The following is a 109,706-nucleotide window of genomic DNA, read 5'->3' as shown; positions in this document are numbered from 1 at the left end:
GTGCCCAGAGCTCATTCCTGATGTAATCGCACCCCCACCTTCAACTCATCCGTCACATCTACTGCACACCTCACCACTGTCTCGCTATTCACACGTTCTGCACCAGTTTCATATACTTTCTCTGCCACTCTTGACTTCCTCCTTCAATAACACAGTTGCTTTTTCTACGACAGTGCAGCGCCTTCACATTACCTCTCTTTTTGTCTTTTCAGAATCACCGGCAAACAGCTCAGACAAAACATGACCCCTTATTTCTATTCCTCACGATTAATTAACTGCCAGTTCTTGCCGGTTAAAAACAATCAATGCAAGACAAATAAATGAATGATCACATGCAGCAAAAATTAATTAATTAATTTAAAAAAAATTAAAAGAACACAGGCTAACAAGATCTTCTTTGCTGGCTTAGTTCCCTAATATCAGTATATTTTTCCACCAACAGACCTATTGTCTGTCAAATGGTCAGTGTGATTTCTATTCTCCACAATAAAACACTGAGTCCTGACAAAGAAGGCTTTTACCTGTAAAGGAATACTAATATTCTAATAATGAATTACCATTTCAAAGTTAATTCTTTAGACATGCAACGTGGGTTAGTGTTACATTGTATTACAGACCTGTTTCTTCTTAAGGTCCCAGATAAATTCTGCTTACAGCTAATTTGGGATCCCAGCAGTAAGAAGCACCCATGTAAGAAGACATTTCTCCTTACAGTAAATGGCAGCGACGTCCACCCACCCACAACTTCTCATCAGAGACCAAATCTTTTCCCCTTAAAAGATGACTTCAGCTCACTGACTGTGAAAACCACTGTAAATCCTATGGTATGATTCACTACTCCACGATACTAAAGAAGAACTTTGACTGCTGGCTCTGCTGCTGCAATGCTGAGTTCACTGCTGCTTGGAAAATGTTGATTCAGCAAGGACCAGAGAGGAAGCTGATGAAGCTATGGCCTGGGGTGCCGACAGTGGATATGTGGCACAGTGGCTCCGTTAGCATTTTTATTGTTTTATAGTACAATCTTTACCTGTAACACTGGTTTAGATCCACCTGGTTATTAGGGGTGGAAAAAAAAAGAAGTTTGAAAGCATAATTTGCTAAATTGCAATACATGTTATCACAATACTCAGCATATTGCAAAATATTAAAAACTGCAACAATATCATATTGTCAGTGAAGTGTCGTGATAACATCATATTATGGTGCGTCTAGTGATTCCCACTTGTTTTCTCCCATCTATGAACAAAAGCATCTCTTCTCTCTCAGTAAGCCGTCACCACCGGCCGCTAACTTGAGTTTCGAGCAGTAAAAGTCTAAAAGTGGAAACTTAATGAAAATGGTGTTCTTGAAATATGGCCTGTCCCATGGCCTTGACACAGCAAACTCACTGTTAGGATCAATCGCAGCTGGGCACTGATTCAAGCCCTTTAATGATTTCCATTCACTCACAATATTTCATAGCTGTCATGAGAAATATTATCCTCAACAAATCCTTTCTAATCACCCCTTTCGTAGAAAGATTTCCATTTCACATGGATCACGGGCGAGCAGGCATGCTCAGTAAATCCACTGCGGACAGAGGTGTGTGCATGTGGGAGAGCGATGAGGAGACAAAGACTGAACGTGTGTGTGTGAGTGTGACTGAGACTAAGAGACAGATAGACCTCCAAGCTTTATAATCCTCAGCTCTCATGTTGTCTTTCTGGGAAGTGTTAAAGGGGCACACGAGTGCGCGTGGTGTTTGCTTTCCACTGTCCCATCAGCCCAAACAGCTGGGATTTAAGAGGGTCATTTAAAACGTGCAGAACAACACTGAAGGCCAGATAAACCATGTGCATCCTGTTCTCTACTTCATGCATACTTCTGACCAGGCATACACACATGTTTAGAGTAACTCAAGCTGATAAGGATGCTAGGTTAGGACGATAAATAAGTTGTGATAGAATTTAACATGAAGCAAATACATATTGCTTTCACAGAGCCTCCAATTCTTTTGAAAAAACAAAGATAATTTTTACTCCCACAAACACACATGTTATATTTTGCCTTGTGAACATTTGACATGGTACTGAAACTCATAACTTTAACCTCCTTCAATAGTTTTTCCCCTTCCTCTTTTCCCCCCAATTCCATGTCGCATGTCTTAGTTTCACATTGGGTAAATCTGAGCTTCCTCTTCCTCTTCACTGCTGTTTTTCAAAAGTAATGTTACTACCAATATTACAATCAGCATTTTTAATCAAATAAAAACGCTGCTGCAAATAATCATTTAAGGAAACGTCTATAACATATTCACAACTTAAGATCAGAATTCAGGTTTGTGAATGTAAGTAAAAATTCATGATGACTGAGATTTAGCTGTAAATCTTCATGGGTGTGACTGGGACACACAAAAATAAAAAGGAAATAAAAAGGAGGACAGGATCAGAGGGAGCAGAGAATGGGTCGAGGTTCTCGGGTCTCACTTAATCTGCATGTGCGCATTTGTGCCAAGGTCATAGGTGAGGAAGTATGCATAGCACCAGAGGCTAAAGCGCTCAGTGCCATCTGGATGCCTGGCCATACATCATGCCAGGGGCTTTGACTGTGTGTGTGTGTGTGTGTGTGTGTGTGTGTGTGTGTGTGTGTGTGTGTGTGTGTGTGTGTGTGTGTGTGTCATTGAAATGACACCAAACATACCAGCTCATTCACAGCCTCAGCTCACATGCCAGACAAGGCGTTCACAGAATGCAGATCCTAAGTTTTAGTTTAAGCTGAGCTGTAACGTTAGACAACATGGAAGATGATTAAATCGATCTTTCTGTTACGGAAACTACAGTACAAAGTACAGAGTTTCAAAATTTACTGCTTCATTGAATGCACTTGACACACTGTAACAATTATCCTTGGCTAATAATTAAGTGACAATTTATTATTACTTAATCCATTTGTTTTTGTTTTCATGAAAATGTTATCGTTTCCAATAAACAAAGGTTTTAAATGTATTTAAAATATGCATTTTATGGTCAGCAGTTCAGAAGAATTAATAAATTCTCACTTAATGAGAGCCTGAAGTCAACAAATGTCATCTTAAAAGAAAAACATTTAATTAGCTGCATATCCACTGACTATTCATCTATCAATTCTTTAATAAATGTCCTACAACATTTAAAAATGCATTAATCCAAACTAAATGTCCTCTTTTTAAGCACGACATGCTGGCGCTGACGTCACTTTTCTACTTCTAACGTGTAACAAAGTGCTTGGATGAAGCCATTCGGTTAACTGAAACCATACGGTCTGCTTATCATTTCTTCCTCAGGCCACAGGGGGGCAGTGTGAGACAGTGACGGAAGTCACTCTCAAAGCATTTTTGTTTGTTTTGTTTTTGAGTTGTTGTACCTGAAAGTTCTTCTTTTAAAGACAGTGTGAGGAAGAAAAACAATACTGACATGACTTAATTCATATTTAGCCATCCATATATTTCAAATGCTGCTTAAGTACAGACAAAACTCACTAACATTAACACAGTGTGTTCACGTGTGCGTGTCAGAAACACATACAATAAAAATTACATATACAGTTTTCATCGAGATGATGATTTTCGGGATATTTCTGACGACAGCACAGATAATAACTAAACTACAGCAGTAGAAACAACAATAGATGACAGATTATTGCTCAAACTCAGATGTTAATCATTCTTAGCAATGTCTGTCTGCAGCTGTGAAGGATGCAATGTCTTCTATTTTTAGAAAAACAAAACCACCCAGCCTAGAACGGATGTCATGCTTATCCTTTAAGTTGGTAAAGATCACAGGTAAAATACCAGCTTAATGATTTCAACTGATACACTCACCAAGGCCTCACAAACAAGCTCACACTAAGGACTGCAACATTACCACAACATTACACCTCTAACATTAAAATAAATATATAAAGATTTTTTACAAAATATCAAAAGTTTCAAACTGTCATCTCTGTAAAAATACTTAACAAGACATATTTAAGCAGTGTGAGATGTAGGCTTTGTCAAGGACCTGTCAGAAGAATTGCATTATCATGTGCAATGAGTGTGGGTGTGTGTGGTCAATATGTAAGCTACTCTTCCAGTCCCTCTGATCAGGAGAGTGAAAGATAAGGAACACAACACACTCTATACACTGCAGCCATGTGTGCGTTTCTGTGTGTGACGACAATGTGAATTCTTCAGTTCGTATTATCACATGCAGACTAAACTATGTATGCCTCAGTTGAAACTAATACAAACCCAGTAACAGAAAAGTTTGGATCCTGTGTAAAATGTAAATAAAACCTAAATAAAAACTTGCAAATCTCATAAACTCATATTTTATTCCACGCAGAACAAGTCAAATGTTTAAGCTTAAAAAATTTACTATCACTTTGAATTTGATGGCAGCATCACATTCCAACTTTTTTGAGACAGGGCCATGTTTACCCCTGTGTAGCATCCTGTCTTCTTTTACCAGGAGTCTGTAAACCGAGGAGACCATCTGCTGGACTTTTGGGAGACGAATGTTTCCCATTCTTGTCTGCTCAACAGTCCTGTGTCTTCTTTGTCATATTTTAGATGATAATACTTTTTTTGATTTTCTTTTAAATGTTTCCATTTTGTGAAAGCTCTTGGCTGCACTTCGGCACCCAGACTCTTCTACCAGCTGCAGTATATGAGGGTCGGGATTGTCTTGCTGAAACATGCGAGACCTTCCTCGCAAAATACATTGATTGGATGGGAGCTTTGTTGTTTTAAAACCTGTATATAGCTTTCAATACTGATGGTGTCTTCCCAGATTTTCAAGCTGCCAGTTCAATGGGCACTGATTCACCTCCAAACCATCATATCCATGTTCCACAGACGGTGATTCCTGGAAGTCATCCTGAGTCCCTGCGCTGATTTCCACAACTAAATCGTGCCCGTTTTTAATGCAGTGTTTTATAAAAAATCTCCAGATTCTCTGAATTTCTTTGTGACATCATATACTGTAGATGATGAGATATTCAAAGTCTTCATAATTTTTTGTTGAGGAACTTTATTGTGAAAATGTTCTACAATTTCACGTTTTGGAGGGTTTTTTCAGATTTTCCTTTGCTCATATTTACATAAGAGAAACTCCAAACATGCTATTTATACCCAATTATGTTACTGCTTTGTTCACAAATAAACTAATTAGTTCTAAAATGTTCTTTTGTTTCTTTTTAGTACCAATTCCTTTTCCAGCTTTTTGGAGACCTGTTGCTGCCATCAAATGAAAAACACTCAAAATCTTCTTAAAAAGGTACATTTTTTGTTTTTTATGTTCTATTGTGAAATTTGGACTTCAGATTTACAAATGATTGCAATTTGCTTTTATTTACATTTTACACATCATCCAAATATTTTCGGAATTGGGGTTGTAGGTTTTTCCACAGTCGTGCATACACTGTTAAAATGCTAAAATACACATGACCACAGATTCAAATAAACATATGTGAAAGCCCACAGTTCCTGCTGTGAGCATAGCATCCCCCAACCACTAACTGAGGACAACCAATCAGCAGAAAGATGGCTTCAAGGGAGCAGAAACGGCTTGTCTCAGACGGTGGATGAACAGAGGGGCTGGTGGATAGCGTGGCAACCCTTGCACTGATGCTAGTGCATAAACTCCTGATCAATGGACCAAACAAAAGAAACTGGCAATGCTAAAACTTTCCTTCCTTGTTACTTTCCATTGGCAGGATGTGAAAGGTTATATGATATGCAACAAGCCACCAGTTAGTCACTCCATAAACATTTCTAAGCTATTATCCTATCCGGTTGTTCAGTGATGACGCGACGAATCCTACTTCCGGGTCTAAAGTAGTCTGCGTTTAATATGGCTTTTGTGTTGTTAACATGTTTAATGTTATGTATTTTCTTCTATTTGATCTCAAAAAGCTCCTAAAACAGTCAGTGATCACTGTTGACCTCCCTCGGCTTTTATTACCGCTAATCATTTATTTAAGCTCAGTTTTTAAAACCTTAGGATGTAACTACAGCCCAGCCCATGCAGCAGTATATGAATGACTAACCTCGTATTGTGGATGGATTATCTCAGTTGTTCTCCTGGCTGAAGTTTGGTCCTTTTACAGCATCCTGCCATGCGATTACATTTGTTCCTGACCACCGAGAACACTCACGGTAACTTTTATCGAGTGGAAAAAAAAGTTAGCTTGTTTATATTATGCTAACGTAGCTGTGTTGCTAGCGGTCACGCAGCACATCATTATATACCAGCTAGCCCAACTTCAGTAACCCTACAAACGTTACTGCTGTTTAGTTTTCTGTCTTCATTTATGCTGGAAGTGATAGCAGAGCTGTACGTTTTAATTTGTTTCCAAAACCCCGCAGTCAGGACATGCTATATTGTATTTAGATAGAAGCTAGCGAGCTAACTCCCTGCTAACTTCTAACTCCGTTAAATGTCATAAATTCCGTTTTCATGGATGCCTGGATGTTAAACTCAATTGTTAAACCTGGTAGAGCAGAACGCTGATCATTTTATTAAAGATGAAAGACTTTAGACAGTTTTTCAACTCTCAGTAATGCCACAGTGATCGTTTGATATATGGACCTGCAGCGGAGTTTAGACCCAGACACGGCTAGTGACGTCAGACTGAACAACCGGATAGAAGTCGACTTCTTGGTTCCTGGATGCCCTGAAACTTCAGTGATTAATCCTGTCACAGGTATGAAGAAGACGAATCAAATGAAGATGAAGGTCAGCACCCTGACGTTTATCTTTTAGAGACTGATTTCAGATTATAAGAGGCTCAAGTCTTCTACCCCAGAGCTGTGCGACTGTGTTACCAGTGTCACAAGGTGATCTATTACAGGGACACTTAGTCAGGAAACCCGACGCACTGACAACAGGCCGGACATACAATACACCAGGAAGTCACAGACAGCACGCCAGTCCTCAGGGGGTCTGGTAATGTAATACTTGTAGATCAGGAGAAGAGAAGGGATTATTAAAAGAGCGAATGGTGAAAGGAAAAGGAAAAGCCAGAGGAGGAATGAAACCAACAGCGGGTCATGTGACAACTCGCCTGCAGGTAGTTGGACTGAGAAGTGGAGCGGGGGTGGGAGTGTATGGAGTGCCAGCCGGATGTAAGTTCATGGTTAGAATAACACTGTCTCACACCCACAGGCGCACACACTTTGACTCCCAGAGGCTCCCTTTCCTCCAAGTTCTTCTCTGTCAGTCTGGGCCCCAAAAGCCCCTTCAAGCATTCAGAGACACTCCACAAAAAGCACACTCACTGATCACTGCTACTATTCTGGGAGCTTCCGCTTTACCTCTCTGCTCCAGAATAGAGTAGAATATCCATTTCTAGACGTCCACATGCTTACTCCATCTCTGTCCACGTCTCCTCTGTCCTTCTGTTGAGTTTGTTAATCAAATCAGGGCCACAGAATCACTTTTTTGTCAGGAACTATAGGATACTTTCTTAAGAGCATCACAAGCTATCTCTCCTCCACCTCTCATTCTCTTTAAACAGATATGGGATCAAAAACCTCATTAACTTCAGGCCTCTTTGTTGTTCCATTAGACATTTTACTATGTAAAGGAAACCTAAGGCAGGTGATGGTTTGTTACACAGAAACATCTGGAACACGACAAAAAGATCCGTTGTGGAATCTTTTTTTCCTTGTAGGTGATGGTATCTATTTACTGTCACACTAAAACGCATCCTAAGCTGCCACCGGCTGGTCCAAACTGACCAGTAGGCCTGGCCAGACGGATTCTTTCATGACATGAACTCGCGAATCTCAGCAGAACCCAAGTGACTCGCAAAATAAGGCACCAAGTGGAGTTTCAGACAAGGAAATGTGATGTTTTCAATCAGTTTTACAATCAGAATTCATCTTCTCTCCTTATCCATGAACAGGACTCAAAACAGTGCAGTGCTGTTCTACACGCACGAGCCAAGAACACTCCAGTCCCGAATCAAGAGAGTGTGAATGCACACGTGTCATCTTAATTGTGCGTACAGTCTGCATTGCTTATAGTCTGCCTCTGATAAAGAAACACCAAACCTGACAGCAACATCCAGTTGTTTGGCTTGTTTTCATTAAAGCAAAGAACAACTCAACCATAAGAAGTATTATTATTTCTCTTTTTGCTGAGTTCTGCAGACACCTGCTTGGGAGTGTCTGGCAGGCATCCTGTGCGTGGGTCTGTGTTTGTGGCAGTGGAATACAAGGGTTTCTATTAAAGCCACCAGTGTGACTCTCACTTCCTCCTAACTCTACCTCATCAGCTAAGAATTCTTATTCAGTGGCTGCGACCAGAAAAACAAACTAAGCTGGGACGTGACCGATCCCTTTTGGTTACACAAACAAAAGCATTATGAAACAGGAAATGGTCAGCCACATCTATCTTCAACTAAAACACACACGCACACTTAAAATCAACATTATGACCACTGATGACATTATCTGAGGAATTTGATCCTTTTCAAAAGGTGAATAGGTGAATAGACCTCCATGAGTTGGTGACCAAAGCAGAGTCAATGTTTGACATGACCTCATGTTTGCATAGTGAGCACATACACACAGACACAGTGTGTCAAAAAGACACAAACATGTGAAGTCCTGAAGCAATGTACACTATGATGAAAACTAGGCATAAAAACAGTCACACCCAAATGCAATGGGCACTGCAATAGTGCTATAGTCTAAGATACTGGAGGTACGAGCAAATACGTGCACTGAAGTTTCTTACCTGCACTATTTGACCCACAGAAACACGGTTTTCTTTCCAGTGTTGGCTCTGTCGTTGTAGATCCTTCTCTCAAGTTGACGAAAGAAGGTCAAACGCATACAGACGAGGGCCCCAATCCATTGAGGTGAGATTATGCTGAGCTACAACTCTGTGGCACTGCAGGGTTAGTGCGTCCCTACATGATTTCATCTCCATCCATTGACGAAACCAGACCTTGGAGTTTTTTCCTTGCTGAAGTAGCCTAAAAAAATATATAAACAAACAAAAAAAGGGATATGCTTCAACAAGTTTTGACTTCATTAAGCATTACAAAGAGTCTGAATGTTGCTTAAATGCAGATGTGCTGTATTTGCATGAAATGTTACTAGCACTAGCACCGCGGATGTTTGTGTACCCTCAGAGCTCCCTAATGTAGCGATGCCAGAAAGAGTTGTTAGCCGAGTTGTGAAAACTCAGGAAATTACTTAATTACTTACTTAAAAATTTCTAGGTATACGGCATGAAACAAAGGTTCTTTCATAACTAACAAATAATTTATTTCAGGACGAGTTCGTTTTTGCATCATTACGCTGCCCTGTGTCCACTCTAGAGCTGGTTCCACAGTTCTTCTTTTGGCTGCTCCCTTTAGTGGTCGTCACAGCGGATCATTTGGCTCCATCTCACCCTACTCCTAGTACTCTCCAGGCAGCTTCATATTTAACATCCTTTGGCCAATATCCCCTGTCCCTCCTCTGCACATGTCCAGACCATCTCAGCCTTAACTGTTTAACTTTGTCTCCAACCTAAGCCGTCCCTTTGACGTGGTCACTTCTGATCTTTCCACACATTTCTACCTTCCAAGGATCCAAACCTTGACACCAGCATCAACCTAGCTCTCTCTCTAGCTCACTCTCTCTCTCTCTCTCTCCACAGTAATTCATCACTATAGCTATGACGAGGAATTATATGTGGGCCAAGACTTTACATTTGTGGGTAATAATAAACCTTTACATTAGGAATTTTCCTTCCCAGGAGCATTATGTTTTAATTTTGAAAACATAATACTTAATGACAACTTTGTGGTTGACTTGATTTATGTAATGGCAAATTTAAAACACATTTATTACCACTCAGCACAAACTTTAAGAAAATGAAAGCCTATTTCACTGAAAATGAAACATCTTCTAAGGTGAAGCTGAAGTCAAACTCTTTCCAACAAATCCACCCACACACATACATGACCAAACAGAGTGCTGGCACCAACCTGAACTGAGTTAACATTCCCTGATTGCAAAACACCGCACGCGGTCAGACGAATTAGATCTTTTTTTAATGACTCTGCAAAAATACTAATGAGCACAATTCTGGATCTATCAGAAATGATTTAATGGAACTCCAAAACAGAAGCATGAGCTTCTTCCCCGCTGAATCAATACCTAGAGCAGTCTACTACCGGAAGCAACTTCCAATGTTGGACATGACTTGGCATTTTTCCAGACCAGGTCTGGGGGCTGGGGTAGGAATGCCAGAGGGGCCCTCTGCAGGAGAAGGCAGTATGAATGAATAAAATGCGATTCACACAGACACATGAGGACACAGTCCACCCACCACCTAGTAAAGTAGCTGACTGGAGCCTACAGTGTCAGAGGAGGAACACCAGGCTATTCTTTTTGCCTGCATGCGCCCGACAAGCAACTCCTTTGTCTCTGAGAAAACAGACCCCGTATGTAACTGTGGACACTGCAACAGAAAAGTAACACACACTAACCACATACAAGCTCATAGGCGTGAATTGTAAACAAATACGCACACTCAACAGTCTGGCAGCTTTTAAGCGATAAATAGCCACGGGAAGGTCAATTATTTATCTTTGGTGTCAGGGGCTTGAAACAGTTAGCCACTCATTTTTCTATTGACAAAAAAAAATTGTAAAGTGCCAGAGGGCAACATCGCACCACCCCAGGGGACTTTACATTTTTGTTACGCAACAGGGAGAAGCTAGTTTATGGCTGTGGCCCTCACCCTGGCATATAAAGTCACACAACCACCACCTAGTCTCTAGAGGGTGCGGGAACGGCCAGAAATAAACTGCGCACACACAGCCGAGCACAGAGGCCACTTATAACATCACAAATGCACAAGAGCAGCAGTTCTTGTGCCTAACTGAGGTGAGAGGACCAACTACGGAAGCTTCTAGTATAAACAAAAGAGGTTTTCTGTTCACTACTTAATGACAGTCAATTTAAGTTGATTTGAAGGTACAGTTAGAATTTTTTGAGATTATTCGAAAGAAAAACTGGATATTGTACCTATAAATATACTTTGTTTAGTGTGTAATTACATCTTTCAACAAATTGATGCATTGTTATGAACTTGGAATTAATCCATTAAAAATGCATAGGAGCGGCCGCTGGTTTGTGGAAGCTGCCATGTTGCACCACCATCTTGAATACACTGGTCCCTGCTGTACCAATAGCGTTTTATTTATGTATCTAGAGACTGGGTACATACGTAGTACGCCGTATAAAGAGCTAACAACAAGCCAGTTAAAAACAGCAGCAACTGGTTATAAGCTAACATTATACCAGCTAAGCTAATATAAGGCTTAAGTATCCTAAAAATCACATTTCTATTTTTTTGTCCTACAGCGGCCACCGTAACTAGGACAACACACTCTAATTAGGAGCAGTAAGAAAACAGAACTGAAGCTGAACTGTGATTTTTTTACACACTGTACCTTCAAGTTACCAAATTAATGACTGCCTGAAACAGAAACCCTTGTAACTTTTACAGCTGACAGAAATTTGTCTTTTTAAAATCACTAGGTCAGATATTTTAACTTACATTGTAACCAAATACATGAAAAAGTAACACACTCAAATTAGCTGTTAGCAAATGTTAGCATGTCAACACAAAACTAGGACGTTACACAACAAAATCATTCCTGCTAGCCTGGACATTTTCCACAGTGATTTATTAGCACAGTGATGACAGCGTCTGGTTCAAAGTAGCTCTACTGCTAACCCTATTAAAATCTTCTTAGAAATGCTAGAATGGCTAAATACTCTTAATCATTTATAAAAATTTGACTTATGACCCGAGAACGATCACTCAAACATTCTGAGATAGTGACTAACTGGTGAGTTGAACATGTGATTGACCACAAGTTAAGGCAGCTATCATTTTTGGGTAGTGTTTTGAAAAAGGTTTATTTTTTATTTTATGTAATGGAAGTTAGCATTGTGGATGAAATTGTATATCAAGTTAATACTTCTGACTCCATTGAAACAAATCTTTTGATCCATTTAGGCAAAAACAATTGTTCTACGAGCTTAGTTATAGTTAAGCACTAAATAGCAGAATGTAAAAGTAAGCAGAAAAAATGAGCTAAAATGTTGTCGTAGCACTTAACTTTAGTACATAAATCTTCCCATTTAATAACTCTGTGTTTTTACATAAGCTCATAATTAACTGGGATTCGACAGGCTGAATAGAAACGCTGCTTCTCCTGTCCTTTTAAAGCAGAGTCAGTGCTGATTCATGCTTTATACTGTCAACAGTAAAGCCTTTCTTTCATGCAGACTCCCCCGACTGATGAAGTCAAAATGTCACCACTCACCAAACAAGTGTTTTGAGCTGCATCATTTATACAGACTCTGACACACTGACAATAGAAGCCTTTAGTTTTTATATACACACAACCTAAAAATGTAATTATACTCCTGATACAAGCTTCATGTAAACTACATTAAAATTTAATTTAATTTAAATGAAATTAAGCTATTCATTTCATTAAGCTTCAGGAAAGCTCACACACTTGGACATATATACTCCCCTCTGGACAGAGCTAAGCTGCAGTTGGGGGTCATGTGATACAACACGGGAGGGCAACACTTTCTCTGGCAGACAGTGAGGAAGAGGAAACACTATGAGGGGTTTGGAGTATTGAAACCATTCTATCTTTGCTATAGGAGACACTACAGGAAACCCAATACTCTCTATTGCTGTCACACGCACATACATATCTTTAGTGGGTTTTGGAACATATGCTATAGTAAATCAGTCTCCTCCCTATGAATAGAACTGATTAAAGCATGTTCATGTTTAATATTTCTGTTATTTATGGGCTGAATTAATAGTCAGTCATTTGGATTTGGATTTTCTTTTAGATTATAAAGACTTTTAAAATTTTTAAATAAATGGAATTTTTCCAAAGAGTCAGTGTTTACAGTGTTGACCCTTCTTCATAACCTGTGCAACTCTGGCATGCTGAATATCAGCTTCTGGGCCAAACCCTGATTGATAGCAATCATTTCCCTACAGCGCTCCAAGTTGATCACAAATTGTGGGCTTCTGGTTCTCCATCGACTTTTCAAGGACTGACCACAGATTCTCAATCAGATTAACATCTGAGGACTTTCCTGGCTATGAACCTAAAAATGTCAATTAACATTAATTAGATTCCGGGTCTTTTGACATAGCCCTCCACCATGTTGGAAAATGTGCAGATTGTCACCATACTGGTCCTGGATCGTCAAAGGTGTTTTCTGCATGGTCAGTCCTTAAAAAGTGGACAAGGAAAAGCTGATGTACTTCAAGTGCTAAAGCAGCAAAGTGTAGTGAAAGTGAAACACAATTTGTGCTACTGTCCAAACTTTTGCAGGACACTTACCAACTTAGACAACCACAGTGACTGCTACCTTTGCTGACTAACATCTTGTACATTGGCATTAGTACTTTGTTACTAACAAGCATAATAAAGAGCCCAAATTCAACTCACTTTCAACATCCCTCACACCTACCCCTGTCTAATGCTAACATTAATCTAGTAACAGTGGAGTACGTTACAGCACCAGGACAGTATATGAGAACCAGACTAACAACAAACTGCATACCCCATGATTACTGAAGAAAAAAAAAAAAAAACGCATTTCAGTTTTCATGTGTTCCTCATTTCTGGCATATTAGACTAAGATGTGACGCACTTTTGCTACTAAATACTTTCACACCAATTCTGCTTTTTCTGTTTGCGATGACAGTGTTACCCTTTAGCAGCAGTCACTATAAAAGTCATATGATTGAAAAAAGAAATGGAACAATTCAAATTCAACAAGCTTTGTTGTCTGTGAGCTGAGAAACTGCTGAACAATCAAGCTGACTTGAAACACCTCCCTGCAGAAAACTTCTGGCTCACTGCCTTCAGTATCTTATCCCCATCTGCCATTCTTAATTACCGACTCGGACATGCAGTCTAAACTACACCTTGCGCTACTCTGAGTCATCAAGTATTTACTGAGATTTTTTATTCCTCATGCAGGAAGGTGGCACAACACCCATGTAGACTCCAACATCCTGTTAGGGAGCTGGCACTGAACACATTTGGCACCGTTCCTGCACTAACTGCTCGCTCGGCATCGAGCCAGTACTGACAACAGCTTCCTCTTAATCTGTTTTACCCATCCAGTCCTCCATAGCCATGCCGTCTCTGAGCAGCGATGACCGATTCAATGCAAACATCATTAGTTTAAACACGTCGACAAGACCCCGTGTAGAGATTTCAGTCCAAGCAGTGAATTTGTTACGTCATTAAGCAGGCGTTTCTTTGACACATACACACAGATGTTCAGTGACAAAGCGTGGGACTGGATGCTGCCGAGATCAGTTACAGCTTAATTACGTCTACAATCGTTGCATAATTAAATATTAAACTAAATTTATTATTTTTTTATACTTGAATGTCATCCTGGAACTAGCAATTAAGATAAACACTTACTTCTGACCTGGCAAATTAAAAGTTAAACAGGACCCATTATGCTTATTTTTAATCACATAATTCTAGTCTTGAGGTCTATTACAGTACCTTTGCATGATTCATAGGGGTTGGAAAAAAACATACATATATCCATACAGCATAGTGTTTTGTGTGGCGATATTGTATCATTACAGAGACACCAAATGTTGATATCAATTTTTTTTTTTATAAATTATTCTGTGCATACTATGAACGCAAAGGCTCACCACATGCTCAGATCCTTAAACAACATTAGCCAAACAACACTGGCCATACTTAGCGTGACAAAATGATCTCCTTATTCAGAGCAAGGTAATGACTCAGTCACACAAGTGAAAATAGGACAGCAACCCTTGGACTCTCAGAGAGATTATCAAAGGTTTGCAAATAATTGCCATCTAATTTATAAATACAGACTAATGCCAACATCAACATGTTGGCATTAGTCTGAATGAGTCTTAAAGCACAACTTTAGGGGACTCGGATCAACTGGTTGCCATCTGGTTGTATTCCAGTTATACTCCTATAGAACAGGAAGGTTGCTAAGTGTAATTGTAACTGTGAAATGTGAATTTCTGTCTATGTAGACACCAGCAAACGTGATTGTCGGCCAATTATCAAACTTAATTGCTTTATTATCAGAAACAGATTGCATGTAATTGCCAACTTGACTTAGTTCAATCAAAGACTGATCGCAGACCTATAGCAGACTTTGTCTTATGGCAACATTTATGGCAGGTTTCAGCGACAGTGTCGGTAGGTTTCACGATCTCATTTTGCAACAAAGCATTATTTTATTAGATAAAATCGATATTGACAAAGTTCAACTTTGAGGACATAATTTGCAGTTGATAAGAGGCGATAAATTGCAATATATGTTATACTTAGCATATCATAAAATATCACAAATTGCAATAATATCGTATTGTGACAATATTGAACAATGAGGTGTGTAGTGTTTCCCACCACAATACATTTTCTTATACTTGATGTAGATGCAGCTCGTCAGCGCTTCCAAAGCCTGAAACTAGCCGTTTTGGCTCCTCTGCTGTTAAGCAACTATATTCTGATTAGCTACCCTGAAAAATAGTAACTTACAACATCCCATCAAATGCCCATATATAACCAAATATAAGTAAGTGTTGTTTATTTATAAAACACCTTTCACAAACAAGGGGTCACAAAATGCTGTGCACTAATTAGAGTAAGGAGAATTAAATGCGATAAAAATAACATAAAACAAGTTGACATACAGAATACATTAAAATCAGTTAGTACCAACAAAAAACGGATTAAACAAATAAGGTAAATGGCATCAAAACCTCACATTTGAGAGACCAGCCACGTTCATTTTAGTTCTTTCAATTTCTACGCCCAGGCAGCTGTACAAATGTGTCCTGTCTGTTACTAGATCAGCCCCGAGGGAGAAGAGCATGACTGATTTTGTGTCAGTTAAAGGTATTCATGTCATATGACTGCCATCCACGTCCTACTAGTTTAGTAACTAACAGAACATCCTCAAAGTAATTAGATGAGAAACTTAACAAATAACAACACAACACGATACAAAAGCAAACTAAAAGGAAAAAAGTATTTAAGTTTATCAGCTGCTGAGAGCATGTGGATCTGCAAAGCACAAGGACTTTCTCATCAGCAGAGCATAAAACAATATCAACTTACGTGACAGCACGTACATATGTGACACCATAGAGTAAAAAGGTACACTCAGTGGGAGCCAGGGTTTGATAATATCTTCTTCAAACAGTGTGTGATGCTACAGAGTTGCCTGCAAGTTTGAGCATGTTAAAAGTGAAAGCAGCTGTAGCCAAATTTAAGCCAGAGGAGTGAGGAGGTCAAGGTGCAGGCAGGAGATACGAGGAATCATAATCTTCTCTAGTGTTAAAGCATAACTGTTTTTTTAAACTTAGTTTTTGGAGTTAATGTGGTTTTGCTTCATGCAAATGTAACTGAATATGTTATAGTACGTGTACTGTAATCAACTGCACTTATAATTGCAAATAGCAACCACTGAGCAGTGCTATGGAAAATGTGCAAGCCATACTGTTAACACCAGTCATGGTGTATTAATGGAAAGGCTTTACAGAACTAGCTGGAGTTGGATTTTTATACCCAATCAGCTGTGCATCTCCTTCAGAAAAACCTCAACTTTCACATCAACACGAATCAAACAGGTGCTATGTGCAGTAACAGACTCAGTGTGTTGTAAAGCTACACATATGCGGTCGGTAAAAAAGAGAGCCCCAGCTTGTTCCATCCATCCATCCGCTTATCCTTTTCAGGGTCGCTGGAGCCTATCCCAGCTGTCATAGGGCGAGAGGCGGGGTACACCCTGGACAGGTCGCCAGTCTGTCGCAGGGCCAACACACAGGGACAGACAACCATTCGCACTCACATTCAACCTAGTGGCAATTTGGATTATCCAATTAACCTGTCCCCACAAGTTGCATGTCTTTGGACGGTGGGAGGAAGCCGGAGTACCCGGAGTGAACCCACGCAAATACGGGGAGAACATGCAAACTCCACACAGAAAGACCCCGGCCTGATGGTAGAATTGAACTCAGGACCTTCTTGCTGTGCGGCAACAGTGCTAACCACCCTGCCACCGTGCTGCCCCAGCTTGTTGTATAATAATAATAATAATAATGTGTGAAGGCCACAGTTATACTGATCAAGCAACAGTTGTACCACAGGAAGTCTGACTGAAACTGCAAGGGTGACTCTAATCTTCTCCGTGTTGAACAAATGCATCTACGATCTAAAAGAAGCAGTTTTCGCACCATCGCCGCTCCTTTTGAGTCACCTTTATTCTGACTGGCTGCCTGCCGCAAACAGGATGTAGTCACAGCCAAAGCATCCAGGCCAGTCTGAAGTCTAGCTTCTTGGCTCACTGGAAACTGAACATTTTAATATGGTTTTTTTTCCTGGTAAATTTTCATTTACCAGCGAATGAATGAAAATTTTAAAAAGAAAAAATGAAACACCCTTCAAACATGTTATTAGTGGTTTGTCCACCAGAGGGAACTTTTCCCTGTTGGCAGCAGGTTTAGAACAAGAAGTTAGACCGTGCATAAACAAGTAATACGTGACAACAGGACAAGTTGATTTTTTAACCTAAATTGTGTTACATTATTTCAGTAAGGACTAAATCCCTAACAAATTTTAGCAAAACTGTTTCATGTGTCTGAAAGAAAAAGAAAAATCCCCAGATATTGCTATCAGTCTTATGTATCACTCACATATCGCCTGTGAGAAAATAAGAAAAACCATAAAAAGGATAATGCGTTTTTATAGTCAGATGTATATTAAATAAGAGTTCACACTCATGATTGATGTGACATCCAATGACAACAATAACAGATGTCAAAACCTGACCTGGACTTTGTCAGCAGACAGAGGCTCATTTTGATTTTACTGTCAAACCATTAAAATCAATTGGCCACTAAAAAAAAAAAAAAAAAATCACTTATGTGCAAATGCCTTGCATAATGCTAAGCATAAAGCTATAAACCCTCCTCACAGGCTACAAAGATAATGACAGCTATTACAGCAGAATGTGTGCGATGTGACAGGCGTGTGTGAGCAGTGCAGACATGAAGCCTACAGAGTGCATCTGCAGTGAAAGGACACATAATGGAGGTATCGCGTGTATGTGTTTTGTGGTATGCAGAGGCCGGGTCAGCTGAGGTTAGATTTACAGTGCAGAGGCTAGCGAGCTTTGTTCCGCTGCCCTCAGGCCTCCTATCCGACACCGGGGTTCATCATGTGTGCACGCATGTGGGTGAGAGAAAGAAGCGGAAGACGGGAAGATAATGTACAGCAAGTGGGAACAAGAGCTGAGGCTGAGCTGCATAGTTTCACTCTGTGAAGTTCAATGCATTTTTTCTTTTTTACTCTTAAGGGTTGGTTTGATTGACGAGACGAGAGAAGCCGTTTCAACATCCCATAATGAAACTGTTCTGTCTTGATGGGATGACAAGACAACCATCCGTATGGTATGAGGTGGCAATGAATGATTTTAGGCAGGGGTGTCAAACCTAAGGCCCGGAGGCCAGAATTGGCCCAACAAAGAAGACACGAATCTGGCCCACTGGATAGCTTTCGGTAATGTGAAGGAGGGCATAAAATTGTAACTGTATTTTCATGGGTTTTACAGCTTTTCCTACTAAAGATAAGGATAAAGACATCCCCGGTGACGTCCATATGACACCAAAGTAATTAAATAAATGATAAATAATGACAGAAGTGTTATTGTTTTTTCACTATGTACCAGCAAAGGCACATACAGCCCACTTTGATCTTAAGTGGGCCAGACTAGTGAAAGCCTCCTTTACCTCATATCTTAATATAGGAAAAAGAATTACAAGTTCAAACATGCATCTCACTTTTTCTACACATTTAATCCCCGAGTTTAAACGTGTAGAAAACAAGTACTGCTGTAATAAATCAAGGAAATGTGTCAGCACAGCTCCTCACACTTAAATCATAAGAAATAAATGTGCAAAATTCAAGAAAAAGTTCTGGCAGCTCTGTATACCTATTACTTCATTACTTTATTTTAGTAAGAATGGCTATGAGAGATGTATTTATCAGCAGGAAAAGTGATGAAAATACAGTTAAAAGTCAAAAATGTATGCTCTGCTGTTGAAATTGCACTTCTTTGTCTTATATTTAAATATCTCAGGGATTAAATGTGTAATCAAAGGTCTTTACACTGACTGAAAGGGGTGTATCAGTGGTTCGGCCCACTTAAGATCAAAGTGAGCTGTATGTGACCATCAATGTAAAACGATTTAAGGACCTATGGATGTCATGAAAACACTAAATTATGGAACATCTTTTGGAAGAATTGTGTTTCACTTCTTGGGAGCATCAATGCCAATGTGCATCAAAGCTGAAACAACTTACTAAAGACACTTTATCACGGTTTTTCCTTTCATTTGCCGCGCGCCTTATATACAAGCAAAGGGCTGGAGGATGTTTGCGGATCTTATTTAACTATTTGAATGCATTGGCTGAAATCCCTACACAGACTCCTCATTCTAGACTGTGTAATTATACATTTGCAGTGAGTGTAGGCTTTGATATCATGTGTTGCGTGACTCCTTCACTGGTCAGGTGTGCTGTATTTATCCAAGTCAGAGCTTAAACAGAAATGTTTGTATCGCTGTGTAAGCAAGTTAAAGAGGCAGAAACAGGTCAAGTGCGCGTATAGAAACACACTACCTTTAAGAAAAATAGACATTTTATAGACACTTGACATCACCTTTTGCCTTTTTCATACTTCCATGTGACTTGCTTCAGTAAAGAGGACCTGTTAGGCTAACTAAGCACACCTGGGTGCCCTCCTCGCCTGAGCCTCTGCCCGGACCCTGAGACAGCTATCCGCATATAAAACTCACGTACATGTACAAGCTGGTCAGGTTGGCCCCCTCTGTGACCTGCGTTGTTGCAACTAAAGTGCTCCGGGCTTTCACAACAGAGACTCACAGCAGCTCTCACCTGCTGCCTCCTTCCCGCCACCAAGCCTATTTAACCGGCTCGCGTTGCATTTGAGGACCTGGACAAGTGGCCGTCTGACAACTAAGTACTTGAACTTTAACTGCGACGCTAACATTTCCACAACTAAATGAAGACTGCAAGTAAAGTTTACTACTCTGTTAGTCACTTCTGTTTAATGACTGCACCTACCTGTCAGTCTCGGTTCCTGTCACCTTACGCTCCTGTAGCCCTCTCTTTAATGTTACTATTATTTCATTGATTTGGCCTCCAAAAAACTTTCTACAAATGAAGAGGTGCTGGCATCCCCGAGAGCTCCTTGTCCTGTGGAGTGGATGAAGCTGATGAAAGTTTGCTGAATGCTTACACAGCAGCAGTATCCGAAATACTGCCCGGGTATGAATGCAGAGGCTGCTGGCGTCGGTTCTGCGCTGTCCTTGTACAACACAAAGATCTTCTATACGTTTACCGATGGATAACTCCATTAAAGAACAGTCATTGTTTCATTTATCTGAATTTATGTGCATTTATTTATTTAATTTATTTGTATTTGCATAAGGAGGCATTTAAAATATATACTAAAATGAAAAAAACATGCAAAAATACGGAAGGCTTTATTAAAAATAAATAAGGTCCAATTAGTCAACTGATTGTCTCATTCATGATATTTTAATTATAGAACTGAGGAAATAGTCACCTTGATTGCTCACTCATTAATTAGCTGATAAGTATCGCTTCATAACACAGTCATGCTTTACATTATTATGACATACAATTAAAAATGGCAGAGCCACTAAAGGCACAGTGAGGAGTGCCTGATCTATCTATCTATCTATCTATCTATCTATCTATCAAGTTATGTTTCAAGCGATCTGCCAGTCATTTCCCTTTTTTACTAAAGCACTACATAGTGTTTCATTTTTGTAGGTTGGTTTGTTTCACCGCAGGAATAAGTAGCGAAGTGAGACGTCTTTTATTTTCTCATATCTCTGTTGCGCATTCACTTTGTCAGCCCACTCTTAAAGAAATATTCTCCCATTTAGATTTTTCATGCTACCACCTTGCTGACAGTTGTCTCTGCAAACTGAAATGAAGCCTCTGTGGACGTGTTCAGATATTTCACTTACAGAGATTCCTACAAAGAACAACTGGGTGTATTTAAAGAGAACAACAGGGATAGGGAATGAGGTAGGACCTCTAGCTCCTGTTCCCCTTGATTTTATACCCTGATACAATTAAAAGCTGCCCAAGTCATTAGAAGAATGCGCTATGATTTGGTGGTGGTGAACGCACTCTGTGAACTAACATAGATGATAGGTTTTTATGACAAATCAGCTCATTTATAACAAAAAAATCTTTTTCGGACGTACGTTATTCCGAAAGTCATTGAGAATAAAACGTTTACGAGCCGCTGACGGTCCGATTTGAATTAGATTCACCTGCCTGAACACGCTGGAAAAAGCACAAATGCCAAATGATGCACTAACGATTTCTTTACTTTGTGTCCATCTTCCGGTCAAATTGTGTCACAACAGCTTTTTGTTTGACACTAAATGAATGGGCTTTAATACAGACAAAAAAGAAACGAAAAACTAATTAATCATTGACATGAATACTTATTAACTATTAAGTTGCATAAAGTCAGACTTTGCAAATTTACATTTAAATGGAACATATTCAGCCAATTTCCAGCTTTACTTTATCTTTCTACGCCATCGAGGATCTTTTACATGCTTCAGTTTAAAATATATAATTTTTCTATTTTAAAACTTTGTTTTTCGACTTCGGTCATTTAAATATTCCATAGGCTATAAATAAAATAGGCATTTTTTACATTGCACATTTGAGGTTAATTTTTATTTTAAATCATTTAACACACTTCAGTGGGCTACATACTTAGTGTTACTATCAGTCCAATACCAATAACAGTGTTGGTATCGATACTAGTGATATTTGGATGAGTCCACTCACCTCTACTACACCTCAATGTGAATAATTAAGCAAAACTCAAATAGTTGTGTTTATTGAAGAAGAAAACTGTAAGGCCAAGAAAATGTGTTCACAGTTTATTTGTTTTTTTAGCTGAATATTTTAACAATTTGCAAGCACAAAGGAATTTTACATTTTTTTTCCAAGTTCACCAACTTTTGATCTTAACAGAAATCAAGAAAATTATCTGAACCTCTTTCAGCATACAGAAGCTCGGCTCTCCATTGGAGACATGAAACGAAAAAAAAGGAACAAAGGAAATCTCAACAAATTCATCAAAAGGTAAAATGTAGTTTTATTCATTCAAACTAAATCCACAGTGTAGAGTGGTGATTAGTTATGGAAATAATACTGGACCACAATGCTGTGGCCATGGTAAGTGTTTGTAACACTCCTTTCTTTAAAGCCAAAATTCCTTCAATAGTAGAGCTTGAAGATGGAACAGATCAGCTGGGCCGGATGAAATGGGCTCTTAAACCTTACACCTTGAAACCATGTACCCAAATAAGTGCATTTTTTGTCGTAAAATCGTATCTTTGGTAGAATACAGTAGCCATTACTTCACGTGCCCTACTCCCCTACACTGTTGAGGCTAGTGGTCTCTTCCAATTTTAGCTAAAATTGCAGTGGTGAAACAAGCAGAAGCAGGTTTAACAAATGCAATAAAAAGAGAAGAGTGAGGTGCCACCTTTATTATTTTTTCAAACAAATCAGGATGAAACCACTGCAGTTAGCTTAAAGTTTTCCAGACAATATTGGACAAGAAGACATCCCAGCTAATCCAGACATTAGCAACAGCTGGTAATGATAGTGAATTATCATGACCTGAAACGATGGTTCAGAAACTGTGCTTCTTTAGATGATCCATCACATGAAAAAGCTCTGGCCTCTGATTTTAATATCAGGTACTCTGAGATGCTTTTGCTAAAGTGATACTGTGATGGTTATTTTACATTTTTATTTCATCCAGCCAAAGGACTGATGTTCTCCATGGTATAGGACAAAGGATGAGCTTAAGCCAGAGGTATACATTGTCCGTCCATCCTTTCATAATCAATAATCGCTACTCCTCCTACAGTATTTGTCATTTTTTTAGCTAAATATGCACACAATGAGATCCTAATTAGTCCTTACCCAAAAAGGTCAAAGTCATAGGCACATTTGCTGTTTTCTGTGCTTGAAGACAAGTCAGGATAGTACTTAATCAGGGAGATGCTCTTTACCCTCGTGGCCCACACTGAGGCTATCCTCCAGAGACTGACGAGCATCCTCTAATCTTTGAGTAAATAGTTTGGGCTCACTGTCAGCCAGAAAAAAGATGAACATCTGTGCATAAGATGGCCTCACCCCTCCCTCCATCACTATGAATATCTGCACCCGTGCAGTTAAAATAACTTTCCTGGGTTCTACCATCAACACTACCCTCTCACTTAATATGGAACTCAGTTGATGACTCAGGAAGGTAAACACTATCGTGGCCTTATTGTCCTGCAGGGTGTGTAAAAATAAAGTGCTGACTGACCACACAAAGATCAAAGTGTAGCAGCCCTGTGTCAACAGCCCCTTACTGTATGGACATGAAACCTGGATCACCTAAATGAGACGACTCAACTCGTTCAACACGCGGTGCCTCAGAAGCGTCTTTGGATTCAGATGGCAGGACCGCTTTCCAACCACTGGCACACCAACCATCTGTGCTCAGTGGCTTGTAGCTATGATATTGGCGTGACATGATGAGGGCCAAAGTATTGAAGATCGTGATATTTAAAATACCACAGGTTCAAATTCAAGATTTGTTTTTTTCTTTGTGCAAGTATTTTTAAGCGGAAGGCTCACATATTTTCTATCATGACATATCATATATTGGTTTTATGGAAAATTTTAGAAAAAGGAAAATGAACACTGTGGAACAGATGTGATGACTTTGTGGAAATCCATTAAAAAACTGTCTGTTAATCACACCATCATACTGGCTGTCACACCGCCAGTTGTAATAAGAGGGCCAAGCCATGAACAAGGGAGGGCAAAGGACTTTTCTAGAATTCATTATCCAGAGACCAGATGTCCCCTGCTAGGGAGTTGGCACAGGCCTGAATGGTCCAGGTCGCCTGGGCAAGCTTGTTGCGGAACAGCTCGGCGTTGGCCTCTGGGCTGGCAGACTTCAGAGCGTCGAGATGGTTGGTCAGAGCTTTGAGGGTGTGGGGGCCGGAGCCCAGCAGGATGTGGCGAAAGGGGCTGTCTATCGGAGAAACGTAGGGTGACAGGAAGTTCCTTTCCACCTATAGTAACAGGAGGAGGAACATGGAGGAGTTTGTTAAAAGTGTTCTGGGTCACCAGACTTTTCTGTCATATAAAAGGAGGCAATTAGCAGCTAAAAAGAAAACTACCTTGAATACTATTGCGCTTTACAGTAGATAAAAAGTAATGCAGTAAAATAAAATATGACGTATTCCATTTTAAATATGACACAAAAGTAGCTAAACCACACTAAAATATATGAAATCCTTTGGCCAAAAGCTCAGATAGCAGCTTAGCTTTAGCTTTATTGTTGTCTCCACTTTATAAGCCTTGATATCAGTTCAAAAGAAGGAAATATTTACAATAACAGCAACAATTGCTAAGATATGTCCATATTTTCCACAGAATTTCTCAGGAAGAATTACTGAGTGTTGGAAGCCTTACCGTCATGATGCGGTCATTGATCATGCGGCACATCTCCACGTTTTCCAGGTCGCTGTTTTGGATGTCAGCTGTCAATATGTTAGAGACACGGTTGTAGGAGCCAGAGGCCATGACCAACCACTGCCCAGTCAGGGTCTTGGGCAACAGCTGGGGCTGCAACTGGAAGCAGACAAATATGCAGGAGTGATTTAGTTTTCACAATAAACTCAATTTGCTAACTGGACGTGCAAGATCTGACCAGAGTCTGGGCAAAAGAGTAAGAGAGGTGACGTTACTCTACATCTCTTCAACTTGCTTTCAACTAGATAAATAGATTTCATTTAACTAAATATAACATTTCTTTTTTATGTAGTTGTTAATGAGTCCTTAATTAATAAAATAAAAATGTAGTTTCAAAATAATCTTCTTTTACTCTAATTAAGTCTTGGATTAATCGTTTACGCTTTGCCCGATTCTGCTCAGAGCCCAAAGCGAACTCAGCATATCCAGGCTAAGACTGAAGACTATAAGACTGAAAACAGCTGCAATATAAATAAAGTTTAGTCTATTTGAAGGCAGAAAGAAATGCCGGCAAAATGCCAACTGTGTGACTTAGACCTAATATCTCAACTCTTAACCTCTCAGACTCACTATCACATCTCTATCATCCAACCTTCCTTTATCTCATAAGTTCTTGAAAGAGTAAAACAGCTAAGTGATCATCTCAGAGGAATTGTTTATTTGAAGAGTTTCAGTCAGGTTTCAGAATTCACAGCACAGAAACAGCTTTAGTGAAGGGTACGAATGATCTTCTTATGCCCTCTGTGCTTGTCCTGCTAGACCTCAGTGCAGCGTTCAATACTGCTGACCATAATATTTTATTTCAGCCATTAGAGCATGCTGTAAGTGTGCTGCATTGATTTGAATCATATCCATCTAATACAATACAATTTGTTCATGTAAATGGGAAGTCTTATTTCACACACCAAGGTTAACTATGGAGTTCCACAGGTTTCTGTGTTAGGACCAATTCTGTTTACATAACACATGCTTACATAAGCCCTGCAACAGACTGTTGACCTGGTCAAGGTATACTTCCCCATGGTAGCTGGGATATGCCATTAGGATAGATGGATTAACTTGTCCTCCAATAACACTGTGAGGAATCTTGAAGTCATTTTTGACCAGCAAATGTCCTGCAGTGTGTATATTGAACAAATATGTAGGACTGCTTTCTTGCATTTGTGCAATATCTCTAAAATTAGAAACATCGTACTCAAAGTAATGTTGATACTAGTTCATACATTTAGTACTTCTAGGTTGGACTACTGGAATTAAGCCTTCAGTTGATCCAAAATGCTGCAGCCAGAGTACTGACAGGGATTAGAAAGAGAAAGCATATTTCTGATCATGGTTATGCAAGAGGTTTCTATTGTTAAAAGGGAGTTCTTCCTTCCCACTGTCGCAAAGTGCTATCTAATAGGTGATCGTCTAACTGTTGGGGTTTTCTCTGCATTATTGTAAGGTCTTTACCTTACAATATAAATTGCCTTGAGGCGACTGTTGTGATTTGACCCCATATAAATAAAAATGAAGAAGAAGTGAAACTTCTTTGTAATACAGAAACCTTTTAGTTACCTGGATAGGAAGAATTCCAGCTTTGAAGTACAGGCCTGTAATCAGATAGTTGTTGTGTTTCTGGCATTCCAATTACATGTTGTCAACAGCGAAGTCTCAGAATGACCTCTGGTGGACCAACTATGTAACATCAACACTCATAACATGGTCGAAGTGTGTTTCTCTCTTCTCTGTTTCCTTTGTTAAAAACTTGTATTGGCATCATTGTATCAATGTCAATACTGATATATCAGCAATGGTCAAGTTGCTCCTGATTTCTGCAGCCCTGCTCTCAACAAGGTAAATACTATCTTCTTTTACAAGGACACTGGTGAACACTCACCCTCTGAACAGCCTTGACCTTCCCATTAATCTGAACCACGTGGCTGCGTATGAGCTGGTTGTACTTCTTCAGGTCCATCTGCAGCAGGTGGTCATGGACCAGCCTCAGCGCTATGTGACCTGCAAACTGGCCCGCTCTCACAGCCAGCTGAGGAACCTGGCTGGCTGTGACAGAGTTCAGGTTTTCTCGGGTGTCCAGGTTTGTGCCAAAGTGCGGGTAGTCCTGAGGAGGCACACAGGATGTTTTAAGAATTACTCTCAGATCTACAAAGTTGGCATTAGTTAAAAGAGTTCAGAAACTATTTAAGAACTTGTAGTACAGAAGAATTCACTTACTGAACTTCCAGAGTGGAATCTGAAAGCGACTGAGGGAATGCCGGAGAAGGCGAGGAAAGGATACGCAGCACTGTCCATCCTCAGAGGCTCCAGACTTCAAAATCAAACGCAAAAAAGAAGAGTGAGAATGACAGCCTACTTTCAAACAAGAAGGCTGTGATAATCATCACTGGCTATACTTTGTTATCTTTAATTAGACGGACTCACATAGCAGACTCCCAGTTGTTCTTTCCAAACTGAGAAAGAAGAGACTTGTCCTTGTCATAGTTCACCTAAGAAGAAAACAAATACTTTGATTAAACTCTTGTTTTATTTTACAAATAAAACTGACCAACAGAATTATTTCTGCAGAAGAGATCAGCTGTGGAGTTACCTCTTTCAGAGCGTTTTGGACCAGGCTGTGCAGCAACGGGCTGGCTGCTACTTTAAACCCATTCTGACCTAGAATAACAAGACCACTAATATTTAGTTATCCTCAAACATAAGTGATGCTTTTTGCATGTGTTTGTAAAAGTTTGACATTAAACAGCTTCAGGGGTACAAGAAGTCTGCATCCATGGCAGCAAATACCTGTCACAATGCCGTCCAGGTTGATGTAGGCGACTGCTTTCATGCTCAGAGAGGACAGATAACCCTGGAACAAAGAAATAGCCAAAATAAATTTATACTCAGCCACTTTGTTAGGTACATCTTTTCAAATGTTTGCTCTCTAATAAGCCAATTTATGCATGTAGACATGAACCAGATGTGAGATGAAACTGACAAATGTGCAGCAAATGCTTGATGCTATTGTGTCAATATGAACCAAAATCTCTGAGAAATTTTTCCATCACTTTGTTGAATATATGACATGAAAAATTAAGCTATTATAGCGTGTATTTACATGAACAGAGTACACTCATTATTAATGAAGTTTTGCCTTGCATTTCTCACCTCCAACCACTCGGTGGCGCCAACACTCCCATACTCTCCCGCACTCCAACTGGCAAACACAATGCTCCTCCTGGGTTTGAATCCATCTGACAAAGTGGAAACACATTTAATAAAACTAATGAAGCCGGCGCGTTTTTTAGCTGCTCAGTGACAAACTTTAGCGTCTGATGTGAAGTTTACATCAATTTCATTACTGTTACGTATTCATTTGGTTTTTTTCCCCAATTCAGTTTTATCTATATACAGCCAAATTGCAAGCTAAAGAGGTAAAACAGAGAACACGCCAACAATCAGACTTGAAGCACTTGGTGACAGTGGAAAATAAAAACTCCCTCTTAACAGCAAGAAAAATTAGGAAGAAAAAGAGGTGGGTAAAGAAGCACTCAGTGCATCATGGGAGGCCCACAGCACCATAACTAAGGGAGGATTCAGGATCACCTGATCCAGCCATAACTATAAGCTGTAGCAAAAAGGAAAGTTTAAAGCCTAATCTTAAAAGTAGAAACGGTGTCAGTCTCCCAAATCCACCTGGGAGTTGGTTCCAAAGAAGAGCACCCTGAAAGCTAAAGGCTCTGCCCCCCCATTCTCCTTTTAAATATTGTGAGAACCACAAGTAGGCCTTCAGACTGAGAGTCAAGTACTCAGCCTGGGTAATTACATACTGTGAGGTCTTTAAGATACGATGGGGCCTGATTATTCAAGACCTTTTTTGAGAATGTTAAGGTTTTTGAATAAGATTCGGGATTTAACATGAAGCCTGTGAAGCAAAGACAGTATCGGAGAAATGTTTTCTCTTTCTAGTCCCTGTCAGTATTCTCAGTCCAGCACTTTGAAACAACTGAAGACACATCCTGGTCAAAAACAACCCCAAGATATCTAAAAGTTTTATTTCATTCCAAGACAATGCAATTGTTAGGGCCAAGTATGATAGCCTTGGTTTTCATTTAGAAGCAGGAAGTTAGAGCCAGGTCTTTATGGCTTTAAGACATTCCTGTCGTTCAACTAATTGGTGCGTGCCATCTGGCTTCACTGATACATTAAACTGGGTATCCTTTGCATAGCAATGAAAATGAATGATCTGCTTTCCCATGATAGTGCCTAAGAGAAGCATGTATAAAGTATCAACAGGTGCTCACCGTTCTCCACCATGTCAGAGATGGAACGCGCCAGCTCGACGAGGACGCTGGTGCCCACGCTTGATGCTGCAAAGCCAGGGCCCCACGCATCCCTCTGGGCCCCAATGACCACGTATCGATCTGCAGACGGTCACAGGACATTCATCACTCACATCGTTTCCATATTTCCTGATCACAGGATCTCTCTCATTACTCATCTTTGCTGTACCTGCATCCACAAAGCCTTTGATGACCCCAAAGACATTATTTATCCTTTTCTCAGTAAGGACATTGTTGACTTCCACAGTAATAACATCGCTCTCATCTCCGAGTCTATTGATGCTCCCCCAACCATCTGGTTGAGTTCTACCCCCGAGCTGCCTGTTGGATGCAGACAAACATCAACCCTTTATTGATGCCCTGTTTATTACAAGCTTCGACAATCTTTCTGATACCAGTATGATGTTTGTGAGTCTTACCTCAGAATTTTGGTTCCCATGCCCATTGTGATAGTCTGAGCCAAAATATGTGGCAGGCCTGAAGACTGCACAGGTGGAAACTGGGTGTGGTTGAAGGAAGGGAAGCCTGGGGTGTAGGGATCCCCAGAGCCCATGTGGACCTGTGGGAATCAGAAGAAAAACACAATGCAGTGCAATTGCTTCCTCTTAGCAACAGTATTAGGTTTACAGACTTTAGAGTTTGTAATACATGTCAAATCAGTCTTCATATTCCCTGTCTGTCTTTTTGTCTATGCTTCTACAGAACCTACCAGCAATACTGTATGACCAGGAATTAAACAATTGCCAGGGAGTTATGATTTGTTTGGTAGCACCCTCACTTGCTCAAAACTCCAGAAAAGCTCCCACTGCATTCCAATTCTTTGAATCTTGAGAACATCAAACAAACTAAGCACGTAGAGCACTTCAGTGGGTTTTATTCCAAGACATTTTAAAACTGCCCTCACTCACATGTCCAAAGAGTGAAGTATCATTTCCAATAGGGTAATCAGCAGGGTCTGGGTAGATCAGCACAGCAGAAGCGTTCACTTTGGCTACATTGGCTACCTATAAGCAGAGAAACAAGGCAATGGAAAATTAAGTTCACCAACAGTAAAGATTTTTGCATGAATCCATCCATCTTTTTGCAGTGTTTCATGCAAAAAGAAGTAAACTTAAGTCCCACAATCACTAAACTGGTATCACTAGTATGACCTCAGATTTACAAAGTACCCTATTGCCTACCCTGTCACATCAGCTGCCACATATTAAGCCTGTTCATCTGATAGATTTAAACATGTCACTTCTATGTGTGAATCTGTGCCATTTAGCAAAACAGTCTCTCCTGAATTTATGCACAAAATGTTCTCCAAGCTTTATTTCATCACAGCCTCATGCAGGAAAGAGGATGAAGAAAAGTGTAGAGAAGTCAAAGCTTTTTACACACACACAAAAAACAAAAACAAAACCAGATTTAAACTGGACTAAAACTTCTGTTTGATATTTTGACATTTTCAAATTGCAATTTAGGGACATGACAGATTTGCAAGGAATTACAACACGCACAGATATTACCCAAGTCACCCCAGGAAAGATAATTCCTGTTTGAATAGTTTACTAATACAACTTTTGCATCTTTTTAAGCATCCCACCTTCTCAGCAAAGCTGATCCTTCCAGCTCTGACCAGCATCACCCTGTTATTCATGTTGATGTTCATGTTGTTCAGCTGTTGGAAGTCATCTTCCTGTCCATAATGGGCATACAGCACTGCACCCTGGAGCCATCAGAAACAGAAATGTCACTGCAAGTGTCACTGTACATTTTTCCTACTCATAATTTAGCCTTCTGATTACCCTTGCTGTTCCACTGGCGCTGTAGGACAGGAAACCCGTTGGACGTTCCTCTGATCCGTTCTTGAAAACTATTCTGTTGTATCCAGATGCTGGGGGGTCCTGAACCTTGACAAAGTACTCATCAGTCCAGGTCTTCATGCAGTACTCCTTAAACTTTTTTATCACCTTGTTCCCCAGATCTTCATCACCAGGAGAACCAGCCCGGTGGTTGCTACTGGTCAGCTGACTGTGAACGAACACAGGGAAAACAAATGGAGGCAAGAAAACAGGGCCCAGTTATTCTCATTTAAAACTGCAATGCACATAAAATTTGTACAGCACTGTACATGCAATGTGTGGGGTTTCTATTCACCTTAGTGCAATCTCTAAGTTGGATGTATTTAGTTTATCACCAAGCAGTTTTCTCACATCATCCCAGTCCATGAAAGGGACAGCACCAGTCTTATGGGTAATATCATCTTCAGAAGGTGCACAGGAGCAATTCAGATCCTTATTCTTATGAACCAGGTAGCCAGTCAAATAGCCTGAACGTGGTAGTCATTTAAAATGAGGAAACAATTACTAATAAGGAAAGGGAACACACCCAAGACCAGACCATAGCACAGAGTCAGCATTTTGAAATACCAGTGAGGGACCAAGAGACCTAAAGTTTGTACACTATCAGCGCTTACACCTCCAGACTAAATTCATGGCTATAAACTGTCAAACTGTTGCTCAGATGAATGCAAGGTCAAAGCTGGGCTATGTTTTTCAGATGATAAAATTATACTTTGTAAGTTTTCACACACACATGAAAAATGTTTAAAAAAATGTAACTTTCTAGGTGTAAGTATCTCCTCAGACAAACAGAAATATGCCAACTATGCCTTTCTCCCTCTCTTACCAATGACAAATGTGAAGACGATGGTAGCTGCCATGAAGCAGAGGCTCTTGGTTGTACATTCAAAGTTTTGAGCCACGTGTGGTTGGCGGTTTGACTTGTGACTAAGGTGGCCTTCGTCGCCATTCTCTCCAACCTCCTCATTCATGTCAGACGACTGTATCATCTCCACCTGGCTGGTGTCACCTTCCATATTATCAGGCAAGTTGAATCGTGTGTAGGAGTGTGGTTCATTGTTAAACTAACAAAACAGAAACAGAAAAGGTCAGGGTAAGCAAAACATATTATTTCAGTAACTACCAAAGAATATAGAACCTGGGTGGGAATCATAGACAGCATGCCCACTGATCCAGTTCTGTTTTCTTAATATATGTTACCACGAGTCTTCGATTAAACAGTTTCAAAGGATTTCATACCACTGCTATGCTGACGATACACTGTTTTACTTTTCTGTTAATCCAAAAGCCTCAACAGTCCCTCCTGCCTCAGTGAATGTTTCACTGTCATTACTGATTGAAAGTCTTCAAATTTCCTCCATCTCAGTGCCAAAAACTGAAGTTCTTGTGTTCGGCCTCGACAGTTCCTCTAAGCAGGTCAGTCATTACACCAGAGCAGTTTCACTAGCCTGCAGTGCACTAGCAGGCTAGTGATTCGCTACATGCGGTAGGTGGTAAGTTAGATTCAGATTTTCCATTTGGATTTAGTTTGTGTTATCCCCCAAGAGAAAAGTGTCTTGGTTTGTGAATTGGATTTTGGTAGAGTGTCCCTGTGCCAAAGGAAATACTGCACAGTGAAATGTATATTTGAAGTAACCTTTCAGTTAAGAGGTGGAAATGGAAAAATAAATAAATAAAGGGAGGGATTCAAGCTTAATACTAAGCTTGTTATTTTAAGATTTATCTTATAACACTCACTGAATACTTACAATTTGGGATATCGCTGATCTTGCTTGGTCCATGGCTGCTTCAGAGGATTCTGAGAAGATAAACCAAAAAGTTAGACTACTCCAGCCAAGTTTAAGTCTTTAAATGACAGGCATTTTATCCTCCAAAGAGACTTAAAGTCAGGTGGTGCGTGAATGTAACTTTTTATTCAACTTAAATCCCTCACAGTGCGAGCAGTGGGTTGCTGCTTTTTACTTGCAGGAACATCCAAAGAATATATCCCATGTCTTGTCATTGGTCCGATTCTTCTTATCCTAAAGGCAGAGCTGGCAGGGGAGCAAAAGGCCAGTGTCCTGCACAGGTCGACACACAATGACACCACCGACTCTTTGGTCTCGCCCATCGTGGTAGCGAGGTAGGAATGGATAAACTGTTTCTGTGGGCTGGGTCAATTTATACTCATAAAGAGTTGCGATCAGGAGTGCTTGTAATTGATTGATTGTTTGATTGAAATCTGTGGAAGCCAGAATTCTGGATGTTTGTAGGGGATCAACTACTTCCTTCACTCAATGACAAATGCAAATAAATTTATAACTTTTATGCAATGTGTTTTTTTTGTGGATTTGTGGTTGTGTCTCTTTTCATTAAAATGAAAATACCATAACAAGTACAGACTGTTCTTCTCTTTGGAAGTGGGTAACCTTACAGATTCATCACAAATCAAATAATAATTCCTCCACTGTTAAGAAGTCAAAGGCAAGTTGTATAAGAAGCTTCAGCTATGGGACAGAATCTATACAAGCTAATCATAAGAATCTCTTCAGCCCATAAGAAACCTCTTTACACGTTGAGGAAAGTTTCTGTTAAAGTTTTAACACTGACTCTCCCATAGTTTTCTTGAAAGTAAAAATGGGTCTGGGGTCTTATGTAGTAATGCTTCCCTGTACAGTTCTTATCATATCTACAGGTACGTGCATTATCAGAAGAAATATTATTTCTGTTAAACGTGCACATAATGTCAAACACATAAACACTACACCCGCGACAAGATTACAGAAGAGAGTTTCTGATCACTCAGGATTGTTTTTCATTAACTCATATGTGATACTGCAGAGCCACTTAGAGGCTTTCCACTGCTGGCTGAGGACTGTCATAGAGGACGCACATGCAGAATTCTGCTGTGGATTCAAAGTTATCAGACAACGCATGTGACTAAAGTGGACAATGAGTCTAAACTGGAGGGCGTAAAATGCACCTCTTGTCGTTAAAATACAGATGGAAGCTGAAAAAAACCCTGCAACATTCATACTGCAGTGACATGTGGGCCATTTAAGGGGAAATTACGAAAGGAATTGCACAACAACAACAAAAATAATAATAAATAAAACTTTTTCTGCTCAGCAAACAGTAGTTGAAACCTCGACCTCGGCTCCCAGGTCAAAACAATTCGCGCTATGACTGCAGAAACTGTGCAGCACACGGACGGGTGTTGATGTTGTTTCCACGTAGAGTCGTTGTAGTCACTCAGACCGTGTCTTACACAGTGAGAAATATAGATCTGAAAACTAATCTGATTAGTACATAGTCGTGATCAAACAGCCACATAATGCTCTTTCCACGGCACAGACTACACTACACCAGAGTGTGTTTTCCCAAATTAATGAGCAAATGAAACAAATGCACAACACTTTTACGCTTATCCTTATCTAAATTCTCTCTGATGTGTTACATGGCGAACTTACTGTGTCAGACTGTTGCCTCTCTGTGACCGATGTCAGCATCATAAATCGGGGGACACAGTTCTCTGAGCAGGAAGATCTTTAGCGCAGTTGGGAAAGAAATGGGCGTGAAAGGGCGAGATCACGAGTTTGGAGTCACCGCTCAGTGGTAACATACTTCCTCTAATCTTTTCTAACGACAATATTTTTATTTACATTGTTTATTCTAACCCTTGAGTAGGCAATGGGCGGATCGCGGTCCGGATCTGGACCCAGATGACGTTCTGTGTGGAACCAGATCGTTTATATTTTACTCTGCGCAGCTTTCCACGAACTTACGGTAAGGTTATTTTTAATGTGCGCAGCTTTTTCTTTTGTGTTTACGGTACTCGACGTACACAGGAAGCAAACGGGTTAAACGCGTACGTTATAAGCCATCCCACGTGACATTACTCAACCAATCAAATAATTTCTTCAGTTGAACAGGCGCATTGCACGTGTGCGAAAACAAAGTTTTGTACTGAATGTACACATTATGGGAAACAGTATCACCATAATATTAAAAAAACTACCTACTGTTATTAACATTTTGGAAATTACTGCTCCTGATAATTATACTTTTATATAAAACGTGATTAAAAACTATTTATAGTGACCCCTGCCACTGATAAATAAATAACTCAATAAATAAACACGTGGGTTCTGTTTCAGTGCCACATGGTTGAGGACCTTCTCCCCTGCTTTGACAGGTCTGCACAGATTAGCTCCAATGCCAGGAAATGTGTTTCGTATTTGATTCAGATCACTTTATTAAATTCATGCATATAATCAGGGCTTTGCGTTGTTTTGTTGTTGTTGTTGTTTTTATTTTTAATGCCGCTGATTATTGCAAATCTTTATACACTGGTGCTTCTGTAAAAATCAATCGGAAATTTCTGTATCTATCACAGTATGAGATATTTTAGCTAGTGATAAAAAAAAATAAAGCTCAGGTTTGAACACCGCAGCAGCAATAGTAGAACAAAAAAAAAACAGTTTTCCTCATGGTAAACTATAGAAAGTCATTGACTTATTGTCATCATACGGCGCTTTTAACAAATGAACATTGTGAAAACAATATGATGACTTAGTAGATATCCACTGAAAACGTGGTGATTAATCACAACAGCACTGCCAGTTGTAATAAGAGGGCCAAACCATGAACAAGGGAGGGAAAAGGACTTTTCTAGATTTCATTATCCAGAGACCAGATGTCCCCTGCTAGGGAGTTGGCACAGGTCTGAATGGTCCAGGTCGCCTGGGCAAACTGGTTGCGGAACAGCTCGGCGTCTGCGTCGGGGTTGGCAGTCGTCAAAGAGTCGAGGTGGTTGGTCAGAGCTTTGAGGGTGTGGGGACCAGAGCCCAGCAGGATGTGACGGAAGGGGCTGTCTCTGGGAGAAACGTAGGGTGACAGGAAGTTCCTTTCCACCTATAGCAAGAAGACGGACATCATGAAAGAGCTGGATAAAAACCAACGTTATCAACAAATTTATTGGACAGTCCCGTCCTTTGAAAAGCAGAAAGCAGACACTGAACACTACCTACATCAACTATTACACTTGACTGTGATTAAAATGTGATGTATCCCACTTAATATACGATCCAAAGGTAGCTAAACCAACACTAAAGTTGTAATTTCAGCTCATCAAAAGCAGAGGTGGCAGCTTGTGAAATCAACTAAACTTGATGGGCTGAGTTTTTTCCCCCTTACCGTCATGATGCGGTCATTGATCACGCGGCACATCTCGATGTCCTCCAGGTCGCTGTTCTGGATGTCGGCTGCCAGCGCGCTAGAGGCACGGCTGTAGGAGCCAGAGGCCATGATCAACCACCGCACTGTCAGAGCTTTGGGCAACAGCTGGGGCTGCATCTGCAAGCACACAAACATGCAGGGATGACTTTTCTCCCTCAAACTCGAGTTAGTAAGCTGGACATTCAAGACCTGACCACAGCTTTGTCTTCTATGATGAGAGGAGTAACCAGGCAAAACAAACTGATTCAAAACTGATCATTTAAGTTGAGTGATGAAAAACACGACAACAGTCAAGTTGCTCCTGATTTCTGCAGCCCTGCTCTCAACAAGGTAAATACTATCTTCATTTACAAGGACACTGGTGAGCACTCACCCTCTGAACAGCCTTGACCTTCCCATTAATCTGAACCACGTGGCTGCGTATGAGCTGGTTGTACTTCTTGAGGTCCATCTGCAGCAGGTGGTCATGGACCAGCCTCAGCGCTATGTGACCTGCAAACTGGCCCGCTCTCACAGCCAGCTGAGGAACCTGGCTGGCTGTGACAGAGTTCAGGTTTTCTCGGGTGTCCAGGATTGTGCCAAAGTGCGGGTAGTCCTGAGGAGGCACACAGGATGTTTTAAGAACTACTCTCAGATCTACAAAGTTGGCATTAGTTAAGAAACTATTTAAGAACTTGTAGTACAGAAGAATTCACTTACTGAACTTCCAGAGTGGAATCTGAAAGCGACTGAGGGAATGCCGGAGAAGGCGAGGAAAGGATACGCAGCACTGTCCATCCTCAGAGGCTCCAGACTTCAAAATCAAACGCAAAAAAGAAGAGTGAGAATGACAGCCTACTTTCAAACAAGAAGGCTGTGATAATCATCACTGGCTGTACTTTGTTATCTTTAATTAGACGGACTCACATAGCAGACTCCCAGTTGTTCTTTCCAAACTGAGAAAGAAGAGACTTGTCCTTGTCATAGTTCACCTAAGAAGAAAACAAATACTTTGATTAAACTCTTGTTTTATTTTACAAATAAAACTGACCAACAGAATTATTTCTGCAGAAGAGATCAGCTGTGGACTTACCTCTTTCAGAGCGTTTTGGACCAGGCTGTGCAGCAACGGGCTGGCTGCTACTTTAAACCCATTCTGACCTAGAATAACAAGACCACTAATATTTAGTTATCCTCAAACATAAGCAGTGTTGGTCAAGTTACTTGAAAAAAGTAATCAGTAACTAATTACTGATTACTTCCCCCAAAAAATAATCCCGTTACTTTACTGATTACTTATTTTCAAAAGTAATTAATTACTTAGTTACTTTTTAAAAACACGATTTACAACCTGAATAGGTGATAAAGCGATAGATCTTTGAGCCCAATTCTACTTTTTCTGCATAATTCATCATACAAAATGTAATCAAATGGAAAAGTCTCTTTTTAAAACTTGTTTTATTAGTTTTAATCTTTTAACTTTATGCATCAAGCAAAAATTTAATTATATGCACCATTCTCTGACTGGAAGAAATTTCTTTAATATTTAAACCTATTTTCTGCACATTCCAGCTTCATGAGTACAAGAAGTCTGCATCCATGGCAACCAATACCTGTCACAATGCCGTCCAGGTTGATGTAGGTGAATGCTTTCATGCTCAGAGAGGACAGATAACCCTGGAACAAAGAAATATCCAATATATGAATGAGACTGAGCACTAATAATTATCCTCCTCAGAATAAGTCTATTCATTTACGTCTTCTTTAATGGGCATTTGTTTTTGGTCTACATCTTTTGACTTATTTGAGCTATCCTATAAAATCCTGATGTACGAAGAAGAAGACATCCTGGGCTTTCCATTGATATCTCATGCATTTTGGGGGGGTTTCTCTTTTAGCACCAAAGATGAAGGAAATCGCAAAAAAAGTACAATGAGAAGATTTATTTTTGTTGAGTAAAAGAAAAATGCAGCTAATCTGAACCTTTGCCATGCACTTCTTACCTCCAACCACTCGGTGGCGCCAACACTCCCATACTCTCCCGCACTCCAGCTCGCAAACACAATACTCCTCCTCGGTTTGAATCCATCTATCAAAGTGGAAACACAATTAATCAAACTCATGAAGCCAGCATGTTCTTTAGCTGCTCAGTATCTGACGTGAAGTGTACGTCCAGGAACATTTTATTTGGAAATTAAAAACCAAACATCAGCTGCCGACAGGTGCTCACCGTTCTCCACCATGTCAGAGATGGAACGCGCCAGCTCTACGAGGACGCTGGTGCCCACGGTTGATGCTGCAAAGCCCGGGCCCCACGCATCCCTCTGGGCCCCAATGACCACGTATCGATCTGCAGACGGTCACAGGACATTCATCACTCGCATCGTTTCCATATTTCCTGATCACAGGATCTCTCTCATTATTCATCTTTGCTGTACCTGCATCCACAAAGCCTTTGATGACCCCAAAGAAATTATTTATCCTTTTCTCAGTAAGGACATTGTTGACTTCCACAGTAATAACATCGCTCTCATCTCCGAGTCTATTGATGCTCCCCCAACCATTTGGCTGAGGTCTACCCCCGAGCTGCCTGTGGGATGCAGACAAACATCAACCCTTTATTGATGCCCTGTTTATTACAAGCTTCAACCATCTTTCTGATACCAGTATGATGTTTGTGAGTCTTACCTCAGAATGTTCATTCCCATGCCCATTGTGATAGTCTGAGCCAAAATATTTGGCAGGCCTGAAGACTGCACAGGTGGAAACTGGGTGTGGTTGAAGGAGGGGAAGCCTGGGGTGTAGGGATCCCCAGAGCCCATGTGGACCTGTGGGAATCAGACAGATGAAAAGATGATCTTAGAGTGGATCATGACATCTTTTCAAAGGTAGCTTTAATCAAACTAAACACATGAACCCCATTATTATTGTGGTTATCATTTAGATTATTGCACTGGTAGAGGAAGCACAACTACTTCCTCTTATGAACAGTGCTAGGTTTAAATGCACTTCACAACATGTGTATTGTCGACATGTCAAACATCTGTCCTCTCATTTCATATTTAAACAACAGTCTTCACCTTTCCTTCAGTGTACTCATCTGAGTATTTTCCCAGGTGATTTACACCTGAGGAGTAAAAACTGTCTTCACTCACATGTCCAAAGAGTGGAGTGCTCTCGCCGATCGAGTAATCAGCAGGGTCTGGGTAGATCAGCACAGCAGAGGCGTTCACTTTGGCTGCATTGGCTACCTATAAGCAGAGAAACAAGGCAATGGGAAGCTAAGTTCACCAACAGTAAAATTATTCGAATGAATCACATAATATAAAACGAAGTTTCATGGTAAAAAGGGGAAACGCGAGTCTTTGTTTACATAATTTCTTCTGCGATGAATAAAGTATGATTCTTATTCAGTTGGGGAGAAAGAGGATGAGATGGAGATGACAAAGGAGAATGCAGTGATGGAGGAGGCAGATGAAGGAAAGGAGGAGAAAGATTATGAGAAAAGTATGAAAATATAAATCTGCAGATCTTAAAAGGTCATATAGTTCGGAAGGTCTCGCCTGTACAGAAACACACACACGAAAATTCTAATGGAATTCTACTGAAGGTTAAGAACAGAGGACATCTACAAATATTGACAAGTACCACAGGGAATAAAGTCTCGTTCAAATGATGTTCCACCTTATTTTGAAACCACCCACCTTCTCAGCAAAGCTGATCCTTCCAGCTCTGACCAGCATCACCCTGTTATTCATGTCGATGTTCATGTCCTTTAACTGCCTCAGGTCATCTTCTTGTCCATAATGGGCATACAGCACTGCACCCTGGAGCCATCAGAAACAGAAATGTCACTGCAAGTGTCACTGTACATTTGTCCTACTCATAATTTAGCCTTCTGATTACCCTTGCTGTTCCACTGGCGCTGTAGGACAGGAAACCCGTTGGACGTTCCTCTGATCCGTTCTTGAAAACTATTCTGTTGTATCCAGATGCTGGGGGGTCCTGAACCTTGACAAAGTGCTCATCAGTCCAGGTCTTCATGCCGTACTCCTTAAACTTTGTTATCACCTTGTTCCCCAGATCTTCATCACCAGGAGAACCAGCCCGGTGGTTGCTACTGGTCAGCTGACTGTGACAGGGAAAACAAAAACGGGTTACTTACTGTTAAAACTACAACACACATAACAAAATGTGTGCAGTGCATGGAGCCTCTATTCACCCAAGGACAGCGTCCATACTGGATGTAGTCAGTTTTTCAGCAAGAAGCTTTTTTACATCATCCCAGTCCATGAGGGGAGCAGCACCGGTCTCATGGGCGACAGAAACGTCTTCATAGCGGAGAGCAGAGGGTGCACAGGTGGGAGCCAAATCCTTATTCCGATGGACCAGGTAGCCAATCAAATAGCCTGAAAGTGGCAGTGATTCCAGATAAGGGATGGGAACAGATCAACTGAATTAAGTGACTCAACTGACTACAAAACCACAGCTTCCTCTTTTAACTTGCTTTCTTACCGAAGATGAAGACGAGGATGATAGCAGCTGCTATGAAGCAGAGGACTTTGGGTGTACATCTACATTTTTGAGGGACGTATTGTTTGCGGCTTGACTTGTGATTGAGGTGATCTCCAACCTCAAACGGCTCATTTATGCCAGATGACTCTATAATCTCCACATGCCTGGTGTCATCTTCCATATTCTGGGTAGGTCGAATCATGTGTAGAAGTGTGGTTTACTGTTAAACTGACAAAAACAAAAAATCATGGTAATCAGAATATATCACTTCTGTATTTTCCAAACGACATCATAAGTCATTAGACCAGCTTTTGATTTCCCACGCTGTGAAAAAAGTAATTTTCCTTCTTCATAAACATGCCTCTAACAAATAACTCATCATTTAAATGCATTTTTGCTGTGTTAAAATCAGATGACAGGCTCTCAAAAACTATGAACACAGGAAAGCTGTCTCCTTTCACTTTCACAATCATCTACTCTTTCTAGCCCTACTTTCACCTTCCCAGTCTTTTTCTTGAGGTAACTTGTCTCTTAACCTGCATATATTTCCTGTGTGCTCAAAACACATCACAGATAATGATGTATGAGAAAACCATCCAAAAAAATATTTGCTTGAATAGTGAAAATAAAGCAGAAAGATTATTCAATTCAATTTGATATAAAACAGCATCATATCAACAATTTGTCAAACAGTCTCCTCAAGAGTTAATAAACTGAACTTACTATTTGAGATTCCTGAGAGCCTAAAAAAGGTGGATGGTCACCGTCTTTGGTGGCAAAAAGAAAGTGGGGATCTGCTTCCTGATTTGTTGTATATTAAAAGAGGAGGTGGTGGGCAGGGAAGGACCTTTTTACTCTTTCTGTTCTCCAGAATTGCAAAAAGCTCCATTTCAGTTTTTACCGAAATGAAACTTGTCTTTCAGGTTTTTAATCTCCTTAGTCAAGTTTAACTGTAGATTAATAGTTATCAGACACTGCGTGTAACTAGAATTGGCCAGGAATCTAAACAAGACGGGCTAAAATACACATTCAGGGGAAATTACCCAGCAAACAACAGAACTACCAGTAAAGTGTTTTTGTTCATTTGTAGACTTTGTCTCAGTGAACTTCACTGAAACCCTGACATTGTCTCCCTGCTCACAATGATTTGCGGTATGACTGCAAAAGGTGAACCATAGAGGGAAGAATGCTGGTGTCGTTTCCATGTAGAATAAGGATCTAGCGAGAGCGTAACAAAGTAAGAAATATAAATCAGATAACTGCTGTGGGGGGATTAAATTTCCATATAATGGCATTCAGAATTTCAGGTAAAAAAAAAAGGTCAGATTTCAAACTGCTATTATTTTTGAAATAATTTGATATTAATTGAGTAACACTGTGAAGGTGTATACTTTTCACTTACAGTTTTTTCTGATTGCTTAAGCACATGTTATGTAACTATTGGCTAATTTAGCAAAACTCTACACACAAATAAAACAACCTGTCACCCAATAATCAAAACATTGTAGTTCTCTTGCAAAAGCAAACACAGCTAGATTAACTCTTCACACCTTTGTAAAAATGGTGTTTCCGTATCAAACAGTACACACAAGCCATCATCTACTAAGCACACAATGCGCCAACTGCACACCGATGGTATGAATACAAAACACATCTGGCGTTTGCTTTCCCTGTGCACAAGGTAGGCTATGTCAGTTTGAGCTCATACTTCTGTCATAGATCCATAAGCATGGAGGGATCCAAACTTCAAGTACTGGTGTTTAGTCAAACACATCAAAACAAACACAAGTGTTTATTTCCAAGTATAGGATTATTTGCAATCGCCATAATGACTATATGGGTTACGTGGTCTGCAGTGAACATGCTTCCTCTGCCCCCTCCTCGTCTTCCTCTTGCTCCTCCTTGTCCTTGTCGTCCTCTTCATCCTACTTCTTCACCTCCACGTCCTCTTCCTCGGCCTCCTCTACTTCTCACTCTTTCTGCTCCCACCATTGTACTCCGCACACACAGCTTACCTGTATTATAGTGCTTAGGCTGATTGCAAAGTGAACGAATTATCTAAGAAAGTTTTCACATGTGAAAGTGTGCCAGACAGTTGGCAAATTAGTGTTAATGATAGCCATACATGTGTATACTTTTGCTAGGAGTGTGTTGGAAATTTGGAAATTGAGTGTTGTGCAGTGAATTGTGCCTACAGTCTTGCAAAGTGTGTGTTACAAAATTGCAAACTGAGTGCAAAGCAGTTTTTGTGCTTTTAGTTTTGCACACTCAGTGAGTGGTTTTGCTATACGTCTGACTAGTTTTAGAAATTGTGCTACAGGATTCACAGTTAGTGTTTAGGCATTCGGTAAAAACTGTAAAGTAAAATTAAAAACCAGATTGACCTAATATTGAATGAGTAAGACGGTGAGAGTGTGTGCTGTTGATCTAAAGTGAAATGAGTCCGTGGAAACACGAGGTTTCCTTATAATGGCATTCTGAATGTGAAGAAAAAACTGCACTTATGACATTTCAGCAGACTTTTAATTTGAAATTCAACAACAAAGTGATGTGATACTGACTGGGTAACACTGTAATGGTGTAAACTTGACCTAAAGTGAAATTAGTCTGTATGCTTGTAATGGCTGTACATGCATTTTAAAAGACGGACCATTTTCTTCTACTTATCCAATTCAGGGTCGCAGGGGGCTGGAGCCTATCGCCGCTGTCATGGGGTGAGAGGCAGGTTACACCCTGGAAAGGTCAAGGATTAGGGCCACTCACTTTTTTTCTCAGTGAATTCTGAAAAACCTCAGAAATGCCAAGAAATGTCAGAATTGTGAGATTAGTGTGAGAATTCTGACTTTTTGTTTTCAGAATAGTGAAAAGAAAAAACAAAGTTTTCTTCAGCTCTAACCGTCTTCAATGGTACTGGGTACATTCTCAAATGCTTATTTTTTCTCAGGACATTTGAGGCCACCAAACACTCGTTGATAATCTCCTAATCAGAGAATGGGCTGCAGTTTTTGGTCATTTTATCCAGCTCTATCCTGGGACATAGACTTGAGTAAATTAATGCATAAAGTCTGTTTTTTGTTCAAACTCTGCTTTCTGCATCTCTGTTGTTTTTCATGCAAGTTGTGCATTGGCTGGCACACAAGTAGGTAGGTCAATCACCAAAAGCAGTGGCCTTAAAAAACAGAGCTACAAAGTTTTTCTGGAATTTCCCTTAAAAAAGTAAATAAACAAAAATAAAATGGAAAAAAAGAATTTTACAAAAAAAACCAAACAGTGAGTTGGTACACTTCTTTAATAAAAAGGTAAGGAACAACCAAAGTGTCGCACATGGCCTGGGGTCAGCACAACGCACAGGCAGGCTTTTTCCAACTGATTGGCTGCTGCTTACAGACAAAAAGGTTTAACAGCAGGTGGTGGGGCTGCTGTGTAGCTAAGCTGCTGCTCTCAGTGACATCATACAGAGCCAAAAGTAGAGCCTCTGCTGACAATCAGAGGTGGGTAGAGCAGCCAAAAATTGTACTCCAGTAAAAGTAGCACTACCTTAACATAGTTTTATTCAAGTAAAAGTAAAAAGCAGCCATCCAAGAAATTACTCATGTAAGAGTAAAACGGTATTTATTTAAAAAAAGGCTACTTGAATATTGAGTAACTGATCATAACATCTGATTTAATATTAAAAAAAAAAATTAGATAATCAGACAAGAACAACGTTTAAAATACCAAAATTTGCACTAAAGACAGAAAAAGAAATGTATATAAATAACATGATTACAAAACAATAAATCTAAGAAGAAACACTTTTCCAAATCATTATTAAACGAATATTTACAGAAGGTAATATAAATATATTGTCAGGATGAGGTCGTGGACGAAAGAAGGAGGACCCAAACGCTGGACTCACAGGTAGGTGAAGATTGGTGTTTTATTGTCAACGGAGTGAACAAACAGAACAGAAGTAGGAAACGGCTGGCCGGCTGGACGACTGACTGAATGGATGAATGAAAGACTGACTGACAACTGACCGGCTGACCTGACGGAACTGAACAGAGGACAACCTAACAGTGGCGAGAACAACATCACAATAACATCAATGACACGACATTGGACTGGTTGAACTGAGGGACATAAATACACAGGCTGAGTGATGAGAGATTAGAACCTGGTGAGTACACAGCTGAACATAATGACCTAATGATAAACGGGAAGAGGACGGAACATAATGCACATGGACCAAGGCTAACACAATAAAACAGGAGGTGAAGCAGACAGAATATAAACAGTGAACATGAACTAAGAATACTGGGTCAAAGACCCAGAAACCCTGACATATATGGTGTTGCTTTGCCTCTCCAAATGGCACAACAGGCTCAGCAGATAGAATAACATTAAAACAACAAACCTTATGTACAAACAAGAAGTGTCATTTCAACATAAACTGTAGGTTTGTGTCTGTGTCTCATGCATTTTTGGTTAAAACATGTTTATTATTCCTTTACTGAAGTTATTCACACTGAGTAGAATGGCCAGAATTATTTCTCAAGAGTAGTGATACTTCATAATAATATTACTCAAGTAAAACTACTCAAAAAGTTACTTTTTGGAAAAAAGTAAATGTAATTGGTTACTACCCACCTCTGATAAGACAAGAGAAACCCTCATTGGGGGAGTTAGAGACTGAAGAGGACGCCAGATGACCACGAGAACCATGATCACCAGCACCATTAAGCAAGGCACCGAATAATGAAAAAGGTCACTGGTAGTTTTGTTTTAAGAACTAAAGCAATAAGCTAATGTACAATACAGTGCCAAATTTTATTAGTAGCCTAACAAACAAGACAAAGTGTCCATGTTATTGAGAATGAATAATGAAACTAAGACTCCAATAGCTGTGATTGTTTATTGCAGCAATGAAACAAAACAACTGAAATAAAGCAAAGCAAATGTGCGCACAGTTTGAGAGAAAGGAAAAAGAACAAAGAAAAGAAAACCACGCACAATAATAATCGAGCATTTTCAAACATTCTTTAACAAGGGTTACATTTTCCCCCTTTGATCCAAAACTCATCTGCTAATTCTTACAAGCCAGTGCTGAAAATGGAGTTGCAATTTCCAGAACCTGCCTCATTATAAACCAACAGGATTAAGGTAAAATCACTCAAATGACGAATGGTTATTGCATCATGTTAACAAGTTTGATGAACTACAATCAGTCAGATGGGTTTTGGACAGAATCCTGCTTTCAGTCATTTGAAATGGACTCGCATCCATTTGTTTTCTGTCTAGCAACTCTGTTTTAACACCAGTTTGATTCTTAGAGAAACAGGAAAAAAACAAACAAACTGAACCCTGATACATGAAAACGAAACAATCCAAGTATTCGTCAGCTCAGAAACAAAAGAAGAGGCACAAGGAAATCTCAGTGAATTCATCAAAGGAGAAGGTACAATGAACTTTAATTCATTAGACTAACTCCATAACACAGAGTGGGGCTGATTATGGAGACACGCTGTTGTAACCACATTACACATTTGTGCTTTCCTTAAAGCAAAGACACCTTCCATATGCAAAGAAAAGACCAGAGCAGACCAGCGTTCGCTTCAAAACAGACCGTCTCGCTAAAAACAAGCACATCAGCTGCTTGGCCTCACTAATGACACAGACACTGATCTGTGATCAGGTGCTCTGGGCGCTAACCTGCCTGTCTAGAGAGAAACGCTGAAGAAGTTAGCATGGAACGCCAGATGGGATTGCAAAGATGCAAACGTGTGCGATGTGTAGCTTTGTACTGTATATACACATTATGGGAAACACTGTCCCCGATAATAAAAAACATCCACCCCTACAGTGAAATATGGAGGGCACTGCCTCCGATACGGCACACACTGGTAGGCAAAAACTACCTTCTGTTTTTCACATTATGGAAATCACTGCTCCCGATAATGCCATCAAGATGAGAAGTGTACATGCACCAAAGGACAGGTACGGGTAAATATTGTCAGGTGTGATGTGTGAGCTGGCATTGCTCAGAGACCAGTTCAGTGTCAGTTGACAGAGGGGAAAGAAAAACTGTTGTGTACCAGCTGTCGGTGCACATGTACACTTCTTTTAGCAGATGCTGCTTTTGTCATTTCGACAGTATAACTGTCATAATTATGGAAGACACTGCCCCCGATAATTATACTTTTTTTTTTATATAAAACGTGAATAAAAACTATTTATAGTGAACCCTGCCACTGATAAATAAATAACACAATAAATAAACATACGGTTTCTGTTTCAGTGCCACATGGTTGAGGACCTTTTCCCCTGCTTTGACAGGTCTGCACAGATGAGCTCCAAAGCCAAAAAATGTGTTTCGTATTTGATTCAGACCATTTTTTTAAAAATTCAATTCTTGCATATAATTAAAACTTTTCCCCATTTAAAGTAGCCGATTATTCCAAATCTGTGTGCACTGTTGCTGCTGCATGCTGTAAATCAATCTGCACTTCTTTCAGCAGCTGCATCTATTTTCTGACTTGAGTTGTGTAGCAGAATCAGCACAGTATGGGATATTTTAGCTACCAATAGAAACCAGCTCAGGTTTGAACACCAAGCCGCAGCAGCAGTAGCAGAAATACCAGCAGTTTGCCTCGTGGTAAACAAATACAAAGTCATTAGCTTATTGTTATCATACTGCGGTCTAAAGATCTGAGCTGGCAAACACAGTCTTTACTGTGATTCTGACCTGATACTGTTCTGGAATTAAAGAAAAAAAATCCAACTCATTCAGAGGTAACACCAATTTAAAGTAGTACTTCCACATAACATTTGTTGACATTACTAGCACCATGTGATTTAAGACTGTGATAACTAAATACCACATGTTCAAATTCAAGATTCTTAGAGGGTTAAGTCCTTTTAAGGCAGAAGGCTTACAAACCACTTTGCAACATGTTTGGCTTTAAGAGAATTTTAGATAAAAGGAAAATGAACATCGTGGAAATGATATGATGACTTTGTAGATATCTGCTGAAAACGTGGTGATTAATCACAACAGCACTGCCTGTTGTAATAAGAGGGCCAAACCATGAACAAGGGAGGGAAAAGGACTTTTCTAGATTTCATTATCCAGAGACCAGATGTCCCCTGCTAGGGAGTTGGCACAGGTCTGAATGGTCCAGGTCGCCTGGGCAAACTGGTTGCGGAACAGCTCGGCGTCTGCGTCGGGGTCGGCAGTCGTCAAAGAGTCGAGGTGGTTGGTCAGAGCTTTGAGGGTGTGGTTACCAGAGCCCAGCAGGATGTGACGGAAGGGGCTGTCTCTGGGAGAAACGTAGGGTGACAGGAAGTTCCTTTCCACCTATAGCAAGAAGACGGACATCATGAAAGAGCTGGATAAAAACCAACGTTATCAAAAAATTTATTGGACAGTCCCGTCCTTTGAAAAGCAGAAAGCAGACACTGAACACTACCTACATCAACTATTACACTTGACTGTGATTAAAATGTGATGTATCCCATTTAATATACGATCCAAAGGTAGCTAAACCAACACTAAAGTTGTAATTTCAGCTCATCAAAAGCAGAGGTGGCAGCTTGTGAAATCAACTAAACTTGATGGGCTGAGTTTTTTCCCCTTACCGTCATGATGCGGTCATTGATCACGCGGCACATCTCGATGTCCTCCAGGTCGCTGTTCTGGATGTCGGCTGCCAGCGCGCTAGAGGCACGGCTGTAGGAGCCAGAGGCCATGATCAACCACCGCACTGTCAGAGCTTTGGGCAACAGCTGGGGCTGCATCTGCAAGCACACAAACATGCAGGGATGACTTTTCTCCCACAAACTCGAGTTAGTAAGCTGGACATTCAAGACCTGACCACAGCTTTGTCTTCTATGATGAGAGGAGTAACCAGGCAAAACAAACTGATTCAAAACTGATCATTTAAGTTGAGTGATGAAAAACACGACAACAGTCAAGTTGCTCCTGATTTCTGCAGCCCTGCTCTCAACAAGGTAAATACTATCTTCATTTACAAGGACACTGGTGAACACTCACCCTCTGAACAGCCTTGACCTTCCCATTAATCTGAACCACGTGGCTGCGTATGAGCTGGTTGTACTTCTTCAGGTCCATCTGCAGCAGGTGGTCATGGACCAGCCTCAGTGCTATGTGACCTGCAAATTGGCCCGCTCTCACAGCCAGCTGAGGAACCTGGCTGGCTGTGACAGAGTTCAGGTTTTCTCGGGTGTCCAGGATTGTGCCAAAGTGCGGGTAGTCCTGAGGAGGCACACAGGATGTTTTAAGAACTACTCTCAGATCTACAAAGTTGGCATTAGTTAAGAAACTATTTAAGAACTTGTAGTACAGAAGAATTCACTTACTGAACTTCCAGAGTGGAATCTGAAAGCGACTGAGGGAATGCCGGAGAAGGCGAGGAAAGGATACGCAGCACTGTCCATCCTCAGAGGCTCCAGACTTCAAAATCAAACACAAAAAAGAAGAGTGAGAATGACAGCCTACTTTCAAACAAGAAGGCTGTGATAATCATCACTGGCTGTACTTTGTTATCTTTAATTAGACGGACTCACATAGCAGACTCCCAGTTGTTCTTTCCAAACTGAGAAAGAAGAGACTTGTCCTTGTCATAGTTCACCTAAGAAGAAAACAAATACTTTGATTAAACTCTTGTTTTATTTTACAAATAAAACTGACCAACAGAATTATTTCTGCAGAAGAGATCAGCTGTGGACTTACCTCTTTCAGAGCGTTTTGGACCAGGCTGTGCAGCAACGGGCTGGCTGCTACTTTAAACCCATTCTGACCTAGAATAACAAGACCACTAATATTTAGTTATCCTGAAACATAAGTGATGCTTTTTGCATGTGTATGTAAAAGTTTGACATTAAACAGCTTCATGGGTAAATGGTAAATGGCCTGTATTTGTATAGCACTTTACTAGTCCCCAAGGACCCCAAAGCGCTTCACATATCCAGTCATCCACCCATTCACACACTGGTGATGGCAAGCTACATTGTAGCCACAGCCACCCTGGGATGCACTGACAGAGGCGAGGCTGCCAGACACTGGCGCCACCGGGCCCTCTGACCACCACCAGTAGGCAACGGGTGAAGTGTCTTGCCCAAGGACACAACGACCGAGACTGTCCAAGCCAGGGCTCAAACCGGCAACCTTCCAATTGCAAGGCGAACTCCCAACTCTTGAGCCACAATCGCCCCAGGGGTACAAGAAGTCTGCATCCATGGAAGTAAATACCTGTCACAATGCCGTCCAGGTTGATGTAGGTGAATGCTTTCATGCTCAGAGAGGACAGATAACCCTGGAACAAAGAAATATCCAATATATGAATGAGACTGAGCACAATCACTAATAATTATCCTCCTCAGAATAAGTCTATTCATTTACGTCTTCTTTAATGGGCATTTGTTTTTGGTCTACATCTTTTGACTTATTTGAGCTATCCTATAAAATCCTGATGTACGAAGAAGAAGACATCCTGGGCTTTCCATTGATATCTCATGCATTTTTTTTTGGGGGGGGGGGGTCTCTTTTAGCACCAAAGATGAAGGAAATCGCAAAAAAAGTACAATGAGAAGATTTATTTTTGTTGAGTAAAAGAAAAATGCAGCTAATCTGAACCTTTGCCATGCACTTCTTACCTCCAACCACTCGGTGGCGCCAACACTCCCATACTCTCCCGCACTCCAGCTCGCAAACACAATACTCCTCCTCGGTTTGAATCCACCTATCAAAGTGGAAACACAATTAATCAAACTCATGAAGCCAGCATGTTCTTTAGCTGCTCAGTATCTGACGTGAAGTGTACGTCCAGGATCATTTTATTTGGAAATTAAAAACCAAACATCAGCTGCCGACAGGTGCTCACCGTTCTCCACCATGTCAGAGATGGAACGCGCCAGCTCGATGAGGACGCTGGTGCCCACGCTTGATGCTGCAAAGCCCGGGCCCCACGCATCCCTCTGGGCCCCAATGACCACGTATCGATCTGCAGACGGTCACAGGACATTCATCACTCGCATCGTTTCCATATTTCCTGATCACAGGATCTCTCTCATTACTCATCTTTGCTGTACCTGCATCCACAAAGCCTTCGATGACCCCAAAGACATTATTTATCCTTTTCTCAGTAAGGACATTGTTGACTTCCACAGTAATAACATCGCTCTCATCTCCGAGTCTATTGATGCTCCCCCAACCATTTGGCTGAGTTCTACCCCCGAGCTGCCTGTGGGATGCAGACAAACATCAACCCTTTATTGATGCCCTGTTTATTACAAGCTTCAACCATCTTTCTGATACCAGTATGATGTTTGTGAGTCTTACCTCAGAATGTTCATTCCCATGCCTGTTGTGATAGTCTGAGCCAAAATATTTGGCAGGCCTGAAGACTGCACAGGTGGAAACTGGGTGTGGTTGAAGGAGGGGAAGCCTGGGGTGTAGGGATCCCCAGAGCCCATGTGGACCTGTGGGAATCAGACAGATGAAAAGATGATCTTAGAGTGGATCATGACATCTTTTCAAAGGTAGCTTTAATCAAACTAAACACATGAACCCCATTATTATTGTGGTTATCATTTAGATTATTGCACTGGTAGAGGAAGCGCAACTACTTCCTCTTATGAACAGTGCTAGGTTTACATGCACTTCACAACATGTGTATTGTCGACATGTCAAACATCTGTCCTCTCATTTCATATTTAAACAACAGTCTTCACCTTTCCTTCAGTGTACTCATCTGAGTATTTTCCCAGGTGATTTACACCTGAGGAGTAAAAACTGTCTTCACTCACATGTCCAAAGAGTGGAGTGCTCTCGCCGATCGAGTAATCAGCAGGGTCTGGGTAGATCAGCACAGCAGAGGCGTTCACTTTGGCTGCATTGGCTACCTATAAGCAGAGAAACAAGGCAATGGGAAGCTAAGTTCACCAACAGTAAAATTATTCGAATGAATCACATAATATAAAACGAAGTTTCATGGTAAAAAGGGGAAACGTGAGGCTTTGTTTACATAATTTCTTCTGCGATGAATAAAGTACGATTCTGATTCAGTTGGGGAGAAAGAGGATGAGATGGAGATGACAAAGGAGAATGCAGTGATGGAGGAGGCAGATGAAGGAAAGGAGGAGAAAGATTATGAGAAAAGTATGAAAATATAAATCTGCAGATCTTAAAAGGTCATATAGTTCGGAAGGTCTCGCCTGTACAGAAACACACACACGAAAATTCTAATGGAATTCTACTGAAGGTTAAGAACAGAGGACATCTACAAATATTGACAAGTACCACAGGGAATAAAGTCTCGTTCAAATGATGTTCCATCTTATTTTGAAACCACCCACCTTCTCAGCAAAGCTGATTTTTCCAGCTCTGACCAGCATCACCCTGTTATTCATGTCGATGTTCATGTCCTTTAACTGCCTCAAGTCATCTTCCTGTCCATAATGGGCATACAGCACTGCACCCTGGAGCCATCAGAAACAGAAATGTCACTGCAAGTGTCACTGTACATTTGTCCTACTCATAATTTAGCCTTCTGATTACCCTTGCTGTTCCACTGGCGCTGTAGGACAGGAAACCCGTTGGACGTTCCTCTGATCCGTTCTTGAAAACTATTCTGTTGTATCCAGATGCTGGGGGGTCCTGAACCTTGACAAAGTGCTCATCAGTCCAGGTCTTCATGCCGTACTCCTTAAACTTTGTTATCACCTTGTTCCCCAGATCTTCATCACCAGGAGAACCAGCCCGGTGGTTGCTACTGGTCAGCTGACTGTGACAGGGAAAACAAAAACGGGTTACTTATTGTTAAAAATACAACACACATAACAAAATGTGTGCAGTGCTGCAGTGCATGGAGCTTCTATTCACCCAAGGACAGCGTCCATACTGGATGTAGTCAGTTTTTCAGCAAGAAGCTTTTTTACATCATCCCAGTCCATGAGGGGAACAGCACCGGTCTCATGGGCGACAGAAACGTCTTCATAGCGGAGAGCAGAGGTTGCACAGGTGGGAGCCAAATCCTTATTCCGATGGACCAGGTAGCCAATCAAATAGCCTGAAAGTGGCAGTGATTCCAGATAAGGGATGGGAACAGATCAACTGAATTAAGTGGTGCAAGCCAAACCCTGACTGAAGTGTCTCACTCAGATGACAACTCAAAGCTAAGCCATGTTTTTCCAGATAAAATGACACATGGTAAGTCCCCTCACCACACCCACACACGGGAAAATTATGTTAAAATAGCTGTCGGACAGTGAACTTCCACTTTTTCACAAGTAACACACAATCCAACGGGACAGATCCCCAAAGAACCACTCAAGTTATTGTGCACTAAATTAAAGAGAGTTTCTTCCTTCCTCCCTCTCTTACCGATGATGAAGATGAGGAAGATTGTAGCTGCCATAAAGCAGAGGTTCTTGGGTGTACGTCCAAACTTTTGAGCCACATAGGGTGTGCGATTTGAGTTGTGATTCAGGTGGCCGCCAACGCCATTTCCCCCAGTCTCCTCATCTATTTCAGATGACAGCTTCATCTCCACCTGACTGTTGTCACCCTCCATATTCTGGGTCAAGTTGAATCGTGTGTAGGAGTGGGGCTCCCCATTAAACTATCACAAATAGAAAAAGGGTAAGCAGATTAAATTATTTCAGTAACTCCCAAAGAACAGCAGTGGTTTGATTTCAGGATCTTTGCTTGGACTTACAAGAGGTAAAAGGTTTTTGCTTTTTTATGACCGAACAGAGATTTGACTGAAGAATAGTTCTAGATCTCAATTTATAATAAGTGCTTTACAAACCCAAAGATCAGCTAACTGGTGGACTTTCCAGTTTCAGTGTGGCTAGCCAAACAAGAGGAACCACTCACTAATTAAAACAAAACTTAATTATGCAATTTAACAGTTTAACATTTCAATGCATTTCTGAATATGAAACAATTGCATTTATCAAGTTCTTCCTGTGTTTGTTCCCAAAATAGAATAAAAATTAAATTCTGGTCATGCAAGTTCTCATTTTTGCAATAACAGTCATTTCAGGTGTGGAAATGATGATGTCCCGTTTAGGATGAAAGCTTAAAGCAAAGCCTGTTATTGTTGGGTTTACACTTATACTTACAATCTTGGATATTGTTGACCTTGCTTGGTCCATTGTTGCTTCTCAGAATTCTAAAAAGATAAGGAAGAAGAAAATAAGTTAAACATTGCAGAGTTGGTGAATGCAGCCACAACTGAATCTATAAAGGGTAATGAACCAACCCTCTTCTTCACGTAGTGTGCGGCTTGAATTCTTTGTGCTTCAATTTCAGTTCCCTTACAGTGCGAGCAGTGTGTTACAGTTTTACTTGTGATGTCCAAACAATACATCCCCACCTCTTGTCTAAACATCCACAGGGCTTCCTATCTTACTAACTAGAAAAACAGTGCCGTTTCCAGGCACAAAAGGCCAGTGTCCGTCAAAAAACACCATCTGAGACCCCTGCAAACTCCAACTGAATGCAAGACCACTGATTTCCCACAAAATCGTATGCCAAACAAAGCAAGGTGTCAATTTAACAAAGCCAACAAGGTTCAAAATACAAGTTCTCTACATACAATCTTAAATACTGGAATTCTCAGCATGATAAAGAAGGACCTAAAAGCATAGCTTTTTGTCTTGCTATGCTTTACAAGGTAAAAAAAACTGACCAAAATGTAACTGAACAGCTTTAAAATCCAAGAAGTGGAGTTCCTCTTCATAGGAACCACATGCAGACAATGTGAAACAATGCTGCAACATTCATACTGCAATCACAATTTCAGGGGAAGTTTCCCAACCATCAGCACACAAAGGATATTTTGATAAGCTATGGCCACATTACAGAAACATTTTGAATACACACATTTTGATTGCTTAACATTAACATTTTTTCCTGTATCAGAACAGGCCTTTGTGGGATTTGCTTATTTAAAAAATATATTTAAACAAAAAAATAAAAAAATAAATAAAAATTGATGGCTCAACGTCTCTTCCATTAGCTGTGCCCTCAAGAACAAAAAGACCAAGCCATCTCAAATCTTGTCTCATCAAGAAAAGTTTAGAATCACAGGGTTAAATCACTATCACGGTCACTGAACTTTGGCCTGATTAAAAACACTGAAAACATTGTTTTGTTGACGCCGACTTGAAATCCACATGGTCCGAGAGTTGGCATACAAATAAATTGTGCAGTCGCGGGTTGATGCATTCTGTAATGGTATGGAAGTGTTTAATAATATAATGTGTGCTGTTCACACAAATCAGGAGAAATCCTATAATTATCCTTAGGACCGATTTGCAGCTACAGATGGGAGCTCGAGATGTCTAACTGGACAGTGCGTGTGGAAGGTCTGTGTGGGCAAATGCCAAGGGGACAAACAGGCGGGCGGGCAGGCTCGGTCTAATTTGCAGCAGAAGAACACGACCTTAATAGACTTCGATGGCAAGCTTCCAAGACAGAATAGATAAAAAGCTTAATATTTCCACAAAGCAAATGAAAGCACAGACAAGTTGGAACCTGCCCTCGGTCAAGTTGTTCAGGAAACACTTTTTTTGTCTATTCTCAGCACTATGAGGTAACTTTAGAGCATGGCTTGGCAGGACTACCTAGACAACCTTCAGGGTAATAAACCAGAACCACACTGAAAAGCAGTAAAATCAGCTCTAAAAAGGACAACAAATGAGCAGCCTTATATTTTTCTTGCTCACAACTTTAAGTGTGACTGATGTGAGCTTTAGAAAGTAGAACTAGGCAAGGATTAGTCACCGTGTAAAGCTAATTGATCTCTAAGGTGGGTAGAGCCGTGTCTACAGCCGTACATACCAAGCATACCGGTTCTGAGCTAAGCCGATCCTTTAATCAGATTAGCTACTCTTTGAGACTTGGAAACATATGGATATTAATATTAAATAGAAATCAAGAATTCATATGTTCAATTTCAACAGCACTTTACTAAAAACAAGCGTTTTCACATCACAGGAGAAGCCCACTTCTGTACATCAGTTGCTGAACCATAACTATAGCCAAAAGGCACAAGCTGCATCACCGTTGAAGAGGTTTTTGAACATGTGTGTGTGCCCAAGAGATAGTGTGTGTGTCCCACCCTTCTGAGAAGGATACTGGCAGGCATGGTCCTCCACCCCCCCCCCACACACACACACACACACACCAAGCTGTAACAGGAGATATTTGCCCCCCTGTGAGCCCATGATCAAGGTTATTAAAACAAGATCTGGAACAGCGAGCCACTCTCACCAGTTATTTTGTGTTTTTCCACAAAATACAACACAGCATTTTGTCTCTTTTTACAAGTTTATCTTCCCAAAAAACATTCAAGCTGTCAGACACAGCTCCTTATCGAGTATGCCTCAAGTTCAACCTTCAAGGACTGCACAGTCCTGCAAAAAATTGAAATGTCACTGTCAGGGTCAGAGAGGTGGAGTACAGTCTGGCTCTACAAATGCAACTTCCTCGTACAGAGTTCAGAACTGAACAAAACCCTTTGTCTGAAAAAAAAAAGGGCTAACTGTTGCTTCATCATGAGGCACAATCTGGCAACAAGAACAGAGCTGTTGTAAAGATGAGGGTGATTGAGAAGGACAAAAAGCTTGGAACACACCAATGTTTTACACAATAACTGAACCAGTCACTCTCATTCACCAGATTAACCGACCATTTTAAAATTACTAGCCACTGCCACCTTAAATCTGACATAAGCATAACAACAGTCATTATGGGAATTAAAGCCCTCCTCCTGTGTGTCAAGGGCTCTTTATGCAACTTGTCTGTTTATGTGTATTCAGCTTCCAAAAGAAAAGAAAAAAAATCCCAACAGTTATCTAGTACTGGATCATTACTTAAAGCACAATTAGTTCATAAAATAATGTAATTACCACAATGCACTTGCACTACACCCCCTATGTTAATTACACATCCAAATACCACACAATTAGGTGGAAACCTCACCCAAGCACAGAGTTAACCTTAGCTGAAATAAAACCAGCATGTGAGAAACTTACCTGACCATTCACCAATGTACAGGAAATGACGCGCTTTATAGTTTAGACTGTATATATTGAAATATAGCTAAATGTTGCTTCCTAAGAGGAAAAGAACAACATGTGAGGTAAGCGGTGTATAGGAGTTATTGTAGAGTAGCAGATCATGTGATAGTCACACTGGGGGAAAAGCAGGGCAAGCAAATCCTTTTTTTAAGAAGTATTTTTAAACAGCAGGAAATTCTGAATTCAAACCATCAGAAGCGACACTGGATGACCTTGAATTTACTAAACAGAGATTTCAGGAGAGTTTTGTTTCCTGTTCACTTTCACTATTGTGGGTTCTACTCTAATACCGCAGCGTGTGTCTCTTCGGCACAATTTAGCCCTCTATACCTATATAACAGTACTACAGAGTACTGTCTGCAGTATTATATTAAAACTGCACCCATTAAGACAATGACAGCTCGCAGTTTACAGGGCTGTCAAGTTCACCCACTGCTGCTCCGAGAACTCATCCACAGCGAGAGCCAGCTTCACGTGTTTTATGTGAGACAATTTGTCACCTTTATTTAGACCAGCGAGTTAGATTATCTGAGAAGTTCCTGAAAATCTCCCAACCATGTGCATCTTCATTATCCTATATTTAGCCGCCAGTAGCTTGTGTGACAAGGTCAATGAGAAGGCTCGACACTGGCCCGGTTACCTCCACGTTACAGGAACGGGTCGTTACGAGGACCTGGCGTTAGCTTACACCGGAACAATACTCCGCAATGCTGGCTGAACGTGACAACCGGCCTGCTTCATTATGGCGCCCTGCAAGCTGCAGCGTGTAGCTCGCGAGACAAAGTGACAGGTGACGTTCGCGAAGACACCGGCTACCTACGTGCACGTGCTCGGATACGGAGCTAGCAAATTTGCTCAAAGTTTGACACATCAGTAAACTGAATATGAGATATATAAACATTTTAATACATCGCACTCTGAGGAAAGCGAAAGATGGCCATGTGCCATCTGCATCGAGTCTTATTTATTTTAACTACAATAAGCTTTAACACTTCCCCAGCTCGACTTGAAATAGTGTAGCTAGGCCTTCATTTTTTTTTTTTTTTTACTGTTATCGTTTCTTTTCTTTCAAAGCTCACCTTCTCCCCAGCACAACCCAACCTGAGTGACCTTCTGCTGTGTAACACGCGGTTCCTTCTTCGGTCGGCGCTCTTCCACCCTCCAGCCAGGAATTACGCTGCACTCACCAACTACCCCGCTTATTATTGGCCGTGCAGGATCTACGCACGCGTGACGTCAACACAGCGGAAACGTCAAAGCGCCCATTTTTCTTTTTTGCAGCCTTTATTACCGTCAAATCGAACTATGAGCCAGTATAAAGCAAGGTATGGACATCAAAGAGGCAGTAGGTGTTGTGAAACAGAGAAGGAAAGGGGGCAATAAAGAACGACAGGACGGCAATAAGCTCGCTTTTTCTTTAATTTGTGACGAAATCTTCATCGTAAAGTATTGCTCTATTTCTTTCACAAAAAGTAGACGTTTTTTTCTGACAAATGTACATTTGTGCATGTGGTACTTGGAAGCGTCTTTATCACAACAATCAATGCAGCCAAATTAAACATTTTTACTATAAAGCAACAAAATGACATAAAATAGTATCAACTATTAAAAAAGAAGGGGAAAAACAACAATATGTAAATGACAAGACCAAAATAGAGGGACAAGGAGATTATTCGCAGAACATGAAATTTGCTGTTCTGCTTCAATTTGCTTTTGTTTACACAAAAAGTATTTGGATAAAATCTATGGATCAGCTTAACTAAAATTTCAATGTGTGTTCATTGTTTTTATTAAGGTCAAAAATGCCACAAATGTGAGGATGGAATATACAGCATGTTTCTTCCTAAAAGAAAGGTAAAAGGAAAGAGAGGAGGATTTGCACTGCATGGCATATGAATAATGCCAGATTCTTTCTGCAAATACCAGCTGGTTCTGAAGGTATTCATCATGCAGTTGTGTTTATATATTTATAAGTATGAGGAGGCACTAACAAAGAATAACCTATTGTAGATGAGGGATTATGTGGTATAATAAAGCAACCAATCTTTAACTTAAACTAAAATGTTCCAAATCACACAAAACAGAAATGCATACAGATGGAAGAAGGCCTCTGTCAGTGATGGAGACTACTTATTTGATAAAATATTTCTAGAAGCTAATGAACATAACCAAGTATGTGTGTATGTGTGTTTGATAACTCACAATATTAAAGTTGTCAAAGAAGACTAATAATATTCTTCCAAGCTTCTCCATCTTTACTTGTACGTTTAAAGTGCAAATTATGGAAGATGCAAACTTTTACTGAAATCCAATCCTGAATTCTGCTGGATAAGCTTTTTTTATAATAGCTTCAGCTTTTTTTTTTTTTAAGAATCATAGTGTGCTGCGCTGTGGCCTTGTACCATATCTACCCTTCAAAATTATAGTTTATAAAGTCTAGAATGAATATTATAACCAGAAAATTAGAAATTACCATTTATATCTATGTAAGTAAATATACTTTTAAAATGTCCTAATAAAATATTATAACTGTACTTTTTCCCCTCTGGTATTTTTAGTATTTTGGTTGTGTTTAAAACCACAGTCTACCTTGAATGACCTTTCCAGATAAATCGTGGCTTTTCTTCCATCAACTGAAACCTTGAAATGAGGAACAGCAGACATGATAGCGGTCAGGACTGTTTTTTTTGTGTTTTTTTTTATCTGTGTGTGTGTGTGTTTGGGGGGGGGGGGGGGGTGTCATACACCCACAGTCCAAAAACAGTGTTGTCTTTGTGCTGCAGCTGTGAAAATGTCTAGAAGAAGACAAGACGTGAAGGTCCATTGACTGTGGTCAGTGTCTGAAGTTTTCCCATTTCTGCTTTTCATTCCCACACAGCACAGAAGTAAAGACAATGCTTTATATTCAGAATTAATACAGAGCAGTATTCTACCACTAAGACTAGGAGTGCAAAGTTTGGAAATTTCCACTGGAGCCAAAGTTGGTAAATAATTCAGTGCAAAGACTGATGCTGTCTGGCCTTTAGTAGCCAAAAAAGGAGACGACATTGATAATTTGGTTATTATACTACTCACTGTCATGTTCATTCAGACAGGGTTGACCAATCAATAACCTCTGGGATTGGGCATTGGGGTGGGCAGCAGCGAAGCAGTCGCCACTGATGGTAAATTATTAGTAAATCTTTGTAAACAGGTCTTTGTAAACTTTTTTTGATGGCTGGTTTTGCAATCTCGTTTATTTGCCATCACTTTTAATTATTGATTATTGAACCAAAACAAGCGCGATTGTGAAATTGTCCCTGTAATTGCTCTTTTGGGTTGACTTAAGTAATTGCATGTTTATGCCCAACATCAGGCTGCTTACATGTATTTTGCAGAAAGCAGTCATTGAGTGACGAGAGCGCCGGCTTTAATAATGTTCCCACACCATCATTTCCCCACATTTTTGTGTCACACCTGCTTTGGAAGTCCACTTGTTTGAGAACATTCAATGCTAGGACTCAGAAGCACACTACTGTGTATATATCTCTCTCTATACAAAACAGTGGACATGGGAAACAGTGCTTTCACGTTTAAGGATTTAGAGTTCTGAAAGTTCAAGAGCATTTATTACAGCAAGACGTCGTTGTAGTTCCATGTTGGTGTAAGCCAAGAATGTAAAGTTGTCGTAAGAATTGTTTTCAGGCCGGCCTTTGTTGTCTCTTTTAATCATTACTTGGCACACTGATCCAAAGTGAGGCATCGGGTAATAATGTGTGGTGTCTGTAACAATAGTCCAACTGTGCAAGAAGAGAGGAAGAAATGTTTTCTCAGAAAAAAAGACAAGACAAAAACAAGATGTCTGGAATTTAAAAAACGAAACATTTAATAAGGCACACGTGTTCAGTGTGCACACGGAGAGAGGCTGTAAGACTCAACCGCTTTTCTGAAATCATTAAGAAATACCTCATGCAACTCCTTCCTTCCTTTCTTTCAAATAAGACTCCTGAATAGGTTTAATAGAGAGATCTCAGCAACTAGGCGTTGGGCTGCCATGAAAATTTGTGCAGACACGACATTCCTCGGAGAACGAATCCTGCAGACTGTTGAATTTTACTGTAACTGCACAAGGCTGACATTTGTTTCTCTGAATAAAATACACTCCTGTTTTCATGCACACCTGTACAATCAAATGGAATCCAAATCCAACCTGAGAGATCAGTTCTGTGTTTCTTATGAAGCTCATAATACTCCGATTTTGATGAAGCCGTCAGGAATGTTTGGCTTTAATAATGTGGTCACAGATAAAAATGGTGCTGTGCTGGCCTGTTTGCAGCTCAGAAACACCTCTGAATATTATGTTACCCCATCATAAAAGTGCACTATGGTACAATAAATTTCTTTACCGCCATTTGTTCAGTAAACTAATTTGATATCTAGTGATATGGATCAATGCCCATGTTTGTTCACACATCATTGGCTCCAAGAAGATCTTAATGCATCTTATGATCCACTAACAGTTTCACCTGCAGAGGTTTGATTTCATTTCAGAGTTTGAATGAATGAATGAAGAGTTTGTTTTTTGGTGCATCACCGTGGCAAAATCGAGGTTTTGCCTCATACATTATGTTTTTTTCCAAGGGCTGTTTGGGAAATGCTAGCATGCAGGTGATTCAGGTAAATGCTACAAGCCACTAATATTTAGGATGTGCAGGTAGCAGGGACTTTCCTCCTCTAACATGCATCACTGTGCACACATTAATACAGACTTAATAAATTAGCCAGTAAGCAGAACAGTGAATGAGAGAAGATAATATCCTTTCTAGGTGTATTTTTTCCAAACTGAAAAGCAGCACGGCTTTTTTTTTTTTTTCCAAACTTACACACTGCTGCTAATGAAACCTTCATCTCAGGAGCTTCTTGGAAGCTTTCAGGACGATATGGGAAAGAATCATCCTGAGTTTCCCATATCACCGTTAAATCCCCAGAAAATAACTGCTTTGTGTCCTCTTTGTGCTTGTTTCTGTCTTAAAGTGAATTATAAGATCAAGCTTTGCAGGATGTACAGTCAGCAGTATTGATCCTTGTCTTTGAGAAAAGCAAATGAGGGTGGTCCCACAGCAGCTACAGCCTGACTTACAGCTCTTTATTCAGAGACGCTTGTGTTGTTGGATATGACAGAGCAAACCTGTTAATGACAGCTTTGATGCCATGTACTGTACATATTCACTCAGAGAATAGAATCAGTTACACGAGTCCCCCCACAAAAACTAGGTGAAAGATACTTGTTTTTATTCTTTGAGTCCTCCAGTGACAGTTTGATTTTTATTACTTTATACCTTCAGATCGACAGGTGCCGAAACTGCCGGTGACTTCCAGACTTGTTGCTGTATTTGTAAGAGAGGAAGTGTAAGCAGAACCACTGAACACCTGCACTCTGTGCAAAGCAAAGTGAAGAAGGGGAAGAGGTCGTTTTGTGCCATGATTTATTTTGCTGATATGTTGTTTCAAGCATGAATGAACTTTACGAGTTCACAGTTAAAGATTGAAAACCTAGTGTAACATTTAGTCCAGGCACTGCAGACGTTCACCACTTAAGTAGTTCACCACATAAACTAGTCCAGCCATCTAGTTTATGGTTGGCTTGCAGTTCTGAGGGAATCAGCCCCAATGTAGGTGGTGGTGCATCTGTGTGACTGAGGCGGTGTTCCTGCAGAAACCTTGCTTCTGCAGCTGTTAACACACAGTCCAGCCCAACCATACAGTCACACCTCTGGCAAGGGTGAACTGAACCAACACAAACCAAAATATCCTCTGAAACCCCGACGGAAAAATCTGTTACAGTAAGAGCACAGATGAAACTAGCTATGGTCAGCATGTGTGGCAACATGGTGCAGCATAATTTTCTAATGTTAATTAGTACAAGAACGTATCAAATGTTGAAACTGAAATTTAATGGCAGTAACACATAAAAAAAGCTGGTAGAGTCAGTTACCTACGAAATGTTGGAACATCTAATATCTGATGAGGTTAAATAGTTGCATGATCGGAAATAGAAAAGCTATTTAATGTTGGCCATACACTCCTTTCTTATTTCATCAGGACAAAGAAGACAGAGTGTTGCTAAAAGGAGAAACTACATATCTTGATGATATGCGACATATCGCATTCTGCTCTAATTTACATTTTCACCAAACCACACACTAGAATGCAAAATCTGAGTCCGCCCGGCCGGTTTCATTATCATTTGTAGAAACAAAGCTCACACGCTCTTTCTCATCGATCCCGCCTTTTTAACTTTAATACTATCTCCGTGTGTCACCTTTGAAGGCCCAACAGTAAAGCATCATTTTCTAGGAAGAGATTATCCTTATCACTGCCTCCGCCCATGAGATGTGTGTGTGTGGGGGGGCAAACAGTCAGCACATGCATGAACATACTACAATCAGCCTTAAGCTGTGGCGAAATGCATTTGTGAACTGGATTCCATTTTGCCGCCACATGCTGACACTCTGTTGGAGCGGATTCAAGACTTAATGTATCCTCGCACCTGTTCCAGGATGGAATGAAGGAAATCTACGTGCACCTCTGTTAGCGCAATTCCAGTAAGAACAGAAAAGGAAGCACAAGGGCTAACAATGGCAACAATACTGATCAAAATAACATGAATAGATTGAAAACTATTCACTTCGTTCTAAGCACGTTATAAGGAAGTGAAACAAAAATATTCAACCCTATCCTAACCTTTTGTTCTGTTAAAGGCACCCATTGCTTCTGCTATAGAGAAAATATCGCAGATGATGCAATTCTCATCCTACATGAAGGCAGCTGGGGTCTCTGAAAAGGGTGAGGTGCTGCAGTTCAATGATATGCTATCTGCACCGCAACAGGGTGAACTTATGCACACAGGGCAGGGTTCCAAAAACTCTTGACATCTCCAAGTTATGTAATGAAGCACATTGAGTTTGGGACACGCCGAACAGTCTACCTTTACTCATTTGTCCACACTCTGAGTCAAGTTGCCTCTATGCCTGCACTTGCACATGTCACGTCATGTTTTAACAGGTGGTTTGGTTAATTCCTGTAATGATGATTCAGTTTCTAACTGTCCACCTGGAAATACAAGCTCAGCGTTTCCTGCTGGAAACAGGACAACAGTGACCACAAATAGTTGGTAAAAAGAACACCACCATGATGGAGGTAAAAAAATATTTATTGGACAAACATGTAAGCCTCACAGACTTTCTCAGAAGCAAAGGTGCTAATAACATCAGACAATAAACCCTAGTTACACAAACACACATATTAATCCACGCACACAAACACTCACGTCATACTACCAAATGTCCACATGAACATCTGCCAGTGGTTTGAGGGATTTTTCTCTCAGTGGCTGGGTCGGAAGGGGAACGGCATCCCTGTCATAAAGGGCTGAGCTGGGTACTGAGGGTGAGAGGAAGGGTGTGGGGCAAGTGGCGCATGCGGGGTGTGTGCGCGGTGTGTGGGGAGTGCAGGGAGCGGGGCGATGGGTGAATGAGCGGCGTGCGGACTATAGGCCAGCGGAGATGTGTGGATGTTGTTGTAGTACATCACCGGGCCAAACAGCACCAACTGGAGCAGACTGGAAACACAAATACACAAAAAGATGAGACTGAGATGAGAAGCCAAAAGAAAACCAAAATCACAGGAATTAAATCTGTAATCAAATTGACCCTCGGACGGTTTAAGTCAAAAAAGGGACTTAAACCGTCCGAGGGTTAAAGGCACAGATACTGCATTGTTTAAATAGAATGGCTTTAGCGGTAAAATTTCTTCCAATGGGGAAGTTTGTTCGATTTCACTTCAACACCTAAACTTCAGTCCTTAACCAGCTTCCTATATAGTCTAGGGTGCTGGTTATAACATGGTACATTTATGTAATTTTGTTAAAAACAAAAACAAACAAACCCTGAAGCTGAAGCACAGTGTAGGCGACAACACTGTGGAAATATCACATTGTGAAGGGAAATGATGTACTAAACAACAAATTCTTGGATCTTACTTGTTGTGGGGGAGTCGGGAACAGATGGCCCTCAGGTCCTCTGTGAAGACAACATTATGTTTGAAAAGACAGTGTGCTAAGACAAAGTACAGCTGGTTACCTAGCTACTAAATTCTTTTCTAAAAGCTCCTTCATATATAACATTTGTTAAAGTTCCTTCAAAGTGACATTTTAAAAATCAGTTTGCCTTTAAATACTAATGCACTCAATCTTTTTAGGTCTTTAACTTAAAAGACAAGAGAAAAAATAAAGCAGTAATTGCAACACGTGGGACAAGTTTATGTACCCATCTACTAGGAAGGAGAAAGATTTCACAGGACTCTACTCAGTAGTGAAAAACTAAGTACAAGACGTGATCCAACAGCTTTTGGAGACACATTCAGCAGCAATAACTCAAAGTAATAATTTTCTGTATGACTTCAACAGTTTCTCACATTGTTGTGGAGGAACTTTGGCTCATTCTTCACTCAGACTGACATTTGGACTCTGACTGAGATGTTGTAACAGTCTAATTTTTTTTGTTTTTCAGTCACTCTGTTGTAGATTTGCTGCTTTATTTGGGATCATTATCACATGACATGATGACATGACCCAGTTTGGACCAAGCTTTAGCTGTCAGACAGGTGGCCACATATTTGACTCTAGAATACTTGCTTAGAATAATATACAGATGAGTTCATGGCAGACTTAACTGTAACTACAGCTGTGTTTTTTTGTTGTCATTTTGTTTCTTTTAGAAAATGAACTTAGAAGCCATACATGGAGCTGGATTTGAATAGCTGAATATTACATTAATTTCCAGTCTCAGGCACAACAATGTACAGGCACTCACGACACCATTTTTCCACACTGTTACCTCTTGAGCAGAGCAGGGCTCCGCTGGCCATGGCCACCTGCAGGGCTTGGGCCAGCCGGTCGAGGGCCAGCTGGGACAGTGCAAGTGTATCAGCGGAGGACGTGTGCGTGTGTTTGTCAGCCTGGTCCAAAAGTCGGGAAAGATCGGACGTCAGAGCAGCCAAGGACTCCATCTGAAGCAGTGCCAGGCGACCAAAAAGCCCCTTCTCGTTGAGTATGTTGGGCAAAAGCATTAAGACCTAAATAAGGAAGAAGGAGGAGATGGCTAATGACCTTCTCTGTGGACGTTACAAGGGTTTACGTGTACAATGTGTCTTTTACTGAATGGATCTGAACACAAACACAAACCTGTAGGACACTTAAATGGAGTGCAGAGAAGAGAGGCCCTACTTCTGGCTCATTCTCAGAGCTTCCATTGGTCAGCGCCTGCTTCTTGTCTCTGCTATAGACCAGCGGTGCTTTTATGCACCAGCGCACCAAACCCCCTAACGGTGTGACATCGAGCGAGGTGATCGGTTGGCTGCCGGAAATGGGCGAGTTCAGGAAGGTGATCAGGACTAGATGAGGGTCATCTTGAATCCACGATACTATCATCTGGAGGAGTTCGAGTGGGGGGGTGAGCTCCTCTGAAAACACACACAAAAATGTTAAATATCAGATGTTCCTCCAACGAACACAGGCGTGTCAGTCTTTTTTCAAACAGTTTCCATGTTTTTACATGCATTTTTTTTTTACCTGAAGTGAAGTCATAGAGAGTGGTGACAGCAGTGATGAACTGGCAGCAGAAGCGTGGGCTTGCACTGTGGATATTCTGCAGGGTGGGCACAGAGCCTGGGACCATACTGCAGTAATCATCTACCAGCACCTGCGCCAAGCGTACGCAGTACACACGATGGGTTCTCTGCACAGCACAAACATAATCAGAAGCCTACGATTAGTACATCCAAAGTACAGGGACACATACATGCAGTCTTTTCTTGACACATCAGGTCCAGACAGTGTCAGGAGAAAAACATAGACCTTAAAGCATCAAAGTTCCAACTGTGATAAGGGCTGGTGAAACTGGTCAAATTACACATGGCACCATCACTGAAGCAATACATCGTCCAGATGCAACGATGTCTGCTGTCACGTATCAAAGTCTAGTGTAAGAACAGTTGTTGTGGTTGTGTTTTTTTGTCATTTCTCCCTGACCTCATGATTTCACTACTAACAACACAGGGCTGTGTGATTGAGTCCTCACCTGCAACCAGGTAGCAGCACATTCCAGGATAGGAACCCTGCCCACAGCGATAGCCATGGAGACCAATTTGCCCAGCAGTGCCATGCGGCTTTCATCTGCCTGGTTGCCTTGGAGATTAAAAAGGGCAGCAAACATAAGTTGACGGACAGCATCACGACTCTGCTCCTGAAAACAGCTGCACATGATCTCCAACAGCTGGAGCTCCTGAAGAGCACTCATTCTCTGAAATAAAGAACAAAACAAAAAAACACACTTGAGTTATTGACTGATTTCTTTTGTGTGTTTACATATTATACATTGGTGCTTAAGCATTCTGGGGTCCCAGTTTACCCTGGCTGTGGTGTTTCTATCTTTGGGTGCATGTAGAATGAACTCCTCAACCAGCTCCAGGGTTTTTGAGTCAACCTGAGGAGGCTGCCTCCCAGACTGCACCAGGTTACAGATGTAAATGTCCAGGTGGTACAGCAGCTCCTTGGCTGCACTCAGCACATCCCGAGGCAGCAATGACTGACGGATGTCACCCATCTGTAACCTGACAGAGGCACATAAACAATGTGAAAGACGTTAAATATGATGATCAGAAGTGAAGTGTATTAATGAAAAGTCCATGGTAACAAGGCTGTATCTCTTCCATCTGTGAAAGTATTAAACAGTTTTAATTCATGAAGTAACAGTGGTTCTGAAGGCTTTAAACAACACTGCATGGTGGGCTGTTAAGATGTTGCAGACTTTTTTTTTAAATCTTGACACACTGTGACATGTGCCACAGAAAGAAAACAACACAACAAACAAAGCACATTAGATGTAACAAAAACATTAGCTTGTTTTATCATCCAAAATGACGGAACAGTGGACAGTGATTTTCTTTAAACTCTGGTTTCAAGTTAAATTATGCCTATGACTTTTGCCGTGTCTATAGTGTCAATACTTTTGGAGTGGACCAGCTCCACACTGAGTCTCCTCAATGGTCTGCTCCATCCTGCTACAGCTAGTGTTAGCTGGCAGCTAACACTAGCTGTTTCCTTCGCTACAGAGCTTACGCGTTACAGTTAACCCGGCAGTATTCAAAAAGCAGGAGTTAAGCACTTACCTCAGCAAAAGCTCTTATTTCCTTTCAAAAAATTAGCTGAAAACAGGACCACGAAAGGTCTTAAAAGACGACGGAACTGCTTCCTGCTTCTACGGAAGCCTGTGTGGCACAAAAATGACAACCATTGACGTTCAATCATTGTCTTTAATCATGTGTATGTAAACTGGCAACGCATTAACCCTCTGATGCATGAATTATGAAAGCCTTGGTCAAGATTTTTTTCTTAAGTGCTTTTATTCTTCTCAGGACATGAAAAAAAATGTTCAACTCTTTTTTCCCCAAAAATATGTTTTTTTATAAAGTTATAAACTTGTCCACTCCAGTGGACTACATGCGCCTGAGCACTTAGCATGAAATACTGTGAATTTACTATAAAAATTAATTACCTTGTGTTCTATTGTAAATATACAAACACTTGTTTGCTTGTATCCTTTGAAAAACATCTCAGCAATTTTTTTGGAACTTTCAACTCATAAGGCCCCAATGTTTAGACGTAAATAACAAAACCAATCAACAGTCCTAGCTGTGAATCCTACACCTGAATATGGCAAACTATCTCCAACAAGAGAAACATTTTTGAGTCTACACAGTTCTATAACGATGCAGGACAGTATTACCAAGCCCTTAGTAGCATGCTGGAAGAAAACACAAACTGACATCTTAGTCTCTGCATCTCCAAACACTTCTGTGTTCATCACACCTAGGCTGTCCGTAGTTCCTATGTCTCTGTTCTGCTCTGGCAGCCACTCTCATCATCACTGGACTTATCACTGAACTCATCATCACTGCACTCATCAATGAAATCATCATTACTGGAGCTGGATGGAATTTCCTGGACTATTCTGTACGCTGCCTTATTCTTTGCTGCATTTGAAGTCTACAAAATATGATAAAATAATTATTATAGTAACTCAAACTACAGCTGATCTGCACAGAAATATACATTTTAAATGAGTAGCTTATAAATGTAACAATTATATGCTTACTTATAACCAAAACAGTCCCAAAAAACAGTGAGACAATTTATGACTTATGTTAAAAAAATATAGTGGGTAATGCATGATGTCCACTACAGTGGACACATGGTTAATCGTAGTTTTCTACATATTAGACATAACAATTTCTTATTCCAAACAGATAATATCCTTCCCTAGATGTTACTGCATATCATCATATTTTTTTTTACCTGTTGGGCTCTTTTAGCATAGAAGGATTGACAGGATATGCCAGCAGTGGTCGGCAGGGGTGACAGTTTGTCTGCCATCTTTGATTCAGAGGAAATTTACTTGCAGTTGCACTAACTGAACACTGAATTGACCTCAATGGAGCATGGCAGCAGAGAGCACTCTAGAGGCTAATATGCAGTTCCACCATAGAAACCAATGCATTAAAGAGATATGTACGTTTTAGTAGCTGTCCACGCCAGTGACCACTATGCATCAGAGGGTTAAATTAAATTAAATTAAATTAAATTAAATTAAATTAAATTAAATTAAATTAAATTATTTTTGTTTAAATTATTTTACCAATCAAAAACCAAAAATATTTCACTCTCATAATTTTATCTTTAATTCCACATAATGACACATCATACATTGGGATAGGGCATTGTTTGATTGACTGATCTATTTTATTAGAATACACACACACACACATCTCTCTCTCTCTCTATATATATATATATAGCCTAAACAAACAAACAAACAACCATATGACCAAATCACATCTACGGATATAGTAAAGAGAGGGAACAAAATCCGTAACAATATGTAGCTACTTTGTTATAAATATAATGATGGTTAAGGATATATAATACATCCTCATTAAAACATTTAACCATTTTAATCTACATAAATGATTAAGCACCAGTGTTTGCTGTCATAGATATTTTAAGATACAAAATACCAGTTCATTTCGAAATGACTGTAATTGCTGATATGCTAATATGTGTAAGCGGAGAAAGCATCTTTAAGAATTTTTGTTACGAAAATTTGTTTAACTGCAAATGTATTTCTTAGCTCATACAGTCAGGGCCAGTTTATTGTTTTTAATGGCATAAAATGAAAAAATACCAAGGCTGCTTGCTTAGTCATCTATTTATTGACTAATGTAATCCGTTCAACACATTTCAGCAACCTGACATGTTTTATTCAACCTTTTAGCTATTTAGCTCACAGAACATACTAATATGCAGTGTCTTTATCTTTATTACCCTTATCAGGTCAGTACACAAGCCAAACGCTCTCTGCAAATATAAAACTATTTTAAAAAAAAGGTCAATATTCAAATAACAGCGAAAGAACTTGATATGGTACGCTTTGGTAAGGCCTACATTTCGTATACAGCTATATTTTTTCATTTTCAGTTCGTCATGTAGCCTATCTGTAAAAAGAAACAGAGAAAAGCTAGTTGCCTCTTTTGTGCCGAAACTCTTGAGTAAAAATTTATTTGACCTGTAATCCTCTCTAATCTACACAGCCGCGCGCGCGCCCGGCAGGCACGGGACAGCCTGATGTTTCCAGCTCTCTCCCTCTCTCTCTTTTCTCGCTCTCTCTCCCCCCCTCTCTCTCTTCTCTCTCTCTCTCTCTCGCTCTCCCGGTAGCGCTTTGCTTTTGCACTTTGCCGTCCCGTCGAGTGATCCCAAGCATCCCGCAAGATGACCATCAACACCCTGGCTAAAGGAGGGTGTCATCGGGAGCAAATGGCATGCTTTCGAAAGGTAAGACTGCTTGATCACGTTCTCTTTGGTTGTATTTATTTATTGTCACAGAATATCCTGGAAATCCAGCGCTGAACAAATCCAACACATTTCATTAGATTAAAGAAGAAAAACAAATTAAGGTAAAATTATCATTATTATTGTTGTTGTTGTTGTTGTTGTTGTTGTTGTTATTATTCGTGTAGTGGTCCAATTCTTGTTGCCCAGCTGCATGTTTACATATGTGTGTGTGTGTGTGTGTGTGTGTGTGTGTGTGTGTGTGTGTGTGTGTGTGTGTGTGTGTGTGTCTCCCTTGCAGATGGAGAAAGTGATAGTGGCCATGCAGGACCCTGACATGGGCATGAAGATGAGAAACCAGAGGCTTCTTATAACTGTCATTCCACACGCCATGACAGGTGTGTGTGTGTGTGTGTGTGTGTGTGTGTGTGTGTGTGTGAGTATGCTCCTTGTGTCAGTATGCATTAGAATCAGTGTGCTTGGGTGGACAGGTACATTGCAGCTTGACTTTGTCCCAGCAGTCATACATAATTCAGCATTCATTTTTTTGAGAATCCCGTGTGCTTTGCCAAGATTGGAGAGGAACTTCTTTCCTCACTTCCCCTCTTGTTTCTTTCCATTCTTTTACAGGCCATGATATAATTGCCTGGTTGACACACAAATACAGAATCAGCGAGGAGGGTAGGTGTACAGATGCATACAATGTGCGCTTGATTGTTGACTGTTACGTATCTGCTGTTTTTCTCCTGTCTCTGTGTGAGCGGCATGTTGTGTGTCGTTGGTGTGTTGCCAGGATATGGTGCCTGACGCGGTAGGTAGTTATTTGTGTGTGCATCGTAGGGAAGGATGTTTCCAGTAAACAGGAATGGGGTTAGCCCCTGTGGGACTGGGTCTGATTAACTCACCTGATGATCTGAGTTTGATTAGTGGCAGAGAGATCTCCACCTCAGGAGATTTTCAACTAAATTAGACGTTGAGGGGGAAAAAAGTAGCCCGCTGGTCCCTTTTGCTTCCGAGCAGCAGGAAAGAAAAGAGTGGAGTCAGGCAGAGAGAGACAGAGAGAGAGTGGTAGAAGCTGATTAAAAAGCATCCCACGGCTGTCACTCAAAAAAGTAGGGCTCTTTAACAAATGAGGAGAGACTGAAGATTGATGAGGCATTCCATCGCTGGAGCAAAGCCTTGATTTATGAGAGATGGTTGACAATGCTTGCATGTGTGATAAAGAAAAGTGCAGTGCCAACAGCTCTTTTCCAGTCACAGCTACTTAGTCAGTTCAGTCTAAAAGCTTTAGTCCTAATGAAATCAGCATCCCCTCTCAGGTGCCATCAGACATGACATGGTGATAAATAAAAAACCTGAATAACAATCTGGTGAGATGATTGAGACTTCTCCTGTGGTGTTCGACAGAGTCTCTGCACCTTGGCAACATGCTGGTGAAATATGGATACATTTACCCCCTCAAAGAGCCGAGGTGCCTTGTGCTACGGCCCGATGAGTCACCCTACCGCTTCCAGGTCAGGCCGCTCAGTATGTCCATTCTGCCTACTTTCTACAACCCTGGCCCTTCCTCCATCAATCTTTCAGTAAACATCACCTTCTCTCTATTAGTGCCCATCTCCCATTTTCACTCTCACTCCATTAGCCCACTTCCTAATCCCTCATCCATCTGCCAGTCTGCTGCTTTTTCATCAACTGCTTCAACATCAGTTTCAGTCAAGAAAAAAATAAATTTAATAGGAAAAAGAAAAATGTTGCTTTTAGTTAGTTAGTTTTTTTTTTGTTTGTGTTTTTTTACAGACTCCTTATTTCTGGACTAGTACCAGGTGGCCCGCGTCAGAGCTGGACTATGGTAAGAAAAAACTCTAAATATACATGTGATCTCTGAGGGACGATGTCCACTTCCCAGTGGACATGTCATATATAAAACATTATATAATCATGATTACGAACATGTAAGCTCTTTTTTACATATATCCTACAATTCCTGTCTTTTTCACTCTTTTTAAAAATTATTTATATGAAACACTTTGCGAAAAAATCCTACACAACTAAGAGTTTTTATACTTTAGTGGTTTATACATTCATAAGAGAACCCCAGTTTGAGACCAGGAGGAGACCCAGGAAAAAAAAATCCCAAATCAAATATGCGGAGCTACCTGCTGTGAAGACCCATGTGAATAAGTGAGCAGCTGAAGGCAGAAAGGAGCCTTTATAACATCTAATAAACACAGGTGCAGGTCTTTGGACCTCTGATTTCACCTCTTTCTCTTTGTTTTCTTTCTTATATCCCAACAGCAATCTATCTGGCTAAAAAGAATATAAGAAAACAAGGCGAACTGATGGAATATGAGAAGGTGAGGAAATCATGTGGGTATGCATGTCTGTGCATCTAAATGACAGAGAAAGTGTGTTTGTGTGTGTTTGTTTGTGTTATGAAATATGCACCAGGAAAATTTGGGCCAAGAAGTCTGTGTCATCATTCCTCCTCCTCTCCTCCCTCTTTTCCTTTTCCTTTTTTAGGAAAGGTACAGTCTGTTGCACAAGAGGATCAACCACACCTGGGACTTTGTTGTGATGCAAGCCAGAGAGCAACTCAGGTGCACTTTGTCGCAAACATGCACGCACACACACACACGTGCGTTTACCAGCGTGCACGAACAAACCTTGTGATTTATGTTCAGAGCGTCCAAACAGAGGCGGAAGGCTGACCGCATTGTTCTGGAGTGTCAGGAGCAGGCTTACTGGCTCATCAACAGACCCCCGGTACGCTCAATAACACTGTACTGTATTCAACTGTACTGTGCTGTACATGCTATGCTACAGCACAACTACATGATCATCTCTATACTTGGCAACTATTAAAGCTGTATCCCAGCATAAAAGCAGACAGCAGTCCCACTAAAGTTCACCCACAGTCCCTTTTCCCTTCTGCATGAAATATTCAACCTATCCGGTAAGAGCCTCAGTTGACATAGAGAGAGTGAGAGCAACAGAGGGACAAACAAAGAGAGCAAGAAAAACATCCTCATCATATTCCACATCTTTTTCTTAGATAGAGGCAGGCAGGCAGAGAGAAGTACCAAAGGGGAAGGAAAAAGCGTTCACGTGCGTGTGCATGCCGCGGGAAAGAGGGGAGGGGAAGATGAAAGGGATAATGGGAGGCGGGTGGATAAGAGGACAAGGGTTTTGGAGGAGGGACTCCATCCTGTCTCGACCTTATGAATTAGGGACGAGGGCTTGGAGAAAAAGAAAGAAACCTGGGACTAAAAGTCAGAGCTAGTGGAGTGGAAACTTCTAGGGAGGCTAAGTGCTCGCTCACATACATCTCATCAGACACACACCCACACACACAGATATTGTATAGACACATGCATCAAATACACTGTACTTAGATTTTACTATGTTATTTTTTGTTTTTCTTCTTTTTTTACAGCCTGGGGTTAATAACGTGTTGGACACAGGCTTGGAGCGACCAAATAACTTCAGCTGCAGAGTCACACTGGTCAGTGACTTCATTGTATTTCTCTACTTCCTGCTTTAAAAAAAATGCATTAACGATATAACTTTTCACTCCGTGTTTAATCGCCACCTTTTGTTCTTTCTTGCCACTGGGATCGTTTGAAAGTAAGTTTACCGCAGACCTGCAGTGTATTAGGAATGATTATAATAATCATGATTGTAAATCAAGGTTAAAAAGTCGAGGACCTGAGATGACAGGGTAGAGTCAGTCGCGTCTGTCGTCCCAAATGGGAAATCTAATTCAGTATGTTAGTCTGTAATCTCATACTAGGCTGTCATTGTTTGTAAAATTATATATTTAATGCTACTGTTTGTGTGTCTGTGACACATTTGGTCACAAGGCAGCTATCCTCAAATGTATATGTTTCTATAACTGTAACATACATTATATAAAGGTTTAATGTGTGACCTCACACGATGACCCTGTGTTACTCTTTACAGAACTAGAACAGTGACTACTACAAAAGAGAGGTAAGTACAGCGCGTAATTTAGATGCCATCAGATTAAGTACGAGTGTATAGAGCACATAAAAGGTTCTTCCTCCTGCCTTTGTTTGCAGATTGAAGCCTGTAGAAAGGCTCTTGGAAGAAACCGTGTAAAATCATCCATCTGCCTAGAAGGGTATGTGTCAGTTTGCTAAAGGCTCACATCCAGACACGCACAGATACACACATAATAGACGTCTGATTGCCCGGGTCAAACTCGGCGTCTTCTAGTACGCACACACATGCACATAAAGCTTAGCGCTCCCTCTAGAAGAGCCACTAATGGATGCTTCCCGGGGCGAGTTGGAATTAGTGGCCATTAACTCTTATGATCTGCAGGACTAATACAATAATACCGTGTGTGTGTGTGCGTGCATGTGTGTTCTTGTGTGCGCGCATGCCACTGCACTTGTGCGTGGATGTGCAGTTTTCTGAAATACAGCGAGCAGTACCTGAACCACGATCCCATTATGCAAGGCTGCCTGCCCAGTAACCCCTGGATCTCTGATGACACCGCGCACTGGACGATGAACGCAGAAATGTGAGACAATGCAGAGATTATAACCAGTCCACACAGTACAGTACTCCACACGTTCAAGACTTCATCGAGTCATGTAGCAGCAGCGCGTTAGATCATATATATTTTCTCACAGTTGAAGTACTGAACTTATCATGCTTTTCCTTATTTTACACTAAGACACTTTACACTTATTTAACACTAAGTAGTAATTGAGACTATGAAAGCGCTACAGAAACATCAGCGTGTTACATTACAAATGAGCTCAGCATCCTACATCCAGCGTAACATTTCTGCTTTTTGTGCGTTTCTTGAGCAGAGTGCCGGTCCCGACGCGCCTACGAGTAGAACGCTGGAGCTTCAGCTTCATGGAGCTCCTCAACGATGCCATGGGGAGGAGGGAGTTCATGACCTACCTGGAGAAGGAATTCAGTGGTGAGAAACAGGAGCGAGGGAACCGATTACAAATATGGAGCATTCAGCTTTGAATACTGGAGGATAAAAAAACAAAATGCACTTGTTATACCATTCATATTATTATGTTCACTATCACTGTTGTGGTCCATAATTTCTTAGACAAAGATACAGACTTTGTAGTTTGTTTCCCCTCTGTGCACCACCATGGTGAATTTAAAATGAAACACTCAATAGTGAGTGAAGTGTAGACTTTCAGCTTTAATTCAAGGAGTTTAACAAAAATTATTTTTAAACATTAGCCCTCATTTTCAGAGGCTCAAAATAATTTGTACGAACAAAACTAATTGTAAATATGAGGATTGTTTTTGTAGGGCGGCACGGTGGTGCGGTGATTAACACTGTCCACCATCAGGCCAGGGCCTTTCTGTGTGGAGTTGTTGTGGATGTTCTTCCTGTGTTTGCGTGGGTTCTCTCCTGGTACTCGGGCTTCCTCCCACAGTCCAAAGACACGCAGTTAGTGGGGTTTGGTTCATAGGTGTGAATGGTTGTCTCTCTCTATGAGTTAGCCCTGCGACAGACTGGCGACCTGTCCAGGGTGCACTCTGCCTCTGGCACTGCGGTAGCTGGGTTAGGCTCCAGCTCCTCTGTGGCCCTGACAAAGATAAGTAGAAGAGAATAGACGGATTGTTTTTATTACATGGATTTAGTCAGTGACCACCTGAAGTCTTGAACCCATGGACATCATTAAATGCTGTCTGAGCAATGAAGACCTGGCACTTTGGTGGTTTGCAGAGGAAAAACTGCAAAACTTTGTGTCTGCATAGCTGTGTTTAAAGTGATCCATAACCCATTTTCCCAGTAAAGCAGGTCTGAATGTCTGTATCCACCTGCACTTTCAGTTCATGTTTGCATCAATACAACACAATGTTGGCAGGCACCAGAGGTGTCCTCCCATACCCTGTCTTCAGCCACGTCCCTGTCGAGGCTGAAACTGCAGCTGGAAATGAGCATAACAGGTGTAAAATATGCGTGAAATACGAGGAATATAGTATAGATTGTTACAATATTACACATGGAAAATCTATTTAATTGTTTTTCACATCAGCTTTATTCCGAATTTGATTATCTCTCCTAATGATATTTTCCAGTCCCGGCGGTGAGAGGTGGAAAAGACGAGACAGTGGAAAAAGAGATTCAATATATTTATGTGTCCTGTATAAACACCAGAGACGTGGGCTGAAGCGCTGCGCAGCAATCAATTAAAACAATCTTTTAAATCATTAGAAGAAGAATTCAAATACAGAAGAGGTCACAAACAGATGTGGCAAAGTTAAAAGGTAGACGAATGGAGGAGGGGAAGGGCCACATTTAAGAGTGAGATGTGGAGAAGAGGGAGGCATGAGCAAAACACAGGAGAGGGATTTGCTCACCCATGCATGCGTACAGTAGGAACTCTTTCCACAGCTATAAAAAGACTCTTGCCGTGTGTCACATTTTCCTGCATCAGTGTTGTTTTACCACACACGCAGCTCCTCACCGTGTGTCTCTCCGCTCTCAGCGGAGAACCTGTATTTCTGGCAGGCGTGTGAGGATATCAGACATGGAGAAAGCTCCAAAATCGTAGAGAAAGTGGAGGACATCTACAAGTAAGTGGACAGCCATGTCACACATGCATGTGTTACATATTCATAAGATAAGCACCTCGTCTTTTATGTAACCCAGGAATTTCCTGGCTCCTGGAGCGGCCCGCTGGGTCAACATCGACAGCAAGACAATGGATAAAACCTTAGAGGGGATCAAACGGCCGCACCGCTTTGTCATGGACGACGCGCAGATGCACATTTACTTCCTCATGAAGAAGGTCTGACATCTGACTCACCCACCCACACACTGTACCTTTATGTAACAGCACTTACCATCAACCATAAAAAATGCATTATAAGCAAGCGCGAGCCATGAATATGGAACACAGATCCTTCTTATACTTTTTCACCTGACGTGGCTTTTCTGTATTTATTAAACGGGATCTCTCTCCTTTGTCCCACAAATTATAATAAAATTATGCAACGTTATGAAGTCATGTGCAAAAGTCTTGAACCATTTCTTTATACTTTGCTTCTAAGAAGCCAGACTCTTGTCATTTTTTAAAGTGGTCTTCATCAATTGCTCTTCTAGGCTTTCTGAAGGTCTTGCAGGGGTTTTCTTTGGACATTGGCTTGCTTCTTACTTATTTTCAATCTAGTCCTTGTACCTGACCATTTTCTGAGAAATGTTGTTTGTTTGTTAAGCTGCTTCACACTGACCTGTGAATCACTCAAGCATCACAAAGGCAATTTCTCAAGCGATGAACCAGTGTTTATACACATGACAGACAACTTAGCAAAGAACCTGTCTAAACTACAGAAGATGAACAGTATGTGAAAGCCATGCCCCTGAGGAGTAGGAAAAAAGTCCAGCAAAGACCCAACACAGGATCCGAGAGATGCATCTGGCCATGTAGTCGATCATTTACTATGCACTGAAGCCTTTTCAGCACAAGCCTGGCTGTCAATAAGCCTCAAAAGGCCGAGCTTTGCTAAATGACACACAAACTGAACTAAAAATCAGTGAAAACTTCATTTTCAAATACTTTTATGCACAAATTTTGATTCACCTTACAATACCACTGGAAAGCAGCTAATTGGCAATGACTTTGTTTTTCAGCGTGACAATGATCCCAAATGCAGCAAAATTACACTTGCATAGTAAAACACAAACTGTATAACAGTATCAGGCATGGACTAGCCTCCCCAAAGTTCAGACGGTGTTGGAGATTTAAGGTGGACATACCAAAGAACGACTTTCAAGCTTGTTAGAATTGTCTGTTTTCTGCCTTACATACTATATCACCTACTTACATTAGCAAAATATAAAAAAAAATAGGGGTGGCTCAAGATATTTGCACATTACTGTATGCACAGTCTGTTTTTTAGATTGTAATGGTGCTTTGAGGTGAGTCCTGCTTTACAGGAATACAGCTTGGGAAAAAAGCTCATTTGCTTCCTTGTCAGACGAGAGGATCAATATCAGTTTCTTACCAGTGAGCTTTAGAAGTGCTGCTTCACCTTTGGTCAGAGCCAAGCTGTTTCAGTGTGTATTTAGTATTTATGCCAAGCTAAGCTGGATACCTCTTTGCTCTGGCTTCATATTGCATGACATATGAGAGTGTATTGATCTTTCCTTCTTACCCTCAGCAGGAAAGTAAATTAACGCATTAAAAAGAAGCCAGAAAGCAATTTTTGTTTTTCTACCTTTTGCTCTCCAAATCTTTGGTTGGGTACAATAAATGTGTGACTTGCCTTTTCCTGTTTCTGAACATCAGATTTAAACAAAAAACATACTTTTTTGACTCATGTGGAAGTCCATCTTTTCTTTCCCATGAGCTAAAAGCTTCTTTTTGTGTATGTGTGTCTGTTCCCAGGACTCCTATCCAAGGTATCTCAAGTCTGACCTGTACAAGAACATGCTGGCCAAAGCCATCGTCCCCCAGGAAACCAAGAAAAGGTGACATTTTTATACTCATCCTACTTTTTTTCCCTCTATCCATATTTAAGCATGCATTTAATGAGCGCATTTTCCTTTTCTCCTTCCCGTCAGTGTGTTCCCCTTCATGAGACGCCAGAGGCACTCTAGCCCCTCCCCTGCTCAGACTGCCACCCAGGCAGCAGAGGAAGAAGGCCTTGCCAAGGGGGCAGGTGCCAACTCTGCAGCTGGCTCGCATTTCTGATCCAGGCCAAAAAAAAAAGAACCCAAAAAAGAGAGAAAGACTCGGTCACATTACTCTCTGTTGTCTGAGTTTTTTCTTTAAAGTCAAACAGAGCTTCTCGTACGCCGCAGCAACATCACTAGAGCTTTGAGAAACAGGTGTCATGGCACACCTGAGCAGCATGCCACTGAAGGACAACCAGTGAACCACAGAGAAGAGCTTTTTCTACACCCTTTATTGTTGCATCCTCATCCCATCACAGTGTGCTGAATAGTTTTTCCTATGATCCCCATATCAAGTGTTCTTTTTCTATAGAATCCTGAGCCGGTTTAGGTAAAGGCGTCGGTAACATGATATTTCTTCAGAGATCTGCCTCAGTGTGACTGTGATTGTTGGGCAGTTTGCTTGTGCAGTTGGAGCTGCACATTGCGTTTGTCGTTGCGCTTCACTTTTCTCAAGCATGCTCTCAACTCAATAAAATGTCACAACAGCAGTTAGTGTGGTGCTCCAGCCTCAGCCCTGCATGCTGTGAGTACCTGTGAGTGTGTGGATCAGCGACCAGGTTTTAGAGCACCTTTTCCTTCCTCTCTTTCTACCACACACTGCTAATCGATTTCATGGTTTAAGTTTTTAAATCCCCAGAAAAAGTAAAGTAAGAAAATAAATAAACAAATGTTCCCACTGAAATTTGTACCTTCGGTCATTTAACCCTTCCTATGGCTACCTGCAGGAGCTCTAAAAGGCTCATTATTTGCATTATTTATTGTAACACTTCTGTTGCTTCTACTTCCTTATAATAATAACTGTTCTGTGCTGGCTCCCTCTACTGGCTGCATGTGACCAAAGCAACATGTTTTCAAGTTTCCTGGAAAAACTACAGCCTGTGATCCTTTGTGGCAGGTGTGATCCCTGAGCTGTGAGCACCCTTTTCCTTCTCAGCACATTTTATCTGAAGTCTGAAGATGTGACAGTAATGTGTAAAATAAAATCTACACCTTAAGACCCTGCAAACAATCGTAGTCTGACTCAGGCTGACTCCAATCACCTTCAGGTCAGTCTGCACTGATGAGTGGAACTAGTCTGATATACAGGACTCAACTCGGCTTGATGCCAAATGCTTGCATTTCAAGCACTGAAGCTATTTTGTGGTTATTATTGGGTTTTGCACATTTATCAAGGTTAATCAATTTAGTATTGCAGATTGCATGCAGTTTCCCAGTTCGGCTGCAGACTGATAGACTGGCTTTGTCTCATTACCGTCTCAATGCACCAAAAGACGCCAACTAACTGTAAGTGGCCACAGACCTGGTCCCCAACTCTGAAGGAACCATTTCATGGGCAACAAAATCACAAACACACAGTTGCAATAATTTTCTGTGTTGTGCATAACCAAGGTTATCCGTAGTGTGACTGTAGTGTTTCTTTCAGCCTGTGAAAGCTTCATTCAGCTCTATAGATCTGAACCAAGCCTCCAAAGTTTTCAGGATTACAGAGAAAAAAGTTTATATATTACAGAAAGTGTAGATTCCACAGTTTTTGAAGTGCAACTCAACAGCAACAACGTGTTAACAAAAAAACAAACAAAACCCAACCAAAAACAGGCTTTTAAATTCTTCACACTTTTTTCGGAGGTAGGTCTACACGCTAACCACACCAAAGCAGTTCAGCTTAATGTTTTGATCTCTAAGCTTTGCAGGACCATCAATTTTACTAATGGGGGGAAGCTATTTATGGAAAGGGGGAAATACTTTTTCTCTCTCTCTCTCTCTCTCTCACACTCACTTTCAGCATTTTTGAGGATTAGGATAATCTGCTTCCCTCTGTTCCCCATCCCCTCTCTGCTATCCAAGTATAAGTGCTGGCGATGGAGTGTCTTCGCCTTAGGAACAGAAAAGAGCAGCCACATAAAAAGCATTGACAACAAATGAAATTATGTTCTTTACACATGGATTTATTTTTGGTAGGTTAAAATATTGTTTGGGTTTTTGACAGACTAACAGTACAGGGAAATAAAATCACTTCTGATGCCGAACATTAAATTTTTTCCATGTTTACACATTAAGAGAGCAACAGTGTGTTGCGATTGAAGAAATCCTATTCATCCTCCTACTTATTCAACAATGTGATTCGCGCTAATACATGAGAGAAAAAGAGCATTACAACAATAAAAGTAAGGGAATGCAAGAGTGTTAGTAGGAAACATTCAATTTAAACCAAGTGCAAAACCCTTACAGTATGCAACACACTAGACAAAGTGTAAAGTAGTGTGTACATCTTACATAAAACAGTATGGAAAGTATTCAGCAGCCTTATTGGTAGAAGAGACAAAACACACATTCAGGCATACAAAGTACACAAAGAGGCACAAGACTAAATTCTGAATATACATTCAATAAGTTCCACTTTGCACACTATGAACACTGGATTGCTCTGCTATGTAATATCAGTAGCTATATACATTGCATCTAATCATAAGGTGCGTCAGGTGAATACAGGAAGTGGTTTTGGAGTAGAATTTAACGGAATTAGAGCTTAAAAGAAGGACACGGCGTTACTTAGTTCACCAATGATTATGAAAATCAAACGGAATATGGAAACAAAACGGGGCCCTAAGTACGCTGGCTGTGTATTACAGTATCTGAATGTGTAAAACATTTACATGGGAGACCTTTTTTGTATCAGCAAGCAGATCTGTAAACAAAGAAAGAGACTTGCATGGATAACTTCCAGTAAAAGATGCATTTGTTAGTGAACTCAGTTTTATCTGTGAAACTCACATTTATAGTTATGAGCTGTATCCCTAGTTATGTAGCCCATAACTAGGGACGACTTTGGTTATGATTTTAATGACACCAATCCCATTGCCAGGTCTGCTTGTAGGCGACATCCTTTACCAATTTTCTTACTGAATTTGACATATCGTCTGAGGGGAACAATGTAGACCTACACAGGATTTTAGCATCAGTAAAGCCATTTTATTATCACTGTGAATAGTTTTTAGAAACAGAATAGCAAACAGAGCCAGCCATGTGACTGGTGTGGAAAAGTTCCACTGCCAAAAGTCTGACATCATTGTTTTGCAATGTGCACCTGTCAGAAAAATATGCGAGCAACGATAAAAGAATAAAAAGGGGAGTCTTCTGTGCTGTTACCGTGGTTACAGCAAGCACTAAAAATGACAGTGTGGTCTGCTCTCCGTTTATATCACTTTATAATCTAAGTTAAACTGGTAGATTCATTAGGAGAGGAGTTCTGTGTAAACTCAAACATGTGTGCAACTACAAAGTTGTGCGCAAGTCTTTTTCATTAGTTCACAAAAATAACACACTCGGCTATAAACATCCTTAAGGGTAGAAAATGTTCAGATACACGTTACACATTTGAACATTCAGATATAGTGATGTAAAGCTACAATGCTAACATTTACTACACTGCTTTACACTTACATTTCCCCACCTGTTTATATCATCTAACTCAAAGTCTGTTGGGGTGACGGCAAAGCCGATAAGGGTCAAGACAGTTTTTATTTGGACAAAAACTTAAGCGCAAGTTAAAAAGGAATCACACTGACTTTATACATTAAAATTTGTTTACAGTACCATATTATATATTTGTGTATGGAGTCAAAGATCATCTCTTTACTGGGACAACTGACTGTGCAAGTGTTGCATTGCATTGTGGGTAGTGTAGGTGCTAGAAAGAAGAACGGGCAAATGAAAAGATGCTGTTACCTGTGGTTTTAGCTGTGGTCATTTTGATACTATAAAACTGTCAATTGTGAGTCCAACGCCCTTTAGGAGACTGAATTGAACATTAAGGCATGAAAAATGTAATAAGCAGACTTTGGCAAAGGTGTTGTTTTGTTTTAAATGGTCTAATAAATTTGTCTTCTTGCGAATTGCACTTGGACAACTGCACAATAGAGCGTAGCAGCCGTGAAAAAAAGCTAGCATTAAAACTACCTGTTAGTTAAAGATCAAGCATGTGTCGAATGGATCTAAACATAGTCGTGTCAATAGACTAAATATAAAGACTTAAAAGAGTTCTTTATAAATATTTCAAACATTAATGTCCTACACTAGTGAAACATACGCAAAGCACATAAACGCCTGGGCATAAAGTCTAAGGTTTTGTTGCTCAACCCTACATTAAGCTGGTGCAATGAACCGCTGATCAAATAGTCCACTGTGGAGGTTTCAAATGTGTTTGTGCATGTTTTGTTTAAGACTTAATTTAATGCAATTATGAATAAGAAACCTGCGGACCCAAGAGAATATAGGTCCACTTTGATTTTTAAAATACATTGCTTGGAAACTTTTTTGTAAAATGTCAACACCAGCAGGGATCAGATGCTCGTGTAAGTCTAAGGGTGTCAAACAGCCACTACCTAGACATAGCATCTCCTGACCTACTATGTGACAGTGTAGAGTTCATCTTTGCTGCCTTCACAGAGAGTGTATCCACAAACCCGGGGTCTCCAGCTCCAGTTCAGGGTCCAGCCACTGCTCCAGCCAAACTTCTCCCTGTTTTTCTTCTTTGGTGGCAGCAGTAACACAACGCAGCTCGCCACCAGGATGTGCCACAGCGAGTGTGTGTAATAGTAGTTGTCCTCTGTCTCAGCAAAAGTGTACAAACACAGGCCGATTAAGGCGCACAACACCCCCGGGATCAGGTAGAAGACCCAACGCCTCCAAGAGGGCGGGTAACAATGTCGTCGATGGACCCCTTTGCGCACCTGTAAACAGAAAAGAAGAGGAAAAACAGTTTTATTACAGTCCAAAATATAATCAACATCTGCAACAGATGGAAAATGCGTCTCTTACCCAGGCAATGACCATGATCAGTATGGCACAGAGGATGGGGCCCAGCAGGTTCCACAGGCCCGTGCGGTCCAGTTGCATTGACATGGCTATCAGCAGAGTCCCGAGCATGAACAGAGTCTACACACACAAAGGGGCGAGTAAAACCCACACAGCCTTTTAAAACATACCAATCCTTAGCAGAGTGTGTCAACAGTATGAAAGAAGAGGCAGGAATCAGCATCTTACATATTTGAATGCGTTTCTGATGCGAGCCATGCACAGGATGGTGACCCAGAAGGAGCAGATGGATCCTAGGAAGTCACAGTACTGCAGAGTATTATACTCCATTATACACATTACTGCAATGCCCGGCTGGTCACAAGCATGGTAGAACTACAAACAAGAGGGAAACAATGACAGTAAGGGCAGATATCAACGTTTAAACTAAGATTAGTATTATTTGCTGATGCTCATCTTGTTTTTTTTTTTATTACTATTTTTGTATCATCTTTATTGGTGACAAGTTTACTGAATATCTCAGTACCACCTACAAACTATGCCAAAATGATATTAAAGCTATTAAAAGTTCAATGTGTAATAGAGCAGAAACAGGAAAGCTCACCGTCTCCTCTCTTACACAAACCCACACAATAACAATCGACTCTTAAACCTATTTATGTATCAGAAACACACTCGTAAGTATGTCTACATGTATAAAAAGGTACATGCATGTTCCTGAATGTTTTACCGTGGAGAAAAACATGCTGAAGAGGTAGACAGAGGCCTCGGTGATGTAACCGTGTTTGACTGCAACCACGATGGCAGGCAGGAAAGCCAAGTTGCTGAGCGTGAGCAACAGAGTTGCTAACAGCTGGTGACTATACGACTGAGCTGTTGAATCATCTGTGCAGCCCCAACCACTCCAACCTGCACACAGTGAAAATAAATAAATGCATGACTGTAATTTTTTAAGGAGGAGATCTCGAAATATTTTAATATTAGTGAAATATAAGCTGCAGTGACACAAGTTGATTCTGTTCACTCATCCAAGTGACTTCTTCAGTCTGAGCTGACTGCAGGTTTCCACACCCTTATACACACTACATTTGCACAATGACTGAGACTAACACCACCGATGAGCAATGGGCTGTGAGGTCAGTTTCTGGATCACTTATATACAAATTATCACGACCATAGATCAACAACCACTAATCAGTGACAATGTTCTTCTGCTTCCCAGGCTGCTGTATCTGTGGGGATGGTGTTGGGTCTGTGTTGTTGCATCCTAATGACAGCCAGTTTATGCTCCAGTGGATGATGAGAGTCAAACATTAAATGCTGATCCATATGTGTAGGTTTACATCAACTTTTAAATGTCCCCAATGAAATCTCACAGCCTAAGAAGGCTACCCTGCCACTTTCATATCCTCCCTGGCGAACTTGATGTGTTGGTCCACCGAGTTAATGTGATCAGTGAATTGTGGCGCATCTTAAGGTGTCATCCACATACCTGAACCAATGACTTGGTGGTGTTCCAGGGTAGGATAACAAAGCCCTCTTTTCCACTTCTTCCATGTAAAAGTTGGCCACAATGGGTGAAACTGGACACCATGGCACACCCATGTTTCTACCTGTAGTACTGACTCTTATATGTGAAATAGGTGGAATTAAAACACAGTTCCAAAAGCAAACGCACGTGGTCGGTGCTGAGAGTGGTCCGGTTGCTGAGGTTGGTGTCATCCTGTAATCACTTATGAATTACCTCCACTTCTTCAGTGATTTTCTCACGATAGTCTTTCTGCTTTAGCAAAACTGTCCACCTACCCTTGAGACGATGATGTTGTTGATGTCATTACTAAGCGATATGAGTGCCTTCTTCTCCTCTGTGCTGATTTTGGATGGTGGGGGATTTGCGTTGCTGAGACCAGCCAAAACTTTAGTCCATAGCTGCTCTGCTTCCATGTCTGCAATGTTGTTGTTTAGAATGGCTGTGATCAGTCCACTAGTGGGATTTCTCAATGCGTCACAGCAAAAGTTCAACCCTTTTGGAAGGATGTCTGCTTGAATGAGTTGTCTGTCAGACAAATTTGTTCACCCACTTGTCCACATCCTCAGTGTGGCGTCCTCCTCTCTTCTGGCCACTGAGGACACTCTCCGTATTTTGCTCTGGTTTCCGACACACAACAAAAAGGTCAAACGTCCTTTGTTGCCTGGTCTCAGACTTTTCATGCTGTCAGTGAATTCAAACACCTTTTGAAGAATTTTCTTATCTAGAAGCATTGCAAATCTCTATCGGATCTGCTCTTCTGTTGATTTTAGCACATCAACGGTAAAAATTTGTTTGTCTCACCCATTCATTGAGCAGCTGACTCTGTGCTTTTTGGAGGATTTTCAGTCAAATTGCTCAAAACTGAATTGCTGAAAAACAGTACCTTAAGAAATTTACTGTTTATAAGATTGGGGAAACCTGTAGTCAGCTGAGACTGAAGAAGTCACTTGGATGAGTGACGAAACTGAAAACGTCCAGATGAACAGAATCGACTTTTTGGGATTTCCTTACCTGGATGACTGAACATGCATCAAGACATAGGTTAATATTTTTAGTGCTTCTACTACAACTTTAACAAGGCCTTTTCTTAGGGGAGACGGACTGTGTGTGCCTGTGTGTGTGTGGGCGTACCAGCCTTGCATACACATCCAGCGTACAGGTAGCTGTAAGATCTCAGAAGTCTACATTCACCGTATAACCCACAGTCCTCTACACAGGCACTGAGGAACACCTCTGGGGTCACAGACACCACTGATGCGTTACCACAGTTACTGCTGCAAGAAAAAGCACAAACACATGCATGTAATATTATACATACATTACACACACACACAAAGTATGAATAAATGAATGACACCTCATTTCATCAAATTTCAAACTTCTAAAATGTAAGATTTGGTACATATTTAGTGTACATTTCAAAAATATCTGAAGCAAGAAAAGTTGAATAACTGAACACAGTCTGCTACTGCTGTGTGTGTGTGTGTGTGTGTGTGTGTGTGTGTGTGTGTGTGTGTGTGTGTGTGTGTGTACTTACCTGTTGCATATAAGCTGCAGGGTGAGGTACCACGTTGCTGACTGAGGAAAAGGCAGCCTGACCACAGCTTTAGGAACGCTGGCATTCACAGCAACACCATAACCTCCAAATAAATCTGTCATCAAATCAACAACATACTGTTTTGTCTACAGGACACATTGTCATCTAAAAATCAGACCCACTGTGAATTCTGAAATTTATACCTTTTTGTGTTAGATTTTGTTTGAAATGATAAAAGAACTGGTATTGCATAGAACTTTTCAACAGTACTCAAATTACTTCCTAGTCATTCACCCAATAACAAAACTGCTTTTTTTTCTCTATACCTAAGAATCTTAGGCAGCTCAGGATTCAGTACCTTGCACAAGGGCACCTTGACATGCACCATGTAATCAAACCACCAAACTTCTGATCGGAAGATGACCTATTCTACCTCCTGAGCCACAGCTATGACAAATGGATGAAACACTTTTAAGAGATCCCATAAAGCTACACTAAATAAGCCATGATAACAAAGTGAATTGTAATAGAAAACCACTTGAACTTTATGTAAAAACAATTTAAACAGAAAATTTTTCAGCTGATTTATAATCTATCTACAAAAATTAAGACATTTGTATGCAATTCTTCATCAAAGCGTTCTGATCAATTAGGCATAAGCAATGTTTTCTGGTGTTTGATGTGTGTGAATTTGAATCAGTGCTACTGTACCTGTGCGACACGACTGAGAGTGGTTCAGTTCAAGGACTGGAGTCCAGGGAGAGAGACATGCAACCACACTGCTGCTGTTCCCCAATGTCATGTTAGTCTACAAAAAACACAACACAGACGCATGTATCAACGCAAATCTCCACAGAAGCTCAACTCTGTGACTTTCCAATCTGTCTATGCAAGTACAGCGATTCAATGTTACTCACAGAGTTGAGTGTGAGCTGCAGGTTGAGTGTGCCACCACTGGCGTGCGCGTGCAGGGGGTATGTGAGCAGCGTGGGGTGTGTATTTGTAACGCTAACATTGGCTCCACCAACGGGGGTGAATCGCAGTGACAGGACATCCACCTCCTCATACAGCACAGGGATGCTCCACACACACGCTGACCCCAGCAACTGTGACATCCATGAAAACGATTTATTGCTGGAGACACCTGTGTCTGCAAGCACCGAACTGTTGCTTGATGATGAGGAGTTGCTATAACTGCTGTTGCCATGGAGCTTAAAGATCTCATCATCTGCTTTGAGGCCAAGACTTTTTGGCTTACATCCCACTGAAGCAAAATGGATACACAAGAAAATGTGTTAGAACAGAAATACAGGTTGTGTCTGGAATCATGCACTCATTCAGCACTTCTTATTTAAACATTTGGAGCTCACTGTCAAAGTGGAAGAGAAAAGAAATGTGGGTTTATTTTTTGACAGGCTTCTTTTTTTCTTTTCATTCATGATGATGCAATGAGAGAGTGACCATATTTTAGACTATTTTTCTTAAGGTACTGGTGGATGTTTTGGGCCCACAGCGTAGTTTATATATTGTAGTGAGTAAAGAGTGATTTCAAACACAGGTGTAATGTGTGTACATACTTCAGTGTACATATTTCTGAATTCACCTGTGTAGTTTGAGACAACGCTGAAGGTAACAGTACGGTTGGCTTGGGTGCTCTCAATAACAACTCGTATCCAGGTGTCCCAAGGTGGATTAGAGAGAGCTGCAGAGCAGCTAAACCCTGAGCAGTTCATTGTTATTGGGCCCTGCTGCAGAGAAGCTGAGCCAAGCCTGAGGACCAGGAAACAGTTTCCCATCTCCGTTCCCTCCTCTGATGAACAGCCAGCCACAGAAACCGAAAGGGAAGAGGCAAACTCAGGAACATACAATCTAAGAGCAAGAGAACAAAATGCACTCACTTACGGTCTTCTGACTGATGCATGAAAAAAAATGTGCAAAGACTGGAAATACAGGAAATAAAACATGCACTTCTTACTTAAGGCGTGTAGGTCTGTCAGGGGCTGCAGTTTGTGTCAGGAATATGCCGTTCTGCAAAACAGGTGTGTCCACTGCTCTCCTAACTGACAATTGAGGCTGGAAGAAATAGGAGCAGGAAGGAAAACCCTAACAGATAAGGACAGACAACAAAGGTCTATAAATAAAGACATTGTGTTGCACACTTCTTCTTACACAGATGGGCGCCATTCAGAGTCTGAATAAGTGAATAAGAGGAGGTGATTACAGGAGAACAATAGGAAACTAATGCACACCAACACAATGCAGAGATTTAAGATAAAATGTAAACAGATCAAATGATAAGTAAGAAAACTCTTTTGCAGGAGGAACAGAGCCAAAGAACGTGGTTCAGCCGGTTTAGCATGAAAAAAACAAAAAAAAAACAAAACTGCTCCCATATATCAAGTTAGAGTGATAAAGGAAATTGTGAGTACTAGTGTAACATGACCAGAATACTAACAATGTACATTGCCTGCCCCCCCTCACCCTCATGCAAGTGCAAAGGTTACATAATTGTTAAAATTAGATGACAATTTGAAACAGCCAAGAAAATTTAAACCAGTTCTTTCTTCCATATACTCCTGGTAACGTCACAGAAATTTTAATGCACTGGATCAGGGAAGAAAAATTGTGGCTAACCTAACTGTGGCATCAGCAGCAGCAACATGCACCATATGCTGCTCTATACCAACCTTCTGTTCAATGCGGCCATCATCTTCAGGCAAGTGAGCAGCAACGTACCAATCACCTGGGGCAGGGTCAGAGAGGTTAAAAGTTGTGGAGTTCTCTGAGATTACAGGTAAAGTCAGAGACAAACAGGGGGTCCACAGTGTCGTATTGGGAAACTCCTGCCCTGTGGGGTTTATAACAGGAGGGGCACCCCATCGAATATAGCTGCAAAATGGTTATAACATAAGGTTAGGTTAGGGGGGATAAAATACATTATAAGGAGTCTCAAAAGGTCATTATTAATAAACTTCATAGCTTACATAGTGACATTATGCCTCCCGCAGTGGAAACTGTGGCCCTTTGTCACAGAAAAGAGCCAGCGAGCGATGGCGGTTTCCTCCGGTATGTGAAACCTCTGCAGCCTCGCATTCCCGTACCAGCCATACTTTGATAATTTCTGGGCAGGTTTGGATGACAGCTCTGACACAAATGTCACCTGCCCATCTGCAGGAAAAATAGTAAGACAGTCTTTCACCTTATCATCTTGGAGTTTCTCTCAAAACATGGAGACGCACACTAAAGCGGTGGCATTCCGTCAGGACAAGCAAGGCAAGCAGTGCTCCCCTTGTCCAATCAAGAATAGGCATATTTAAAACCTACCAATGACAATTATCTCTCCCCTTTCATCTCAAACAGTGCTGTCAAAAAGCTCTTCACGTGTGTGCATTCATCCTTTACATTACATCTTGTGGCTGCACTTAACTATTACAGGTGCGCTTGTTTTGTGTTCTTAGGAAACTGTAGCTGTCTCCATTTTATGCGAGTCCCTGTTCCCCACTAACAGTGACTGGAGCTGGACAAGCTGAGAGGCCAGCAGCCTTTTTTATAGTCATTTGCACATAACACATTCTGGATCTCTGGTCTTTGACTCTAAACTTAAGGGAGACCAGCATCTAACTGCTACTGGCCCAGCTTTCACTGCTCTGAGACCAGTTACGATATGCTTTTTGTGTGGCAACACAGCTGGCACGGGCAAGTAAACAGGCTTCAGTGATGTAGCATCATAACAGATAAGTTTTGTTCTCTTAGGAACCTTGGCCAACATGTGGGATGTAGAGAAAATGGAGTGTTACTCATTAATAACTCCTTATTAATAACTCCTATAGCACAGTGGCAAGGAAAGCTTTCATAATAGAGCACTGATGGCAGTTCTGACCACGTCCAGTATAACAAAACAGGCAAATTAACCAGGTTGCGCCAGCACTTTAGCATAAAACACCTGGCTGACTGACTGAATGTCATTAGTTTAACCAGCAAAACGCCTTCATCTTTAATTAGGATTTTTAATCCCCTCTGCAGACATTGGCAGTTAGTCGTGTCACACGCTGCTTAAGGCTTTTAAGTTAGCTGGGTTATTTTTGTCATTAATATATTTAAATATACATTTTTAATCTTGAGAAGTAGACATACATTTCTGAGCTCATGATCTACTGTTCTTACTCATACTACCAAGATATGAGGCAGTATAAGGAAGGGGTTTTGTGTGTTTACTTGTTTTTTTGTTTATTAAGAGTGTGTGTGTCTTGGGGTGGGGTGAGGAGTAGGTTGTCGTTGTTGACCTTATATAAAAAATAAATTACACTATATAGATAGCTATACATTTCCAATAAGAAATATTTACATATTTACATTCTTGGGAGAAAGGAAATGCATACAGGACACTTGACAAGATAAGACTAAAAACAAACAAACAAAACAAAACAAAAACAATGAGGGCTAAACATGTCTATACACCAGTAGAAACAAAGTGCTTTCTTTGACCAGGGTAAATAACCAGTTAGTAGCATCGTTGCATAGATATACTGTGAGCTCACTGACTAGCGCTGGCAGCTCAGTGCGTCTCTCATGTGTTTTCACGAGTTAACTTCAAGCCAGCCATGACTGCTAGCAAAAGTGCTAATACGTCGGACTTTGTGTGTGACCTCTGCCCGAAACACTTACCGTCGTCTCCTGATGTCCAATCCGTCAGGGCAACGAAAAGGAGACTACATAGAAACCAAACTTTCATGTTTCCTTCCCAACTATCCGAGTCGCTACATCTTCCGTATCCACCTGCACTTGCAAATTTACCTTCCCCGAGAAGACATCCCTACGTTTTGAAACACTTCCTGTTTTCTCTACATGACGTCACGTTGCGTTTACGTCCTATCGGAAAGAATAACACACACACACACACACACACATACTATGTAAGGCTTGTGTATTTCCCTCGCAATTTCATTAGTTTTTAGAGACAATATGTAAATATAAAAAAAGGAAAAAATCTGACTTTTGCTAATAAAGCAAAAAAAAAAAAAAATTCAAAATAATCAATTGTGGATTTGCGTTAACACGTATTACACCACTAACAATGGACATATGATTATCACGATAAATTAAAGAAAAACAAATAAAAAGACTACTGACTTACTTGTGGTTCCCAGGATATTCAAAAGTAGAATGGAAGGCAGAGCCTTCAGTTTTTAGGCTTAAAACTTAATCCCTGCCTCTGCTCCACAGTATGTCTTTTGCCCCATCTTTCTCGCGTTAACCTCCAACTGGCTGCCTCTGCCCGAGCCTGGTTTCTTCCTGTTCCTGTTGTTCTTTAAAATATGCTGAGGTTAAACAAATTGATTAAAATAGTAAGAGGGATATAGCAAAATAAAAAAGTGGATTTCTAACCTATATGAACTGTTACCTTTGGCAATTAAAATTAGTCTTTTTGTAGCCACATTTTCCACAACCAAGTTTACATTTAGTCTCAGGACAGGTGTCATTTGTGCAGGCGGGACCAAAAAATTCCTGTGATCCTAGATTGTCCCGGCTCTGTTATGCTGTGATGGCATTTTGTGAGTAGTTTGGATTGGTTGATAGGGGTGGATCACTGCAGATCACTGTGAAAGACCACCTGCCCTTAACCTTTGCAGAAACATGTCCTGATGGCAGTGAAAATGCCTCCATCTGCTGGGCAAAAATGTGTCCCTGAATGGTTTGGTGACTTTGAAAGTGATGTCAAACAGGCCTCAGCTTTAGCAGTCACCAAATCCAAACTCACCGCAGTACCTATGGGAGTTCTTTTAACAAGTTAGACGATGCTTTTTACCTTTAAAAAAAATGTATTCCCCAACTATATAAGGACACAACAGTTATTTCACCAATAATGACATTTAACATTCAGGCTTTTCTTCTAAGAAACAAACAAGAGTACCAATAAATTACTTTTATTGTCTTGGCAATTACAGTGGGGCAAAAAAGTATTTAGTCAGCCACCGATTGTGCAAGTTCCCCCACCTAAAATGATGACAGAGGTCAGTAATTTGCACCAGAGGTACACTTCAACTGTGAGAGACAGAATATGAAAAAAAAATCCATGAATTCACATGGTAGGATTTGTAAAGAATTTATTCGTAAATCAGGGTGGAAAATAAGTATTTGGTCACCTCAAACATGGAAAATCTCTGGCTCTCACAGACCTGTAACGTCTTCTGTAAGACGCTTTTCTGTCCCCCACTCGTTACCTGTATGAATGGCACCTGTTTGAACTCATCATCTGTATAAAAGACACCTGTCCACAGCCCCAAACAGTCAGACTCCAAACTCCGCCATGGCCAAGACCAAAGAGCTTTCGAAGGACACCAGGAAAAGTATTGTAGACCTGCACCAGACTGGGAAGAGTGAATCTACAATAGGCAAGCAGCTTGGTGTGAAAAAATCAACTGTGGGAGCAATCATCAGAAAATGGAAGACATACAAGACCACTGATAATCTCCCTCGATCTGGGGCTCCACGCAAGATCTCATCCCGTGGGGTCAAAATGATCATGAGAACGGTGAGCAAAGATCCCAGAACCACACGGGGGGACCTGGTGAATGACCTGCAGAGAGCTGGGACCAAAGTAACAAAGGTCACCATCAGTAACACACTACAACGGCAGGGAATCAAATCCCGCAGTGCCAGACGTGTTCCGCTGCTGAAGCCAGTGCATGTCCAGGCCCGTCTGAAGTTTGCCAGAGAGCACATGGATGATACAGCAGAGGATTGGGAGAATGTCATGTGGTCAGATGAAACCAAAGTAGAACTTTTTGGTATAAACTCAACTCGTCGTGTTTGGAGGAAGAAGAATACTGAGTTGCATCCCAAGAACACCATACCTACTGTGAAGCATGGGGGTGGAAACATCATGCTATGGGGCTGTTTTTCTGCCAAGGGGACAGGACGACTGATCCGTGTTAAGGACAGAATGAATGGGGCCATGTATCGTGAGATTTTGAGCCAAAACCTCCTTCCATCAGTGAGAGCTTTGAAGATGAAACGAGGCTGGGTCTTCCAACATGACAAGGATCCAAAACACACCGCCCGGGCAACAAAGGAGTGGCTCCGTAAGAAGCATTTGAAAGTCCTGGAGTGGCCTAGCCAGTCTCCAGACCTCAACCCCATAGAAAATCTGTGGCGGGAGTTGAAAGTCCGTGTTGCTCGGCGACAGCCCCAAAACATCACTGCTCTCGAGAAGATCTGCATGGAGGAATGGGCCAAAATACCAGCTACTGTGTGTGCAAACCTGGTAAAGACCTATAGTAAACGTTTGACCTCTGTTATTGCCAACAAAGGTTATGTTACAAAGTATTGAGAGTTATTTTTGTTATTGACCAAATACTTATTTTCCACCCTGATTTACGAATAAATTCTTTACAAATCCTACCATGTGGATTCATGGATTTTTTTTTTCACATTCTGTCTCTCACAGTTGAAGTGTACCTCTGGTGCAAATTACTGACCTCTGTCATCATTTTAAGTGGGGGAACTTGCACAATCGGTGGCTGACTAAATACTTTTTTGCCCCACTGTATATATAAAAAAGATATATTAGGCTCATAAATACAAAAAGCCTTACTCTAAATTGAAAAAAAAAAAATCACCTTCTGCTATTTTTCCGCTATCTTCAAGAGATTTAGGAAAGAAAGCACAGTGTCCATAAAATTCAAGATAAGAAAACTGCTAAGCAAAGTTACTTAAACAAATACAAAACATAAGACCCGATGGTTACACAACAAAGACACAAAATCTGATGCTCAGATCTCATTCAGGTGTTTGAAACCTTCATCACATCATTCATTTCTAATTATTTAATATTTATAACAAATGATTTAAAAATATCAAGTCAAACACACAGAGTATATAGTGACACACAGAGAAACTTCACATTAGTCAGTGGCTTTAATCTTATTCTAAAAAATGTGCCAAAGTGCCTTTACGTCTCAGATCACTAGTTGAAAAGCTTTAAAGCAAAGATCATAAATCAAAGTTGTGTTCAGAGGTCGTCATACATATGTCACATCATCTTCTGATTCCACCCAGGACCACCGGGCATCATAGCCTAGAAAAACTTCCTCCTCACTGGTTTCACTGTCTTCCTTTTCTATAATATTGGTGTGAGATGCTGTGAAACTCTCCTGAGGTTGGTGTAATGTCTGTGTCTCTCGTGGAAGTGGAGTGGGGTCAAAAGTCTCCACGTCCAAGCTTTTTCTTGGTTTGAAAGATCTAAGCAAAACTCTTCTGATTGTGTCGCCACGATTTTTTACTTTTGGCGCTAAATACGTTAGAAAAACGTCCTGTGGTTGTTCATCATTCAATCCACTGGCTGGACTAAATGATGTCTGACCAAAACTTCCAGGAGCAGAATGATTGATCAAAAATTCGGAGCCGGAAGGACTCTGAGATGTTCCTTCACTAGAGTCTGAACTGAGAATGTCAGCATAGCTTTTAGGGTTTGAATTCTCTGAATTCTCACCCATTATTTCAGTCAGTTCCTCAGGGTAGTCTGGGTTTTCTCTGTGGGAAAAGAAACAGAAATGCATCAGTCACAGGCAGGATTTAAGTTCATTTCTCTCAAGGAAAGTCTATTCTGATGGGTCAGCAACACATAATTTTTGACCTCTTCTGCAAGGGCCTGAAAATCATGGCCAGCATTTTATGTGCCAATTTTGTGATTTATGTCTTTCCAGTTGAGTTTTCTAATTTGCCACAAACGTCCTTGACTATCCTTTGATCCACAACTTCTCCCTTTAACCGCTTTTAGAAAATCTTGCATTATTTTGCCAACATGCTGTAGGCTACTAAATTTAGGAAACTGCCACTTGTGTATACTTGCAGGGATGCAAGAAAATTCTAGTTCAAGAGCTTTACCTTACTCCTAGTGTATCCTCTTAGCAGCTGTACGCATATTTAACATCGTCATTTAATCTACAAAAGACTAAATAGGTAACACGCTGGGTGACCAGAACACAATAAATTAAATGTGGGGCAAAAAATATGTTTGTGTGGGACACATTAGTAACACTGACACATAGTTTTAAAATAAAACATGTCAAAGGTATGCAGATTAAACATTGGTAAAACAAATAACCTGGAAGCAAAAATAGAAGGGTTTTTTTTAACACCTTGATCCCAACAGTCTTTTTGAAAACATTAAAGCTGTTAAAGTTGCATGCTTGCAGCAATCACAATAAAAACGTTAAAAAAAAAAAATCACACTGTATGTCTCTGTGTTCTCTTTTGCACACTAAAATGTGAGACATTGCCTTAGTATGTGGGGCATGGAGACAAGAGAGTGGGACACCTGGTTACCCACCTGCAGGGAGACATCAAAGGCCCATTCTCCAGGCTGCTCAGGCTTCCTGTTAAACTGCTGCCACGACTGGTTAAAGGGCCCCTATCCTCCAGTAGCCAGCGCATGGTCTCGATCCCTTCGTTCAAAGCCACCAGTTGCCGTAGGATCCTTACATCGGCAGAACGGAGCCATCTCTGATTAAATGCCACAGAGTTAGTGAGTGTTAAGGTGTAACTGAAGAAACAGGTGTGTGTGTGTGTGTACTATGAACTTCTCCACTCCTTCCACCCCACTATCATGCTCATTTTAATTGCATTAGAGTGGAACAAAGGTGGTGGGAGTCAACATAGGAATCTGTTGCCAGAATGTGGCACTGACAGGTGTGGTGAGAACACAGGTAAGAGCGACTGTCATAAGAAATAAACTGCTGCCTGTGAAGTGGCTCAGAATGGCACTTCATACATGTCACAGTGATTGCTAAACAAGTTGTACAGGTTGTAGCTTAGCTTTGGCCAAGTAAGGAAAAATACACAGGTAATGGTGAGTCACTAAAACGCATGATGGAAACTCCATTTGGAATCTTTTCTATAAATATACCTGTATCATATAATACACACGCACACACACACACACACACACACAGGAAATAATTATTAGTGAGCACAGAAATGTTTACCAGCTCTTTTTTTAAGTTGTTAATTTTGTCAGATAAAGCCTCGGGGAAATCAGCGCTGTGGTTTTCCCTGCCGCTCACTTCAGACCTCCGGCCACCTTCACAATTTGGAGCATCTCTCATCCAGGTCAGAAGACTTTCCGGTGTCTTCATCCCGATCTTATTTTCCAGCTCTGTTAGATCCGGGGAGTAATCCCTGAATAACCCCTCTGCCATCCCGATCGCTGGTTTTGGATGGGAAGGAACACTTAAGCGTAAATTCCCTTTAAACCTCACACACGCGCAAACCAGCCCGCACTTGTCGACTTACAGCACAGTCCGAGGGTTATATTCCTGAACGCTCCACAGTTCAGCATGATCGCGACTGGAAAACAAACAAACGAACAAAAACTTGTCACGGGAGCGCAGAAAAATCTACGAAAACGCTGGAAGTATGAACGAACAAACCAAGTGCGGCAGCTGACTGCCGTCACCATTCACAGCCTATTACAGAGGTATGCAGCCCGGAACATGACGGCGGAAAGTGGAAATGCCCTTTGTGCATTCCTCAAACAATGGCAGGAATTTCACACTGACAAGCTTCAGAAACACCTGCGAGCACCGAGCTGCCGGAGACCAGAGCGTGCCGGATACCCTGTAAAGATATGGGATCACGTGACTGACTTTACTGGCATTTTTAAAATCTAAACACACACACACACACACACACACACACACACACTTACTTCCAGGTTGAGTTTTAAATGGGTTGAATGTATTTTACCTGTTATTCCAGATTACTCGTAAACAGTCTGGTTTCGCTTTCTTTTAAGCCTTAAGGTATTCAAACTTGACTGTAGTCCATCTGTGGGAAATTCCACTGACTAGTTTTCCCAGTACACAGTGCACACCAGAACGACACAATACTTCAGTAATCCCAGAGCAAATATGTGGTCACACGTGCTCCAAGACAGTAAGTACCATATTAAATAATACAATATATTACAAAATAGCTCTAATATAGAAATATCCCCGATATGTTACACACAAAATATAAAATATAAAGTTAAAAACAGAAAGATAACCACAGGCAGGAATGATTTCCTGTGTTTTTAAGATAAGATAGAAATAAGATAAGACTTTATTGATCCCACAATGGGGAAATTTTTGCGTCACCTCAGCTCAGGTACATATATATGAAGGAAATACAAAAATACAATTAAGTACAATCAATGCAAAAAAGTAAGATAATACACTTTTCAGTGGTGCATTTGGTTAATCTCAGTATACATAGTTCATACAGTTCATGAGCTCAAAGGAAGTGTCTGAAGACCTTGCCAGCTTAGATTATGGTATGAAACCAGTGAAAGCTGGTTAAGTAGTGAAGTATAAGATGATAAACCTTTGGAATCATCAGATTATTTTTTATGTTATTGTTCAGCCAAACTGTCCTTCCCTATTAGACACGCAGCTAAGCGAGATTAGTGCTAGATGGAAACAATTCTAAGTAACAGCTTTTACTCACAAGACTGCCCATAGTTCTCTAAATTGCATTTAAAGATCTATGGGAGCATGGCCAAAAATGTGCTCTGATAAGAAGAAAATGAATGTACAGGCAAGTGCAGGCCTCTTGATGGTGAAGGATGGCAGACGTAGCACTGGTATAATGCCATGAGGATGCTTTTCTAAAAACTAAGGAAATATTTCTTCTTCTTCCTTCACTGTCACACCCTCTGCATGTCCTCCTTCACGTCAACCTCGTCTAAGCTCTTTTCCTCCTGCCTTGCCGTATTCATGAACGAACATGAGGAAAGAATAACCGAACCATACAGATAGACGAAGCACTTCAGAGTGCAGGGGCATGGGGAACTGGACTTCAAGAAATTAAGATCCATCTGTGGGTGACAGTTAACAGGTGACTGACACCCAGACTAACAAAGGCTGAGCAGATCTGCTGAGAAGAATGAGACAGATCTCCCAAAATGCAAAGCTTGTGGAAACCCCATTACTGCAAAATGTTTGCATTTGTTGTAAAGCTTGCAATAGTTTGGTAGGTAGGTTCTGACTTACCTACCAAACTATTAGTTAATCAGCCCACTGACCTTCCTCCGGCCTCTTCTTTCACTGTGGTTCAATTTTCGTGGCAACACCATCCAGTCTGAAAATCGGATCGCCCACAGCTGTACTTCATCGGGCTGTTAATGGATTGCTAGTGAATGCAAAGCTTAGCGTTGCTTACCATTTTTTTCCACTGAGCATGTTGTTGTGTTTCTGCTAGTATGAACTTGTTTGTTTTGAGTGTGTTGTTGGAGTGACGTTGTTCTCGTTTATCATCATTGCTGTCTGAAGTGTTTTGCTCAAATAGATTTCACGCAATTAAAAAACAAAACAAAAACCCCAAAGCTTTGTGTGGGCTCTTTAAGTGCTCAAGATTTGCAAAGCCCCAAGTGGAAGGAATCACAACCTACTTTTTTAGACTCATAGATGGGTCAAACAAGCAGGGAGGAAGCTGACATCTGCCAGCTGCTAAAATTGTTGATTTATTTTTGTTTGCTGTCATTTTGCCCCATATTCATGCCTCTTTAAAACTGGACCGATGGTTATATGCTTGTTGCTTTTTCACATCTAAGATTTTGTGCAGAAAATGCATTGTTTAATACCTGTTTAATATGCAATGATGATACAGCATCACCCTAACTAAAAATGTGAAGCAAAGTGCAGAAAACATGTTAGTGATGCTTCATAAAACTTGACCTGGACCTGCCAATACCTCATAATTAACAAGATCCAAGACTTCAGAAGGTTTCATGTATGATAGAATCAAGGTAATGATGCAATGATGGTGCTGGAATTTAACAAAATACATAAACATACATACAAAGCAGTAGCAGCAGTTCAAAACATTTGGAGATCTTCATTTGAAAATAAGTGTCGAAAAGTGTCCACCACATCCAAACAACTAATGTTCATGTCTGTGCATGAGCTGGGAGCACAGTGTTTATGTTAAAGAATGAGTCATGATCTCATGCGTGGTTTAAAAGATGAATTTCTTCTGCCCTTTAGCTTTACCTCCCTGGGCGGCTTACGCCACGGTTTAGAGGCTCGTAAATTTCACTCACCTTTACATTTAAATCTCAGCAGTGGAACAGAAAACCTCAACTGGTTTTACTGGAGCTGCTCAGCGGCCACCAGGACGACGCTGTTGTTATAGTGACCATTTCAGGTAAACTTTATATAGGAGTCACAGTAGTTGCTGTTAAGGATTACTGCCCTCATAGAAATTGTATAAATGGATCAAATTCAATATCAGAACTGTGTTTTTAACACGCAGGTATTCTGGCGTGTAAAAGTCTTGAGCCAACTCTTATTTCTTAACATTTTGTCAGGAAAATCAAGAAAAGATGCAACAATTTATTGAAACTTCAAAAAATAAAACTCAACCACAAAAAATCATTCATATAAAAACAGAGTAAGCACATTTCTAAGGTGTTTGAAAGTTAATATTTGGTACGACCACCTTTATTCTCCAACACAGACAGAATTCTCTTAGTCAGGCTTCCTTGTAATTTTTTAAGTTCTCCAGGTTTCTGGAGAAACGCAACTCTTCTGTTGATGTTTTCAGGATGATTCCACATTACTGCAAATTACTGCAGATGAGATTTACAGTAACTGTGCTGTAAATAGAAATGACAGGAAATTACTGTAAATTTCAGTAATGTTGAGCTCTGGGCTCTGGGGAGGCCAATCTACTGCATGACTAACAGTGTGTGTCACTGTGGGTTTGTGAAGCCATTTTCAATCAGATACTATCCAGATGGTATTACACAGGGGATGGGAATCTAATGATTATAATGAGTTATTTATGCTTGAATTACTCATAGGTCAGTGTTAAGTGGCTAACAAACAAACAAACAAAGAAGCAAAAAGCACATAAGACATATCTATAAGAATTCAGGTATAAGGACTGGACTAAAAATGATTGAAAAACTTTAGAAATAACAGGAACGTGTTGCTGCTTAGAAGGGAAATAAAAAGTCATGAGGGCTGGATCAAGACTTTTTGTAGAAAGAAATGTGTTGCTGTCATTGTTGCTAATTTATTTTTAGAATCACGAAGCATAAATGTAAGAATTTAATAGCTATTTTGTTTTTGCTTTTAGTTGCACTACATAATCTTCCTTGAAAAATGAATTTTTGCACAGATAAATCCATCCAACCTCTTCTGTTTATCCAGTCTGTCACAGGGCTAATAAGATAAATGCACATGTTTTTTTCCCTGTCCAAAAAAAAAAAGATGTTGCTTAACCTACAACAAAATTACAAAATTAACATCTGGCATTAACCACGAGTGCAAGGTTTATATCAAAGATTAACATTCCAGTAGAATGGCGTGTGCCATCTTTGAGCATTACTAAAGCAAAACGTTATGACCTCTTCTCACCTTCTAAACCACTTAGTTGCTGTATTTTTACAATGTGCATCAGTTAAACACTTTAATTCAGTGAAAATAATCAGAACTATAAATAAGACCTTCTTTTGACCTTTGTAACAGAGCATCAGCTGAAGCTCAAATGTAAACTAGATTTTCTGTAATGGCCTGCAGATGGCAGCATGTATTCAACATTTCCAAGCTCTCCATAAAAGGGTGACACATTCTGGTCTGAAAAATCAGGTCATATCTTTGCACTTCAGGGATTTACAATCACAAGTTTTGTTTTCTTAAGATTACGGATCAAGTTTCACCACTGAGCCTGTCAAATCCTGAAAACTGAGCCTAAGTCAACACCATGAGGTCATCGCGTATACCAGGAGAATGTAGTTGTTGTAACTTTATAGGAAAGCTCGGCCATTAAATGTCCAAGTTTGTTGACAAAGGTGCTCGACTGCTGCGAGCACGTTTCAGTGACTTCATCAGAGAGAAGCATTAACACTGATGGTAAATTTGTCAAATGTGACACAGCATTCTGCAGCCTCCTGGACTGGAAAAAAAGCATGAAGCTGAAGTGAGGAGTGAATAAACATCAGGTTTCACTTGGTGTACGGGGGCATAAATTACTGCCCACCTCTTTCAGGAAATGTGCGAGTGACCCTAAAGTTAGCGTTACATGACGCAGTGGTTAATCATAAAAAAGTTGCGCACCGAAGGAATTATGTTGTTTTTTTATGAGTCAGGGCCTCTGACTTCCAGTTTTAGGGAAATTATAAAGTTGTGTAAACATTAAAAAATGGTGAAAATGCGGATATCATTGAAAGGGGAACATTACGAGCAGATATGATTTTACTGCTTCTGCCATTGCAATTAAACGTGATTTACTGTGGATCATAAAGAGGGCAGGAGGTTTGTTACAGCAGTTACCCTACTTTCTTTTCCTCAAACACCTGAAACATGTGAAGAGCAGAATTAAAACCACATCACCCTGACTGCAGAGAGTCACCCTGATCGTTAAAAGAAAGAAAGGAAAAAAGATATATTAACATCCTTAGAGCTCAAATCCCCAAATAATGAGCATGAACTAGGGCAAACATGTTTGAGTCGAGGGTCAGAAAAACAGCATTACAAATGAGGCGAACGAGCCAGGAAATCCTGCTGCTTCATGTGGTGGAAGGCAGTCACATGCAAACAAAGCCAATCACTGAGGACGAGGATCCCTGGATTCCTACGGCACAACAAGACCAGGAAACGCTCAGCTGTTCGTTCAAGTTTGCAAAGAAAAATAAGCTTGAAAGTGTGGAAATCATCACATGTCAAATATGTAGTATAGAAGATATTTAAGAAGACTGTAAAATCCTAATGTTGGGGAGAAAAAGTTCAACATTTTGGGGGAAAAAATGTATATTTCCCTCAGTTTTGAATTTAAATGAGAAGATTATTGCCACTCTTACATTAAGCTTCTTCTTGTTTAGCTTAGCACAGAGGTTGGGACTTTATCTGTTGAGCTTTGGTGAAAACAAAGAAACATCGCACAGTGATTCTGTGATACTTCATGCATTGCAGTCAGCTATGATACATAATGACGTCTGTGTAGGTGAGGGAGAAGAAAATGGCCCCTTGATAATGTAGGTGTGTACAATACTGTACACAAGTCTTAATGCATAATTTACAATTCTGTTCAATTCAATTTTATTTATACAGCGCCAAATTATAACAGTTAGCTCAAGGCACTTTATATTGTAAGGTAGACCCTGCAATACAGAGAAAAACCCAACAATCACATGACCCCCTATGAGCAAGCATTTTGGCGACAGTGGGAAGGAAAAACTCCCTTTTCACTGGAAGAAACCTCCAGCAGAACCAGGCTCAGGGAGGGGCGGGGCCATCTGCCGTGACCAGACCTAGAACAGGCCTCCATAATTTGGAGGCCTGTGGAAAAAAAACACATAGTTTGTTGTCATTTCTTAAATTCAATATAAACCATTTGACAGGCATAATAATGTAAGGAAACTAAACAACTGGAGGAAAAAGACGATTAGCAGGAATTTAAAAAAAGTCTACATCAGATTAACAGTATCTGAAAGCAAAGACTGACACAGGACCTGAGAGATGCATCTGGCTTTTCAGTTTCAGTTTGCCAAAGCCTCTTCAGAAAGTCTCAGTGCCTGGCTGTCAAGAAGACATTTTTACAAAAGGATAGCGAGGAGAAAATGCTGATGCTAAATGACACCAACCCTGGACTAAAGTTAACGGCAGCAGGTCTTACAGAGTGATAAATGCAAATACCACTTTTTCAAATCATTGTAAATGCATATGGAGGAGGTCAGGAGAGACGTACAACAGTGAGTGTCTGCAGCCATCTGTAAAACACGGTGGAGGCTGTGTCATGGTTTGGGCTGCATTTCAGCCAGTGGTGTTGGGCATCTTGTGAAAACTGATTAAAAAAGTACCATCAGATTTTGATCCACCACGTAATACACTGTGGAAAATACCTGATGGTACTTTCTTCTTGAAGGTTACGCCAAATTACACAAGATCCGTGGTGATGCGTCTGATGGAGAGATGAATCCGTGTTGTTTTTAGCTTTGCACTATATTTATTTTTTGATCATTTCTTTTTATTGTTTTTCTTTAAACATTATACAGGGGAGATGGAGGGTAACAACAAAGAAGAACATAAAAAGAAAAAGAAATAAATAAATAAAACAGGTATAAAAAAGTGTTGAGTCACCATGTTTCTACAATTTGATTGTTTCTCATTATCAGTGTGATGGTCTTTATCCTGTCGAGTTTATGTAATCCGTCCATTTCTCCCACTGTGATGGTATTGAATCTTTCTGAGTCCTTATTCTGTAAGTCAATTGTTCCATAATTTGTATTTCGTCTATAATTTTGATCCATTCATCCTGCGATGGTGGGTCTATCTTGTACCATTTTCTTGTGATTGCCTTTTTACAGGCTGCAATCATACTTTTTTTTTTTTTGCCTGTCCTGTTTGGCTCTTTTTGCCATCACAATTATTCTCTAAAGTTGAAGAAAGCTGCCCAACGGATTTACTTTACCAAATGGACCATTCCAGCCTTGCCGTAATGGTCTATTTGATTCACCTTTTATTGTTTATTTTATTTTATTTTCACTTGCTAAATACGGGACAGACCTGACTGGGGAAAAGAAAGGGGAGAAAGAAAGAGGGAAAGAAAAACAGTGGAGAAGAGGGATGGGGATAAAGGGCAAAAAACAAAAACCAACAAAAAAAACAGACAAAAAATACATATATCAATCACCTGGATCACCTGTTGAGAAAGAAAAAAAGAGAAAACAAGCAGGAAAAAAAGAGCGATATAATAAACAACATCACGATGATCTATGGGAATATAACAGTAAATACTAAATATTAAACATTATTGTGCAGCACGTAAGATCGACAGCACACAGTGTGCTTTGAGGTAGGAGCCAAACTATGACCCCCCACCACCACTAGGTGATGGAGCTGATCAAAGGAGCCCAGAGAAATTGATCTGATGTGGTGGCAGAGGCTGTATCAAGACTAATGTAATCTAATAGATAATTTCTATATTGGTTAGAATTAAGATTATTTTTATTTTTCCAGTTCATGAGGACTGTTTTCTTGGCTATGCATAGGGCAGTGAAAACCATATGGGCTACATTCTTATCTGTAGTGACATTATCTAAGCTGCCCAACAAACACACTAAGGGGGAAGTTGGAATGTTACATTTCAGACACTTCGATAAGTCTTCACATATCTTGCGCCAAAACCAAAGAGCGTGGATATAATTGTCCGGTGAATTGGTTTGGCAGTGTGAGCAGTTGTTGGTAGACGTAAAGCCCATCTTGAACATCCGATGACCTGTATAGTGCACTCTATGTAGTATTTTGTATTGAATTGATTGAAGACTGGGATTTCTAATTAAATGAAAGGTTTTTAAGCAAATCTGAGACCAGAAGTTTAGGTCTAAGTTAACTGATAAATCCGCTTCCCATTTTGCAATAGGAAGTGATATTGATTCATCTGTTTTAGAAAGCATTCTGTATATTTTGGATAGTAATTTGGGGGTTTTAAGAGTAAGAAATTGAACCACACTTGGTGGTGTTTGTAGTTCAACTTGACCCGGTTTAAATTTCTTTTTTACTATGGATTTAATTTGTTGATATTCTAAAAATCTTTTCTTGTTGATCCCATATTGTGTAACTAGTCTGTCAAATGGAATAAATTCTGTTCCTTCTAATATATGTTCTAAATATTTGATTCCTTTATCACTCCAATCTGAAAAGTTTATCATATTATTGTTTTGTAATATGTCAGGGTTGTTCCAGATAGGTGTACGTTTGCATGGGATTAATGAAGACGCCGTCAATTTTAGAAACTCCCACCATGCTGTCAGAGGAGAGCTGATGTTGATGCTTTTAAAGCATTCATGTCGTTGGATGTTTGAGCTGATAAATGGTAGGTCTGAGATCTCTAGATTATTGCAGAGTGCTTGTTCTACATCTAGCCAAGGTTCATCTAAGAGGGTGTGTTTTAGCCATCCTGAGATAAACTGAAGCCTGTTGGCTAAGAAGTAGTGCTGAAAGTTAGGCAGTTCTAGTCCTCCTTTATCCTTGGTCTTTTGTAGTGTTTTTAAGCTTATACGTGGGGGTTTATTTTTCCAAAGGAATTTGGACATACATGAATCTAGAGATCTGAACCAATCTTGTGGCGGTTTAGTTGGGATCATTGAGAATAAATAATTTATTTTTGGTAAGACCATCATTTTTATAGCAGCGACCCTTCCCATGAGTGATATGGGTAGACATTTCCATCTAGCCAGATCGCCTTCTACCTTCTTTAAAAGTGGGATATGGTTTAATTTAGTTAGATCTGCAAGCTTGGGAGAAACATTAATACCTAAATATTTTATATTTCCCGATTGCAGTGGTGTAGAAGAGGAATTATGGAAGGAGCAATTAATCGGTAGGACTGTAGATTTTGACCAGTTAATTGAGTAATCTGATATTCTTGCAAAAGAGTTTATCAATTCAATCACCCCAGAGATATTGGTTTGTGAATTTTGGAGAAATAGTAACACATCATAGGCATAAAGGCTGATTTTATGTTCCACGTTCTTGCATTTTATGCCCTTAATTACTGAATTCTGTCTAATTGCTGCTGCTAGTGGTTTAATAAAAATTGCAAACAGTGAAGGGGAGAGTGGGCATCCCTGCCTGATGCCCCTCAGGAGACAGAAGCTGGAGGATGTTTGGTCATTTGTTCTGACACAAGCTGTTGGGAAATTATATAATATTTTTAACCAGTTTATGAAAGAAGATCCAAAACCAAATTTGTGTAAAGTTGCAAATATAAATTTCCAGTTAACTCTGTCAAATGCTTTTTCTGCATCTAAAGAGAATATTGTAGTTTCTAGGTTTTTACTGTATGAGTAGTCTATCAAATTAAGTAATCTGCGTGTATTTGTTGAGGAGTGCCGACCTTTTATGAAACCAGTTTGGTCAGGATGAATTAAGAGGGGGGTTATTTTCTCTAATCTCTTTGAGAGAGCTTTGCAGATTATTTTAAGGTCTACATTAATAAGGGATATTGGACGATAGCTTGAGGGATATACAGGGTCTTTGCCTGGTTTTAGCAGGAGATTAATGTTTGCAGAATTCATATTTGATGGAAGTCTGCCCTTTTCTTTGATTTCCAACAACGTTCTGTAGAAAACTGGTGCTAGAATCGTCCAGAATTCTTTGTAGAATTCTGCAGGAAAGCCGTCTGGACCTGGAGCCTTATTATTGGGCATGCTTATCGGTGCTTCCTGATCATAATTTTTAATATGTATCTATGTTCTTTCAACACATTTTCCATAATGACACCAAGATATAATAATGTACAAGACTTAGATTTTGCGATCTTGGGACAGAACCAGAACACATGGGAATGATTCACATTTACATCTCCACAGCTTCTCCAACACGGATGTGGTAATGAAGTGTGTTTGCTTCTAATTTTGGGTGTTATAAAAAATCTAATTACATTTTTCCAGCAATGCAGTCTCCAAACACGAGATATGCTGTTGCCTGCTGTTTTTTCCAGATTTGTGACCATTCCTCATCAGATATGTTAAGTCCCAACTCTCTCTGCCACTTCAGTTTTACCTACGTTGTTGTGCACCCTCTTGCCTCCATTATATGCTCATGAATTGTAGAGATTTACACTATACTTACACTATATTTAAATATAAATTTGTACTTGATTCAAAAAGTTCTGCACCTACTTCCAGTTTTCCTAGCATATATAAAGAAATTTGGGGTGGCTCAAAAAATGTGCCTGCTAAAATTTAATTTTCATAATGCTTTATTTCAATTGATTATTTCTTGTTCCCACCTTCTTCTTAACTGCAAGTGTATAAACTTTCATTCTCTTTAGTCTTTAAAACCACCCCCACGACGGTAAGTCAAACTGTTGTGGTGTTTGTTTTGTGCAACTACATTTTTTTTTAAAAAAATAACAACATTAGCTTATATTGATGATCAGTTATATGGCATCATTTATATTTTGCCTCACTGCTGGAGGCGCCTTATAGCAATTATGAAAGCATTATTGATGTCGAAGTCAAGTAAGTGCGTGTTTGAAAACATTTATTTTATGGATTTCACAGTAAGCCTAAACACTGTAAAGTAAAGGTGCAGTGTAAAGAGGGGAACTGTTAGTTAAGAACTCCTGCAGTGCATGAATTTTTAGTTAAGCAATCACGCTGCTCTGTGCATCTGTTTCCACTTAGGGACCTACAGAGAGATTAAATGAATGTGGAAAAGTAATGAAGCTCACATGTAAAGAGAGGCCCATTTACATCCTGTAATGGCGTTGTGTTCAGTCAAACCATGACATAAAGCACAAATCCTGGAAGAGGACACAGCATTTACAATGCATGACAGGCATGCTAAGTAGTCCGTGAATTTTTTTTTACAGAAGGCCTCGCAAACATTAAACTGCTTCTGTTTCCTGCTGCACGTTACAATGTCAGACTGAAGCAAAACACAGGCAGAAGCGCACACTGCGTGGATGAGCATCCGGGCAGGCTTGTGCACACACTGATAAGCCGCACTGTCTGACTGCAGGGTCATCAATAGATTCCTGCTGCATCAATCTTTGTTGTTTAAACAGATGGCAGCGGCCTGATTGAATGCTTGATAGGAAAACCCAGAGGAGCCTGTGTCAGAGGCCATACTGGCTAGTAGATTCTAAGCACATTAACATTCCTGAATAAATAACCCCAGGGAATGTTATTGTGGAGACATTAAACAGGATTTTCCTCCCAGAGCTCCGGAGAAAGGCCAGGCATCACTCAGGGATCTCTACCGCCTGGAGTAAGGAGGAGCTGGAGAATCCAGTGCATAGAGGAAAGATCTTCCTATCCTTCCCAAGAAAACATTTAAACCTCTGGGAACTGATGCGAGTTCCAACACAGGAAAGAATTTCAGATATTTTGGTTTGATGTCCCTTCTGATACTACTTTTGATAAACGTTAAGCAGTACAGTTTACTGGGTACACTGTGCTAAAACCAACACAGTCCAATGAAGTCCAGCATTAGACCCTTTAACATTTAGACTTTTTCTATGTTCTAGCATTTTGTTTTGAAACACTTTGGGATGTTGCTCTTGAAATGGATGCTGCACTAATGAAATTGCAAAATTGCACTTACTTTTTACTTGCAAATACTGCTGTATCTGCTGACACATTAGCTAATTCATAGTAGAAATTGGACATTTACTTCTACATTTCTGCTTTTTTCATTCGATTTAATGATGCATACTGCAGTAAATCCATCATTATAGACATCAAGTCACCAGACTTATCAATATACTGTCCACAGAAGATTACCAAAGCACTAATCCATATGTATTATACTTATTTTATTACTAGCTTAATTAAATAAGCAATAAACAAGATTACATGCATGTATAGACTAAAGGAGGCTACACTAATAGATGTACAACAACAGAAATATTGATGAACAACTTAATCAATATAGCTACCACCAGTTGATCAATACATATAGCATCTCATTTCAGAAAAACTAT

The 109,706-nt window shown here is 40.5% G+C and overlaps 7 protein-coding genes across 11 annotated transcripts; 1 reads left to right on the top strand and 6 right to left on the bottom strand.

Moving 5' to 3' along the window:
* Positions 1-22,087: 22,087 nt before the first annotated feature.
* On the bottom strand, positions 22,088-34,625 carry LOC147308846 (transferrin receptor protein 1-like). Its single transcript, XM_086271978.1, has 18 exons — positions 34,384-34,625; positions 32,683-32,732; positions 31,761-31,998; positions 31,230-31,401; positions 30,878-31,103; positions 30,676-30,798; positions 29,996-30,091; positions 29,507-29,646; positions 29,257-29,408; positions 29,049-29,168; positions 27,913-27,998; positions 27,550-27,613; positions 27,353-27,420; positions 27,187-27,251; positions 26,980-27,073; positions 26,645-26,866; positions 24,706-24,864; positions 22,088-24,302 (listed from the first exon to the last, which is right to left on the bottom strand). The coding sequence occupies exons 2-18, from the start codon at positions 32,713-32,715 to the stop codon at positions 24,060-24,062; spliced, it is 2,301 nt and encodes a 766-aa protein (XP_086128104.1). The 5' UTR covers positions 32,716-32,732; positions 34,384-34,625; the 3' UTR covers positions 22,088-24,059.
* Positions 34,626-35,478: 853 nt separating this feature from the next.
* On the bottom strand, positions 35,479-40,847 carry LOC147308845 (transferrin receptor protein 1-like). Its single transcript, XM_086272566.1, has 16 exons — positions 40,646-40,847; positions 40,353-40,539; positions 40,037-40,262; positions 39,835-39,957; positions 39,286-39,381; positions 38,819-38,958; positions 38,569-38,720; positions 38,361-38,480; positions 38,134-38,219; positions 37,744-37,807; positions 37,224-37,291; positions 37,058-37,122; positions 36,851-36,944; positions 36,525-36,746; positions 36,110-36,268; positions 35,479-35,827 (listed from the first exon to the last, which is right to left on the bottom strand). The coding sequence occupies exons 1-16, from the start codon at positions 40,845-40,847 to the stop codon at positions 35,585-35,587; spliced, it is 2,247 nt and encodes a 748-aa protein (XP_086128692.1). The 3' UTR covers positions 35,479-35,584.
* A 4,678-nt stretch (positions 40,848-45,525) lies between these two features.
* LOC147308844 (transferrin receptor protein 1-like) lies at positions 45,526-57,964 on the bottom strand. Its single transcript, XM_086270825.1, has 18 exons — positions 57,814-57,964; positions 53,771-53,820; positions 53,028-53,265; positions 52,527-52,713; positions 52,203-52,428; positions 52,001-52,123; positions 51,452-51,547; positions 50,985-51,124; positions 50,735-50,886; positions 50,527-50,646; positions 50,300-50,385; positions 49,896-49,959; positions 49,377-49,444; positions 49,211-49,275; positions 49,004-49,097; positions 48,678-48,899; positions 48,263-48,421; positions 45,526-47,981 (listed from the first exon to the last, which is right to left on the bottom strand). Exons 2-18 carry the CDS (start codon positions 53,801-53,803, stop codon positions 47,739-47,741), a joined length of 2,316 nt encoding a protein of 771 aa, XP_086126951.1. The 5' UTR covers positions 53,804-53,820; positions 57,814-57,964; the 3' UTR covers positions 45,526-47,738.
* Positions 57,965-63,908: 5,944 nt separating this feature from the next.
* Positions 63,909-69,337, bottom strand: ints15 (integrator complex subunit 15). Of its 3 annotated transcripts, XM_086272844.1 has the most exons (9): positions 69,129-69,337; positions 67,943-68,041; positions 67,183-67,384; positions 66,853-67,074; positions 66,345-66,510; positions 65,958-66,235; positions 65,611-65,848; positions 64,755-64,794; positions 63,909-64,334 (listed from the first exon to the last, which is right to left on the bottom strand). In XM_086272844.1, exons 3-9 carry the CDS (start codon positions 67,375-67,377, stop codon positions 64,100-64,102), a joined length of 1,374 nt encoding a protein of 457 aa, XP_086128970.1. In that variant the 5' UTR covers positions 67,378-67,384; positions 67,943-68,041; positions 69,129-69,337; the 3' UTR covers positions 63,909-64,099. The 3 variants fall into 3 exon arrangements, with proteins under 3 accessions (XP_086128970.1, XP_086128969.1, XP_086128968.1); XM_086272843.1 differs by lacking the exon at positions 69,129-69,337 and having other exon boundaries at positions 67,943-68,730; XM_086272842.1 differs by lacking the exons at positions 67,943-68,041; positions 69,129-69,337 and adding an exon at positions 67,781-67,911.
* A 1,120-nt stretch (positions 69,338-70,457) lies between these two features.
* Positions 70,458-80,362, top strand: rgs11 (regulator of G protein signaling 11). Its single transcript, XM_086272429.1, has 17 exons — positions 70,458-70,661; positions 70,960-71,056; positions 71,289-71,339; positions 72,066-72,172; positions 72,456-72,507; positions 72,954-73,012; positions 73,179-73,255; positions 73,340-73,421; positions 74,092-74,160; positions 74,625-74,648; positions 74,738-74,799; positions 75,091-75,204; positions 75,500-75,615; positions 77,156-77,243; positions 77,320-77,458; positions 79,058-79,140; positions 79,234-80,362. The coding sequence occupies exons 1-17, from the start codon at positions 70,599-70,601 to the stop codon at positions 79,361-79,363; spliced, it is 1,413 nt and encodes a 470-aa protein (XP_086128555.1). The 5' UTR covers positions 70,458-70,598; the 3' UTR covers positions 79,364-80,362.
* Positions 80,363-81,279: 917 nt separating this feature from the next.
* On the bottom strand, positions 81,280-92,079 carry pgap6 (post-glycosylphosphatidylinositol attachment to proteins 6). 2 transcript variants are annotated; one of them, XM_086272310.1, is made up of 13 exons: positions 91,896-92,079; positions 90,215-90,398; positions 89,918-90,119; positions 89,206-89,333; positions 88,834-89,099; positions 88,148-88,494; positions 87,942-88,038; positions 87,231-87,345; positions 86,825-86,967; positions 84,893-85,071; positions 84,391-84,537; positions 84,166-84,282; positions 81,280-84,077 (listed from the first exon to the last, which is right to left on the bottom strand). In XM_086272310.1, the coding sequence occupies exons 1-13, from the start codon at positions 91,960-91,962 to the stop codon at positions 83,754-83,756; spliced, it is 2,316 nt and encodes a 771-aa protein (XP_086128436.1). In that variant the 5' UTR covers positions 91,963-92,079; the 3' UTR covers positions 81,280-83,753. The 2 variants fall into 2 exon arrangements, with proteins under 2 accessions (XP_086128436.1, XP_086128437.1); XM_086272311.1 differs by lacking the exon at positions 91,896-92,079 and having other exon boundaries at positions 89,918-89,973; positions 90,215-90,348.
* Positions 92,080-94,774: 2,695 nt separating this feature from the next.
* LOC147308840 (uncharacterized) lies at positions 94,775-98,078 on the bottom strand. 2 transcript variants are annotated; one of them, XM_086272103.1, is made up of 5 exons: positions 97,977-98,078; positions 97,524-97,847; positions 97,217-97,437; positions 96,562-96,734; positions 94,775-95,762 (listed from the first exon to the last, which is right to left on the bottom strand). In XM_086272103.1, exons 2-5 carry the CDS (start codon positions 97,687-97,689, stop codon positions 95,252-95,254), a joined length of 1,071 nt encoding a protein of 356 aa, XP_086128229.1. In that variant the 5' UTR covers positions 97,690-97,847; positions 97,977-98,078; the 3' UTR covers positions 94,775-95,251. The 2 variants fall into 2 exon arrangements, with proteins under 2 accessions (XP_086128229.1, XP_086128228.1); XM_086272102.1 differs by lacking the exon at positions 97,977-98,078 and having other exon boundaries at positions 97,217-97,567.
* Positions 98,079-109,706: the final 11,628 nt, after the last annotated feature.

Source organism: Aulonocara sp. 'chitande type north' Nkhata Bay, linkage group LG18, assembly GCF_057382095.1.
Source record: "Aulonocara sp. 'chitande type north' Nkhata Bay isolate Kocher_YH1m ecotype deep benthic linkage group LG18, A_spYH_male_GT1.1, whole genome shotgun sequence".
Lineage (NCBI taxonomy): Eukaryota > Metazoa > Chordata > Actinopteri > Cichliformes > Cichlidae > Aulonocara > Aulonocara sp. 'chitande type north' Nkhata Bay.
Note: the sequence above shows the minus strand (reverse complement) of the source record. Positions and strands in the feature narration are given on the sequence as shown.

Excerpts from the sequence above, each read along its gene's own strand:
- LOC147308846 (XM_086271978.1), bottom strand. The coding sequence starts at position 32,715 with ATGGACCAAGCAAGATCAGCGATATCCCAAATT. Across the intron at positions 31,104-31,229 it reads AACTTAGAGATTGCACTAAG|TCAGCTGACCAGTAGCAACC; the intron begins GTGAATAGAAAC and ends GTTCGTTCACAG. Across the intron at positions 27,614-27,912 it reads GCGCCACCGAGTGGTTGGAG|GGTTATCTGTCCTCTCTGAG; the intron begins GTGAGAAATGCA and ends TCTTTGTTCCAG.
- LOC147308845 (XM_086272566.1), bottom strand. The coding sequence starts at position 40,847 with ATGATTCGACCTACCCAGAATATGGAAGATGACACCAGGCATGTGGAG. Across the intron at positions 36,945-37,057 it reads AACAACTGGGAGTCTGCTAT|TCTGGAGCCTCTGAGGATGG; the intron begins GTGAGTCCGTCT and ends TTGATTTTGAAG. Across the intron at positions 35,828-36,109 it reads TCAATGACCGCATCATGACG|GTGGAAAGGAACTTCCTGTC; the intron begins GTAAGGGGGAAA and ends TTCTTGCTATAG.
- LOC147308844 (XM_086270825.1), bottom strand. The coding sequence starts at position 53,803 with ATGGACCAAGCAAGGTCAACAATATCCAAGATT. Across the intron at positions 52,124-52,202 it reads GCGCCAGTGGAACAGCAAGG|GGTGCAGTGCTGTATGCCCA; the intron begins GTAATCAGAAGG and ends TGATGGCTCCAG. Across the intron at positions 49,445-49,895 it reads CCTGGACGGCATTGTGACAG|GTCAGAATGGGTTTAAAGTA; the intron begins GTATTTACTTCC and ends TTGTTATTCTAG.
- ints15 (XM_086272842.1), bottom strand. The coding sequence starts at position 67,830 with ATGGAGCAGACCATTGAGGAGACTCAGTGTGGAGCTGGTCCACTCCAA. Across the intron at positions 65,849-65,957 it reads TCCATTTAAGTGTCCTACAG|GTCTTAATGCTTTTGCCCAA; the intron begins GTTTGTGTTTGT and ends TTCCTTATTTAG. Across the intron at positions 64,795-65,610 it reads AGCCCTGCTCTGCTCAAGAG|AGGACCTGAGGGCCATCTGT; the intron begins GTAACAGTGTGG and ends TTGTCTTCACAG.
- rgs11 (XM_086272429.1), top strand. The coding sequence starts at position 70,599 with ATGACCATCAACACCCTGGCTAAAGGAGGGTGTCATCGGGAGCAAATG. Across the intron at positions 74,649-74,737 it reads GTGACTACTACAAAAGAGAG|ATTGAAGCCTGTAGAAAGGC; the intron begins GTAAGTACAGCG and ends CTTTGTTTGCAG. Across the intron at positions 75,616-77,155 it reads CCTGGAGAAGGAATTCAGTG|CGGAGAACCTGTATTTCTGG; the intron begins GTGAGAAACAGG and ends CTCCGCTCTCAG.
- pgap6 (XM_086272310.1), bottom strand. The coding sequence starts at position 91,962 with ATGAAAGTTTGGTTTCTATGTAGTCTCCTTTTCGTTGCCCTGACGGAT. Across the intron at positions 89,334-89,917 it reads ATGGCCGCATTGAACAGAAG|GGTTTTCCTTCCTGCTCCTA; the intron begins GTTGGTATAGAG and ends CTTATCTGTTAG. Across the intron at positions 89,100-89,205 it reads GACAGACCTACACGCCTTAA|ATTGTATGTTCCTGAGTTTG; the intron begins GTAAGAAGTGCA and ends TCTTGCTCTTAG.
- LOC147308840 (XM_086272103.1), bottom strand. The coding sequence starts at position 97,689 with ATGGTGACGGCAGTCAGCTGCCGCACTTGGTTTGTTCGTTCATACTTC. Across the intron at positions 96,735-97,216 it reads ACAACTTAAAAAAAGAGCTG|AGATGGCTCCGTTCTGCCGA; the intron begins GTAAACATTTCT and ends GCATTTAATCAG. Across the intron at positions 95,763-96,561 it reads CCTTTGATGTCTCCCTGCAG|AGAAAACCCAGACTACCCTG; the intron begins GTGGGTAACCAG and ends CTTTTCCCACAG.